The 117864-nt window shown below is 43.2% G+C and overlaps 1 protein-coding gene and 1 long non-coding RNA gene across 24 annotated transcripts; one reads left to right on the top strand and one right to left on the bottom strand.

The window, feature by feature from the left end:
* Nucleotides 1-15766: 15766 nt before the first annotated feature.
* On the bottom strand, nucleotides 15767-64432 carry PEG3 (paternally expressed 3). 23 transcript variants are annotated; one of them, XM_087421012.1, is made up of 15 exons: nucleotides 64013-64432; nucleotides 58878-59008; nucleotides 43706-43792; nucleotides 42117-42160; nucleotides 40969-41098; nucleotides 36800-36940; nucleotides 35325-35388; nucleotides 32907-32983; nucleotides 30362-30841; nucleotides 29665-29754; nucleotides 28689-28859; nucleotides 28492-28601; nucleotides 24371-24473; nucleotides 23466-23558; nucleotides 15767-23287 (listed from the first exon to the last, which is right to left on the bottom strand). In XM_087421012.1, the coding sequence occupies exons 9-15, from the start codon at nucleotides 30753-30755 to the stop codon at nucleotides 19332-19334; spliced, it is 4917 nt and encodes a 1638-aa protein (XP_087277138.1). In that variant the 5' UTR covers nucleotides 30756-30841; nucleotides 32907-32983; nucleotides 35325-35388; nucleotides 36800-36940; nucleotides 40969-41098; nucleotides 42117-42160; nucleotides 43706-43792; nucleotides 58878-59008; nucleotides 64013-64432; the 3' UTR covers nucleotides 15767-19331. The 23 variants fall into 23 exon arrangements, with proteins under 23 accessions (XP_087277138.1, XP_087277135.1, XP_087277136.1 ...); XM_087421009.1 differs by lacking the exons at nucleotides 58878-59008; nucleotides 64013-64432 and adding exons at nucleotides 31053-31150; nucleotides 47953-48098; XM_087421010.1 differs by lacking the exons at nucleotides 58878-59008; nucleotides 64013-64432 and adding an exon at nucleotides 47953-48098 and having other exon boundaries at nucleotides 41237-42160.
* Nucleotides 48382-93441, top strand: LOC147912699 (uncharacterized). The gene is made up of 3 exons (XR_015549413.1): nucleotides 48382-48931; nucleotides 70102-70185; nucleotides 93343-93441. It is a non-coding gene; the product is annotated as an uncharacterized LOC147912699 (long non-coding RNA).
* Nucleotides 93442-117864: the final 24423 nt, after the last annotated feature.

Genomic DNA, 117864 nt, shown 5'->3' with positions numbered 1-117864 from the left:
ATGATCAAGGATGCCCTCATACCTGAAACAAAAAGGCAAAGGTTTACAAAGCCTTAAGCAACGAGATAAATAGACAGACAAAATCAGAAAATTGCAGCTCTCTATCAGAAAAAGTTATCAAATACTTAATTATAACATAAAAGATAAAGGGAAGGACAGCAACAAAAATAACTATAGACTCTTCAATTTACTCACAAACTCACAACACAAAACAGAATAAGTTGTAACAACAATAACTTAGAAGAGGAAGAGGAAAGGGATGGAACCTGCTCAGGCTAATGGTGACAAAAGGCTATCAGAAAATGAACTACCTCATCTACAAGATCTTTTCTACAAAACTCATGGTAACCACTAAACAAAAAATCAGAGCAGAGACACAAATCATAAATAAAAAGAAAACTGAGAAAACCATCACAGAAAACCATCAAACCAAAATGGCAGCCAGAAATACAAGGGGAGGGAAATACAGAACAACCGGAAAACAAGAGATAAAATGGCAGTATTAAGCCCTCATATATCCCAATAATCACTCTAAATGTAAATGGATTCCAATCAAAAGACACAGAGTGGCAGGATGGATTAAAAAACAAGACCCAACAACATGCTGCTTCAAAGATACACATCTCAGCTCTAAAGACAAACACAAGTGAAGGGATGGAAGATGATACTCCAAGAAAATGGCACACAAAAGAAAGAGGTGTTGCCATACTTATATCAGACAAAGCAGACTTCAAGATAAAAAAGGCAGTGAGAGACAAAGAGGAGCAGTATACAATGATAAAAGGGACATTCCACCAAGAGAACATAACACATATGAATATGTATGCACCTAACACAGGAGCACCAATGTATACGAAGCAACTATTAACAGACCTAAACGGAGAAATTAACAGCAACACAATAATGGTAGTGGATGTCAACACCCCACTTACATCAATGGATAGATCATCCAGACAGAAAGTCAACAAGGAAACAGTGTCCTTAAATGAAAACCTAGACCAATTGGACTTAATAGATATATATAGAACATTCCCTCCAAAAATAGCAGAATACACATTCTTCTCAAGTGCACATGGAACATTCTCAAAGATAGACCATATGTTGGGAAACAAGGTAAGCCCCAACAAATTTAAGAAGATTGAAATCACATCAAGCATCTTTTCTGACCACAATGCTATGAAACTAAAAGTCAACTAAAAGAAAAAAGCTGGGAAAGTCACAAATACGTGGAGACTAAACAACATGTTACTGAACAACCATCGGATCAATGAAGAAATAAAAGGAGAAATTTAAAAATACCTGGAGACAAATTAAAATGAAAATACATCATACCAACTCTTATGGGATACAGCAAAAGTGGTTCTAACCAGGAAATTCATGGCAACACAGGCCCACCTGAACAAAAAAGAAAAATCTCAAATAAGTAATCTTTTTTTGTGTGTGTGAGGAAGATTAGCCCTGAGCTAACATTCATTGTCAATCCCCCTCTTTTTGCTGAGGAAGACTGGCCCTGAACTAACGTCTGTGCCCATCTTCCTCTATTTTATATGTGGGATGCCTGCCACAGCATGGCTTGATGCGCAGTGCATAGGTCCGCCCCCAGGATCCAAACCCGCAAACCCCGGACCACTGAAGCTGAGCACAGGAACTTAACCATTATGCTACCAGGCCAGCCCCCTCAAATAAGTAATCTTAAACTACACCTAACAGAACTAGAGAAAGAAGAACAAACAAAGCCCAAATTCAGCAGAAGGAGGGAAATAATAAAAATTAGAGAAGAAATAAATGAAACAAAGACCAAAAAAAAAACAAAAAACAGTAGAAAGGATCAATGAAACTAAGAACTGGTTCTTTGAGAAGCTAAACAAAATTGACAAACCTTTAGCCAGACTCACTAAGAAAAAAAGAGAGGGGCCGGCCCGGTGGCATAGTCCGATGCACCACTTGTCAAGCCATGCTTTGGTGGCATCCCATATAAAGTGGAAGAAGATGGGCACGGATGTTAGCCCAGGGCCAGTCTTCCTCAGCAAAAAGAGGAGGATTGGCAGATGTTAGCTCAGGGCTGGTCTTCTTCACAAAAAAAAAAAGAGAGAGAGAGAGAGAGACAAGGCTCAAATAAATAAAATTAGAAATGAAAGAGGAGAAATTACAATGGATAACACAGAAATACAAAGGATCCTAAGAGAATACTATGGAAAACTGTACACCAACAAATTGGATAACCTAGAAGAAATGGATAAATTCTTAGACTCATACTATCTCCCAAAACTGAATCAAGAAGAAATAGAAAATCTGAATAGACCAATCACAAGTAAAGAGATCAAAACAGTAATCAAAAACCTCCCAAAAAACAAAAGCCCAGGACCAATTGGCTTCTGGAGAATTCTACCAAACATTCAAAGAAGATTTAATGTCTATCCTTTGCAAACTATTCCAAAAAATTGAAGAAGATGGAATGCTTCCTAACTCATTCTATGAGGCCAACATAACCCCAATACCAAAACCAGACAAGGACAACACAAAAAAGAAAAATTACAGGCCAATATCACTGATGAACATAGAGGCAAAAATGCTGAACAAAATATCAGCAAACCAAATACAACAGTACATTAAAAGGATCATACACCACGATCAAGTGAGATTTCTACCAGGGACGCAGGGATGGTTCAACATCCACAAATCAATCAATGTGATACATCACATTAAGAAAATGAGGAATAAAAATCACATGATCCTCTCAATAGAGGCAGAGAAAGCATTTGACAAGATCCAACATCCAATTATGATAAAAACTCTCAATAAAATGGGTATAAAAGGAAAGTAACTCAACATAATAAAGGCCATATATGACAAACCCAGAGCCAACATCATACTCAATGGTGAAAAACTGAAAGCCATCCCTCTGAGAACAGGAACGAGACAAGGCTGCCCACTCTCACCACTGTTATTCAACATAGTACTGGAGGTTTTCGCCAGAGCAATTAGGCAAGAAAAAGAAATAAAAGGTATCCAAATTGGAAAGGAAGAAGTGAAACTCTCACTGTTTGAGGATGACATGTCCTATATATAGAAAATCCTGAAGAATCCACCAGAAAACTATTAGAAAGAATCAACAACTATAGCAAAGTCTCAGGGTACAAAAATCAACTTACAAAAATCAGTTGCATTTCTATACACTATATAATGAACTAGCAGAAGAAGAACTCACGAATACAACCCCATTTACAATTGCAACAAAAATAATAAAATATCTAGGAATTAATTTAACAAAGGAGGTGAAAGACTTATACACTGAAAACTGTAAGACATTATTGAAAGAAATCAAAGATGACATAGAGAAATGGAAAGATATTCTATGCTCATGGATTGGAAGAATAAACATAGTTAAAATGTCCATATTACCTAAAGCAACCTACAGATTCAATGCAATCCCAAACAGAATTCCAACGACATTCTTCACAGAAATAGAACAAAGAATCCTAAAATTTATATGGAACAACAAAAGACCCTGAATAGCCAAAGGAATCTTGAGAAAAAAGAACAAAGCTGGAGGCATCACAATCCCTGACTTCAAAATATACTACAAAGTTATAGTAATCAAAACAGCATGGTACTGGTGCAAAAACAGACACACAGATCAAGGGAACAGAATTGAAAGCCCAGAAATAAAACCACGCATCTTTGGACAGCTAATCTTTGACAAAGGAGCCAAGAACAAACAATGGAGAAAGGAAAGTCTCTTCAATAAATGGTGTTGGGAAAATAGGACAGCCACATGCAAAAGAATGAAAGTAGACCACTAAATTACACCATACACAAAAATTAACTCAAAATGGATTAAAGACTTGAATGTGAGACCTGAAACCATAAAACTCCTGGAAGAAAATATAGGCAGTACGATCTTTGACATTGGTCTTAGTAGCATTTTTTTGAATACCATGTCTACTCAGGCATGCGAAACAAAAGAAAAAATAAACAAATGGGACTACATCAGACCAAAGAGCTTCTGCAAGGCAAAGGAAACCATGAACAAAACAAAAGACAACCCACCAACTGGGAGAAAATATTTGCAAATCATATATCCCACAATGGGTTAATTTCCAAAATATATAAAGAACTCACCAACAAAAAAACACAAACAACCCGATCAAAAAATGGGCAGAGGATATGAACAGACATTTTTCCAAAGAAGATGTACAGATGGCCAACAGGCACATGAAAAGATGTTCAACATCACTAATTATTAGGGAAAAGCAAATCAGAACTACAATGAGATATCACCTTATACCTGTCAGAATGGCTATACTTACCAAGACAAAAAATAACAAATGTTGGAGAGGATGTGGAGAAAAGAGAACCCTCATACACCGCTGGTGGGAATGCAAACTGGTACAGCCACTGTGGGAAACAGTCTGGAGATTTCTCAAAAAATTAAAAATAGAAATACCATATGATCCAGCTATCCCACTACTGGGTATTTATCCAAAGAACTTGAAATCAACAATTCAGAGAGATTTGTGTACCCCTATTGCAGCATTATTCACAATAGCCAAGACATGGAAGCAACCCAAGTGCCCATCAACTGAAGAATGGATAAAGATGATGTAGTAAAAGTATACAATGGAATACTACTCGGCCATACAAAAGACAAAATTGTCCCATTAGCAACAACATGGACGGACCTTGAGGGTATTATGTTAAGCGAAATAAGCCAGACAGAGAAAGACAAACACCACATAATTTCACTCACACGTGGAAGATAAAGAAACACATGGATAAAGAGAACAGATCAGTGGTTAGCAGAAGGCATGTGGGTTGGGGCGTGGGTGAAAAAGGTAAAGGGGCACATATATATGGTGATGGATAAAAATTAGACTATGGTGGTGAGCACGATGCAGTCTATACAGAAACTGGTAAGTAATAATGTACGCCTGAAATTACACAATGTTAAAAACCGTTATGATCTTGATAAAATAGTTTTAAAAATTAAATAAATTAAAAAAAACTTTTTAAAAATGATTCTGGGATAACTGGATGTTCAAATGCAAAAAGAATAAAATTGGACCCTTATCTCACACCATATACAAAAATCAATTCAAAATGGATTAAAGACTTAAACATAAGACCTGAAACCATAAAATTACCAGAGGAAAACATAGGGGAAGAGCTCCCTGACATTGGTCTTTGCAATGGTTTTTTGGATGTGACACCAAAAACACAGGCAACAGAAGCAAAAGTGAACAAGTGGGATTGCATCTCATTAAAAGGCTTCACAGCAAAGGAAACAAGTGGCAGAGTGAAGAGAACCTATGGAAGGGAGCAAATATTTACAAACTGTACATCTGATAAGGGCTTAATATCCAAAATATAAAGGGAACCTATAGAACTCAATGGCAAAAAAAAAAAAAATAATAACCCAATTAAAAAATGGGCAGAGGATCTGAATAGACATTTCTCCAAAGAAGACATACAAATGGCTAACAGGTATATGAAAAGATGTTCAACATCACTCATTATTCAGGAAATGCAAATCAAAACCACAATGAGATATCACTTCATACCTGTTAGGATGGCTATTATCAAAAAGAAAAAGGATAAGTGTTGGCAAGGATGTAGAGAAAAGGGAACCCTTTGACACTGTTGGTGGGAATGTAAATTGATACAGCCCCTATGGAAAACAGTATGGAGGTAAATACTTCATGATCTCACTTAGATGTGGAATCTAAGAAAGATGAACTCAGAAGTAGAAAGCAGAATAGTGGTTGCCAGTGGCTGGGAGGTGTGGGAAATGAGGGGATGTTGGCCAAAGGGTACAAATTTTCAGTTACGCAGGATGAATAAACTCTGGAGTTCTAATGCACAGCCTGGTGTCTATAGTTAATAATACTGTATTGTATGCTTGAAATTTGCTAAGAGAGTAGATCTTAACCATTCTCAGCACACACACAAAAAATAATGGTAACCATGTGAGGTGATGGATATGTTATTATCTTGATGTGGTAATCATTTCACAATGTATACATATATCAAAACATCACGTTGTACACCTTAAATATATACAATTTTTATTTGTCAATTATCTCTCTGTAAAGCTGGAAACAAACAAACAAAAAGGAAACTAACACAGCAGGCGTCTGGGGGTGTAGCTGTGGTAACAACAGCAAACATAACTGCCATTTACGGAAGACGAGCCAGGCTACACGAATTCCTTCCTTGAAGCAGGAAAACAACCCATTCTACAAACAAGGAAACTGAGGCCAGGAGTTGTAAAATATGTGTCCAAGGCAATATACGTGGCCAGTGGCAAAGCTGGGATCCGATTCCAGGAAGTATGGATCCGGAGCGCAAGTAGCTGACTGCTCATTTAACTAACATTTAGTGAGTACCTACTACGTACATGAGGCGCCCATGTAGGTGCTGAGGATATAGTCAGGAGCCAAAGAGACATAAATCCCCGACATTGTGGCATTTCCTTGATAATGCAAAAGAGAGACAATAAACAATAAGTACGGTAAATAGTGAATCAGGTGGTGAAAAGTAGTACCAAGGAGATAAATTAAACAGGGGGCATGTGGGGGGTGGGTGTGCATTTGGGAAGGGCTGCAATTTCAGGACGGCCAAGGAAAGTATCCCTAAAAAGATGACATTTGAGCAAAGCTCTGAAGGATCCCAAGAAACAAGACATTGATACGTGGAAGAGATGTGTTCTGGGCAGAGGGAACAGGCAGTGCAAAGGCCCAGAGATGGGGGCATGTATGATGTGTCTGAACAACAGCAAGGCAGACGGTGGCTGGAGCCCAGGGCAGAAAACAGAGAGCCTAGGAGGCCTTCTGAGGGTTCAGTCCGGGAGGGCCCCTGCCCCGGATCCAGGGTGCTGGGTGGAGGTGGGCTTCCCTTCAGGTCCAGGCCAGGTCACTGCCTAGAGAGGTCTGTGCCTGTCACCCATGAGGACTCTGCCCAGAGTAGGGGTGGGGAGGTACCCCTACTCCCTCTCTCACATGTCGATTGGAGGGTAGTTGCAGACCACCGGGACTCCCCACAGGGCCGGGAGAGAGGAGAACCTGAGCTCTGGACTCGCTGTGTCACCAGCCCCATCCCCCACCACGTCCAAGACCCAGAACACTTCCATCTGGGAGTGGGGCTGTGTCCCTAGGTAGGTTTAATGCTCGGCTGTGCATCTCTGAAATGCTTAATAATTTCTGAACATGGGATCTCACGTTTTAATTTTACACTGGGCCACCAAAATTACGCAGTTGGTCCTAGATAGATATTATCATTACCTCTGTTCGCAGGAAATGACAGCACAGAGCTGTTAGAAGCAGCTAGGAATGGGAAGCTGGGATTGGAGCCCAGACTCAGCTTGCTTTGAAGGTGGGTGCTGTTAACCACTGGTCTAGGCAAGATTTGGCCTTAGGAGACCCATCCAGAAGGACAGCTCTTCCCTTTCTCACTCCAAAAAACAAAGCAGGCAACATCCCTTCCCTTCTCTCTTTTCCAAATTAAGAGGGTGGGTGTAGAATAATGGCTCCCCAAAGATTTCCACACCGTAATCCCCAGAACCTATGAATATGTTACCTTCCATGACATAAAGGACTTTTACTTCTTTCTTTCCCATTTGGACTCCTTTTCTTCCTCCCTCCTCCCTCCCTCCCTTTCTCCCTCCCTCCCTTCCTTTTCTCTCCCTCTCTCCCTTCCTTCCTTCCTGTCTTCCTTCCTTCTGTCATCCCTCCCTCCCTCCCTCCCTTCCTTCCTCCCTCTCTCCCTCCCTCCTTCCCTCTGATTTCTCTATCTAGGACTTCCGAAATGTTGAACAAAAGTAGTGAGAGTGGGCAACCTTGTCTTGCTCCTGACCTTAGAGGGAAAGCTGTCAGCTTTTCACTGTTGAGTATGTTGCGAGCTGGGGGCTTATCTTATATGGCCTTTATTTTGTTGAGGTTGAACTATGCTTGCAACCCAGGGACAAATCCCATTTGATCATGGTGTATGATCCTTTTAATGTGCTGTTGAATTCAGTTTGCTAGTGTTTTTTTGAGAATTTTCCCGTCTATATTCATCAGGGATATTGGCCTGTAGTTTTCTTTTCTGGTAGTGTCCTTGTCTGGCTTTGGTATTGGGGGTAATGCTGGCCTCATAAAATGAGTTTGGAAGTGTTCTTTCCAGTTCCTTTTTTGAGCAATTTTGAGAAAGATTTGTGGTTGTTCTTTAAACGGTTGGGAGAATTCACCAGTGAAGCCATATGGTCCTGGGCTTTTCTTTGTTGGGAAGTTTTAGATTACTGATTCAATCTCCTTATTCATTGTTGTCCTGTTCAGGTTTTCTATTTCTTCATGATTCAGTCTTGGTAGGTTGTATGTTTCTAAGAATGTATCTGTTTCTTCTAGGTTGTCCAATTTGTTATCATATAATTGTTCATAGTGGGGGTCTTATAATTTTTTTTCTGTTTCTGTGCTATTAGTTGTAATGTCTCCTCTTTCACTTATAATTTTATTTGAATCTTTTTTTTCTTAGTCTAGCTAAAAGTTTGTCTATTTTGTTCATCTTTTTAAAAACTAGCTCTTAGTTTCATTAATCTTTTCTATTGTATTATATTGTGTTCTGTAAAAGATAGTGAAGGTTTCCATCTTCCTAAATTTGTTGAGCCTTGTTTTGTGGGCTAGCATATGATCTATTCTGGAGAATGTTTTGTGTGCACTTGAGAAAAAGGTGTATTCTGCTACTGTTGGATGGAATGTTCTATATATGTCTGTAGGTCCATTTTGATGGTGTTGATCCAGTCTGCTGTTTCTTTATTTTCTGTCTGGATGATCTATCCATTGCTGAAAGTGGGGTATTGAAGTCACCTGCTATTATTGTGTTGTTGTCTATTTCTCCCTTCAGTTCTGTTAATATTTGCTTTGTATATTTAGGGGATCTGATGATAGGTGCATATATACTTGTTATATCATTTTGATGAATTGACGCCTTTATCATTATATAATGATTCTTTGTCCCTGTGACAGTTCTTGAGTTAAAGTCTATTTTGTCTGATATAGGAATAGCCACTGCTGTTCTCTTTTGGTTACTATTTCATTTACATGAAATATCTTTTTCAAATATTCACTTTCAGCCTAAGTATGTCCTTAAAGCTAAAATGAGTCTCTTGTAGGTAGCATATACTTGGATTGTTTTTTTTTAACCCATTCAGCCACTCTATGTCTCTTGATTGGCGAATTTAATCCATTTGCATTTAGAGTAATTACTGATAGGTTAGGACATATTGTCATTTTGTTAATTTTCTGACTTTTTTTATAGTTCCTTTGTTCCTTTCTTTGTCTCTTGCTGTCTTCCTTTGTGATTTGATGATTTTATGTAGTAGTATGCTTTATTCCTTTTTTCTTTATAATTTGTGTATCTACTAATTTTTTTTTAATTTCTGTTTACCCTGAGGCTTACATCTTATAGTTTTAAGTCTATTTTAAGCTGATAATTTAACTTCGATTGCACATAAAAACTCTATACTGTTACTTCTCCCCCCTCCCCACATACTTTGTAATTGATTTCACCATTTACATATTTTTATATTATATATCCATTAATAAGTTATTGTAATTATAGTTATTTTAATGCTATTGTCTTTTAATGTTTATACAAAAATTTAAAGTGACTTATGCACCACTGTAACAGTATTAGAGTATTCTGTATTTAACCATACACTTACCTTTACCAGTGAGTTTCGTATTTACATGTTTTCACACCACTAATCAGCATCTTCATTTCAGCCTGAAGAACTCTCTGGCATTTCTTGTAAGGTAGCTCTAGAGATGATGAACTCTCTCAGCTTTTGTTTGTCTGGGAAAGATTTTATCTTCCTTCATTTATGAAGGACAGCTTTGCCAGGTATAGTATTCTTGGTTGGCAGTTTTTCTCTTTCAGCACTTTGAATATATCATCCCATTCTCTCCTGGCCTGCAAACGTTCTGTGGAGAAATCTGCTGACAGTCTTATCAGGGCTATCTTGTTTGTGACAAGTCTTGCTGCTTTCAAAATTCTCTTTTTCTTTGACTTTTGAGAATTTGATTATTTTGTGTCTTGGTGTAGATGTTAAAATTCAACTTATTTGGGGTTCTTTGGGCTTCATGAATCTGGATGTTCATTTGCTTCCCCAGAATTGAGAAATTTTCAGTCATTATTATTATTATTATTATTAGTGAGGAAGATTGTCCCTGAGCTAACATCTGTGCCAATCTTCCTCTATTTTGTATGTGGGACACTACCAGAGCATAGTTGGATGAACAGTGTGTACATCCACACCCAGGATCTGAACCTGCAAACCCCAGGCCACCAAAGCAGAGCGCGTGAACTTCACCACCACTCCAGCAGGCTGGCTCCCAGTCATTATTTCTTTAAATAGGCTTTCACCTCTCTCTCTCCTCCTGGTACTCCCAAAATGTGTATATTTGTTGATTTTATGAAGTCATATATGTCTTTTAGGCTTTCTTTACTCTTTTTAATTCTTACTGCTCCTCTGACTGGAGAATTTCACATGACTTGTCTTCAAGTTCACTGATTCTTTCTTCTGCCTGATCAAGTCTGCTTTTGAACTCCACTAATGAATTTTTCAGTTCAGTTATTGTATTCTTCAGCTCCAGTATTTCTGTTTGGTGCTTCTTCTTCTTCCTCTTCCTCCTCCTCTCTCTCCTTTTCTTCCTCTTCTTCTTCTTTTTTAATTGTTCCTATCTCTTTTTTGATATTCTCATTTTGTTCATCTATCATTTTCCTAATTTCATTTAGTTGTCTATCCATGTTCTCTTGTAACTCACTGAGATTTTTAAAGATGATTATTTTGAATTCCTTTTTAGGTAATACATAGATTTCCATTTCTTTCAGGTTGGTTACTGGAGATTTGTTTTCTTCCTTTGATTGTATTGTGTTTTCTTGATTATTCATGTTCCCCTGTAGGTTTGCTTTGTTGTCTGTGCATTTGAGGAAGCAGCTACCTTTCCCAGTCTTTATGGGCTGGTTTTGACTGCGAAAAATCCTCACTGGTCAGCAAGTCTTGATTTGACACAAGATAGAGACCAACTTCTCAGGGAGCCCCAGTTGAGCCTCCAGATACACAACTGTAACTGCATAAGTGACTCTAGGCAAGACAGCAGAACATCCAAGCTGGGCCCAACCCAGACTGCAGAACTGTGAGCAAATACATAATTGTTGGTTGTTATTTTAAGTCACTAAGTTTTGGAATTGTTACATGACAAGGCATAACCAAATAAGCAGTAACCAACCATATTTCTACTTGATGGTTAGAGCCAACCTCAGTTATCACCATAATCCTCTTTTTGCCTATTTGTCTAGTGGTAAGAGGAACCCCAGAAAGCTAGAGGACAGTCTCAGCCTCCAGTTCTACAGAACTACTGTATTTCCTGCTGGAAAAATTCCCTTGGGTAGTATAAATCAACAGAGTTCCCCGTGGCACGAATAGAAAGCTAGAATTTTCAGAGTGGGTAATTCAATATAATGGAAAGAAGTACACATCTGTTTCAATTCTTTGTTCCTGGCGTTTCGTGTTCCAACCATGGATACATTGTATGTTTGGGGCATATATCACATCTGGCAAAACAGCTTTCCAATGCCAGAAGGTGGTACCTCTCATCAAAGACCACAGCTTAGTTTTCCTTAGGATATACCACTGTTTTATAGCGATTATGGGGATGTGTGGGATATATGTCAGTGGGAAGAGAATTCCTTGGTTACCAGTTATGTATTGTGGTATACTGTGGTATAGTGATTGCATTAATGCCCCTAATTCTTCACTCCTCCCTGTATCTATCCCCTTTGTCATGTGGCTTTAGAATTCCTCTCCTAAAGGTGGAGTATAGTCCCCATCCCAGGTGACTTGCTTTGGCCAACAGAATGAAGTGCAAGCGACAGTATACCAGTTCCAAGTCTAGGCCTCAAGAGGCCTTGTGTATTTTCACTTGTTCTCTTGCACTTCTGCCATCACCATAAGGAGGAGGTCCACTAGTCTCAGGAGAATGAGAAACACGTAGATAAGAGCCTCCCACCCCTAGCTATAACTAGCCAACATTAGCTAACAGCCAGGCAATCCCCAGGCATGAATGAGCCCAGTAAAGATAAGCAGAGCCACCTAGCTAATCCTGAGCTGCTCCTAGATATGTGAGAAATAAACACACATTGTGTGTCATTGAGGGTTTGTGTTTGCTTGTTATGCAGCATTATTGTGATTGATAACTAACTGCTGCATATGGTACATAAGTGCTGTATGAAGCATGCAGTAAGCCTACAGATGTTGAGAAGAGACTAATGGGCAGGGAAAGAAAAATCTAAAACCAGAGCAAGTCTCTGTTCCATTGGTGATAAAACATTGCCCTCTCTGTGAGGCAAGGGGCTTAGTATCATCCACTTGCCTCAAATGTCTCGCTGTTGGGGGTTTTGGGGGGTGGATATAGTACCAGTCCTGGCTTCTCTCTCACCCATGCCTTCCCAGGGGAGGAATGACTTAAACCAAGTGAAGAATTTGAAAGGTGTAACTAGGAGATGCATAGCCCAGTTCTCAGGAGTTGGCTTTCCTGCAGACAGCATGTTACATCATGATTGCTCTTTACTTTGCAATGTTATGGTCCCCAAGAATTAGTGTATTTTAGATGCAACATCCACTAGTCCTTGGAAGGTTTGTTTCTTTGTCCACAAATGGATTATCTATGTAAAAGGCTGCAGGTTGGCCGGCCCTGTGGCTTAGCGGTTAAGTGCGTGCGCTCCGCTACTGGTGGCCTGGGTTCGGATCCCGGGCGCGCACCAACGCACCACTTCTCCGGCCATGCTGAGGCCGCGTCCCACATACAGCAACTGGAGGGATGTGCAACTATGACATATGGCTATCTACTGGGGCTTTGGGGAAAAAAAGGAGGAGGATTGGCAATAGATGTTAGCTCAGAGCCAGTCTTCCTCAGCAGAAAAAAAGAGGAGGATTAGCCCAGATGTTAGCTCAGGGCTGATCTTCCTCACAAAAAAAAAAAAAAAAAGGCTGCAGGTCCCTTTTCAGCAGGCTAGGTGGAAGGCAGAAGTGTTATATATAGCATAGTCCTTCCTCAAGGGTCCCTGGACTCTCCTTTAAGTGGCCTCTCTCTATAAACTGATTCAGGAGGTTGTGACTCTAGAATGGTGGCCCTAGTCCAACTATTTCAGACCGAGACTTTGGCTTATTTTGTTATATAAATCATTTTGGGGACATCACATCCAAGAATCTGTGTCAGAACTCCCCTCAGGATTTGATTACACCAGCCATGCTTCCTAAGAGAAGTGGCCCCCTTTTCAATACCCAGGTTCTTCCCATCGCCATGGAGATCAGAGAGCCTTTTAACCACTGCCCGCCTGCCCCCAGGCAGCCCCTTCAACTTTCCCTTGTGTGGGAATGAAGTGGTAAAATGAGGATTTCAAAGAGTCTGGAGCTTCAGAGTCGTCTCAATCTTCCCAAGCCTCCTAGATACGACTGTTCCAATTGCCAGGTTCCTGTTTCCCCAAGGATGCCCAAACTTTTTGTATTAGAAAGAGAGCAAGACTATGGATTTAGCTAAGTCAGTGACCCTCAGGATCAAAGTGTTTGTGAAAACCCTCCTGGACCTCCAATCTTGACATTGTTTAGTCTTTGGATTTGTCCATGACAGCAGCTGTCAAGCCCTTTGCCTCAGGAAACATGACTTCGGGTGACTGACCACAGGCAATAATTAGGTATTTTATTGCTAGATGCCTTGTCTTCTAGTTTCCCATCCCAAGGCCCAATATTGAATTCAAAGTATCCCACATTTCCCTTAGGATTTATTATCTCCAACTCATTCCCTGGTATCAATTTCTGTATCAGTTATGGCTCTTTGGGGTTGCAAATAACTAACTCTGATCCAGCAAAGCAAATAAGGAACAGACTGGAAGGACACTAGAATCCAAGGAAGAACTCAACAATGAGGCCTCCAGAAGCCCAGTTACCTGAACAGCTCTGGCTATCTCTGTAGCAGGAATAAAGGTCGGCACTGCAACTGGAATGACTTCTGTGTGTCCTTCTGTTCAGGGAGACTGACTGGCAGGAGGCTCAGCCTTTGGTCAGAGAAAAGCAGGGCACTGTGGCACTCCCCCAAGACTAAGTGGTCCCCAAAAGGGGGACGGGATTTGGGGCTGGTGAAAACAGCAAAAACCACACCATTAACAAAGCCAGCTCATGTGGAAAGGGGATTATTTTAAAGGTACACGAGTTCTTAGGGCCCCAAGGGTAGGCAGTTCAGCCAGGATGCACAGGCACTGGGGTGGGTGAGGCACCAGGAACCAAGCTTCCCTGTGGCCATGTGGAAGCACACCCAGCCCCAACCAATACAACCATCCAGGTCGCCCTTAGCCTGAGTCTGACTGAACCCTGGGAACCCACGCACACATCAGCTGAGGCTGGGGAGGGGTCAAATCTCATGGTCTAAACATGGCGGTAGGGGAATAGTCACCCCTACAACTTAGGTGTGGGTGGAGGAAGGAATTCTCCAAGAGTCTAAGTGCTGGTCAGGCAACCTCAAATGACCCTCACTTCATTCCCTTCCTCTACTTCCTTTCACAATATACTCTTCAAGAAATCAATCTTAAAAGAGAACTGACCTACTCATGCCCCTTATCACAGAAAAATCATTAAAGCTGTGACCACAGAGAGGCCACAAGAGATAACCATAATTCAATGGGCTTTCATTTTAATATAAATGAAAGTTCTAAGAATTTGAAAGAACGCAGGACTCTGCCACTCTGTCAAATTCCAGAGTAGTTAGAATTAAATGAAGAGTACACTTTTATATCTTGAGTAGAATCCAATCACTTGATGTGCAGGGGATTAGAAGGGTGTCAAGTATGTGACCATCTCCTCTGCGTCATGGAGTCAGGGACACAGCAATCCCAAATTAGGTATCTGCAACCTACAACAGTAGCCAAGAGTGATGCAGTCAGCAACCTGGCCGAAATCTCTGGTCACGATGGAATTACAAGCATGTTTACAAAATTACCTCCCAAGTGATCTGGGATGACAATCTGCCAAATTGCCTGGGATGTTCTTGGGGGTGAACTCGGGTTAAAACAAGGGAAACGACTCTCATGAGGAGAAGCACCTTTGAACCTCAGGGCAGAGTTAAGAACAGACACTTGAGAGAGATTCTAAACCATATTAACATTCTTATGTTAAGGGATCATGCTTGTTTGTGTTTTTTTGTTTGGGAGAATCTCATATTTAAATGAGATTAAAATTAAAAATGCCAACTCATGTAACTGAAATATACTTGTGGTTATTATCAAGTTTAAAAACACCATTGGAGGGCCAGCCCCATGGCTTAGTGGTTGGGTGCGCACGCTCCGCTGCTGGCAGCCCAGGGTTCGGATCCCGGGTGCGCACCGATGCACCGCTTCTCTGGCCATGCTGAGGCCGCGTCCCACATACAGCAACTAGAAGGCTGTGCAACTATGACATACAACTATCTACTGGGGCTTTGGGGGAAAAAATTAAATTAAATTAAATTAAAAAAAAAAAAACACCATTGGAATATATGTTTTAATTTCCTAAGTGCAGTTAAAAATGTGGAATCATGTAGTATTAAAAAATCCCTTAAAGGTAACTTAAAATATGCAATACATAAAAACAGAATAAGGCAAACTTAAAGGCTTAAGTTTGGGGATTTATAATTTTAACAAAAAACTATATTTAACAACCCCAAACACTTAAAATGGACAAAAAAAGAAATGGAGAAATATCTTATTTTTAACTTTATTTTTATTGTTGACACTATTACAGATAGATAGAACGACCACAACCATATTAACAAACCAAAAACCTGTGCACAGAAACAAGATGAAGAAAATACATCAAGATGTTAACCAGAGTCTTTGGATGATGGAAATATGGGTGAGTTTCTCTTCTATGCTTCTGCAACTTCAAAGTTTCTATAACGAACACATACTGTGTTTATAATGGAAATATATGTAATAAAGGTGGATTACCAAAACACTATGGATGAAGACCATTCGAGGAAACCGAGGCTAAATATTTAACCATAATCCCACAATGACCACACAACTATTTAATTGTTTTCCATATTTCTTCCCATCTTTGACTCTATGCACACTTATCATTAACACCCTAATAACACAGACTGGTGCACAGATTGAGATGTTAACAGCAGTTGTTGTTGGGTGTTGGGAATATGGGTGAATTTCTTTTCTTCTACTTTACTGAATTTCCTGAAGTTTGCTATGAGTATGTATTATACTTGTAATGGAAAAATACATACATACATAAGATTTAATACCAAAACACCAAAGATCATTCAGGGAATTTGAGACAAAATATTTAACCATAATCCCACAATAACAACACTATTTTAATTAGTTCCATATTTTTTTCATTTTAGACTTTATGCATACGTATTTAACACTGTTATAATCACAAGCTTGTGCACTTAAACAAGATGGAGGAAACAGATCAAGATGTTAACAGCAGTTGTTGGGTGTTGGGAATATGGGTAACCTTTTTTTCTTTTCTAATTTACTGTATTTTCCAATTTTTCTTCTGGGTACATATTATGCTTATCATGGAAACAAACATAATAAACTTTGTTACCAGAACACTATTATAAGGAACATTTGAAAACATTAAGATGAAAGTGTTTAACCATAATTCCACAAAGGTAACATAACAGCTACTCTGAATACACATTTTGACACGGTTATAATCATAAACCTGTGCACAGAAACAAGAATAAACAATATATTGAACAGTATTATCTGTCTTTGGATGGTGGGAATATGGATTTTTTTCCTCCACTTTTCTGTATTTTCCAAGTTGTCTGCTGATGAGTTCGAATTATGTTCACAATGGAAACGTGGTTATAAACTTTTTAGTAACACTACCATAAAGAACATTCAAGGAATTTAAGAAAATAATGCTCAACTATAAGCCTACAACAACAACACAACAGCTTTTGACTATAAGCATACATTTTTAAACAATTATAATTGTAGTATAAATATAATTGTGTCCTGCTTTTTCCACTTAATATTCCGTAAATATATTTTCACGTTGCTACATAACTCTTCATGATTATCATTTTTAAACAGCTGCGTTGAGTCCACGATACGTTCACTTATCTTTCTCCTATTGTTTGGCATTTCAGTTGTTCCTGATTTTTTACTAACCTAAGGTTGGAACGGACAACCTGACACTTGGCAAGGTACTTTCTGAAAAGGTTCTACCAACCTACTACCAACAGTGACGAACCCAAGTTCGCCCCGATGACATCAACACTGGCTCCCGTCTCAAGAGCCCTGCTCTGATGTGGGGCCTCACTGCTCCTGTTTTCCCAGATGTCCATTCCAACCTTGGTCTTTCTGTGCAGCTGGCCCTCACCTACACCATGCCATAAAAAAGGCCCCTTCTTCTAAACTGCCCAAGACATTCTGCTCAATCGATTCCTTCTCACCAGCCTAACTTTCCAATCCCTCTTCTGATGTTGCCTTCCGTCTGCTTCCTCACCCTCCTAGGGCTGGTGACACGTTAGGACTCCCTTCTTTGGCTTACTCATTCTGCCTCTCTCTCAGCCCTCCAACCTCCCTCAACTTGGGCATTCCCTGCAGCCCTGACACACACTCTCCGAGCCCTAACCGTGCGGATCTAGGAGAGTGAGATTTAGACACATTCTCTAGCAGGGATTTTAATTTTGCTTGTTCAAATTATCTGCTCTTATCTTCATTCAATCAACAGATCCATTTTTTAAAAAATTTTTTTATTTTAAAATTTTTTTTTCCAGCCAACTCAAAGCCAAAAAATTTCTTAATAGTCATTATGTGATGGGAGGGGAAGCAAAAGGAGCACAGGTGGGGCACAGAACAGGACACCGGAAACCTCAAGCTAGGAGGTCACTTGGTGGTCAAGTGGAAACCCGAAGAGACCAGACAGACACAACACTAATGGATAGCTCAGAAGCACGCAGGAGAGCTGAGCAGGGCAGGAACAGACGGTAACAAAACAAATTAAGGCTGCTGGAGAACCTGAGTCCATGTTAAGCTTGGGTTGACTGTAAAGAAAGCTTTTTTATTTTTTTAAATTTTTTTAAATGCAAGTTAGACATAGGGTTGATGGTCAGAGAGGTGAAGACGAGAATTCAGCTGAGCAACAGAAAGCTCTAAGAAAACTAGCTCCTGGGCACCCAGGGTGCAAACTGACTTGTGGCAGAACATACTATTGAAGCCACGTTCTACTTGTCACTTAAGGCAGGAAGCACACAAAGCAAGTGATGAAAGTCGTCAGCCTACAGCTGTATTTACAACCCGAGAGCCTCTCCCCATGGTTCTCAACCTTCATGAGGCACTACTGTGATCTAGCGATGGTTGCAGCTCACTCTTTAAAGGCAAAGACATAAAATTTACAGAGAAAAGCTTCGGCTTTTGTGCATTCACTATCGAACACAGCAAGTTGGTTTAAAAAACAACAAAACTTCTAATATTTTTGCATGAGAATCACTGCAAGGTACAATGTGGCAACTGATAATTTGGGTCACAAAAGGCCAATCCACATGTTGTAAAGGCTTATACAGCATTAGGTTCCAAAGCGTTGGTGTAGACGAAAGGGCTGAAAAGGAAGCTCAAAGTACTTCTCTTTTCAAACAACAAAGAGTAATCGACATTTTATCTTTCATGCCTACACCTGTACAGGAATATTTAAGAGGAAGGAGGAAGGAACAACACACAATTACTCAAAAAGATACGGATGGAGTTCAAATAATGCACAATAAATCTTTCTGAGGATCTAAGATGCTTACAAATATACTCTAATTTGTTGCTCTCTTCCTCCTCCAAAAAAAAAAAAAAAACCAAAGAGTACCAGGGTAAGGTACTTCTGCACAGTAAACTGTAATTAAATCCAAATATACGTGATTACTGTACTGCTATGATTTGCTGTTTTATATACATCTCAGGAAACATTATATATAGGTTACAGGAGTGTCCTTTACAGCTGATTGGGGCAATTTCTGTAGTCTCGAAAACCCCGAGGGTTTTCCCTCAGTGTGTTTACTGGGATGGAAGGTAAGATATGTGCTATGGCTTTCCCACATGCACACTCAATGTCTGATGGGGGAGAGCTAAGACGAAAGGAATCACCACCTTCAGTTTCCTTCCAGTTTGAGTTGTCTAATGTTAAAAGTCAGGTGTATACACGTCAAGGTAAGTTTCCTTTCGACATTATTATGGGTTGGTTCGAATTCTCTGTGGTTTAGTAAAGTCAAGTTCTAAGTGAAGGTTCTCCAACCTTTACAGTCGTGTTCTCAGCCGGTATGGGTATTCTGGTGTCTAGCGAGGGACAGGCGATCATTGAAGAGCTGCCCACAGACGTCACATTTGAAGTACTTGTCATCAGCCCTGTCATTGTCACTAGTGCTGGTGCTGGCATGTTCAGTATAGCGTGAGCTTTCTCCGTAGACACTTCCAGGCTCAAATATTATCACCCTGGCATGGGTTTTCAGGTGCTCACCGTAGGCTGAACTGGAAGTGAAGATTTCTCCACATTCCCTGCAGTCATAGTATGGCTCTTCAACCTGAATCTCCTGATCTTCACCTTCTTCTTCTGGGTCTTCGATCCCTGCACCATCTGGCTCATCGGCGTCTCCCTCTGGCTCTTCAGCTCTTTCTTCTGGGTCTTCGATCCCTGCACCATCCGGTTCATCGGCATCCCCGTTGGGCTGGTCGGCCTCTCCGTTGGGCTGTTCAGCCTCCCCATTTGGCTCTGCGGCCTCCCCATCTGGCCCTTCAGCCTCTCCATTGGGCTCGGCGGCCTCCACATTGGGCTCAGCAGCCTCCACTTCCGGCTCGGCAGCCTCCACCTCTGGCTCAGCTGCTTCTACATTTGACCCCTGGATCCGCAGAACTTCTCTTGGAACGAGGACATTGGCTTCAACTTCCTGGGCTGCAGCTTCTTCTTCTTCAAGATGAAGCTTCTGATGTTTAGTGAGGACTGTGTTATGAATAAAAGACTTCCCACAATCCTTGCATTCATAGAACGGTGAATCTCTTTTGGGGGGCTCAGTAAGAAATGAGGTGTGAACAAAGGTGGCCCCATAATCATAGGGCTCATCTTGCTCATGAATTCTCATGTGATCCCTAAGGTCTGACTGACTGAGGAAGGATTCTCCACATGTTTTACATTCATAGTGCTTCTCTTCGGTTTGACTTCTCTGAAACTCAGTGAGGGCTAAGCCTGGACTGACAGCATCTTCACTTCTCTGACCCTGCTCTGGTAAATTCTCTCCAGTATGAATTCTCATATGTTCATTAAGGACAGAGCCATGAATGAAGTCTCGTCCACACACGTGGCACTGAAGGGACGTTCCTGTAGGAGGATTCTTCTGTGGGGCACGAGGCCTCCGTGGGTTAATGACCAAGGGTTGCATAAATGGCTCATCATACCTCCTATATCCGTAAAATTGATCTTGCTCATGGATTTTCTGATGCTCGAAAAGGAATGAACTATGAACAAAAGATTCCCCACATGCCGGGCATTCAAAGAGCTGCTCTCCAATGTAATCTTTCTGATATTCGCTGATGGAATGGGTGTGAATTACAGAATGCGTGTACTCACGACTGTCGATGAGATACTCTCTGCCATGAACTTTCTGATGGTCCTTAAGGTCTGCCCGATCCGCGAAGCCTAGCCCACAGTCCTTACATCCATAGATTGTGTCTTCAGGCTCATCTTGCTCGTCCTGCTCATCCTGCTCATCTGGCTCATCCTGCTGAGGCTCTCCCTGCTGAGGCCCAGCAAGGCCTACACCCTGAATGACAGAGCCTCCAAACAGCTTCCCCCCATGGAACTCCTCTCGGGCATAGATTTTCTGATGTGCACCGAGGTCTTCAGGGGTAGCAAAGCATTCCCCACACTCCTTACATTTGTTGTGCACTTGCTGTTCTGCATAACTCGTCTGCGCTGGCTGTTCAATGTAACTCACCTGTGCTGGCTGTTCAGCATAACTCATCTGGGCTGGCTGTTCAGCATAAGTGATCTGCACTGGCTGTTCAGCATAACTCGTCTGCACCGGGTGTTCAGCGTAACTCATTTGCACTTGCTGTTCAGCGTAACTCGTCTGAGGGTCAGTAGAGGCTAAGCTACGAATAACAGATCGTTCATAGTTTTTACTTCCAGAGGGCTTCTTTCTATCATGAATCTTCTGATGCTCAGTGAGGTCAGAGTTACGAACAAAGGACTCTCCACACACTAGACATTCATAGAATTTCTGTCTAGGGCGAAAAGTTTGAGGTTCACCAAAATGTAGGGAGTGAATTACAGAGGTCTCATAGTTCGTACACTCAATGTTTTTCTTCTTAGCACGAGCCTTCTGATGTTCGCGGACATTTGAGTTGGGAACAGATGATTCGCCATCCTTCTTAAATTCATTGGATTCCTCTCCAGTAAGACTCTTCTGAGGTTCGGCATGGGATATACTGTGTATGACAGAGTCTTTGTAGGTGTTTTTCTTACTCCCTTCATAAGGGTTCTCTCTGGCAGGAGCTTTTTGTTGCTTATCGTGAGGGTCTGAGACATAAATGGAGGATTCTCCCTTCTCATTACATTCAACAACTTCATTTCCACTGTGACTTTTGGGAGGTCTGAAAGCAGCTAAGCTATGGATAACAGATGTCTCATATTTCTTTCCTTCAGAGGTATTCTCTCCAGCTTGGACTTTCTGATGATTGGTAACATTTGAGCTCTGAATAGCAGACTCTGTAATCACTTTCAGTTTATTGGGCTCCACAGCACTGTGACTTTTCTGAGCTTCAGCAGAGGCTAAGCTATGGATAACAGACCTCGCATATGGTTTCCTCTCATAGACATTTTCTGTAGTGGGAAATTTCTGGTTGTCATCAGGGTTAGAGCTAACAGTGAATGCCTTCTCGTCCTCCTCGTTTTCAGGTGGTCTTGTTATAGTATGACTCTTCTGAGATTCAGTGAAGGACACACTATGAATGACAGACTTCTCATACCCCCTGCCTTCATAGAGGTTCTTTCGAGAATGAATTTTCTGATGCTCACTGAGGTCTGAGCTTTGCCTAAAGGCATCCCCACCATCTTTAAAATCATAGAGCTTCTCTTTTGAGTAAGTTTTCTGACGCCTTTTCAGGGACTGACCAGGAATGAATGTTTCCTCACACACTTTACCCTTATTTTCAAATAGGTTTCCTCTAGTATGGATCTTCTGATGTTCTTTCAGGGATGAGCTGTGATGGAAGGTCTCCCCACACACCTTACATTCATACATTTTCTCTTTACCATACATTTTCTGACGCTCACTAAGGGTTGGGCTGGGTTTAAAGGCCTCCCCACGATCATTATCTTTGTCGTCTCTACCATGGATTTTCTGGTGGTCAATCAGGGCAGAACTATGAAGGAAGGTTTCCTTACACACCTTACATTCATAGAATTTATCTTTTCCATATATTTTCTGAAGCTCACTAAAGGTCGGGCTAGGCATGAAGGGTTCCTCATACTCCTCATCCTTACATTCTGCGAAATACTCTCTAGCGTGAATTTTCCGATGTTCAGCAAGAGCAGCACTCTTATTGAAGGTTTCCCCACACTCCTTACATTCAAAGCGTTTCCCTCCAGCCTGACTTTTCTGAACTTCACTGACGGCCACACTATGAATAAAGGATTCACCATATTCATAAAGATTCTCTCTAGTATGCATGATCTGATGTTCGACAAATTCTGAAATCACACTGAAAGGCCTCCCACACTCATCACACACATAGGGCATTGCCCCAAAATCAAGTGGCTGTGATTCAGTGAAGGAGGGTGAGCTAAGGCTGCTCATGCTCATGGCTTTTCTCATATCACTACATTCAAAGGGTCTCTTCCTTGCATAGCCCTTCTGATCATGAATTGAGCCCTTCCCATCTGTGTCAAAATGATAGCGCCTTTTTCTTTCAAGAACTCTCTTTCTGGAAACTAGGTTTGAGTTAAAATTAAAGCCTCCCCCAAAAGCATTCCCTTCATAGCCCCTCTCCTGAATCACTGACTCCCTCTTGTTGAATGAAACTTCTTTCCAATCATTGTCTGGCCTTCGGGGGAATCTCTGCGATCGATCATTAGATGCCCTCGCCCTTCCTGATTTGGAGTTGCGCGACACGTCCCTGATGAACTTTTCCATTATCACCCCATGGGAAGATTCATCTTCACAAATTCCCCGCCGATGACTTGACTTTCTGGTTTCAGGCATAGTTTTCAGACCTGAAAAGAAACCCCAAATGTAAATACTCCCTAGTCCCTGTACCTGTGCAAAATAATAGTGGACTTCTGTGATGGTGGTGTGAATGTAAAATGTAAATAAAAGGTTTGTCAATATGTATACATAGCTCCCAATCTACTGATTGACGTGGCCACTACATACGATCTGCCCAGTGCTTACCTCGACTGGTGCTTGGGTAGGCACTTCTCTTTGACCTTGATGAATGCCCTTGTGTCATGTGGGAGTGGCCATCATCTTCGGCAAGCTGAACCCCTGTTCACAAGAACAATACCACAGCTCAGCTCACACTCCAGTTGAGGACCAGGACTCATCACCATAAATTGATGTCTATCTTTCTCTCAGCCACTAACTATGAAGAAACCCACATCTAATTCTTTGGATGTCTTCTATTTGCAGTCTTATTTCGTCACTATTCATTCCTTAGTCCATTCTAATCTGAATTTTAATTAATTCTCCTGACTGCACTTAGAAATTTATATGAAGACCCCCATGTGTCCCTAAATTCAGTACATCCTATTTGGTGTTCACCTTCTCATAACCACCTCTTAAATCTTGACGTCCTCTTTTTCACTGGCCTTCATGGTTCTCCTCCTACGTCTTGACTGCTTTCTCCACCTGTTCTCTAAACACCAAAGCTCCTCAAGGCTCCACTGCCTTATACAACACTCTTGTACAGCTCTCTCTGCCCAGTGCCAGACCTGCATAGCCAACTTCCTACTATGACTTGAGCTAGATGTCTTCTAGGAAAGACATCTCAGGATCCCAGCCTAAATGCGTCCATAAAAACCTCTGCTGTCAACACTCTTGAAAAAGTATCAAGTATTGCGGCAAGCGCTGTCTCCCTGTTCTCCCTCATACCATACAGTATATTCTTTACCCAACGCCAGAGTGATTTCTTAAAAACACAGATCTCATCATTTACTCCTCTGCTTAAATCTTTCAAAGGCTTCTTATTACCCTTAAAGCCCAAACATATTAACATGGACTCTAATATCCTTGAAAAGAATAAGGTGATAAAATATTCTAATGACTGGATTTGGAGTGACTGAGAAGCAGCTGCTTACCCAGCGAGAGCAGCTTCCTGTAGTTCTCCATGTTGTCCTGAATTGGGTTCTGAGGCTTCCTGTCCTCGGTAAGGTCCACAACGTCCTGGTAGGACACTGCATCCTAAAACAGCAAGCACAGACCTCTCAATGGAGTCTGTTCCCACTGGCATCCAAAGAGAGAAGAACGCTGGCGACAAGGGAGTTACACATACAAAGGTATGTAGAAAGTGCTCACAGCGTTTGGGGTTCAGAGTGATCCAAGTCAAGTTTTACTAGGGACCTACTTTGTACCTACCTTGGCGCTATACTCTGAGGAAGATCCAAAAGACGTATGACACACATTCCTTGCCCTCATGCAGCTTATAATTTGGTTGGAGAGAAAAGACTCATGAAACAATTAGAGAACAATAAACAATAAAGTGGGGTACAGATAATCAGTGCTAGGCAGGTTTAGTTGAAGGACAGTTCAGGATGAGCTGGACTAGTAAGCAGGTTTTGTGGAGGGCCTTGCAGGGGGGCCTGTAGTGGTGGGTAAGCCTTTGACAGGGAGAGAGGAGGACGGTGCGAAAACTTCAACAGGCTAAATATCAACTACACATGGCTTAGCCGGGAACAGAAAGGAAATGCGTTTCACAGACATCTGGTCAGGAAGTGGGACTTAAGCCTCCCTCCCCGGTCCCGCTGTGTCCTGTGCACACCTCCACTGTACAACACGGCTACGTCATGGGCTCTTTTAGGTGTGTGGAAGTTCCAAATAACCCAGGTGTAACTTTAAGCACTGAGTGTCTTCATTTTTATAGCTGCCTTTTCTGTTTTACTGGATACTTCCCTAAAAATAATTTAAAACTCCCTGCATTATGCAGGAGAGGCTTCTATGCAGCATCTTACAGGACCTCTTCTTATTGCTGCACAATAACATTCCTGGTTTCAGGGAGTCGTGGTCCCAGGGTCTACAGCACCAAGACCTGGAGACAGACATGAGGAGGGAGATGGCACTGTGGGAAGCCCACAGGCTTTGGAGCCAGAGAAAACTCTAGACAACAGCACCATTTGTGAGCCATGCAACCTCGGGAACAGAAACCTTTGTGAGCCTCAAGTTCTTCATCTGTAAAATGGAGAGAACGGCATCAGCCTGCCTTGCAATATTGTGGGTGAGGATTTTCTGCAATGTGATGTGCGTTGTGTAAACATGAAGAAAAATTACGTAAAGAAAATGTAAATTATTATTATTACTAAACTATCAAAGATATTTTGGTATTAAATTTACTTAAGTTCCATTGCTGGGAAATGGCATGGACATTATAGCCATGTGGAAATGCAGCAAAAAAAGACAGTGCTTGCACAATTAGGCGTATCTCCTAATGAGCGAGATAAATAGGCACAGGAATCGGGATTTAAGAGGAAAGCCTCATTTATGCAACTGCCGATGTCCAGCAATTAAAAAGCAAAAACAATAACCAAAACTAAGCAGAGCTTCAAAATCGAAACTCTTTCTGGGTCAGGGCTGAGAATTTCTAGGACAACAAACAAGGCATAAAAGCTCAGCTGTCCCGATACTGCAAAATCGGTACAACTACTGCCCCATAAAGCTAAACCGCACCCTTTTCCTCGGGCGCCTCTCTCCTTGAAAGCAGGAGCTCCGCTGTGCTCAGGGGTGCGCCGGTGCTTCCCGAGGCCGCAGCTCTGGTGGACCATAATGAACGGAAGATGGCGGGAAGCACAGCTGTCGTGTGGGCTGAGAGGGGGAGGAAACCAGAGCTCCTACCTTGGGGGCTGGCAGAGCGCAAAAGAGGTCAAGAACTTGGGGGGCTGAGGGAGTCAGAAGGGTCACCATCCCTGGTGTTGAGAGACCCACAAGGACAATGGGAAAAGGGAAGGAGCGTTTTTCATATCTTTCTCTCTATTTGCCTAATCTGAGTAAAATAAATGTACGTTAAATTTTGAACTATGTTGTTCCTATGGAAAAAAAATGATGCTTTAAGATTCAGTTAATCTATGCAAGTGGGTAGCTCTAAAGCAGTTGTTGACTTGGTATTTGTCATCAACAATGGTATCTAAATTTGCACCAGCTGCAACCAAGTTCCACTTGAATGGACGGCAGGTCGGAGAACAGAGCTAGCACAATTTCATTTTCACAACATGACCTATACACATGAACAATTATGCTAAAAGAAGATGAGAACTTTCTGTTTTGTACCCCCCAAAATGTAAGTTATACCTTCTGCTGCTGCTATTTCTACCACACTGAGTTAGCAGGAATCAGTGACTTGCAGGCTTTTGGACACACAGACATGGGGACTCTTAACAGTGCCAAGGAAGGGCATTTAAAAAGCAAAATTAGATGAAATCCAACTACCAATCTCCTATTGTCTTCATTTCATAAAAGAGTATTTTAATACCTCAAAAGTAAGGACACTAGCATTTCTCATTTCCCGGCAGGTCAGTAAAAACTCAGTCACCAACTCACAGAGCAGTGTTCAGAAAGCACTGATATCGCTGACCGCCTTCACGGGTGGCAAATGCGTGTCAAAGAGGATTCTTTTTCAAAATCAAGTTTAAGAAGTTTCTACGATTTGTATTTTTATCTGGATTCCCAAAATTCTGGCCAATTTGGTTTCACCAAATAAGAAATCAAAATTAGTGACAAACTAAGTGTGTCACAAACTTAGGGTATTCCTCTGGGACAACAAGGACATAACCCCCATTCGGGCTAGAGGACCTGGGTCACTTTCGGCCCCGCCCAACTTATTCCACATCCTCTCCCCCGCCAGTTATTGCTGCTGCAGAAGCTCTGCTTTCAACATCTGGACACCACCCATCTCTCCTTCTCATACACACCTGCGAGTCCTTGCTTCCCTCCAAGACAGAGGACAAATGACAGAGTTCTCAGTCCCTCCATCATCTGACCCCACCTTATAAATCCCACTGCAAGAACCATTATTAACACATCTCAGTGCGTGGGGAACAGACTCAAGCTCTCTGTTCAGCTGCAGGACACTGTGCCCAGGCCCAGCCAGGCTTCCAACCTCCTGCCCTTTGTGTTGTGGCTAGTCTGGCCTGGCTTCGGCTCCTGCTCCAGAGCCTTTACCTGGCTCTCCCAAATGCCTAGGATCCCCTCATCCCAACCTTTACCTGGCCAGTGCTCCTGCCTTTCAGGTGTCAGGTGTTAGACTACCTTCAAGACATTTCCCTGCAAATCCCAATAAAGACCTCTGTGACAATTTCTTGTTAACTCTCTATCTTTCCTTAAGAGTGCTCTGAACAATCAGCAGTCATATACAATACCTATATACAGACGGATTTCTGCGACTGTTGAATGCCCTTCTCTGTTACAAGGCTGAAACCTTCCAGGACAGGTGCTTTATCATAAAAGGAGCTGCCAGTTCAGCACACTGGGCTCCTCCTTCCTTCCAAAGCCCTGTCCATGCTGTGGCCCTCCTCCACACTGCCATGTCACAACTGACCCTCCTCCTTAAGGGTCAGCTCAAATCCCACACCCTTTCTCCCTTCACCAATTTCCCTAGCACACATTGCCTCTTAAAATGATGGCTGTTAACTGTTGGCATTTAGGGTGTATCTATCATGTGCCGGGCATCGTGTTAAGCATTTCATATATACATTTAAATCCCACTCACTCCTCACAGCAGCCCTGGTGAGGCAATAACCCCACCCTTTTTACAGATGAGGAAACTGAGGTTCAGCTTAGTTAAGTAAATGGTCCGAGGCCGCACAGCTAGCAGGTGGCAGAGCTGGGCTTCAGACCCAGCTCCTGTCAGCTCCAGAGCCCTTGCTCTCTCTTGCCAGTCTGCTCCGTGGATTTGCAACTTTCTCGGCTCTCTACTGAGGGCCAGAAAGAGCTCCAGAATCTTTCTGCTTCCCTGGGCCAGTAGCGAACGTGACCACCTACCAACTGACACAAATGCTGAGCGAGAAAGAGTTCCTCTGACAGTGTGGATGAATCAAACAGTAGGCAGCAGTCACCCCGGCCACTTGTCACCTCTGGGGACAGGTCCGGGGGCTCTTCTCCCAACCCAGCTGGGATTCTAGGGGGCAGATGAACACAGCCTCTCAGGAAAGAAAGGCATCTCTGCCCTGAAATGAAGATGGCCTTTCCAGAAAGAGAAGAAACCGAAGCATACCTGGGATCTGGACTCATAGTCCATCACCGAGTCCCTGCGTCTGTGCTCTCTCTCCATAACAAAAGTTGTTTTCTCCATCACAGGAAGGGAAAGATCCCGCTGAGGATGTCCTGGGAGGACAAAAGGCATCATGAAGGAACAAGGCCCAGTGCGACGTCGCACGCGCATCAGGGAGCAGGTCAGAGTGGACAACTTACTGCTTCTGGGGTTCCTGGTGTACGGCCAGCGTTCTCGGGACTCCAGGTCTCTGCTTCTGGCCCTCCGCCCCCGCCCCCGCTCCAGGGCGTCTCGCTCCCAGTCTCGGTTCCGGTCCCAGTTCCGATCTCGGCCACGGTCCCAATCGTGGTCCCAGTCCCGGTCCCGGTCACCTGAGAAAGCCAGACATTCGAGGTGTTACCAAAGTGCTCTGACCCACGTGTTCTCCCTCCACGTGCACACACACCCCTTTGGAGAGGAGCATTATCCTTGCTCCTCCATTGAGGAAATAAACGGATCCCAAACCACGGTCTCCAGACTCCCAAGTGTGAGCTGGACTCCCCCCGCCACCCTAGACCTGGAACATTGTTTCCACAGGCTTTGCCTAAGTGGGGCTTGCTTCAAACCAAGTTCCAAAGCTTTCGTTTAGAAGCCCCTTCAGACACTTCTGCTGGTTTCCCAGTTTCTACATGGTCACGTCCACATTCAGGAAAATGGACTTCAGACCCTCTACTGTCTGGCCTGCCCCAGCCAATCTTCGTGGGCACATTACCTTACTCCAAAGAAACAGAACACACGCCCTCCCCAAAGGCAATGCCCTAAGAAAGTTCACTGAAGAACCTTTAACTAATAAAATAGCTTTAGAGGCAAAGGGGTGATGAACTTTGCCTCTCCTGGAAGGCTGTGGGTACAGCCTGAAACAGCCTGTGACAAATTTCAAACAGCTTTAAATACTTCCTCTCATCATTTAAAAAAAATCGTATTTCACTGCAATGCCCTGGTCTGCTTTGATGTAAAGATGTCTCACTACATCATCAACTAACTTCCTTCCCCGCTCAGATCTCTGAGTAGCAGCAGCCGCCCCGGGGAAGGGATGCTGTCTTCACTGAGGTCTCGATGCCCACCTTCGCCTCTATGCACACGGCAAACTCTTAGGGGAAACGCGCCCCGAGGGTGGCATGGCTGGCGGTTACTCACTGCAGTAGGAGTAGACAGAGCGTGGGGGCGGGGACTCTGCTGCCCTTCGGCTCATGCTGTCTTCACTGTGGACGTCACTGTTGCTGTCGTCTGAGAGGACACCAGACGGCAACTTAATGCTTTATCATCTCTGGCCTGTGTTCTCATAACACAGCAGTGTCCATCCCTGCCCCCCACCCACAAACCCTCCCCTGAGAGAAGCTGGCGGGACCGGATCCTTTCACTCCTCAGCTTCCCACCATTCCTGGGCGAGGAGCGTGGCTGCGACCACTCCTACCTCACCTCCGAACAGCACCAAGTCCAACTCTCTGGGGCACCACACCCTTAGGTTTCACAAAAAGAAGTCTGGGCCAGGGGCGCAAGACACTTGGAGGTTCTCTTCCTATCGGAACCCTTTTACTGAAGTGTCGTCTTTCCCTCTCACACCTCAGGGTGGCAGTTCTTAACCAGGGGTGATTTTTCTCCCCAGGGGACACTTGGTAATGCCACATATTTGGCTGCCACAGCTGGGAAGAGGGGTGCAACTGGCATCTTGCAGGCAGAGAGAGGCCAGGGGTCCCAATGAACGTCCTAAGACAAGACAGCCCCCCCACAAAGAGAATAATCCAGCCTAGCACATTAGCAGTGCTGAGGCTGAGAACCCTAGGGAGCGCATGGCCTCCCCGACGACATCCATCTTCCTCTTACAAAGTCTCACCTTCTGGTTCATACATCTCCGTGTAATTTTCCAGCAGCGTAACTAGCTTCTCGCAGTTCTCTGGCTTTTTTGCTCGCACCCAAGGCTTGATCTTTTCTGGAAGGATGGTCAGGTACTGCTCAAGGACCAAGAGCTCGACAATCTCCTCCTTGGTGCGAGTCTCCGGCTGCAACCAATCGAGGCAGAGGTTTCGGAGTTTGATCAGGGTCTTCCGAGGCCCAACAAATTCCACGTAGAAGAAATTCCGAAACCTCTGATGAAAGAATTCAGAGTCAGTTGTGCCTTCTCCTATGATGGCATCCGGCTCCTTAGTCAAGTCACTGTCTAGCTCATACAGATGGGGGGCCCAAGACTTCTTGGGTTTGGTGGCAGACAAGTACTTTGGAGGCAGCATTTCTCTAAGTAAAATTTTCACTGGAGGAACCAAACATGAGTCAACAGGAGAGACGCAGCAGCCTGTGACAGTCAGTACTCAGGGACCTGTAGATCGTAAGGAGATATACACATGTCCCAGAAGTTGAGGACCAGGCAGCAGTGTGGGGCTGCCCTGCAAGGGGCATCAACAATGCTTTGTGAACAGGCCAAGGGGGGAAGAGATGCGTAAATCCCCCCACACACAGACACATACACAGGACACAAAGTTGGCCTCGGCACAGGAGTTACAAGCATGACCTCTGGGCACCACACTGACCTGCTTGAAGCGTTAGCTCTGCTACTAACTGGTTCTGCGACCCCGGGCAACTTATTCAACGTCAAACTTACTCAATGTCCTGGAGTCTGTCCCCTTATCTGCAAAAGGAGAACAATGGACCCTCATCCCTTTTAGAACTGTGAAGCTTAAATAAGCTAATGTACCTAAAAGTCCTAACTACCCAATGCCCAGCAGGTAGGAAGTACTCACGGTGCTCGGATGTCACTGTTTTCCTTAGCAAAAATGGAATGGGGGAACGGGGGCCAATCCTGGCATTTCTGCACACTTCTTCCCTTACCACAATTGTTACAACATTACACAACACATACAAGATAGAAAACCACATAAAAACGCTAAAGGTGCTCAGCTCTGGGTAATGTGATCGCAAGTGCTCTTTTCTCCTCACCAGTTAATTTCTCTGCACCTGCACTGCTGTATAAAATGTGGCTATTTAAATAAAAATTCAATACAATCACAAATTCAGCTCCTCAGTCATACTAGCCGCATTTCCAGTGCCAGTGGCCCCCTACTGGACAGAAGCGCATCTCCGCTGTGGTGGGAAGTTCCACTGGCCAGAGATGCTGTGCAGTGTCTGAGTTTGTGGGATGCTCAGGACCCTCCCTCAGTAGTGCATGTCCTTCCAAAGAGCATCAGTCCCAAAACCCAGCCTCGGGCTCATGCTGACACCACTTCCTCAGGCATCATTTCTGAGACTCACTTCATCTAGGAGGTGTTCCAAGCACTTACCACATTTATTTCTGAATACCTGCGGTAACTTGCCAAACCCCTCACAGTAAACTCTAGTAGAGAGATCAGAGACGAACTTTTCCATCACTGTATCCTCTACTGCCTGACACCAACTCAGGTCTCAATACTGACACAGCATGTTGAAAATAACATACACAAACCCAAGGTAAAACTGGTTTTAGACACAGGCAGGGGATAGGAACAGACATTTTTCCAAAGAAGATATATACATGGCCAACAGGCACATGAAAAGATGTTCAACATCCCTAATTATTAGGGAAATGCAAATCAAAATTACAATGAGATATCGCCTCACACCCGTCAGAATGGCTACAATTAACAAGACAAGAAATAAGTGTTGGAGAGGATGTAGAGAAAAGGGAACCCTCATACACTGCTGGTGGGAATGCAAACTGTGCAGCCACTATGGAAAACAGTATGGAGATTTCTCAAAAAATTAAAAATAGAAATACCATGTGATCCTGCTATCCCACTACTGGGTATTTATCCTACGAACCTAAAATCAGCAATTCAAAAAGATATATGTACCCCTACGTTCCCTGCAGCATTACTCACTATAGCCAAGAGGTGGAAGCAACCCAAGTGCCTATCAACAGATGAACGGGTAAAGAAGATGTGGTATATATATACAATGAAACACTACTCAGCCATAAAAAAGACAAAAGCATGCCATTTGCAACAACATGGATGGACCTTGAGGGTATTATGTTAAGCAAAATAAGTCAGACAGAGAAAGACAAATACTGTATGATTTCACTTATATGTGGAAGATAAACAAAATAACACACAGATAAGGAGAACAGATTGCTGGTGACCAGAGGGGAAGGGGCAGGGAGGGCGAAAGGGGTAAAGGGGCACATATGTATGGTGATGGATGGAAACCAGACTATCAGTGGTGAACATGATGCAGTCTCTATATAAAAACTGATATATAATAATGTACACCTGAAATTTACACAATGTTATAAGCCAACGTGACCTCAGTAAAACAACTAAAAAGAAAAAGACAGAGACAACTCCGGTCCCTGAGATGACGCTAGCCCAACCTCTCAGAGGCAACAAGATACTCTCAGGTATGTAAATCACCTGTTTGGGAATAGGATCCTTTCTGGAACTTCAGAACAGGCAGCTATCCACAGGAACAGAGTCAAAATGCCAAGGACCTGCAGACATTTTAAAAAAAGAAATACACGGACAAATAAACATGGAAGAAATGTAAAAACAGTATCAGAGAATTAATTCTCCAAATGGCAGTGGACTCATAGCTTTAGGAGTGAGACCCTATATATCACCTTCAAGAAAAGGCCAACTCCCATATCATATAAACCAACCAGAGATGAGAAATAGAAAGCTTTCAAATTTTCTTTATGAAACCAGAATAATTAAAAACCCCAAGACAAAGATACAGAACTAAAAAACTGCAGCCCAAAACCACTCATGAAAGCAGACACCAAAGTCTTAACACTATTACTATTATTCTACAGAGATCTAGCAAATCACAAGACAAGAAAAACAAATCTGAGGCAAAAAGAAAGATAGATATAAAACTATCATTCTCTTAGGTAAGACTGTCCACTCAGATATTGCAAATCAACGGAAACAGACCTTATAATAATAAAGAAACCACTTATCACAGACTCCCTAAATATGTATCAACAATAACAAATTTTAAAAATGGAGGAGCTCCATTATTAAAAAAAAAAGCTTTAGTGAAATAAAATAGCACCTATATGAATAAAATTACAAATTATATTGCAATATAAAAGGCGATAACTAGAGAGACACAGAATAATCATGCAAGATGTATGGATCTGGCATATTAAAGCCTGAAATCCTCCCCCAAATTAATCTACATTATCTAATGGAATTTCAAAGAATATTAATGTTGGGGAACTTGACAATGGTTCTAAAGGTGACCTGGAAGAATTCCATTTGGATCAATATTTTGAAAATTCATAATCAAAAGGCCAAAGCATACACAAAATTTAAGAAATATTTTAACAGAACCTCAGAATCTATAGTATCATGCCTAAAGGCAGAAAGGTAACATAAAAATAACAAATGATGGTCTTGTCTCTACCATCAAAGCCAAAGAAAGAAAACAACAAAACACTTGCAATTTATGACAAAAAGTTTGATTCATTTAAGAACCATACATGAGTTTATCATACAGAGCTGAGTATTCAATAGTCCATGAAAGTGCCACTTAAAAATAGTAAGGAATATATGGATTATCGCAATCAATAGTAATAGGAAAACTAGTCACTCACTCACTTGGGGGAAAAGGTCATAGCATATATAAAAATGCTATAATTAAAATCAAAATACAATAAAAATATTACATTTTATAATCCTGGAGCAGGGAAAGGTTGTTCTCATCCGACAATAAAATCAGGAGATGTTAAGGGCAACTTTGACTTTACATATATATATATTTTTTTCTCTATTATGTTAATTTTTCTTCCCAATAGGCACATTATTTGAAGCATAAAGCATCAGTAGGTGTAACACTATATCAACTGTAGGCTTAAAAAGTTTGATAGGGAATCAACAATTTTTCTAAGAAAATATGAATAGGCAAACCTGACTCGGGAAGCAGTGGAAAATCCAGGGAAGAAATTTACACAGACAAAATGATTTAAGGAGCAACTTCCCATAAAATTTCAATGAGCGAAGTATTTTATAAGAAACCCTCCCAAGGCACCAGTAAGAGATGGAAGATCTCCTACTCTTTAAGTAATATGACCATTTAAACACCCATAATTAGCCTGTTCACAAGGTAGATACCAATTTCTATGCCAAAAATTCACTCATTCTTTTTCTCAAAAAACGTAGGAGTAAACAAATATGATCTTCATTAAAGGAGCCCAAGATTTTCCAGCCAGGCCAACAAAACAGCCCTTGGTCAGTAAGAACACTGAAAGATGAAAGATTTTTAACAGGAAAATCTTAAAAAAAAAAATTAGACTCTAACTACTCTTTCCCACAATGGGAGAGGAAATTCATTTGAGGGTAAAAAAGGGCCTTGGGAAAAGAATCAGCATCAAGATGGACAATATGTGTGTCTGTGTGAAGAAGATATCAGCCCACTCCTCTACTGCTTGTGGCAATGGAAATTTTATGGAAAGCAATTTGGCTACTTATCAAAATGAAAAATGTACATATCCTATTCTATCTATTCCACTTCTATGAATTTATCCCAGAGATATGCAACGACATATATGCAAGACTATATTCATTGAAGTACTGTTGAATAATGGACAAAATATGGTATATTCATATAATGATTATGAAACCTTTTACAATAATGAGGCAACTGTAAATAAATGAATATGACACGATCTCTTAAGGTAGTTAAGTGCAAAATGGGACACGACAATGTGTACAGTATCCTAAGTGACTATAAAAACAGATGTGTTTCCTTAAACAGACGATTTCTGGAAGGATATATAAGATCGCCTCTGGGGAAGGGAATTGGGGGCCAGGGAAAGAAGAGCAACTTACTTTTTCATTGTATATTCTCCTTTTGTTTTTTGTTTTTATTTTTTTTACCATGAGCATGTATGACCTAGTCAAAAAAATAAATCCAAAGTTAAAACAAAACAATCAACAAAAGCACTAGTAGAGGCCTTTAGAGAATGTGCTGCCCACTGAGTGGGTGCAGGCAGCACTACTAACATCTTAAAACAGAGGGGTTCTCCTCCCCTCCCCTGCACATCCCACCCCAGCTTGAGTCCAAGGTCACACTCTAAACTGGCCACTTGCAGACGAGACAGATAATTTCAAAAACCCCAAAGAATCAACTTTGAAACTTCTCAGACCCAAAAAAGGCTTATGGAGATTGCAGCTACAAGCTGAATATAATCCACAGATCTCCAGCAACTATTAGTACATAAATGCTACGCCATCCCCTATCCTAGCAATTCCACTTCTGAAACCTGACAGACCTATCCGCCCACGTGCAGAAAGACACAGTTCACAAATGTGTTTACAGAGGCACCGTTTACAACAGCAAAGAACAGGGACAGGCAGGAAAACGCTCCAGCATAATTCCAATGCCAGAGAGCACTGAAGCACCACTATGCAGCAGACAGCAAATTCAAGATGGTACGAAGTTTCTACACTATAAAAACCAACCAAAATAAAAACAAACAAGAAAGGAAAAAGCATTTTGCAACAGAGAAGATAGCTATATTTGAAATTTAAAACGCTCTTAGAAAGCAGTAAGAAAAAGACAAATGGCCCAACATGGAAATAAAGAACATTAATATAGTTCATAAAATTAGTGATAAGAGCCAATATTTACATCAGAAATCAAAAAAACGCAAAATATTTCAATGAACACTTTCTTGGCCTATCAAATGGGCAAATATTTCAAAAACAAAAATCGATGTTGCTGAGAAGCTGGCTGGTACAGGTGTGAACCATATTTCAAGATGTCATTTTGGCACGCGTTTCAAAAACAATTAAAATGCTCACTGAACCAGCAAGTCTCCATTTAAGGACAAAGATAATCAAGTAGATAAAATGGCGGTAAGAAACAAAAAAAAGCTAAAAAGTCAGCTGCTCACTATAATTAAGTCCTTGTACAAACATCTCGTTTCCAGTTTGTAAAGGTAAAACCTTTAGCACTAAAGAGCTGCTGCAGAAAGTGATGGCAAGTGACACCTTTTTACACGGGGAGCCATGGGAAGAGATGAGCACATGTCAGGAAGTGCATGTTCTGTTAACGCGTTGTTATATGGCACAGAACCTGTCAGAGCGACCAAGAGTGAACCTCAGAGAAAGGAAACACTGGTCAATGCTCTCCTCCAAGGCTACCCGACACAAGGGGGCCCTATGAGAGGAGGTTAGGTGCCCTCCACGCCAAGTGACCCAACTCTTTGACCCCTGACTCAGCCTGGCCCCCATTTGCAGCCCAAAAGGCAACTCAGAGGGGCCGGACACTGAGTGAGTACCTGCCAGGGCCCCATACTCACCTTCCCCTTGGGCAGACCCAGATCCCAGGTGAATTCTTCCCGTGACCGTGCCTCTGGCCAATCAAAAGCATTAACTGCTCTACCCACTTGACCCTCACTTCCCCAGTCCAGCTTCTGCCTCCTTGGCAACAGCAGCCATGCCTACCATTGAAGAAAACACAAGATACGTGTTCGGAGGTGGCTGCGAGGAGGGAAGCAGCAAAAAGAGGAGTCGTCTAAAGATTTACCTGATACAATCAAATGAAATGCCGAGACTGAGGGGGAAGTCTGTCCAAGGATGTCCCAGAAAGTCCACCAATAACAATTTAATAATCAGATACGTGCTTGAAGATGTATGAACCCAACAGAAAATGAGAGTGCTATACTCAGACCCTACCACAAAGTCTCCGAGGAAAAAGACTCTGTCGCCTCCTTTATCATTGTATTTTATCTTCACAGACAGGACCGGCACATAGAAGGTGTTCAATAAACACTGTTTTGCACTTAGATGCAAAAGCATTTAAAAAAATCCAATCCAGAAAAGTTTTAATAGCCCATGACCATAAAAAGCTGTTTTAGGAATACAAGGATGATATCCCACTAGGGTAGACTGTTACAGATAATGGATTAAAAGGAGAAGAGGATCCCATGAGCATCGTTACATTTAAAAAAAAAGTATTTGCAAACTTCAACAGCATTTCTTTATACATTCTTAGCAAAGTGTAAGACTAGGAGACCATCTAAATACAATGAAGATTTATCTCAAATAAATGCAAGCAAGCATATTAAACACTGAAGGCGGGCCGGCCCCGTGGCTTAGCGGTTAAGTGCGCGCGCTCCACTGCTGGCGGCCCGGGTTAGGATCCCGGGCGCACACCGACGCACTGCTTCTCCGGCCATGCTGAGGCCGTGTCCCACATACAGCAAATAGAAGGATGTGCAGCTATGACATACAACTATCTACTGGGACTTTGGGGGGAAAAATAAATAAATAAATAAAAAACCAGAATTCAACTGAGTAAATTTAAAAAAAAAAAAAAAAACAACACTGAAGGTGTTCCAACTAAAGGTGGAGACAATGGAGGGAGACCCTCAACACTATTCTGGAAGTCCTAGCTAACGTAACTGAGGGAAAAGAAATGAAAGGCACAGATGTGGAAAAAGCAGTATTTCGAACTGAAAAATCTTGTCAGTAAATACAGCAAGAAAAAAACCCAATTGATAGCAAAATAAATAAATAAATTCAACAAAGTATCTGCAACTCTAAACAAAATTTTTAAAATGCACAGAAGAACATAAAACAAGTCCTAAATAAATAAAAACATATGTTTTTGGATGGAAACATGGAAATTGTTGCAAGTCCTCCCTTAAACATAAATTAAAATCCAATAAAAAGGTGGGAGCTTTGAGTTCCTCTGGAAGAATAAATGTATAGGAATATCAAGACAATTCTGAATAAGAAGGTATGCAAGTGGTGGGGGCAGGGCGCTGTCTGTAAAATGACCTAAACATATGAACACATCAAGTATCCTTTCGAACACAATGATATAAGTGCGAGGACAGATACACTAATGGAACAGAATACAGTCCAGAAACTGACTTGTGTGAAAGTCTATACATACGGGGGAAATTTAGCTTATAATAAAGGAAGGCTTTCAAATCAAGAAAAGCATTAACTATTTAAATACAAACTAGGAACTTTCTTAGGACTAAATGATAAAGAGTGATTTTAACAAAAGTGACAAGAGGGGACAGCCAACATTTCAATTTCTAACCAGTTATTCAGGTATGCATTTCCAAGAAATGCTGGAGTAGGAGCTTTGACACTAAGAAAGACCAATAAAACCCAGTGCAGGCATCTGGCCTCCCCCCAAGAAATTCTGTATTTCAACCACACATTGCTGGAAAGCTAAGGCCAATGACAAACATACTTAGTTCTCACTAAAATAAATCAATGTACTCAAAAAATAGCATTCCTCCAAAAATTTCATCAAACAAGAAGGAATGAAAACAGATAAAATCTTTAATAGAATGTTATGTAACATTAAGTCACACTTTCAAGAAATTTTATAGCTTTATTTTCTGATTACAAACATAAAAGTACAATATTCAATCATTACAGAATGTCGAAATTGCAAGCCACATCCAGTTGGTCAAATGTGTTGGCATACTAAATCTTTTTAAATCTATATATATATAGTAACATCACCTTTTTACCAAAATGATATCACACCAGGAGTTTTGCGTTGTATATGTGCAGTTTTAAACCTAGTAATTTATGATGGATATCTTTCCATACTAGTACATACAGATTTACATCCTTCTTTCTAAAGGTCACATAGTATTCCATTCTATGGATACACCAGTTTATTTAACCTTGATGGAAATGATTAATGTAAAAGAAATATTTAAAGCATTAAATTAAAATACTAGGGTATAAAATTATACAGCGCACGTGGCATTCTTACTGCAAACATACCCACTTCTGTGTCCATAGAAAACAATGAGAATATCCACACAATGGAATGAATATAAGGCAATTTCTAGAAAGCAAAGCTATAGCTGGAGATGTAATTATATGGCAATTCTTCTCGATATTATTAAATAGCTGCAAAGCAGTAGGTATACACACACAGAAACACACCCACAGAAACGGAGACTGAAAATGTGATGGACACATCACACCCTACTCCCAACCACTGTCTAACACCCTACACACTTCACTCTTGTAGCATGAGTTTGAAATGTTAATGAATTGGACATGATCTCATTTATGTTAAAAAAAAAAAAAAACTGCATAGGTACTTAAACGTAAAGAAGTATGTACAAACTAAACTATAAGAAAACTTCCACATAAACTTGTATAAAGACTATTCATAAAATGAGAAAAATCTATATTAATTTGTATCAAGACTATAAATAAGGAAAATCAAAAAAAATAAATGATTAACAAAAGATCCCTCCATTTCTTTTTGTGTTTTAATTTAGAATGTTATTTTCACAATCAGAAAAAAAACAAACATAAAATTTGGAAGTACATTCAACTGCTGTATATCTTTCCTTTTCCTCTCTGCTTGTTAGTGCTCATCAGCACTCGGCCCCAGGACAGGGGCCCCGCTCACTCTCAGGCCACCCTGCAGTGCTCCTGTGGAGCCCTCCCCTCACTATCTGCACACTCCTCTCAAGCCAATGCACCCGACGGGGCTCCACACTCAGACCCTGCCCTCACTGACACCTGTCCCCTCTGTCTCACAGTTCAAACTGAATTCTGGCCACATGGCAAACCCATCACTTTTGTTTCCCGCCTTGGAGGCAGGCTCTCACACACCCCTCGTTACTAACGCTTCAACATCTTCCTCTGCTCTCTCTGAAGCAGGAATCCTAGCATGAGTCAAGTAGCAGCCCAGGGCAGGACTTTAAAAGGTTTGACCACGTTAGGAGGACAGGGACGAAGGGAGGGACACACAGGGACCAGGCCTGACTCGGGTCCTAGGGGCTGAGGGAGGCCACCAATTCCAAAGGGAGGGAAGGAGAGGAGACAAATGATGGGAACTAGGAGTAAGTCTCATTCTCCACATTGGGCAAAGGGGCTTACGGGTTTCTAGCTGTTCTTCAACCTCCAAAGATCTGTTCTTAAACACACTACACATCTAAGCACGAAACACTGCGTGCACTATAAGCCTTGTATGCAGAGTGAGTTTCATGCATGAGCTCGACTGTCAAAAACCACAGGACAGTGGGGCTGCCTGATGGACAACAGTGCTGCCACTGAGGTCTATGTGGCAGTATTTATGCCATTCTCTGAATATACGATAGCACTTTACTTCTATTTCATAAAAATCAGCAGAAAACAAAAGCACAAGTCTCACAATTAATGTAACTGAAACAAAGATAGATTCATCAAGCATTCCTGTCTCAAGTGGGGGGTCTTTGGCCTCAATCAAAGGATCAGTGAGTTGAGTGTTCAACTGAACTGGGAAGAACTCAAAGAACATATATCAGAAAGAAATGTGGCTGGGCCGTGTAAGGAGAGAAAGAAATTCCATGACCCCACTGTTTGACCTCAGGCTCCCCATATCCCATCAGCTGCCAGAGAAGCTCTGTAACATCTGCTTCAACCCCACTACTTACTTACTTTGGTTCCTCAACACGATACACCTCGATTCAGCCTCCTCACTCGTTCTACCTACCTCATCAAAGGGGGCTGGAATTGGGAACTTTAAAGTCAGGAGCCGAGGAAGTTACTTTCTTCATTCCTCAGGGACAGCATGGTGTGCGGTCTCTTCTCTCTTCTCGTTTGCTCCATTCTCCTGTCTCTTTCTGCAGACCGACATTCTCTACTTCAGCATGCACATGGAGTAAAATGCTGTCCCAGCCCGAGTCCTACCTCACCTCCCAGGTTAAGCACCCAGCACTGACAGACCCATCACTCTGTGCCTCTGGTTCCCCCAAACTCACCAAGTCTACAAATGCACACTACAGCTCAATTCCTTCTAGGGCAGTGGTCCTCAAACTTCGGGGTACCAGTCATTGGAGGCACTTATGAAAAATGCACCTGCCTTTCCAGGTGTGACAGCTTAGGAGGTTTGTGGTTCTCTAGGAAAGAGGCATCCCAACAAGCAGCCCAGGAACTGTACTTTGAGAACCACTCCTCTAGGCTTAGGTGTCCAACTGGGTCCAATTAACTATGTACAGGAACACACGGACAATAGGGGCTGTTGGCCTAACAATTTTATACGGGAAGGAGTAAATGACCACTACCCCTACCACACCAGCCACAACCTCCACCCTCTGATCTGTTAGGTGGCTCCTCTCAGATCATCTCCACATCACCCTGGCTTACCTCTATCACTTAAGCCTAGCACTTACCACACTCAGCAACATTTCCTTATTGTTGTCATTCTTGAGGGGTCTCCTCAAAAATTTCAAACGAGAGGAAACAGTATCTAAGAGCTTATATGATCAGTCCTTAAATGGTTCAAGACAATAAAGCTACTACGAAGAGACCAAATGTCTTCTGAGCCAGTGTGACTTATATGACCATATTTTGATGTCAGTAATTGGCTGATCACATTTTTTTTAAAGTGGGGAGGGCATGAAAAGGCAGGCCACAAAGCATGATTCCATCTAACCATCAAGAGGAGAGAGAGAGAGCTACTCTGCTCAGACCTAATTTAAATGGAGATTGGGGCAGACGAGGGGCTGCAGATAGGGTGCTTCTGGTATCCTGGTAACCCTAGCAAGAGCTGCACAGCAACCAGATGGTGGCACCAGGCGACCTTACAGGCCAGCGCTGTTAAAGCTCGTCCGCGTCCTCTTGTGCTGATTCCATACTCACCAAGCAACCTTCTCATTATGGTTTCCTTTCCCATGTAGGTCTGCCTACAGGGAGAGAATGTGCTGATCATACACACTTTTGAGTATTTGGGTCCCTGCTGTAGTGATCTCCCACCATAAATGCATCAACCAAAATTGAGAGAACAAGAACATCCTATTTCAGTCACACTATTTTCCAACATAAACTGATAAGTCAGTATGCCTCATATAAGTCTCCTGAGCTTCATTAATGTGTATCTACCAACATAAGATGAGTCCTCAGGTGAAGTAAGGTTTCTGCGTCTCCAAAGGCTTGAGTACTAGACACTAGATACTTGGAGGATTCACTGAGGCCAGGAACAAACCAACTTATCCCCAAGGGCCCACTCGGCACAGCATGTCAGCCTTTCTCCAGGTGGTAATACACCATCAGCATAGTCACCTATCTTGGTGAGCACGTTTCCTCACTCTCCATTTAATTAGAGCTCTCATTCAGTAGACGCTGAGGTCAGGGATTATGTCACTCACTTCTAGACCCAAATTCTAACATAATCCGGTCCCAGATCAGGCATAGTATCAATGCTTGCTGACAGAATGAACAACCTTTGGCTGTTTTGCTCACTTCCCCACATAACATGATTCACTGAGTCTGGTCTGAATCAGCCAGCAAGCCATGAACAAAGAGTACAAGCCCTACTGAGTCTCCCTCCTCAGTACTTCTCTCAAATCCATCCACTTCACTTATTCCCCTGCCGTAACCCTAATCCAAGCCACTATCTCTCCCACACCCACTGTTTCTACTCTCCCCTTCTGAACCCTGAAACAAGATGAAACTTTTAAAACACAAATGTGATTATCAAGTTACTTCCATGGTTAAAATACCTCAATGGCTTCCCATCGTACTTCAGATCAAGCCCAAATACTTACCATTGATTGCAAGGCCTTTCACACTGCAGCCCTGATTTACCCTTTTCCCACCTCAATCAAATGCTACTCCATTCTTTCTTTTGCTCTAAGCATCCTGGACTTCCAGCTCCTCTCTCTGGATCCCTCAGGAACGGCCCTGTCCCCTCTGCTTAAGACTACACTTCCATGACACATTATCATCCGCCATCCTTCATGGCTCAGCCTCAATGTCCCTGACTTTCTCAGGCGGGCCCCATGTAATCTCTCCCAGAGTAACTCAGCTGTCTATAGTGAATGTTCTCTTTCCAGCACATGAATCACACATTAATTTTTTCAATGTCTTTCATTACCCAATAGACTATGAGCTCCAGAAAAACACTTCCTCTCCCACTTGGGTTGTTGTTCAATAGATGAATTGATGAATTACTCATGCTTCTTTAATCACCCAATAAGAGAGAAAGAGCAGGCCTGAAGGATTAGCTGAGTATTGAGAAAAGAGTTAGGATGCTGAAAAAGGTGTCTTGAGACCAAGGAGAATTTCTGGCAAACAATCAATCCACCAGAAAAGTCGTACGTTCTCAGAGAGCAAAAATGGTGCTTGTGTGGAGGTATGGAACACGTGTACAATAGGAAAGCGTCAGGATGAGGAAGGATGTGTTCACTCCAAGGATGGGTGTGGCACTGTGAAAAGGGAATTCAGCTCACCTGGACCCAGCCACCTAGCGTTTGGACCTAGTCCCTCTTCCTCTTGCCAGTCGTCTCCAAGAAGAGTAGAAGCTCAAGAAGGCAGAGCTGGGGAAGGAAAAGAAAACACGAGACATCAAATTTACTTCACAATGACTGGATTTTTCAGGCTGGAAATGACCCCAAAACAGCTGCATCTTTGTCTCCTACAGCGGGAGAGGTCAAACGAGACCACGAAGAACAGCTTTCGCTCCCAGGATGAAAGGGCCATGGGCACTGCCCCCTGAGGCACATGTTGTACCCTGGGCAGTAATCACAGCCTTCTTCTCAATGAGCTTCTGTCAACGGGTGTGCAAGTCAATCTCTGGTGTCTTAAAACCTTCTCTAACAAGCAGAGCAAAATAGTAAAGACATGGGGCTTTGAATTAAGAAACCAATTCAAGAACCCCATTTCCTACTTACCAGCTATGCAGCACTGGCCATCCCCCTAAAGCTAAGGGACACGTGTTGCAAGTAAAAAACTGGAGAAAAAAATGGCTAAGAAGGTACTATTATTTACTGCTATCTATGTGCCACATACAGTGCCGAGCACCTTGCTTTTATTGTCTCTGTTACTCCTCACCACAACACTATTAATTTTCTTGTTCTCATTTCGCAGAAAAGCAGCAGAGGCTCAGAGAACTCAATCTCAGATCTCATGGCAAACTATTAAAGATCAACCTAACCTCATTTTGAGAAACAGTACTACATCTACTGACGTTTTCCAGAGACCACTTGGAGTAATGATATAGGCACCCCTTAAAAAAGTGAGTTGAAACTCCAGTTCTGCCATTTAACGGCCACTGATGCAGGGCCAGAAATTTAACTCTGCTGTAAGTTTTTAAGTAACATGAAGGGATTAGCTTACATTAGGACCTTAGTGCCGTTATCATCGTTATCATCAGATAATGGTATCATTACTTAATCTTATGTAACATTTTAGAGATTATCAACATGCTCCAAGTGGACAACACTACGTATTTCAGGTCCCTCTGCGCCTCAGAGCATGCATTCAATCAACTGGAGGCCCCTGGGGGAAGTACCGTCATGATTATGCCTCTGGTTTATGTTAATGCTATCACTCACTGGCGAATGTACACTTCATTACGTCTGTCCCACCACCCAGCTGGGAAGGAGGAATCCAGGGCGTCACTTTCCCTACTTCCAAAAAAAAAAAAAAAAAAAAAGAGACAGAGAGGTAGGGACTTAAAAGCTCCTTAGGTGGAACTACGACTAGAAGTGGCCCCTCTGGGGTCCAGGGTGAATGTAAACAAATACGGTGAGACCGAGTTCAAACTCGGAAACTCAACGATCCCCTAGCGGACAGCGCCACAGGCGGCTCTGCGCAGGCGCAGCCCTTACCCTCCCCAAAGAGTAGGAAGCCCCGCCCAAGAGCAGGGCAGCCCCGCCCCTCTAAGCCCCGCCTCTACTTGCCTAGAGATCCTCCTCCCCTCCATCATTTCCCACGCCGCACCCACTCATAACCATCTACAGCTCTGAATTCTCTATTCCACAGGCTTCAGGCCTTTTACTTTGCATAAACTCCCCACCGACCTCAGGGCCTCCAAACCCCAGATCTGATAGCCACAGCCTGCCTCCTCCGTTTCTCACTTAAGATCCCCCCTTTCCCCAAGTCTATTAAAATTCTTGAATTACAAACCCCACTTTTTCTGCAGACCCCCAGAACTGCACAGTTGAACCGTGTCCCCACATTCCCCGAAGACTTGGCTTTCGCGCCCCTTGGAGGAATCAGGGCACCAGTCGACACACGGCGCGGCCGCCAAGATGGCGCCCCTGCGGCAAGCGCGCGAGGCCGGCGAAATGGGCGCCTGCGTAGCACGCCAGCAGAACCGGCTGGGCCAGGCTCACAGTCTCCCAGGACCCCAAAGCCCCTCAGCCCGCACCGCACAGTCCCACTGTCACTCAGCTTGGGGCATGCGCAGCAAGCCTCAGTCACCTTTCCTTGGCCAGGAAAGGTGGGCTGGGCTCTGCAGCCCCCGTCAGTCACTCAGAACACACCAGCCCCTCCCTCAGGCCCGCCCCCTGCAGTTCCGTCATTCCGGATGGCGCCTGCGCAGGAAGCCTCAGTGGCCATCTACTGACCAACAAACATAGCGCTAGCAAGGGCAGGCGTCTACAGCCCCATCAGTCACTCGAGACAAAGCACCCCCTCCCACGGACCTCTGTAGCTCCAGTCATTCAAGATAGCGCGCACGCAATAGGCTCCGGCTGCCACCTGTCGGCCAACAAACCCCATGCTAAAGTAGGCAGGGCTCTGCAGCCCCGCCCTTGGGCCCGCCCCCTGCAGTTCACCGTCAGTCAAGATGGCGCCTGCGCAGGAAGCCTCGGCTGCCACCTATCGGCCGACACAACACTAGAGTGGGCGGGGCTCTGCAGCCCCCTCGTCAGTCACTCAGGGCATGACAGTCCCTCCCTCGGACCAGACCCCTCCAGCACCACCATCATTCAAGAGGATGCCTGCGCAGTAAGCTTCAGGGCCACCCCCTAGACCAAGAGCGCTAGATAGGCAAGGGGTATGCAGTCCTCCGTTAGTCATTCAAAACACAACAGCCCTCCCTCGGGCGCGCCCCCTGCAGCTCCACTGTCATTCATGATGGCGCCTGCGCAGTAAGCTTGGCTGCTACCCATCGGCGACTACACCGCCAGAGTGGGCGGGGCTCTGCAGCCCCCTCTTCCGTCATTCAAAACACAACAGCCCTCCCTCCGGCCCGCCCCCTGCAGCTCCACTGTCATTCATGATGGCGCCTGCGCAGTAAGCCGCGGATGCCACCTACTGGCCAACATATACAGCGTCGGGGGGCGGGGCTCTGCAGCACTTCGGTCCCCAGGACAGCCCGTGGCCCCACCCTCTCAGCCCTGCTGACAGGGCGCCTGCGCAACTCACCTCGGCTGCTCCCCGCCCCCAGCACCCCCAGCCAAAAGGTGAAGCCAGACACACGCCAGGGTGAAAACAGCCTCAGGAAGACGACGACAGTGGAAGAGGTGGGGATCTCAGGCCTCGGACCCAGCCAAGAAGAAACTGGGCACACTGACGGCCTGCAGCCCTGTCCCTCAGTACAACCAGCTCCATGACGGCAGCAGCCGCGGCAAATCTGGGCGCCACGGCAAACAGGGGCACAGCGCCTGCTTCACCAGACATAAGATTCTCCAGGAGATAAAATATTATCTTGTTTTATCCAGGCCGGTAAAACGGCGCGCTGTCACTAGCCGAGGCCCAATCTCAGAAATCAGAGTTCACGGTGGCACCATCACGGCAAGCTCTGCGACCAGACCTGCGACCAGCAAAGAAGGTGGGCGGTAGGCAGGACCCGCAGCCTTCAAGGGCCACTGCAGCCCTCGGCGCCGCCCGTTCGGCCAACCAGCCAAGACCACGGCTGCGCGGCAAACCTGGGCCGCCCCAATCTAAGGTGGCGCGGAGGTAGGTGGGGCTCGACCAGACGGTCAGTGCCCAAAGTGACCCGCAGTCCCGACAGACCTTGGCCCCGCCCCAACACACAGCCAACCAATCAGGACAGCGCCTGCACAGCAACCCTTAGCACCCACACCAAAGATGGCGCTGGGGTGGGCGGGGCTCCCAGTCCGTCACCGCCCAGAGAAAATGCCCGCAGGCACGACAGGCCTCAGCCCCGCCCCTTGCAGCCCCTGGCCCCTCCCACCGCCTCTGCGGCAAACAAGTCCCGCCCCCAAGGAAGCGCGTGGATGCGGGGGGGGGGGCGGCCCTGGGACCCGGCCAATCGGAGACCCCGAGGGATGGGGCCAGAGCTCTGCAGCCCCCAGACCCAGCCGAGAAAAGCGGGGGCGCCCGAGACTACGCTGGCCCTCGCGTTAGGGACAGGCCACTCCTCCCACCACTTCGCCGCCGCCCACCCGAGCGGGCCCACCGTGACAGGAGTCCGCGGCAGTGCCGCCCTCGGCCCAGGGCTGCCGCCGCGGCCGTCCATCCCGGTTCCCCACCTCCACCCAGGACAGATGGCGCGGGAGCCCCCAGACCCACGGCCCCTCAGCGGGGCGGCCCGCCCCCGAGACCCCGGCCAGCTGCGCAAGATGGCGCCGCTGCGGCAAGCGCAGCAGCCCCCGTCGGCCCTCTGGGGACCCCAGCTCGGCCGCCCGAGGGCCGGACCTGCGGCATGTGACAGCCTTGCCGCCGGGCACACAGTCCGGCACACCGTCGAGGTGCGGAGGTGCGAGGCCGGGGCGGTCGCACTCACCTCACCGCACCGCCCGACGGCGCCCGACGGCTCCGCCCAGCGCTGCCTGCGCGCCGTCTAGCGCGCCCACACGGCCCCAGGCGCCCAGCGGCGCCACCAGCCAAGGGCGGACATGCCCTCCGCCCCTCTCCGACCTCGTCCTCCCGCAGCTCCCGGGCGTCTGCGCCGAGCCTCTGCCCGCGACTCCTTGTCAGCCTCTCCGCAGAGGCGGGGCTCCGGCGCGGACCAATCAGCGGGCGTGCTGACCGCCCCGGGCCCCTCGCCACGCCCCCAGGCCCTGCCAATCAGGCCACGGTTGCCGTGGCCACGGCTTGGCGCGAAAGCAGGAGGTTGACGTCAACTGAGCTGAGGCGAGGGGCCCCAAAGAGGGGTCTGGAAAAAGGGGGGGGTGAGTGGGTGTGTGCGACCCCCAAACAAAGACAGGGGGGTGATGCGGAGAAAGGCCCACTAATGACACCGAAACGCAAAACCGCCGAAGAAGAAAACATACATTTGTCTAAAAAAATGCAAATCCGGCGGGCAAAAACATATGTCGAAGCCTAAAGACAAACGAGAAAGTGGGAGACGAGACTTTCTGCCTGGGACACATGAAAGGCACGGGGCTAACTTCCTTAATAAACGAAGAGCTCTTAAAGACCAAACCAAGCCAGAAAAAAGGGGCAGAAGGGAAGGAAACGGGCGATTCACAGGAAAATACAAATGGCTGAGACCTACGGAGAAAAATCACGACCTGACTCAACGGAGCGCAAGACGGGGAGCCCGGGCAAGCGCGGGATGGACGTTCTGCACGAGTGGGGTCGCCGTCCAGCAGACCCATGCAAGCGCGCTGCAGGCGGTGGCACAGAGCGGGACCGCGAGCGACAGGAGCGGACGGGGGTGACTAACTCACGGGCTAGCGCCGTCTGGGGCTAAGACAGACCACGACTCGGTAACAGAGTTAGCGAAACGCACGAGGTGCTGAAGGGGTAGAAATGAACTGGTAAGTGTGTTCGTTTGTTTGTTAAGGATGAACACATTTGCAGGTAAAACTTCTGGAAAAGTATACAAGAAATTGTTAACTGGCTACCTCTATGGAAAAGGAATGAGGGGAAGGAGGATGAAGGAAGGATTTTTCCCTTCTCCAATCCATACTGTTTTAATCTCCTTGATAGAAATATGTATTTCTTTTCTAGTAGTAAAATCAATGAATTATAAAAAGCTCATTAATGTACCCTCCCTTTGATCCAACTATTCCACTCTCAAAGAACTAAAGCAAAGGAAATAAGCAGAGATGTACAAGAGATTACATGCAAGCATATTCATGGAGCTTCATTTTTATTAGAAAAATGTACTCCGCAGAAGAATTAAATTGTATTCTGGTAAATCCATACATTGCAATTTTATGTGGCCAATGAAAATGTATGATTTTTAACTTTAAAGGAAAAAATTCATAAGATACATCAAGTCAATTACAAAAATCAGGTTACCTAAAAGCACATAAAATATGATACCCAAAATTAAATTTTATATTTATACTTAGTAAGTATAAATCAGTGGTTGCTTGCTACATTAAGAAGCTACCGGCTTGGGGTGGGGGATGTCTAAACTCCCCAAGTCTTCAACACCCACTTCTCACCCAGCAGGGCCACGTAAACATAAAATCTGAACGAAAACATTGTGTTTGCTATGCATCTTCAGAACATATTCTCCAGCAGCCTCTATAGAAATTCTAGGGGTACCAGTTAAAGTGAATGTGGTACCACCCCTAGGTCAGAGGTTTTCAAACCTGGCTATGGGTTCCGATCAGCTGGGGAGGGTTCAACACTAGATGCCCAGGGTCCCACAGACCTGTGTTTATTTTGGAGCTCCCCAGGTGATCTTAATGTCTCGTTATGGTTTTGGAGGTGATTTGAACACATTCTATGGACCCCATCCCTGCTCTCCTTCTCAATTCTCTATCTGCAATACTTAAGTGTCTCTCTGGATCCTGGATCATTCATTCCCATCAGATACCACATGCTCTCAGAGCTCCTCCAGCTAGTACTCCTTTTCTCAGCACTCCCTCCCCCCACCAAAAAAAAAAACCCTCTTGACTGAGTGGTCTTCTGTCACTGACTCAATGACCTACCACACATTCTCTCCCTCTACTATGCCACACAGGCTTCCATCCCTTCCACGCCCCTAAAACTGCTTGAAAATTTAAGCAATGCCCTCTGCAGCTAGGAAACCTGTTCTGAATCTCACTTGATCTTTCAGTAACATTCAACATCTTCATTAAAACAAACAATGATAACAAAAACCCACGCTATCTCATTTCTGGGAACACTACACTGCCCTGGTTTTCCCCCCACGTCAATGGCCTCTTCTCCTTCATCTTAGGTGGGTTCTGCTCTGTTCAACCTCTAAATGCTCAGAACTCAGTCACTAAACTTCTCCATCAGCATCCACTCCCTCGGTAGCGGTCTCACCTAGTAGCATGGTTTGAATACCACCTACACACCAATGGCTCCCAAATTTAAATCCTCTGTCACAGAACTTGCCACAGAAGCCCAGTCTCATATATCCAACTGTCTGCTTAGCAGCTAACTGCTCCACCTGGATGTTTAATAGGCAACTCAAAGCATTTAAAACAAGTATTAATTTCCCTTTTCCCCATTTCTATAAACAGCACCAGTTGCAGTAGCCAAAAATCTCACAATTTTTCTCGATTCCTCTTTTCCTTACCACCAATATCCAATTCACTAGCAAGTCCTGCTGATTCTACATCCAAGACACATCCCAAATTTGTCCCTTAAGTTCCCTCTGCAGGGTATTCTAGTCACTACCACTGCCCCTAGATATTAGCCTACTCACTTGGCCACCTGTTTCCACTCCAAACTCCTCCCTCCAACACTCTCTACACAGCATCCAGAGTGATCTTCTTTAAAGGCAAATGTTGCAGCTTGAATTACCCGTCCTCTACCCCAGTTATGCTTAAATATAAGTCTAAAATCCGTACCATAAACAAGGTTAAAAGAAAAGCCATCAATAGCTTTTGTCATAGAAGTGTGTTAAATACTGGTGCTGTAAAATTTAACAATCTCTTCCTTCAGATTTATGCTTTTTATACCTTAAGAAATCCCTCCCCATGCTGAAGTCATAAAGATATTCTAATAGCCTTAAATTTTATTTTCTTTATGTTTACATTTATATATGTTCTGTGGGAGGGATCTCATTTTTCTCTTGACATATGTTTCTATATATGAGTGGGCCTGTTCCTCAATTCTCTAGTCTGTCCCACTGGCCCATGTGTCTGTCTCTGTGTGTTAACACAGCATAGTTAACTATTACAGCTTTACAACAGCTTGATATCTGAAAGGGCAGCTGCCCTCCCTTGTTTTTCAAAAGTGTCTTTGGCTATTCTTAGCCCTCTATCTTCAAAAGACTTTTAGAATTAGCTTGTCAAGTTTGATGAAATATCCTACAGGGATTTTGACTGACATTTTACAAATTCATAGAGCAATTTAGAGAAAACTGAAAACATTGTTTCGAGGCCTCCCATCTTTAACAATGGTCTATGCCACCCATTTATTCATGCCTTCTACAGCCATCATCTGTATATTATAATTTCTTTTTCCTATAAAGATCCTATTTGACTTTAGGGGGTCTTTTTTCCTATTACGTATCTAGGTAGTTATTCTTGGGTTACAACAGTGGTACAGCTTTTTTTTTTTTTTAATAACTTCAGATTTACAGAAAAGTTGCAAAGATAGCGAAAGATTCCTTACCCAGTTTCCCCTGACGTTAGTTAACATCTAACATAACCTTAGTACATTGTCAGAATAAGAAATTAACGTTAATACAAAACTATTAAACTACAGACTTTATTTGGATTTCACCTGTTTTTCTATAAATGTCTTCCTTTCTGTCCCAGGATCCCATCCAGGACACCACATTACATTCAGTTGTTACGTCTCCTGAGGCAACTCAGGGCTGTGACAGCTTCTCAGTATTCCTTGCTTTTCATAACTTGAGCAGTTTTGAGGAGTACCAGTCAGGTATTTTGTAGAATGTCTCTCAATTTGAGTTTGTCTAATATTTTCTCATGATTTATCTTGGGTTATGAGTTCTTGAGAATTATCTATTATTGCTTTTTACGTGTTGATTTTGTATCCAGTGAACTTGCTGACCTCACTTGTTAGTTCTAATAAGTTTGTCTATTAGACAAAAAGATTTTCCTGGATTTTTGTTTAATGTTAACATCTTGATTAACGACAATTTTTTACACTGATTGACAATCATACCTCATTTCATTATCATAATGCATTGGATAAGACCTCTGGGCTGATATGTAATAAGTCTTGCTCTAGACCTGAAAAGGGGATACTTCCTATCTGTCCTCATCAAGTAAAAATGCTCACAACAAGCTTTTTTGTAGAGCCTCTTTATTAGGGGTTAAGGCAATTCCTTTAAGTTCTAGTTTTCTAAAAATTTTCTCATGAATAAGACTAATTTTATATAATGACTTTTCTACATCTTTTGGGAAGGTTATACTTTAGTATTTTGTATAATGTGTTAACGTGGAGAAGGCAAATTTTCTGATGCTGAAACATGCTGGCATTCCTAAGCTCTCCTGGATCATGATTACGAGGGTCTGACTTATACACACACGCAGCTGGATACAACTGGGTTATATTTTACTTTTTTTTTTTTTTGCATCTAAGCTCTTTATTATACTATCCTTGTCTGGTTTCGGTATCTAGGTTATACTAGCCTTATAAAATGACTTGCTGCCTATATTCTCCACAACAGTTTATATAAAAATAGAGATTCTCTGCTTTTTCAAAGTTTACTATAACTCACTGTAAAATTATCTAAATCTGATGTCTTTTGCATGGAATATTTTAGACTTAGTTTCCTTAGTTTTGGACTTATATTGAAGGTTTGTCTTGAGTCAACTTTGGTCATTTATACTTTCCAAGAAAATTGTCCATTTCACTTAAATTTATTACCATATAATTATTCACAGTATTCTTTTGATTTTTAATCTCTTCTTCATTGGTAATTACGTCCCCTTTTCTATTACCATTATCATTTCATCTATTGTTTTCTTCATCAGTTTTGCTAAAGATTTGACAATTTTATGTCTTTTAAAGTGACTTTTGGTTTTTTGACCATATTTTTTCTTCTTTTCCATTTAATTAATCTCTGTTCTTTATTATTTCCTTCCTTCTACTTACTTGGGTTTCTTTTCCTCGAGTCTTGACTTGCATATTTAACTCCTTTACTTTTAATTTTTCTTAATTTTTAACAGAATCATTTAAGGCTACAACTTTCCCTGCAAGTACCACTTGAACCTCATTCCATATATTTCATTGTTGTCCAGTACTGTATATATTGTTTCCATTAGATTTCCTCTTAGTGACATAAAGTAACGTGTTTAGTTTTCAGGTTCTTTAAAAATCCTTTGATTATAGACTTCTAATTTAACTGCACTAAAGCCAAATGATATGGCCTGTATGCTATTATTTGATATTTGTTAAAACTTCCTTTGTGATCTTAGGATATAATCAATTTTTAATTGTTTAATGTGTTAGAAAAGAATGCACATTTTCTAATTGTTAGGTACCAATTGCTATGTATGTTCACAAGATCAAGCTTATTAATTGTGTGGTTACATTTTCAGTATCCTTACTAATTTTCTGTCTGCTTGATGTATCAGTTCTAAATAGTTATAATAAAATCTCCCATTATGCCTATGGTTTTATCCATTGCTCCTGGTCATTCTTTTAGCTTTTGCTTTGTATATTTCAAGGCCATGTTTTTAGGTAAAAGGAAGTCCATGATTTCCTCTGTTAAGCTGGATAGCAAAGAAATTAATCTGGTCATCTATTTGTAGCAGGGAGTTAATCTGTTTGCATTTTTAATTTCAGATATATCTGCTTATTGAATATGCCTTTTCCTTTGCTTCATATTTTCTCCTTTCTTGCCTTCTACTCAGTTAGTTCTTTTTATTCTTTTTTCCCTTTGCTATTTTGAATTGTATTTCAGTTACTTTATTGTCTATCTTTAAATTCCTAATTTATACACAGTACATATTTTTTTAACAGAGTATAAAATAATAAAGGATCCTGGCATACCTTAGCAATTCATTGAATTTCCTATTCCCACCTTCCTGGTTATTGTCTAGAATTTTAGCTATACCTTTTTTAAACAAACCAAAAACCATCTTTACAATCAATGATTAATTATATTTACTGACATTTTGAGAATTTTTTCACTCATTCTTGTTTCTTGAATTTCATTCCTTCCCTCTAGGTTCACTATTTTTCTCTCATTGTAATAATTCCTTAAATAATTCTTTTAGTTGGTGTATAAGGTAGTCTACCTATTTGTATTTCTAAAAATCGCTTTAAAAGACATTTTTGGATGACAGTTTTTCTAGGTATGGAATTCTAAGGTGACCCTTATCTTCTCTCCTTATTTTGAAGATATTATTCTATTGTCTAACACCTAACATTGCTAATAAGGTCTGCTGTCAACCTAAATGTTCCTAATAACATTGGTTTGTCCCTCTGTAGCTTTTAGGATAGGGGTTATGTACAGATTTATTTTTGTTTATCCTGCTCAGGACTGTGTGACCGGTGAAGGTCTTTCTTCCATTCTGAGAATTCTCGGCCAGTATGTCTTGGCCAATAGAGCTTTTCTGCCATTTCAACTCTATTCTCTTCTTCTCAACTTATTAGAGTATACTGACCCTTCTTAATCTATCCTCAATTTATCTTAACTTCTTGATTTTTCGCATTCTTTTCTAGGTTGCTTTATGAGTAATTCTTCTTTTTTTTTTTTTTGTGAGGCAGATCGGCCCTGAGCTAACATCTGCCAATCCTCCTCTTTTTGCTGAGGAAGACTGGCCCTGGGCTAACATCCATGCCCATCTTCCTCCACTTTATATGGGACGCCGCCACAGCATGGCTTGACAAGCAGTGCAGCGGTGCGCGCCCGGGATCCAAACCCGTGAACCCTGGGCTGCCGCAGCGGAGCACATGCACTTAACCGCTTGCGCCACTGGCCCAGCCCCAGAGTAATTCTTAACTGCATCCTATATAGTGTTTCCCTTGATGTGTTTTACAATGGCTATATTTTTTTCATGTCTAAGATTTTTAATTGGTACTTTTTTATATCCACCTTTCTCAAATGGATGAACACTTTATGAATACTCTCATATTCCAAGAATCTTAAAAAGTTACATTACAACTGTCTGATTTAAATTGCTTTTTGTCAGGAGTGAATTCATGTCCTGACTGTTGATTTTGCTGTCTTGCTTGCCATAAGTTTTCCTAAGTTTAACTCAGTGCTCTGCAATTTTAGTTTCTAAGTGTTTCTCCTATGGGATATCTTTTTCCCCTCCTCTCTGAACTTCTCTTCCCTCCACATCTAGCATTTTTTTTTTTTGGTTGTCTCTGCCTTGCCCCTGAGAAATTCAGTCCTGAAACAAGTCTTATATTGTCACCTGGGGGCTCCGTGCCATGTGATAAAGGGGTGTATTAGTCACTGAGCAAGATTTAAGCTTAGACTGGGTCCTCTCTGCATGGCAATGTTTTTACCTCCTGCCACCACTCATAATATAAGCTGGAGCCCTGAGTAACCATCACTGGTTTTTTCAGTCTCATTTCATGTCAGGAGAATCCCACCCTGCCTCTGTTTGACACAGTGGGCCTGGGGCCTCACTATGCATGGGATGCTTCTGGACCTCGTTACTCCACAGCAAACTGTTAACTACCTCTGCTGATTTCAAGATAAGAAGTCCAGCTGGTTCATGTCTTCAACCCCACATATCCTCGTGTTTTTCTGTTCAGTTTTTGATCCACAAAGATGACATAAATATCTCTATCATTAGAAGTTTATATTAAAAAGAGGTTGAAGTATAAATGCAAAAACTCACAGCACCATCTCAATCAAAAATATTATCTTCTGGGGGCCTGCCCGGTGGCATAGTGGTCAAGTTCGCCTGCTCTGCTTCAGCAGCCCGGGGTTCACCGGTTCGGGTCCCAGGCACGGACCTACGCACTGGGTATCAAGCCATGCTGTGGCAGGCATCCCACATATAAAGTGGAGGAAGATGGGCACAGATGTTAGCCCAGGGCCAATCTTCCTCAGCAAAAGGAGGAGGATTGGCAACAGATGTTAGCTCAGGGCTAATCTTCCTCACACAAAAAAAATATATACATATAGACATATATAATCTTCTAAATCATCTACAGCAGTTCTCACTTCTTTCCCAAGTGTACAATGGAGTTCTCCTGAGGCTCTGTGACATGTGATATCATGACAGACTGAATGCTAAAGCAGATGAGAATCTAGATGTTTTCATTTGAGCTAGATGTTAGAGTGATTTGCAAAGATGTAAAACAACACCAGTCTTCTCAGTAATCCTTTGTTTTGGAATTAAGTCATTTTTCATTAAAAAAATGTTGCTTACATTAACATGTAATAGATTTACTACTGTTACTTTAAAATGAATTAATACACATTTAAAACTTTGTTGTAATTTCTAAAACTGTATTGATAGGTATAATTCACATACACAAGTTCTTTGGACTCTCCAACCATTTTCAAGAGTGTAAATGAGTCCTGAGACCAACAAGTTTGAGAACCTCTGATCTACAATAAATCTGTCATAGATTGGGCTATCTGGGTATTATTATCCCACGAATTAGCACAGAGCTTCATACATAGAAGTCTCTCAGTAAATGCCTATTCATCCATTCTTTCAACAAATAGTTGAGTGCCTGCTATACAGAAGACGCAATGCTAGGCCAGGGTCATGGTTCATTGCGAATGGAATTGAAATGGCCCCAGCCCTAATTAATTTATTTGATAAATATGTCTTCGAGCTCCAGTCTAGCTGGGATGATACATACAATAAGTAAGTTAACAAAACAAACCTTTAAAAACTGTGGTGAGGGCTCTGAAGAAACAAACCAGGATGCTGAAGTGAGGAGGGGGGTGTGTGTGGTGGTCACATAGAATAGTCAGAGAAGGCTTCTCTGAGGAAGAGAAGCTAAGACTGAACTGTGACAAAGAGCCAGCCCTGGGAAGAACATTCTAGACAGACAAAATAGCAAGATACAAAGACCATAAAGGAAAAAAATGGAAAAGATACTAGAATGGCTGGAGGATAGCAAGAATGGGGTCAAGGGGCATAAAATGAGGTTGTACAGGTATGCAAGAGCCAGCACTTCAGGAACTGTAAGCCAAGATAAAGATCTTGAATTTTGTCCTCAGTGTGATGGGGAGCCATTAAGGACTTTTAATTAAGGTCTGACATAATCCATCGTAAGATGACACATGCTGCTGAATGGAGAACTGGGGGTCTAGAGATAGGTAAGAGAGGCAGCAGGAAGACCACTTAGGAGGCAGCCATCAAGGCAAAGGACAACAGTGCTCTGAACTAGCACCGTGGCAGTGGGGACAGGGGAAGTGAACAAATACAAGATGTATTTTGAAGACAAAATAGACAAATCTTGCTGATAATTTGTCTATCTGTGATAAAGAATAAGTATCAGAAATGATGCCTCCATTTCTGGTTTGGGCAACTGGGTAGATGGAAGTGTTATCTGGTGAGTCTTCGAGTCACAGGTTTGCGCAGGGGAAGAACATAACACCACGAGCTCTCTTGTGGATAGGCCACATCTGAAATGCTTATACTCAGGCAAGTGGAGACGCTGGGGAGGGATTCCGCAGAGGTCTCTGCTAGAGCTCTCACTCTAGAAGGCCTCCGCACAGAGCTGGTTTGTTGCATGAACAGTCAGGTTAAAATAAACACTTACTTTACAAAAAAAAAAAAAAAAAGAAACCAGTTCTTCAGTGTTTAGGACTCTTGTGTATACATTCAGTGCTGGATAGGTAAATATCTTAGTATACAAATTTGTATATAGTTCCTCAATAATGCAAATCTAACCAATTTTTCTTAAGGGTAAACTTACCTTTAATTTTTTAACCATCTCAAGGAACTTCAGGAAAACAGAAAATCAAACACTCATATTAAAGGCAACCAACACTTTCACAAAAACTTCTCCAAAATTCAAATACTAAAAGAACAGCTTCCCAAAGCAATTAATTACATATAAGATTAAAGACAGGCAAAGGACAACCCTATCACAAATCAGATGTTATAAAAGGAAAATATGTCAAGTCTGGCAGACCGTGTTAAGGTTCAGAACTATAAGAGTTCCTGTATGCCAGGAAGGCTCACCTACCCAATGTTCTGCTCACATGTCCCTGCCCAAGAGGGCACTGGGCACCTTCTCTCACAGGAAGCAAAAACATCCAGAAGTTATCACATGCTAATCAAAATACTCATTTAGAAAATGCAGGGTTATTCCCATACATCTTTCTCAAACTGCAAAAGTTTACCAGCCAGAAAGCTCTAATCCTGAACTGGCAAAATGGTAGATGCTCATTTATTCAATCATTCAATAAATAGGTATTGAGGATTAACTAGATCCACACACTAGGGATACAATGAAAAAGAAAGGAGATGCAGTCTCTGCCTTCATGGGGCGTATAGTCCGAGGATGAAGCCAAACAAATAACCACACAAGTACTCTGAGTGACAAGCAGTAAATGTGATGAAGATACCCTGGACCATACACATATACAGTGAGAGAGTCTGACCTGGGCCAGGGGCTGAAGAAGGACATTCTATGCCTTATTAGCAGTGTGTATAAAGGTTAGGCGGCAGAAAGGAATACGGAGAGCTGTGGAGCTGGAATACAGACTAGCATACGACAAAGCCTGGAGAGAGAAGTCAGACCTTGCAGGGCTCTGTAGGCTATTTAAGGACTAGAGATCCCTCACAATCACAACCTCTAGCACGCTACAAGAATTCCTCTTAGGGGTGACCAGTGCTCAAATCTCCCCCAAGTCTCCTGAAAAATGGCATGATTTCCACATATACTCACATGTTGACACCTCAGGACGTGACTAGAACAATATGGAGGTGATTTGGCTTCCACAATGCAGATCGTCAGGCCAAGAAAGATTATGCATTCTTGTCTGGTTGGTTTTGCCAAAGGCCTACCACAAGATAAATCTAAAGAAAACAGGAAAAAGACGATCACTGAGATAGAAGTAAAACATGAATGAGAAAGCAGAAAAACAGCTGGAGATAAGAAATACAGATTTTACAAATTCCATCTATTACATATAATAGAAAATTTTATAGCCATAAAAAAGAATGAGAAATATCTCATGATCCCCAAGACACACTGTCAAGTGAAAAGCCAAGGTGCTGAACACTGAACACAGTATGCTTCATTTGTTAAATGAAAAGGGAAACATACATATATACACATTTGCTTCTACGTGCATGGAATAACTTTGGAAAGCTTATTCACAAAACCAGTGACACTGGTTATCTATAGGGAAGGAAACTTGGTGGCTGGGAGATGAGATGTGGGAAGGATATTTTCACTTCTCTGTTTTGAATTTTTAACCACACAAATATGTTACCTATTAAAAGTTAAAGCAAACGTGTTAATATTAAATAAGATTTAGATGAATACATATGAAAATTTTAACGAAAAGGAACATTTTCAAGGAAAATACAAATTTCCAAAACTGACTACCAGAGGAATAGGAAAATAAAATTAGCAAACATCTTCTTACACAGAGTTCCTATGTTAGAGTCTCCAGTATATTTTAATAACCTAGCACAGGGATTTTCAACCCCACAAGCTCCATGAGAGTAAAAATGAATGTTTATTGAGCACTTCCTGTGTGCTAGACACTGCATCAAGCATTACATATATTTGCAGCTCATCCTTACAATACCTCTGAGAAAGGTGTCCTCATCATCTGTTGGACATACAAGGGTTAGGGTTAGGGTTAGCTTGCGTACCTAGTAAATGACTCCAGAGGTCAGACTCTTCAACCACTGTGCTATATAATTCCATGCTAACAAAATGGAAAACTTTAGAAATGCATCATTTTCTAGGGGAGCAGAATTTCCTTGAAATCTCAGTTTGACTGGAAGTGTGCTTCAAATGCCCAAGCAACAAATTATTCTTAGGCTGCACAAATTGTTCCAGGGCATTAAAAAAGACAGAAGGCTTGCCAATTCATTTAACTAAATTAGAATACTAGCTTTCAAGAATATATTTCTTACCATGAAAATGTGCTACCAGAATAGCTACCTTGTATGAGACACCTGTTCTGTGTGAGGCACTGGGTTAAGTGCTTTACAAACGATCTGGGTGCCACTTGGAAAAGAGTCTGGCAGTTCCTTAAAAGGTCAGAGAGGTACCCCAGGACCTAGCAATTCCATTTCTAAATGAATGAAAACATATGTTCACATAAAAACTCATACATGAATGTTCATATACATAATACAGCAGCGTTATCATAATAGCAAAAAAGTAGAAACTCAAATGCCCATTAGCTGATGAATGGATAAATAAAATGTGGCATATCCATACAACAGAATATTTGGCAATAAAAAAGAATGAAGTACTAATCCATGCTACAGCATAGATGAACTTTGAAAACATATGCTAAGTGAAAGGAGCCAGTCATAAAAGCCCACATATTATATGATTCCACTTATATGAAATGTCCAGAATAGGCAAATGTGTAGAGACAGAAAGTAAGCGAATGGTTGTCTAGGGCTGGGAGAGGGCAATGGAGAGTGAGGGTTTCTTTCTAGGGTAATGAAAATGTTCTAAATTGATTGTGGTGATGGTCACACAACTCTGTGAATATACTAAACACCACTGAATTGTACACTTTACATGGGTGAACTGTATGTTATTTGAATTCTATCTGGATAAAGTTGTTATTAAAAAATATTTATCTGGGTGAATTTTCCCAATAATCTTAATGAAAATTAGAACTAATATACTTGTTTTATAGATGAGAAATCTGCAGCTCAGAGAAGACATCATCTACTCAAGGTCATAATCTAATTAGTTGAGAGAGGCAGGATTCAAACCTAGGCCTTTCTGTCTACACTGCTCACTACTTCCCAACATAATCGTATGCAAATACAGTGAAAATCTTCAAAAGATGGCCCCCTTTCAGAAAAACTTATGACTAATGAGTACACGAGGGCAATCTCCTAAGAACAAATAATTCTTATAATACTGTTAAGCATTCCAAACCTAAAATAAGAGGGAAGGCTGCCCATTTAAGAACCTAGCAAATGGTTTTCAATCTCAAATGGGTCTTACTTTAAGAGTGCCCTGGAGAATAATAAAAGTAATAGCTGTCATTTACTGAACTTTGACAATAGGCAAGACCTGGCACCAAGCACTTTATGTGCACTATTATGTTTAATCCTCGTAACAACTCTATGAGGTAGATACTATTATTATCCAAGCTTTACAGATGAGAGGCAAGCCTTGAGGGGTTACTATCTTGTCCCAGATTACAAGCTAGTAGGTGGCAGAGTCAAGAATCAAATCCAAATCTGTCAGACACCCGAGCTCTCAACCACCACTGGGTACATTTCTAGGCTATTAAATTTGAAAGCCATAATGAAATGGATCATTCTTGAAAGCAAGGCAGATAATAAAAACTTGGCAAATGTCAAGAGAGTGCTTTCTTCAAAAAGTGCTCTAAGCCCTTGCTATTTAAGGGCAACGTTTTTCACACGTCCAAGGAACAAATAATTCCTATGCTTTATAAATTGTACCACTTCAGTGAAGAGAGACAAAAGTCTTTCATTATAACAACACAGCACAAGGCTTTTCAACCCCAAGTATATTATTTTTTGTGAAATAATAACAGCTAATATTAACTGAGAATTTATATTTGCCAGGACTTTTTTTAAAGCACTTTATAAAGTGTTAGCTTATTTAATCTCAAGACAACTGTTTGAAGTAGGTACTACTATATCCCTATTTTAGAGATGAGGAAAGGGAGGCATAGAGATGTTGGGTGACCAGCTCAAAGTCACGTGGCTAATAAGTGGCCAAGATTTAAACTCAGGTCATCTAGCTCCACCCTCTAGCATTTATTCTATTTGACTCTCAAAATTATGTGACTTCCAACACTGTGCAAGACCTTTCACACACACATTATCTTAACCAAACAACCCAAGGAGGTAGGTATGTTAGTATAATGCCTGTTTGCAAGATGAAGAACAGGAGAGAGCGCTGGGTAACTTGCCCAAATACATCCAATTAATACAGATCAAAACCACGTCTTTCTGACTCCAGATCACACCACTAGTCACTATGTCAGGAAATAATATGGCAGGGGTCAGCAAACTACAGCCTGCAGGCCAAATCCAGCCTGCCGTCTGCTTTTGTACAGTCCACATACAAAATGGTTGAATTAAAAAGTAGTTAAATGGTTAAAAAAAAAAATCAAAAGAATATTTTGTGATGAATGAAAATTATATGAAATCCAAATTTCGATGTCCATAAAGTCTTACTGAACACAGCCACACCCAAGTTTACATACTATGGCTGCTTTCACACAACTGCTGATTTGATTAATTTTGACAGACACCATATATCCCACAAATCCTGAAATAGTTACTATTTCAGATTAGTATTTGGCCCTTTACATAAAAGGTTTACTCACTCCCATATTCTTTAGTATTAAACTTAAAACTTAGTGAAATTGAGGGAGAGTATATAAAAAGTACCCCTCAAAAGGAAGAAAAAGCATGGCTTTAAAGCGTGACTGGAGTAGAAACGAAGTTTCCTTGCAACTTTCAAGGAACAAATAATTTCTTTGTTCCACAATGTGTTCCAAGACCTAGAAAACTGTGGAGGGCTTCCCAGTTCCTTTTAATTCACTGGTTCACAGAGGTTTACAGTCCCTAAGCTGTTTTAACTGGAAAGAACTCTGCATAATAAAAATAACAACAGCTGACAATTATGAAACTTTCCCTATGTTGCCAGGTGCTGTGCTAAGTAAAAGATTTCCATTTAATCCTCCAGACAACCAGGGAAGGTAGGGTGCCATTATTATCCAATTCTGCGGATGTAACTGGGGCCTTTGGAGGTTCAGCACATTGCCCAAGGCACCAAAGTTGGTAAGAGCTCAGGCCTCTAACCTTTAACACCACAGCATTTAATTTTAACCTAATAAGTCTGCAAATATTATGGAAATGCATAATCTCCTGAGAAAATAGAAAGTACCAAAACTATCAACCTTTGGGGGGATATAAACCTCCCAGGGAGCAAATGATTACGTGCCACAAATTGATCTGAGTCATAAAATACAGGCTTCTCAACAAATTTTACACCCTAGGCCAGTGGGTTGCAGTAGCATCCATCTTTTGACCCATCACCCTCTCTCCCCCAAAAGAATCCCTGCAAGATGATGACAGCTAACATTTTTAGCCGGACCGTGTGCCAGGCACTATCCTAAGACTTTCCATGCAATAATTCATCTAACCTAGGAACAATTGGATAATCGCACACTGAGACACAGAGAGGCTGAACGGTTGTCCGAAGTCTCACAGCTAGCAAGTGACAGGGCCTGAATCTGAAACCACACCAGGCAGTAACCAAGTCAGCATCCTTCCTTAACAGACTCCCTACGATTCTATGGAAACAAATCTGAAAATCCTGATAAAACATGCTCAACCCAGGGAAAACAGAAATTGGCAAAACGGAGCCAAACTTCAGGAGAAGGGTAAACGGGCAGCGGCATTCCTACAGTTGCCCGAATGTAGTCAACGGTCTTCACAATTCCTCGGAACGCCCAGCAGAGCAGTTGTGAACCAAAGCTATCTTCCGAACTCCTGACAAATGCCACAACGCGGATGAACCTCAAAAACTTATGCTGCGTATAAAAAGCCAGGCGCAAAAGATCACATATCGTCCGATTCCATTTCCATGAAACGTCCAGAAAAGGGAACTCTAAGGAGACATCACGTGGTTGCTTAGTGGTTGATTAGTGGTTGCTCGGGGCTGCAGCCAGACCGACTGCAAACCGGCTGGAGGGGATTTCAGCGGGGGAGGGAATGGTGGAAACGTTCTACAGCTGGACTGTGATGCGGCTGGCACAACTCATAAACGTGCTAAAACACATCGAGTTGTACACTTACGATGCGTAAGTTTCAACGTATGTAAATTTATACCTCAAAAGAGGCTGGATAGTCCAGCAAGAGAGCGGCCATTTCCTAGACTCGGTGCCTCGCCTCTCACAGGCCTTCTCCCACTCCAGTCGGCGCCAGTCCACAGAAACCCCGAGTTCTGAGAAAATGCCCGCGCGGAACGGGCGTGGGGCGGCGCGGTCTTCAGCAGCTGCTCTGGAAAGCTTCACGCCTTCTCACAGCCCGGCGGCGACGCCGGGGTCTCTGGTGGGCCGGGCCTGGCAGCAGCCCCGCAACAGACACGGTGAGGGGAGCGAGGTTGCGCGGTCAGCGGGGAACGCCTGCCTTCCGACGGGCTGGGTCCAGCGCCAGGCCTAACGGGGACGGCAGGACTGCTGTCTGTCCGGAGAACGCCCGGAGAGTTGCCGCCAGGGAGGGGAAGCCCCACGTCCCGAAGGGGCCTCGAGCCGGGAGCCCACCAACCTCACAGGCAGAAAGGAGACGCCGAGACTGAGGGCGGAGCGCCTCCCGCAACGACCCAAGATGACGCGGGGGCCCGAGGCCTTCTGCGCGTGCGCCCCCGGCCCGGCCTTGCGGTCTAGGCCCAAGCCGGGCGTTGGAGTTCTCGGTATTAGCCCAGGGCTGTGGACTAGTCGCCACGTCCCTCAGTAGAGAATAGTCAGCAGGACCACAGCCTCCACTGACGACGGTCTTAGAGCCACAAGTCTCTAAGTAGTGCCCTGCTCACGGAGGAGGACAGGGGTGGTGCCCAGCCAAGGCATGTCCGGGTCAGCGAGTACGTTCTTAGTGCGCACGCGCGCCGTGAGGGCCCCTGCGCAAGGGCGTCTGGGAAACCGTCGGTAAAATGAGGCGAGTCCTGCCATCAGCGAGCTCTCAGCCGCTACGTGACTGGGTGAAACCACGGGCCCCACGTAGCACATCCTTTAGCTCTATGTCCCTGTCCGTTATAGAGCTTGGTGAAACGTGTATTCGGATGCATTACTTTTATATCATGACCTAGGCCATGAACTAATCCTTTAAGAGTAAATTTCAGTTTCAGAATTCTATTCGATCATATTTTGAATAGATTTCAGTGTGTTCTGGGGAAAAGATATATTATATGATTCTGTGACTAGAATGAAAGGTCTGAGACGGCAGGCACTTGTCAGTGCAAGGATCCACTGCGCCTTAAAGATGCCTGGCGCAAAATGGATGCTCAATGAGTATGTCTCAAATGACCGACTGAAGTCTTTAAAAGGGGATGCTGTGTCCGGAGTTAGAATTGCTGTTAAGTGAATCATCTGCTAGAGCAGCTGATAAGACCAGCTTTTCATTTGTCACAACGTAGCCTAGTGTGAGAAGCAAGGTTGCCAGATTTAGCAAATAAAAATACAAGATAACTCAGATAAATTTGAATTTCAGATAAATAATTTTTTAGCGTTATGTTGTCCCATTTGGGCATACAGGGTTTCCTATGTTTTATCTGGCACCCTAGTGAGAAGGCAAAAAGGTGGGGAGGGAAGATGATTTCACTCCTCTTAGAGAAGGGGAAAAAATATGGTATCTGGAATTTATAAATAAGTACCTCCAAACAATTATGAAGCAGATCTGAAGACCACACTTGAGAAATTTTGATTTATAAAGTGCCTGGCCCTGTGCTAAGGATTGCATTTACATTATCTTAATGGAGACCTCCTATGCAGTAGGATAATTATTATTTTTATTTTACAAATGAGGAAAGAGGCTCAGAGATAGGAGTCACTTGTCCAAGTTCCCACATTTTCATTCAGTCACTCCAAGAATATTTATTGAGAACTGACTGTGTGCTGCTCTGGTCTTTTGATTCCACACACAGTCTGCCTCCTGAGCTGGAAAATTCCAGCCTCTGCCCACTATTCCTCATCCTTGCTCCTCTTCCCCACTCCAGCTGCAGTTTCCGTGGTAACAGACATAACCTGCCTCTATAACTAACAGGAGCTAAGAGCTCCTGACAAACCAGAACCATTGTCCTCAACCTAGCCTGGCTGGGGGATGGGGAGAACTGCCTGAAGCCCTAAAGCCTCCTCTATCAGTGGTTTATGCAAGACTTCTGTAGGTGTTAAAATCTGTCCTTGGATGTGGTCTCTGCGGAAGAACAAAGGCTTCACACAGAGGCTATGTGAACCTCTGCAGACTCTGCGAAGTCATAGGTTTTCAGTTCAGAAGCTGCTGCAAGCACCAGTGGCATTAATATTATGCATCTTTACCATTTATTATTTCATTTAGTCTATCCTTCAACAAATAATGGTTGGAGGGGAGGTGGCCTTTTATGTATCAGACAGTGCTATATCCTGAAGATATAATTGCTATCAAAACATTCATGGCCTCTACCTTCTGTTCTTTAGAGTCCAGCAGGAGAAACATTTATTTATTTGTTTATTCTTCAGTATACTCTGAGGACTCATCATGTATGAGGCATATATTAGAGTCTGGGATACAGAGGTGAGTTTGAAAAAACAAAAAACAAAAAACACTGTGCTGCATGGAAATGACCCTGGTGGGATTGAGGTCAGATGTTAACCAGATAATCACAAACACAGCAGATGTTTACTGAGTAGCTCCTATGGTGCCAGGCTCTCTTTTAGGCAAAGGGCCTATAGTGGTGAACAAAACAGACTTGGTATCTGTTCTCAAGAAGCTTACCTTCTGGGGGAAAGAGGGGGAAAATATGTAAATGAATCCGTTAGTGTCCTTTCAGTTACAACAAATAGGATATTCAATTCAAATTGACTTAAATAAAAATTATTAAACTAAGAATTTATTGGCCTAAGTAATTGAAAATGCCAGAGGTAGAGTTCATCTCATCAATATTTATAAACCCAATTTATATTATTGCAGACCTCTATAGTTTTTTTGCCCAGTACTCCTTCTCCCTGCTTCTTGCCATGGAAGCACTCTTTTCTGTGGGGAACTGCTTAGTATCTGACCCAGGCCTGATCAGTTACTCTATTCCATTGCTGTGCCCACAGTGATTGGTTTAGGGATGAGCACATGACTCCCCCTGGGCCATTCAGAAACTTACCTGGGACTTCCCCTGGGATCTATGAGGAGTGACATTCTGTTTTTGACTGGGATGCTAAACTGGTGGGAAGTGTGCAGGGCCTACAGCCATGTTGTCTGCCTATCACGGAATAAAGCAAGAGAGTTAGAGCCCCCCACTGTCTCTTCTGATGCTTGTATTAGATGATGTACGTAACGTGCTTAGCACAAAGCAAGCTCTCAAGGAATGTTGGCCAGTGTTGTTAGTGATTTACAAAGGGAACAGTGAGAAGAAATTCTTTGTAGGGACTGGAAGACTGTGGTTTTGTTGACCACTTCAAAACAAAGGTAAAGCGAGAGGTTTCTTGGAGAGCATGGAATGAAAACAAATGGAGATACACAATGCGGAGGAATATTTCCTTCAGGCAATAGCGAAGTTTTGTGAGCTATCCAGGATTCACTGCAGAACAGAATTCCCGGTATTCAGAATGCTTGAACCAACCTATTCAAACTTTGATTGACATTGTCTTAGTCTGTTGGGCTGCTATAAAAAAAATACTGTAAACTAGATGGCTTACAAACAACCAACGTCTATTTCTCAAGTTTGGAGGCTGGGAAGTTCAAGATCATGGTGCTGGTAGATTTGGTGTCTAGGGAGGGCCCACTTCCTGGTTCATAGGCAGTCATCTTTTAACTGTTTCTTCACATGGGTGAAAGGGCGAGGGATCGCTCTGGGGCCTCTTTTATAAGGGCACTAATCCCATTCCTGAGGGTTCCAACCCTCATGACCTAATTGCCTCCCAAAGGCCCCTTCTCCTAATACCATCACCTTGGGGGTTAGGATTTCAAAATATGAATTTGGGGGGGACACAAACATTCGGTCTATAGCAGACATCTTCCCTGGATAAGATTCTACAGAAGAGAAGATGCATGAGATATGATCCCAGCCATTAAGGACTTCACGTTCAACCATGGTAACAGAGAAGGCAAGAACCAGTGACAGCACAGGTCCTCTGAACTTCTATGACATCCTCCATATAAAAGGCTGGTAGAAGGTGGGGCAAGCCTCATCTGCACATTCATTTACATAAGAAATATTTCTGACCATATATAAAATGCCAGGCATGCTGCTAAGTGCTAGAGATATTATATTGGACTAACTTGATGTCTTTTTTTTTTTTGAAACTTATGATCTAGTGCAGTGGTCAGCAAACTTTTAGTGAAAAACCAGATAGTAAATATTTTAGGCTTTGTGGGCCATACAGTCTCTGTTGTAGCTATGCAACTCTGCCATCTTATGCAAAATCCACCACAGACAATATGTACATGAATGAACGTGGCTGTATTCCATTTTATGAGGGACACTGAAATTTGAATTTCATGTGATTTTCGCATGTCACAAAATATTCTTCTTCTTTTGATTTGTTTTCAATCGTTTAAAAATATTAAAACCATTCTTAGCTCATGGGCCATACAAAAACAGGCAGTAGGCTGGATTTGACCCATGGGCCATAGTTTGCCAACACTTGGCCTCTTGGGAAATAGTTAATAGACAAATAAACAATCAATTAATTGCATTGTTGCAAATTGCTCTGGCCTTACCAGGTTCACCACTCCTTTTATGAAGTGTCTAGTCTTTCCTGGCTGGAGAAAGGAATGGACGGATAGACAGATATTGTGGTCACAATGTTACGAACACTGTGGTTTGAGCACACACAGTCTCATATCTTGCTGGATCAATTTCTGCCTTCTCGATGTGCCCCCTCCCTGGATATCTACTCACCAGCCTGGGAAATTCATGACCTTGAGAACTGACTATTACTGGGCAGGAAAAGAGGAGAAAATAATGAACAAATGAATGATTCAAGGCCGAACGTCTGTCTCAGGATGTTAGATAACCTCTGTTGGTTTTATAATGTCTTGTGCATTGAGATTCGTCCTTTCAAGTAGATGGTAAAAACCTTAAGGTTGAGTCCATCAGGGCTCCGTCCTGGACTGGTTCTTCTCCATCTACGCTAGGTCCCTGGGAAATCTTAGCTACCCACATGGCTTCGGGGACCATCTGCCTTTCACATCTCTATCCTCAACCACAAACTCTCTTCTGGGCTCCTAAATGGTATATCCACTTATGACCTGGACATTCCGCCTAGGTGGATCTGCCATCTCAAATTCAAGAAAATTCAAAACTGACCTCCTCAAGCCCATTCTCCACCTCCAATCCCCAAATACACTTTTTCCCATTTTCTTGAACACACAACACGGTGCCACCAACTATATAGACCAGGAATTTGGATGGTATCTTTGATTCTTCTCTTTTCCTCAGCTCCAGCATCAAATCCATCAGTCCTATCTCCAAAATATACCTTTAGCTTATCTTCCTCCTTCCTGAATCCCTCTTGATTCCCTCTTCTCTTTGACTCAGTCCTACCTCCCTGGTCAACGCCTCAATTCTCTTACGTAGGGAAGTATATTAGTTTCCTAGGGCTGCCATAACGAAGTATCACAAACTGAGTGGCTTCAACAACAAAAATTTATTCTCTCACAGGAGAGAATAATTTCTCTCTCATCTGGAAGCTGGATGTCTGAGACCAAGGTGTTGGCAAAATGGATTTCTCCTGAGGGCTGTGAAGGAGAATCTGTTTCACGTCTCTCTCCTAACTTCTGGTTGTTTGCTGGCAATCTTTGGCATTCGTTGTAGAACACCAATCAATACAGGCTTGTAGATGTATCACCTCGGTCTGTTGCATATGTCTCTGTGTCCAAATTTCTCCTTTTTATAAGGACACCAGTCATGGATTAGGGCCCACCCTTCTGCAGTATGACTCATCTTAACTAATTACATCTGCAAGGACCCTGTTTTCAAATAAGATCACATTCTGAGGTGCTGGCAGTTAGGATTTCAATATATGAATGGGGGGGGTGAGGGGGTGGGTACAATTCAACCCACAACAGCAGCAAGGGTACCAGCCTCTTTGCTGGTCTCCCTGCACCAACTTTTCCTTCCTTCCATTCATTCCCCAACCTGGGCAAGGGTGAACTTTCTAAACTGCAGACAGGACCAGGAGCCTGCTGTGAGTTTGAGGGCTCATCTGGGCCTGTTTTTTCCTGTATTCCAGGAAAAAGGCAGAGCCACCTCAGACTTCCTGTGCCCTCCTTCTGGTGGTAAAGATGGACGCCTTGAGAAGGATGAAGCCAGATAGGTGAGTCTGGATGCTGTGGTCAATGTCTGTTCTCATATGTCTCCTTTCTCCTCCCCTAGCTCTTCCTTCTCGAGGACCCAGTTCTTCCTTGAGAGGGGAGCACAGAGGAAGAGGGGAGGAGATGGCCCCTAAGTACTCCCAACACTGTCTGACTGGGTTGGCCTTTTTCTCTTTCAAGCAAGGCCCCTGTAGTGGGTCCAGTGGTGGCCCCCAAAAAGATACATCCTCTTCTAAATCTATAGAACCTGTGAATGTGACCTTATTTGGGCAAAAGATCTTTGCTGGTGTGATTAAGTTAAGAATCTTGACATGAGGTCATCCTGGATTACCTGAGTGGGCCCTAAATCCAATGACAAGTGTCTTTATAAGAGGGAGGCAGAGAGAGATTAGATAGACAGAAGAGGAGGCGATGTGGAGGTGGAGGCAGGGTGCATTGAGTGGGCAATGTGACAAGGGCCAGACTCTCACCCACCCCGGGACTCTCAACCCTCTCCCTGATTCAGACCTTTGGAATTCACTCATCTGTCCAGTGTTGGGATGGGAAGGGGAAACACCTGGGTCACTTCCCTGCCCTGACCAGGGCACTCTGGCTATACAGGAGGAGGAGTCTAGCAGCTAGTGGGCTCCGTACACGTGTCTGAATCATGGAGAGGGCTCCCAATTGCCCGGAAGGCTCTGCACTCACCCCACAACTATCCCTGTGCCAAGGGGAGCACAGCTGTCATCACAAAGAAAAAACACCAGAATAGGTCATGAGAGAGACCACAGAAGGAAGGAAGAAGCACCATATTTTAGCACCTTCAGTGCACATTTTTTGCTGTTTTTTGAACAATTTTCGTTTTGCACCAGGTCCCAAAAACTATGTAGCCAGATCTGCTTTCAAGAATTAATCTCTTTCCACCCAGAGGGTGGACACACTTGGCTCTACCTTCTTCTAGAACTCCTCTGCCCAGAAATGTACATTTAAACATGATCCTGGTCTTGCAGAGGACTTGCCATCCACATGTCCTGAACCGCAGTTCCTCTCAGGGGCCAGCGCAGAGACCTGGGTATTGTCCTTGTCGGTCTCCTCTCCACACCTGACATATCCTGAAAATTGCCAGCCTTGCCAATTCTGCCTCCAGAAATAGCTCTTTCCTCAGACCTGATCTCATTGTTTCCAAGATGATGAAGCTCACTCCCTAAGCTTGGATCCCTGCAATCATGTCCTATCTCCCTTGAGTTTTTCCCCCTCAAATCCATTCTCCATGGCCTTTTAAAGATGAAAATCTGACCGTGTCATTCCTCTATGCAAAATCCTCCAAAAGATTCCTGCAGTTCTTTAGCAGAAGACCCAACCCCTTACCAAGGCTTGTATGGAGTGGAGACTCCAAGTTGTTTGGAAGGTCCATGGAGTGGCAATTGGTTTAAAAAATGGGTGAGCATGGGGCATGCCTGAGTGTGTCTGGAAGCTACATTCACATCACCTTGTGAATGACTACATATTACAATTCCAAAAAACAGGGAATGTTCATCAATATGTACTTATGTTTTGATGTGTGTGTGTGTGTGTGTGTGTGTGTGTGTATACCTTGATACAGACACAGCGAGATGACAAATAATACCAGTGAAAATATTCCCATTTTCTTATGGTTACGTTCAGGATATATTTTAGAATTTAGTTCAATGGGCAATAATCAGGCCCTTTCTCTGTGCCAGTCACTGTGAAAGGGAATCAGGACACAACTGTTTTATCAGAACATGAGGGGAGAAGATTATCAGCCTCTGAAAATGGGAATAAAACTGGTGAAAACCAGGTAATTGGTGAGATGGACTATTATCAGCGACATCTTTTTCTGGTTTAGAAATGTGGACGAGCATGGGATGCGGTGTGCCCCTTCTAAGAAAAGCTTTCACTCCCTCCCATCCACACCCACACACACCATCAACTGCAGTGCATACATTGCTTGGGCCCCACCTGGCATTTGGCTCAGGAATCAAGGGAACATTCTGAGGTGGGGCATTGGCCGGGACCCTGTGGACACCAGGCCTGTGTGAACTTTCTGAAGCTCACTTTCTGAAGGGAGCACAAGCTTCAGCCAGAGTTCCCTCCCGCTTATCTCCAAATTTCTATACCTGTTCAAAGGTTGGTCCTCTCTCACCATCTTAAAATGTCTCATCTGTGTCCAGTTGTGCATGTCCCTTGACCACGTCTGTGTTGCTACCATGGCTCTCTGGGCACCTGCCACCATCTCCTAAATCTCCTCCCTCCTCTATCCAGTCACTTTCCACCCATTCCACACAGCAGCCATAGCGGCTTCCCATTGCCCTTATCACAAATTCCAAGTCCCTCCACCCGGGCCACATGAATATTTATGACCTGGCTCTTGGTCCCAGACTGCCACTCCATCTTCGTACTCACCTCCCAGCTCTCCACACTTTAGCCGTTAACATCTTTCCTTTCCGTTCTTTGTGGATCCCATGCCTGTTTTTCATCTTCCATTTTGTATTAACCACGTTTCTAGCTTCTGTAAACTTCATACTTTAACTCTGCCCTGCATGTATATGCTGGACACACATTTTTGGGGACAACCCTATAACGTGTCTGCATCACCTTGCCTTGGCCTCCTGCATCCCTCATTGCAGACCCCCTCCTCCTCGGGAGGAGTCCTCTTCCTTGGGGCATGCTCTTCAAATACAAACCGATCCATCCAGAGTCCACACATCCCTAACCACTCCCTTATTAGCCTTTCACACTCTGGGCCATCATTCCTCTGCCCTCATCCCTCAAAGCCAGGTACCAGATGACCAGAGACAGCTCCTATGCTCCAGAGCCCATGAAATCATTCAAACTAGACAATCCTAAGCCTACTTACTCTGCCTTGCCTATTCCTTCTTGCAGAAACCACAATCAAGGACCTTGCCCATGTTTTCCCCTAGCTCCTTCTCCCTCCTGACCAACCCTGGTGCTTCCCCATGTGGCCCTGCATGGCCTGGTGTGCTCCCTCCTCTTGGGAATTGTGAGTAACCAACTATGTTTTTAATGACAGTCATCTTCTGATCTGTTGGCCTTGCTACACCTCAAATTTTCTATTAATACACTATATTTTAGAACACATTCTGTCACCAGTTCCTTCTAAACAGGCTTCCGTCGACTCCACACGCCTGATACTGCTCTGCTCAAAATCCATGTTCTCAGATCCAATGGTCACTTCTCTGTCCTCAGGTTACATGGCTTCACCATGGCAATAAACACAGTTGGCCTCTTCCTCCTTAAAACCTTTTCTTCTAGTGCCTTCTTTGACCCTTCAGGCAGCTGGTTTCCTGACCCCACCTTCTCATTCCAGCTCCTCCTCTTCTGCATTTAGGTATCAAAGCTGAAGATGTGCACATCCTTTGACCAGCCATTCTCATTCAAGGAGCCTAGATGACTACTCCCAGGAATGCACAATGAGCAAGGAATGACAATAATTTCCAACATTGATTGAGTGGCTACTCTATGCCCATCATCTTCTAGGTACTGGGATGCATTTAGATGGGCAATTCAGATCACATTCCTTTTTTCATGGAGCCGAAAAAAGGCTGCAATCATAACATGAGTTGAGAATAAGTTCCCACAAGCTTAGGAAAAGACGGATTGGTCCACAGCCAGGGAAACAAGCAGCCATCAGAGTCAGTTTTAAACCCGTTCAACAGATCAATGACAGCTCGCCTCAGTGAACGCGCTTTTGCAAGCCAAACAATCAGTGTCAGCACTTTGCTTTGGAAACTCAGCTGGTGAAAGAGCCCATCAGGGATGGACTCACTCTGATAAACACGCCTCTGAGTGCCAGCCAATCCACAAAGGCCTCACTTGAGAGAACACAGTTCTACAGATGATGTCGACCTGTTTATGTCTCTGAAGGCCTGCCAACCCCCGAACTACAAACCCTGTATAAAATCAATCCATTCTGCACAGAGAGACTCCCTGACTAGCATAGCTCTCCCTTCTTACAGTAAAAAATAAATTCAGCACTGTCCTTTTATCTCAGATATTGAGTTGTATTAGTCTACAAGGGCTGCCGTAATGAAGTACCACAGACTGGGCAGCTTAAACCACAGAAATTTATTGTCTCACAATTCTGGAAACTAGAAGTCTGAGATCAAGGTGTTGGTTCCTTCTGAAGCTTCTCGCCTCGGCTTGTAGACGGCCGCCTTCTCCCTGTGTCCTCACATGGTCTTTCCTCTGTACCTGTGTGTGTCCAAATTTCTTCTTCTTATGAGGACACCAGTCATTGTATTAGGGCCCACCCTAATGACCTCATTTTACCTTATCTACCTCTTTAAAGGCCCTGTCTCCAAAAACAGTCACATTCTGAGGAACTGGGGCTGAGGAGTTCAATATATGAATTTTGGGTAGTTGTAATCCAGCCCATAACAGGGTAGCAGTCTCATGTTTTGACAGAGTAAATGCACAACTATGTAAAAGGTTACAGATTACTTATGCACTTCTAAGCTCTCTGTGCTTTCCGGGGAACCTGTTTCTTTCCTCCAACGGGAAATACAAAGTCCTTATGATCCCTGGTTTTTGGACACATGCCAGTGAGTTCTCCATATGAGCCAAATTCATTTCACATAAATTCTCTATATTCTGGAGTGCCCAAGCTTTGCTTGCCTGGCCCCCCCTTCTGGGACAATATCAACTTGGGGAATCACTGTAAGGAATTGATTTCTTGTTCTCAGGGAGTAAAACCTGGGCTGGTCATTAACCTCTAAATTCTCTGGGCATCAAAGTCGCACCTACATATCTCTTGGGGAAGGGAAATGTCTATCAAAGTTGGAAGGCAGAAGCATGGATGTCAACACAATCCTCTCCTGTCCTCTCTCCATAGACCACAAGCCACAAAGTGCTGTTGATTATGCCTCAAAAGCACCTCCTTCTTCATACCAGTTCTCTTTACCTCCTTTGCTGGCCCCCCAGGTCTGTCCCACTCTCATCTTTCTCCTGGATTACTCCATTGGTCTGCTGGTTGTATCCCTGCTTCCATTCCTGCCACCCTCCAATCGATCCCCCACACAAATAAGGTTTTACCACTCCCTTGCTTCAAACCAACCAATGCCTTCCCATTGCTATTAGAAAAAAATCTAAGCTCCTTTATCAAAAGCCATTAGGCTTAGAAGCAGCAGGAGCTCTAGAATTTCCACCACAGAGGGCTTAGGGAAACAATTTCATTACATGGCATGGGGTGGGGAGAGGCTATTGGACTTTCCTTGAAGCTGTGTCTCTACAGTTTTTCTAACTATGATGCAATATAACTCATTGCAAAAACAGATGATGGCTGTGAGTATTGCTGTGTGTGTGCGTGTGTGTGTGTGTGTGTGTGTGTGTGTGTTTAGGTATCCACAGAGCTGGGTTTCTCAACCTCAGCACCACTGACATTTGGGACCAGATCATTCTTTGCCGTGGGGGTTGTCCTGTGGTTGTAGGATGTTGAACAGCATCCCTGGTCTCCACCCACTAGATGCCAGGAGCACTACCTACCCCAAGTTGTGCCACCAAAATTGTCTCCAGACATTGCCAAATTGCGCCCCCCTCCGTTGAGAGCCGCTGCCATAGAGTGAAGTGATAAAATAATAATAGTGAAATTCTGTTCATTGCTTTGTAGTTAAACTTGGTTTTTCTTCAGCTCAGGAAGCATCCTTTATAGACCTACTTTGTGCTAGGTGATATGAAATACACTCAGCGCATTAGAAAATGTGAGTATAAGACAATCAGTACTCTAAATTTAAGGGAAAACATTAAAACTAGGAACCAGGGATTATTTGCAAAACAGATGGCTTGTCCTTGCACCTTTTTACATTATAGAAATGGGCATTCTCCAGAATACTGGGCACACTGTGCCTGTCTATGAAAGTTAATTATTAGACATTGATGTATACATAGCTTGGAATCCAGCTGGCGTTCAGCTCATGAATCAGGGGAAATTTCATGGAAGGTTGTTGACCTGAAATTTTCATCTGGACACTGGGTCTTGTGTTAATGTTCTAGTGAGGTTTCCAGACATAAACTTCTCTCCTAACTGCCACCTTTTTTCTATCCCTCCCATCAAAATCGCTCTCAAGTCCCCTAACTTCTCTCCATCACCACCATCCTAATTTAGAACCAGCTGCCATCTTCTCTCCAGCGAAGGCCACAGTAGATTCCTATGGCAGCATCCTCTCTTAGCCCCTCACGGCTATTCTCCAATCAGCCATCAGACAGAAGTGAACACACAGATTGTGTCTCTCCCAGCTTAAAACCCTTCCACTCACCATCATCAACCATCTACTGCCCCAACCACCTTACAGCATCATCAAATCAAATCAAAACAAACAAACAAAAAGAGACAATAACAAGAGTTGACAAAGATGTGGAGAAATTGGAACCCTTGCACAACCAGTCTCAAAAAGACAAATACTGTATGAATCCACTTAGATGAGGTCTCTAGAGCAGTCAAATTTATAAAGACAGAAAGTAGAATGGTGGGTGCCAGGGACTGGGGGAGGGTGAGAGAATGGGGAGTTATTGTTTAACGAGGACAGAGTTTCAATTTTGCAAGATGAAAAGAGTTCTGGAGATGAGCGATGGTGATGGTTGCACAACATTTTGAGTGTATTTAATACTACTGAACTGTACACTTAAAATGGTTAAGATGGTTAATTTTATGTTATGAGTATTTTACCACAATTTTTAAAAATTGAAAAAAAGATGTAGGGTTCAGTCATCTGAAGGCTTTACTAGAGTGGGAAGATCTACATCCAGGATGGCTCACTCAAGTGCCTAGCAGTGGGTGTTGGCTGTTGTCAGGAAGCCTCAGTTCTTCCCCCACATGACAGCTCCATAGGACTGCTTGAGTGTCCTTACAACATGGTGGCCAGCTTCCTCCAGAGTGTCTGATCCAAGAAAGAACTAGCCAGAAGTTGCAATGTCTTTTATGACTTGGCTTCAGCAGTCACACACTGTCATTTCTGCAATGTGCTATTGGTTACACAGGTCATCCCTGCGCAGTGTGGGAGAGCACTTCACAAGGAGGTAAAGATCATTGAGCACCATTTTGGAGGCTGGCTACTACAATCAGTGATGATGAAAGAGGGGTATGGAAGTGGATTCTTGGAAGTAGATTCTTTCCCAAAGCCCACACCTTGATTTCAGCCTTGTGACACCCTAAGCAAAGAATGTGGTTGAACCTGCCTGGACTTCTGACCTATAGAATTGTGAGATGATAAATGGGCATTGCTTTAAGCCACAAAGTTTGTGATACTTTGTTACTCAGCAATAGGACACTAATACAGAGTTATTGTCAGAATGTACCATGGACTCTAAATTGATCAAAGAGGGGCATGAAGTCAGGGTAATAGACTGAATGTGCCAGTAAGGTCACAGAATTATATGTGTGAATTGTGTGTGTGGTTGAGGGGAGAGGGAAGGATCTGAAAGGACAGGGGATAGTGATGAGAACAAAGACTATTTGATACCAAGATTTTAGACACATTGCAGTTTCTGGTGATGACAAAGTCTAGATAGGTAGGTAGACAGAATGGGTGGATGGATGGATGGATAGGTAGGTAGGTAGGTAGGTAGGTAGGTAGATAGATAGATAGATAGATAGATAGATAGATAGATAGATAGATAGATAGAAAGAAAGATAGATAGATATGCATAGAAAAAAAAGAATGGAATAAATATCTCTAAACCTTAAGAGTAGTTACCCCTATATTGTCTGATTATAGAGAAGAATTTTTTAACTTCTGTCAATAATCTTCAACTATTTGTTCCTGTTGACCAAATATTTCTACTCCTTGGAATTCTCCACAAGGAAAGAAGCAGTAAGGCACAAAACAATGTGTGTTCAAGGATTTTCCAGCTCTTTTCACATTTATGAAAAAATGGAAATGAGCTGCAAGTCCAATAATTTCTGAATGGCAAATACTTTTTGGTTTATCCATACTTTGAAAATTTAAGCTGTCGTTACAAGCCATGTCTCTAAAAAATGTTTAATGGGAGTAGAGGCAGTAATGATGAGATAATGTTAAATGAAAAAAGGGAAATGCATATAATGCAGAATGTAAACTCCATAAAGGCAAGGCATTTTGTCTGTTTTGTTTGCCGCTGTGTCCCTGGCACCTAAAGCAATGCTTTGCACATAGTAGGCACTCAGTTAAAAATTGTTGAATGAATGAGTGAAAGAATAGTACACTCACAATTTCATTAAAAGTGGTTTTCTTGAATATATTTTTATTGAAAAAAATGGATGAAAACACCCCATAATGTTTCCAGAATTCATCTCTGGTTGGTCTGCTTGTAGGTGATTTTAATTTTTTTCCCTTTAATATTTTTTCTTTAATTTCTTTTTTTTTACTTTTTTAAAATAAAATTTTTATTTTAGAATACTTTTAGATTTACAGAAAACTTGTGAAGTTGATATGGAGAGCTCCCATATGCTCCACACCCAGTTTCCCCTATTATTAACATCTTAATATTAGTATCTTTGTCACAGTTAATGAGCTAGTACTGATACATTCTTATTGACTAAAGTCCATACTTTATTAAGGTTTCCTTAGTTTTTACCTAATGCCCTTTTTCTCTTCCAGGATGCCAACAAGGATGCAGCATTACATTTAGTTGCTATGTCTCCGTAGGCTCCTCTTGGCTGTGACAGTTTCTCACACTTCCCTTGTTTTGATGACCTTGACAGTTTTTTTTCCAGCTTTATCGACATATAGCATCGTGTAAGTTTAAGGTGTACAATGTGTTGATTAGACACCCATATATTGCAATATGATTACCATCGTAGTGATAGCTATCATCTCCACCAAGTCACATAATTATCGTTTCTTTTTTATGGTGAAAACATTTAAGATTTACCCTCTTAGTGACATTCAAGTATATAATACAGTATTGTTAACTATAATTACAATGATATTCATTAGATTTCCAGAACGTATTCATCTTCTAATTGGAAGTTTGTGCTCTTTGACCAACATCTCCACATTTACCCCACCCCCAGCCTCTGGCAACCACCAATCTACTCTCTGTTTCTACAAGTTCAGCTTTTTTAGATTCCACCTAAAAGTGACATGATATAATATTTGTCTTTCTTTGTCTGACTAATTTCACTTAGCATAATGCCGTGAAGGTCCATCCATTTTGTTGCAAATGGCAGGAATTCCTTCTATCTCATGGCTGAATAATATTCCATTATACACATATACCACATCTTCTTTATTCATTCATCCATCAGTGAACTTTTAGGTTGTTTCCGCCTCTTGCCTATTGTGAATAACACTGCAGTAAACATGGGAGTGCAGACATCTCTTCAATATCGTGATTTCATTTCCTTTGGATATATATCCAGAAGTGAGATTGCTTGATCATATGGTTGTTCTATTTTAATTTTTTGAGAAACCTCCATACTGTTTTCCACAGTGGCTATACCAATTTACATTCTCACCAACAGTGCACAGTGTTCTCATTTCTTCACATACTCACCAACACTTGTTATCTCTTGTCTCTTTTTTTTTTTTTAATTTTTTGTTTATTGCAGTAACACTGGTTTATAACATTGTATAAATTTCAGGTGTACATCATTATACTTCTATTTCTGCATAGATTACATCATGTTCACCACCCAAATACTAATTACAACCCATCACCACACACATGTGCCAAATTATCCCTTTCGCCCTCCTCTCTCCCCCCTTCCCCTCTGGTAACCACCAATCCAATCTCTGTCTCTATGTGTTTGTTTATTGTTGTTATTATCTACTATTTAATGAAGGAAATCATATAGTATTTGACCTTCTCCCTCTGAGTTATTTCACTTTGCATAATACCCTCAAGGTCCATCCATGTCACAAATGGCTGGATTTCGTCGTTTCTTATGGCTGAGTAGTATTCCATTGTGTATATATACCACATCTTCTTTATCCATTCGTCCCTTGATGGGCACTTAGGTTGCTTCCAAGTCTTGGCTATTGTGAATAACACTGCAATGAACGCAGGGGTGCATGTGTCTTTACACATGGGTGTTTTCAAGTTCTTTGGATAAATACCCAGCAGTGGAATAGCTGGATCATATGGTAGTTCTATCCTTAATTGTTTGAGGAATCTCCATACTGTTTTCCATAGTGGCTGCACCAGTTTGCACTCCCACCAGCAGTGTATGAGAGTTCTCTTCTCCCCACCTCCTTTCCAACACATGTTGTTTCTTGTCCTGTTAATTATAGCCATTCTGATGGATGTGAGGTGATATCTCACTGTAGTTTTGACATTTCTGTTCAGGTCTTTTGCCCATTTTTTAATTGGGTTGTTAGTTTTTTTGTTGTTGAGATGCATGAGTTCTTTATATATTTTGTAGATTAACCCCTTATCAGATGTATGGTTTGCAAATATCTTCTCCCAATAGTTAGGTTGTCTTTTCGTTTTGTTGATGGATTCCTTTGCTGTGCAGAAGCTTTTTAGTTTGATGTAGTCCCATTTATTTTTTCTATTGTTTCTCTTGCCCAGTCAGACATGGTGCTTGAAAATATGTTGCTAAGACCAATGTCGAAGAGCATACAGCCTGTGTTTTCTTCTAGAAGTTTCATAGTTTCAGGTCTTACATTCAAGTCTTTAATCTATTTTGAGTTAATTTTTGTGTATGGTGTAATGTAAGGGTCTACTATCATTTTTTTGCACATGGCTATCCAGTTTTCCCAACACCATTTGTTGAAGAGACTTTCTTTTCTCCATTGTATGTTCTTGGCTTCTTTGTCAAAGATTAGCTGTCCATAGATGTGTGGGTTTATTTCTGGGCTTTCGATTCTATTCCATTGATCTGTGTGTGTTTTTGTGCCAGTACCATGCTGTTTTGGTTACTATAGCTTTGTAGTATATTTTGAAATCAGGGAGTGTGATACCTCCAGCTTTTGTTCTTTTTTCTCAGGATTCCTTTAGCTATTCGGGGTGTTCCGTTGTTCCATATAAATTTTAGGATTCTTTGTTCTATTTCAGTGAAAAATGTTGTTGGAACTTTGATAGGGATTGCATCAAATCTATAGATTGTTTTAGGAAGTATGGACATCTTAACTATGTTAATTCTTCCAATCCAAGAACACAGAATATCTTTCCATTTCTTTGTGTCTTCTTCAATTTCTTTCAGAAATGTTTTATAGTTTTCGGTGTACAGATTTTTCACCTCTTTGGTTAAGTTTATTCCTAGGTATTTTATTCTTTTTGTTGCAATTGTAAATGGGATTATATTCTTAATTTCTCTTTCTGCTACTTCGTTGTTAGTGTATAGAAATGCAACTGATTTTTGTATGTTGATTTTGTATCCTGCAACTTGACCGTATTCGTTTATTACTTCTAAAAGTTTTCTGGTGGATTCTTTAGGGTTTTCTATATATAAAATCATGTCATCTGCAAATAGTGACAGTTTCACTTCTTCCTTTCCAATTTGGATCCCTTTTATTTTTTTTTTTCTTGCCTGATTGCTCTGGCTAGGACTTCCAGTACTATGTTAAGTAGGAGTGGTGACAGTGGGCATCCTTGTCTGGTTCCTGTTCTTAGAGGGATAGCTTTCATTTTTTCACCATTGAGGATGATATTAGCTGTGGGTTTGTCATATATGGCCTTTATTATGTTGAGGTACTTTCCTTCTATCCCCATTTTATTCAGAATTTTTAGCATAAATGGATGCTGTATCTTGTCAAATGCTTTCTCTGCATCTATTGAGATAATCATGTGATTTTCATTCTTCATTTTATTAATGTGTTGTATTACGTTGATTGATTTGCAAATGTTGAACCATCCCTGCATACCTGGACTAAATCCCACTTGATCATGGTGTATAATCTTTTTAACGTATTGTTGTATGTGATTTGCTAGTATTTTGTTGAGGATTTTTGCATCGATGTTCATCAGTGATATTGGCCTGTAATTTTCTTTTTTTTGTGTTGTCCTTGTCTGGTTTTGGTATCAGGGTAATGTCAGCTTCGTAGAATGAGTTAGGGAGCTTCTCCCCCTCCTCAATTTTTTGGAAGAGTTTGAGAAGGATAGGTATTAAGTCTTCTTTGAATGTTTGGTAGAATTCACCATGGAAGCCGTCTGGTCCTGGACTTTCATTTTTGGGGAGGTTTGTGATTACTGTTTCGATCTCCTTACTGGTGATTGGTCTATTCAAATTCTCTACTTCTTCTTGATCCAGTTTTGGAAGGTTGTATGATTCTAAGAATTTATCCATTTCTTCCAGATTGTCGAATTGGTTGGCATATAGCTTTTCATAGTATTCTCTTATAATCTTTTGTATTTCTGAGGTATCTATTGTAATTTCTCCTCTTTCATTTCTGATTTTACTTATTTGTGCCTTCTCTCTTTTTTTCTTGATGAGTCTAGCTAAAGGTCTGTCAATTTTGTTGATCTTTTCAAAGAACCAGCTCTTGGTTTTATTAATTTTTTCTATTTTTTTTTAGTCTCTATTTCATTTATTTCTGCCCTGATTTTTATTATTTCCATTCTTCTACTGATTTTGGGCTTTGTTTGTTCTTCTTTTTCCAGTTCCTTTAGGTGCATTGTTAGATTGTTTATTTGAGATTTTTCTTGTTTGTTGAGATAGGCCTGTATTGCTATAAACTTCCCTCTTAGAACCGCTTTTGCTGTATCCCATAAATTCTGGCATGTTGTATTTTCATTTTCATTTGTCTCCAGGTATTTTTTGATTTCTTCTTTGATTTCCTCATTGACCCAGTCGTTGTTCAGTAGCATTTTGTTTAATCTCCATGTATTTGTGGCTTTTCTGATTTTCTTCCTATAGTTGATTTCTAGTTTCATACCGTTGTGGTCAGAAAAGATGCTTGGTATTATTTCAATCTTCTTAAATTTATGGAGACTTGTTTTGTGGCCTAATATGTGATCAGTCCTGGAGAATGTTCCATGTGCATTTGAAAAGAACGTGTATTCTTCGGTTTTTGGATGGAATGCTCTGTATATATCTACTAGGTCCATCTGTTCTAGTGTGTCGTTTAAGGCCAATGTTTCCTTATTGATCTTCTGTTTGGATGATCTATCCATTGGTGTAAGTGGAGTGTTAAAGTCCTCTACTATTATTGTGTTACTGTCTATTGCTCTTTTTATGTCTGTTAATAATTGCTTTATATATTTAGGTGCACCTACATTGGGTGCATAGGTATTTACAAGTGTTATATCCTCTTATTGGATTGTTCCCTTGATCATTATGTAATGCCCTTCTTTGTCTCTTTTTACAGTTTTTGTTTTAAAGTCTATTTTGTCTGATATGAGTACTGCTACCCCAGCTTTCTTTTCATTGCCATTTGCGTGGAGTGTCTTTTTCCATCCCTTCACTTTCAGTTTGTGAGTGTCTTTAGGTCTGAACTGTGTCTCTTGTATGCAGCATATATATGGGTCTTGGTGTTTTATCCAATCAGCCACCCTATGCCTTTTAATTGGGGCATTTAGTCCATTGACGTTTAAAGTAGCTATTGATAACTATGTACTTACTGCCATTTTTTAACTTTTTTTCCTCAATGTCTTAGTAGTCCTTCTCTGTTCCTTCTTCTTCTATACAGAATTGATGGTCTCTTTAGTTTGACCTCTGTCTGCAAGCTCTACTCTTTAACTCCCCTCCTCCCTCATTTTATGTTTTTGATATCATATCTAACCTCATTTTTGTGCATTTGTATCCATTGCCCTCTTATCATGGAAATAGATAATTTTTCCTATTTGTGATCTTCTCTTTTCCCCTTAAATCAGTCCCTTTAACATTTCTTGTAGCACTGGTTTCTTGGTGACAAACTCCTTTAATTTTTGCTTGTCTGGGAAATTTTTGATGTCTCCTTCCATTTTGAATGATAATCTTGCTGGGTAGAGTATTCTTGGATGTAAGTTTTTTCCTTTTAGCACTTTAAATATATCATGCCACTCTCTTCTAGCCTGTAAGGTTTCTGCTGAGAAGTCAGCTGATAGCCTTATGGGGTTTCCTTTGTATGTAACTTGTCTTTCTCTGGCAGCTTTTAGGATTCTCTCTTTATCTTTAATTCTAGACATTTTGATTATGATGTGTCTTGGGGTGGGCCTCTTTGGATTTATCTTGTTTGGGGCTCTCTGTGCTTCCTGTACCTGGATGTCTGTTTCCTTCCTTAGGTTAGGGAAGTTTTCAACTATTATTTCTTGAAATAGATTCTCTGCCCCTTTGTCTCACTCTTCTCCTTCTGGGACACCTATAACATGGATGTTAGTGTGCTTGATGTTGTCCCAGAGGTCCTTTAGACTGTCCTCACTCTTTTTAATTCTTTTCTCTTTTACCTGTTCAGCTTGGGTAATTTCTTCTAGTCTTTCGTCCAGCTCGCAGATCTGTTCTCCTGTATCCTCTACTCTGCTTTTGAGTCCTTCTAGCGAATTTTTCATTTCCAGTATCGTATTCTTCATTTCTGATTGGTTCTTTTTTATATCTTCCATTTCTTTGTTGACATTCTCACTGAGTTCATCTATTCTTCTCCCCACATCAGTGAGCATCCTTAACACTCTTAGTTTGAACTCTCTGTCAGGTAGGTTGCTCATTTCTGTTTCACTTAGTTCCTTTTCTGGGGTTTTGTCCTGTTTCCTTACTTGGAATGTATTCCTTTGCCTCCTCATTTTGCCTCTTTCCCTGTGCTTGTGTCTACGTATGAGGTAGGTCGGCTACGTCTCCTGCTCTTGGATAGGTGACCTTATACAAGTGATGCCTTAGGAGGTCTGCAGTGTGCTTCCCTCAGTTCTCAATGTTCCAGGGGTGACCCCTATGTGGGCTACGTGTGTCCTTCTGTTGTGGCCTGTTTGCTCTCCCTGTATGTGCCCAGGTAGGCTGAGTTATGATCCTGGTCCACTGTTGTAATGCTCGGCTGTTTGTAGTTGTTGTGGGCCCTTCAGTCTCTTTATGAGGTGTGGGGAGCCCCAGCACAGTTGACTGCAAGTTCTAATACCACATTTGTGTTGCAGTATTTCTTTTAAGTGAGTAGGCCCCCAGCGTGGCAGGTTGTTAGGCTCAGGGGCTTACAATTGCTATAAGCCTCCAGTCTTTAGGTCTCTTGTCAGCTCTCTGAGGATTGCAGCTGGGTGGGGCTGGCCTCAGGCACAGGAGCACCCAATTGTTTCAGACTTTGGAAGGTGGGGCAAACCCCCTATGTGGGTCTTCAAGAAGCACAAGTCTTCTGCAGCTGACAAGCCCTGCTGCCCACAGGTCCACACACACAGTCAACACAGTCCTGCCCCGTGTGTGCTCCCCGACCTCCCCAAGTGGACCCAGTCTCTCCATGGCGGGAGCCCCACACACTCCACCACTGCCCCACACTCTCCACCTGCTCCTTGTGCACGCCCTGCCCTGCTGAAGTTGGCTCAGTTGCCAGGCTGCAGAGAATCCAGTCACCAATCTATGCAGGCCCACAAGTTGCCTGAGGGCTTGTTTTTGGGTGGGGCCAGTCTCTAGGGTGGGCTGCCTGCCCTGGCTGAGCTGGATTAAATCGGTGCTCTAGTGGGTGAGGCAGACCTGGGCTAGCAGGCCCCAGGGAGAACTCCAATGGCGTCTGCGTCAGCACGCACACACCAGGCCACAAAAATGGCCGCCGCCAATGTCCCAGTCCCTGGGGAGGTCTCACCTCTCACCGAGATGCACTCAGGGCCTATCAGGTGAGTCTCTTTTCACCAAAGCACTATGCACCTTTCTTTCTGGTGATTTTAGGATGCTTTCTGAAATGGGTGAGTTTGCATGTGGGCACTTTAAGAGCCGGTTTTAATTTCTTTGTGAGCCAAGTTTTCTGGGGGTACTCCCCAATGTTTTAGTAGCAGGCAAAGTCAGATATTATGCCACTCGTCTCGATTGTGCTGGGTCCACAAAATGCCTACAGCGGGGGCACTCCCGGCTCAGGGTCCCGCTCCTCCAGGGAGGGCTGTGTTCCTTTGGCCTGCTCCCTGCCGTGAAGCTGGCGGCTTGTGAAGGCGGCATTTTTTCTCTCTCCAGAAGGGAGTTTCTGCCTCTTCCACTTCAATTAGGATTGTCCTTTGTTGCAGGAGTTCCTCTTATCCAGTTTTCAGTTCTGTCTCAGGAGTAATTTTTCCACGAGTAGTTGTAAATTGGCTGTGTCTGCAGGAAGAGGTGAGTTCAGAGTCTGCTTATGCCGCCATATTGACTTCTCCCCTCTTTAATTTCTAAAGTAGCCACAATGAGCATATATTTCTTTTAGCCTAAGAAGAATAAAAAAATCTTGTTTAAAAGAGTGAACTAGAGGATAGGCCAGCCGGGATGACGTATTCCTTTCAGAGCCAGAACAACTGTGGCAGATTGAGTCTGGTCTCTGTTATCTCAGTTCTTCCTGCCTCTAGCCCTCTCCACCCCCACAGCCGTCATCTGATCCAAGGACACATCTGCAGGCTCAGCAAATGGAGAAACATGTGGCTGGCCAGCCCTCGAAGAGATCCCTGCCTGGCTACTCTAGCCATCTCTATTCAAACGCAGTCCCACTTTGGGGGAAGGGAGCTCTTGTTCAGCCACATGCTTACAAGGTGGGAACCTGGGAGCACTCCATGACTTCACCAGCCCCACATCTTGCACATTAAGTCATGCCCAACTGTCCCTCTAGATGTCTTTTAAACCATTCCTCTTCTCCCTGTCTCCGTGGCATACCTTTGGTCCAGGTCACTCCATGTCTCCCTGGATTTTGCAATGATCTCCTAACCTGTCTTTCCCCGTCCCATTCTGGCTTCTGATGCACTCTGTGCTTGCAGCCAGAGGGATCTTCTTAAGAGAAAAATCTTACCACATCACTCTCTCTGCTACACACCAGTCAATGCCCCTTAGGGTGAAGACCACTCTCCTTGGCATTTATTGGAGGTTCCAATCAACCCAGCCTCTGCCCACCAATCTTGCTCTCTTGTAGCTCCTCCTACTCAAGGAGTTTCACTTCTCTGAGCCCTTGTGGAGTGGGTATCTTATGATATGAGCCTCTCTGAGCCCTTATGAATGGATATCATTATAGTTTCTACCTTAAATGAGATAACACATATAGAGTTCTTGGCAGATGCTCGGTACATAGTGGGTCCCAAGAAAGTAGGATTCTTCCCAAGACCATTTTCTAGGCACAGTTCAGTATCTCCCATGACCCTCCTGAGTGCCAGACACTATGCTGGGGCAACAGTAATGTGCAAAGCAGACTGGGTCTCTATCCAGCAATTCCACTTCTGGGTGTATACCCAAGAGAATTGAAAGCAGGCTCTCAAAGAGATATTTGTACACCCATGTTCTTAGCAACGTTATTCACAGTAGCCAAGAGGCAGAAGCAACTCGAGTATCCATTGATGAATGAATGAATAAACAACGTGTGGTATATCCATACAATGAAACATTATTCAGCCTTCAAAAGGAAGGAAATTCTGACACATGCTACAATATGAATGGACTTTGAAGACATTATGCTAAGTGAAATAAGCCAGTCATAAAAAGACAAATATTGTATGATTCCACTTCTGTGAGGTCCCTAGAGTAGTCAAATTCGTAGAGAGAAAGTAGAATGGGGGTTGCCAGAGGCTGGGGTAGGGCAGAATGGGGAATTGTTTTTTAATGGGTATAGAGTTTCAGTTTTGTGAGGTGAAAAGGCTTCTGGAGATGAATGGTGGTCCTGTTTGCACAACAATGTGAATATACTTAACACTACTGAACTGTACACTTAAAAGTGATTAAGAAGGCAAATTTTTTTTTTTGTGAGGAAGATCAGCCCTGAGCTAACATCCATGCTAATCCTCCTCTTTTTGCTGAGGAAGACCAGCTCTGAACTAACATCCATTGCCAACCCTCCTCCTTATTTTTTTTTCCCCCCAAAGCCCCAGAAGATAGTTGTATGTCATAGTTGCACATCCTTCTAGTTGCTGTATGTGGGACGCAGCCTCAGCATGGCCGGAGAAGTGGTGCATTGGTGCACGCCCGGATCCGAACCCCGGGCCGCCAGCAGCGGAGCGCACGCACTTAACCACTAAGCCACGGGGCCGGCCCTAAGAAGTCAAATTTTATATTACGTGCATTTCACCACAATAAACAAAACAAAACAAAACAGACAGAGTCTCTGCTTTCCATACTTGTCACACGCACTTCTTGGAGGCCACACTCTCAAGGGCCAGTCTTGGAGCTGTGGATCCCTTAGCCTGAAAGACCTCCCTTCCCATTGCCCCTCCTTCCTAATTCTTCTACCTTTTCAGGACACTTCCTCCAGGAAGCCTTTTCTGACCCTTCCCAGAATAAGGGAAGTGGTGGGCTTGTGCTGGCTTTCACAGGCTCACAAGAGCCACTTGTATTCATCTCTTCCCAACTCCACATTCGGTAACATCACATTGTTAGCTTGAAATCAGCCACAGCGGGAGTATTTACACCATGGAATTTGGCAAACACTGCAAATCATGGTTTTGTTTCCCTGGAGAGCCAGTTGTTAAGCATTTCCCAGCCCACCACTGGGTGGTTTCCTCTGCTGCTCAAGCATCATATCCTCCTCTGATGATAACCACCAGCTCATTCATATGCTGTTGCAATGTCTCTCATCCCTGTTAGACTATAAACTTCGCTAAGACAGAGGCGAGGCATGCAGCTGGTGAGTGGTGGAACCAGGGCGTGAAGGGACCTGCTTTACCCTGCTTCCTAGGGGATATTTTCTGGTTAAACAATTCATCCTGTTGATGGCTACCATAACTTCAGTCTGCCTTTCTGGAAATTGACAACATGATAATAACGGTGGAAATAATGGTTATAGCTGCTATTCTGGATTGCAATATTCCTTTAGCCTTTTGCTCTTACAGAACACTTACCCCACACAGGGTAACCTTCTCCCACCTTCCACTTCACGTGCAATGCTCCAGCCACACTGGGTTCCTTTCCATCCAATGTTGTTCTCTCCAGGGTCTTCACACTCACTCTCCCTCTTCGTGGTATGTTCTTCCCAGACCTTCACTTGGCTTCTCATCTAGGCTTTGGCTTAAATGTCACCTCTTTAGAGGGTCCTTTTCTGAGAACTGTAGCTAGAATAGCCCCTTACACCCTCCAACAATGTCTGTCACTCCATCAGTGGCCCCATCTCCATAACTAACAACCATTCTTTTATGTGGATAACTGACATCTTCTCTAGGTTATGTGTAAAGTGATATACAAACCAGCTTCAAGATCCCTCCTCCCCATCCTTCTGAAGCCTCTCCTGTGTAGAAATTTCAGAGGAATCGGCAGGTTACCTGTTTTATTATCTTTATTAAGATTTTTAATTGTAGTAAAAAACATAAAATTTACCATCTTAACCATTTTTAAGTATCCAATTCAGTAGTAGTGTGTATATTCACACTGTTGGGAAACAGATCTCCAGACGTTTTTCATCTTGCAAATCTGAAATGCTGTACCATTTAAAAACAACTCCTGGGACTGGCCCGGTGGCGCAAGCGGTTAGGTGCGCACGCTCTGCTGCGGCGGCCCAGGGTTCACTGGTTCGGATCCCGGGTGTGCACCGACGCACTGCTTGTAGAGCCATGCTGTGGCAGCGTCCCATATAAAGTGGAGGAAGATGGGCACGGATGTTAGCCCAGGGCCAGTCTTCCTCAGTAAAAAGAGGAGGATTGGCATCAGATGTTAGCTCAGTGCTGATCTTCCTCACACACAAAAAAAACTCTCCATTTCTCCCCTCCCTCCAGCTCCTGGTAACCACCATTCTACTTTCTATTTCTATTAATTTGAATACTCTAGGTGTCTCATAGAAGTGGAGTCATACAATATTTGTCTTTTAGTGACTGGCTTCTTTCACTTAGCATAATGTCCTTAAGGTTCATCCATGTTGTAGCATGAGACAAGACTTCCTTCCCTTTCAAGGCTGAATAATATTCCATTGTATGGACAGACCACGTTTGCTTATCCCTGTGTCCATTAATAGACACTTGAGTTGCTTCCGCCTCTTAGTTATTGTGAATAGTGGTGCTATGAACATGGATGTGATACTGGCTCAACACGAACTTGACATAAAAAAGCCATTTTTGCAGAAAGGGAGCCATATTGTAACTACGTATAACCTCTAAATAATTAACCCAGGTGGACATACTCTGGCTTGCATGTAGGCTAGGTAATAAATAACGGAAACATAAAGAAAACTGCATGCATTTTGACTTATGACCCCCTACTTAGCTTTATACCTCCCAGCTGCTATAAAACAGTAACTTTGTTCTTTTGAGTTTCTTAGAAATGTAGCGACCCCCAGTCTATGGAGCCAGATGGACAACCTTCTTGACTCTCTCCTCCAATGTCCCCTGGAGAGAGATTCTGTGCTGGCATACATCATCAATGACAGCTGAAAGGTCTGGTGTGGCACCCCCCAGTGTACAGTGCCAGATGGTGTGGTGACCCCCAGTCTGCAGCGCCAGATGGTCAACATTCTGGATGCCTCCTCTATAGCCCGCTACCCCTATACAACTGCTTCAAGATTCTGTATTCTCTTTAAGACAGTTATTTAGGACATGAGTCCACCGTCTTCCGATTAGCTGGCTTTTCATGTAATAGAAGTCCTTTCTCTACCACCGTCTTGCCTCTTGACGGACTGGCTTTTGTCTTACGGCAAACAGATCATGCCCTTTGTGTGGCAAAGATGTGCAAATATCTCTTTGAGACCCTGCTTTCATTTCTTTTGGATATACACCCAGGAGTGGGATTGCTTGGTCATAAGGTAGTTCTATTTTTATTTTTTTGAGGAGTCTCCCTACTGTTTTCCATAGCAGCTACATCATTTTATAATCCCACCAGTGGTGCACAAGGGTTCCAATTTCTCCACATCCTTGGCAACACTTGTTATTTTCTTTCTTTCTTTTTTCTTTTTTTTTTTTTTGGTGAGGAAGATTAGCCCTGAGCTAACATCTGTTGCCAATCCTCCTCTTTTTGCAAGGGAAGATTGGCCCTGGGCTAGCATCCATGCCCACCCTCCTCTACTGTATATGTGGGATGCTGCCACAGCATGGCTTGATAAGTGATGCATATGTCCACGCCCAGGATCTGAACCTGCGAACCCTGGGCCGCCGAAGCAGAGCACGCAAACTTAACCACTACACCACCAGGCAGGCCCCTTTCTTTCTTTTTTCAATAATAACCATCCTAATGGATGAAGTGATATCTCATTGTGGTTTTGATTTGCATTCTCTGATGATTATAATGTTGAACATCTTTTCATGTACTTGTTGTCCATCATCTTTGGAGAAATGTCTATTGAAGTCCTTTGCCCTTTTTTTTTTTTTTTTTTTTTTGTGAGGAGCTCAGCCCTGTGCTAGCATCTGCCAATCCTCCTCTTTTTTTGCCAAGGAAGACTGGCCCTGGGCTGACATCCATGCCCATCTTCCTCCACTTTATATGGGACACCACCACAGCATGGCTTGCCAAGCGGTGCGTGGGTGCACGCCCGGGATCCGAACCAGCGAACCCCGGGCCGCTGCAGCGGAGAGCGCACACTTAACCACTCACGCCACCAGCCCTGCCCCCTTTGCCCATTTTTTAATTGGGTTTATTTATTTACTTTTTGTTGAGTTTAGGAGTCCTTTACACATGCTGGATATTAACCACTTATCAGCGATATCATTTGCAAGTACTTTCTCTCATTCCGTAGGTTACCCTTTCACATTGTTGATGGTTTCCTTTGATGCACAAACATTTTTAAGGAAGTTGGAGTCCCACTTGTCTCTTTTTGCCCCTGTTGCCTGAATGTTTGGTGTCACATCCAAGAAATCACTGCCTGTCTCCATTCATTCGAAATATTATCTTGACTTTATTTGCCAGAGTCCCCACTCCCTACCTCACCCCCTCCAGGAGCAAAAGAAGGTATCATCATGAGCTCCCCTGACTCCCCAGAATTTAGCGTGGTGCCTGCGACACAGGCACGGAAAACACTTGTTAAATGAGTGAATGCTTCATTGTTGGTGTCTGATAGAACTTTATTTATAGTTTGCACCTGGCTGTCCCAGGCAGGGTCTCTGAATTCCTCTGATCAGCACAACAGAGGGAGAATAGGGGCTTCCAGATGGGTCCCCCCTGTCACTGTCCTGTAGTATGGCATCTAGGGACAATCTGTCGCTCCTGGTGCCCCAGAGGGCTCTGCACCAGGCTGGGACCTGGGAGCCATCTTGCTCGTTGATATGCAGGGTGAATGGGGTGCGAGCCTTCTGCGCCTCCCTCCTGGCTCCCCTCCTCTGGAATGCAGGAAGCTGAGGCCTTCTGGGGGCTTAGGGAAGGCTGAGGCTGAGTGAGGCTGGTGGGGAGGATGCAGCAAGTCCCGGGTCTAGCCGGAATCCTCACTGAAGCTGGAGACAAGCTTCATTGGGTCTCCTCCCCTAGGAGGAGATGGAAGTGGAGGCAGAGTCTCTGTGTACCCCATTCCTGGGTGTGGAAATATCTACAAGGTCTGTGCTCACCCGCTTCTTGAATATGAAAACATTAATAGGGTCAAGGCCTCCCCACTTCCTGGATATGGAAACAGTAACACTTTCTTTCCCTTCCTAGCCAGGCTGCATTCCCTAGACCTCACTGGCACAGAAATTCTGTCACTTGGGTGTTGGGCAGGGGGCTCAGACAACCCCCTGTGCTGAGGCGGAAGACCAGGGGTCGGGGTGACAAGCTTTCTTCCCGGCTCTTGCAAGGGCCTCCAGCCCCAGCTGGAGGGATTAAGGAGAGGAGGCTCCTGGCGCCCCTCAGTCTGGTGTGGCTGCCGGGGAGTGTCCCAGGAGAGACTGAGTGGGCTGGAGGCCTGGAGGCTTCCAGATCAGTTGGAGGCCTGAAGGTCATTAGAGCTGTGGCCTTCAAATGAGCTTACTTGGAACCTTGGAGGCATGCAGGCCCTTCAAGGGGGGAAGAAAGGCATATTGTTTGAGAGAAGCAATTTCCCAGAGAGGCGCCCTGGGGTCTCCTTTCACGGGAGACTTCACAAATGAATAGCATGCCTCTCCCCCAGCCCCTAATCTTACGGGGCATTGTCCTGGGGCTCAAGAAAACCCTCAGGATCCCAAACCTAGAGACAATTAGAAATACTGTTTAAAGCAGAAGGGAGCGCAAATGCTGGAATTTGCTTCCAACAGATCAAGGTTAATGCGTCAAGTAAAAGGAATATATCGAAAATAATGCAGTGTCTTCTGTTTTCCAGGACATTCATCTGGACATGTAGGAGAAAGGTTTTCATTAGCTTTTGCTGAAGGATGATTGCGTATTGTAGCTCCATCTTCGATATTCAATAAATATTCAATTCACTGTTGATCGTGTCTCTGTCAGTTTATTCCTACAAAGTATTAGTTCATAGAGTCAACTGAAATGGGGACCATGTTGTAGATCCTACAATAAGTGATGGAAAATCTACCATAAGATTATTATATATTATGGAGCTGGCCCGGCGGCATAGCGGTTAAGTGCGTGCGCTCCACTGCGACAGCCCAGGGTTCGGATCCCGGGCATGCACTGACGCAGCGCTTGTCAAGCCATGCTGTGGTGGTGTCCCATATAAAGTAGAGGAAGATGGGCCCAGATGTTAGCCCAGGACCAGTCTTCCTCAGCAAAAAAGAGGAGGATTGGCGACAGATGTTAGCTCAGGGCTAATGCTACACACACACACACACACACACACACACACACACACAGAGATTATTATATATTATTAGTATTTATTATATAATTTTATATAAGATTATTATATTCATATATAATTATGTATAAGTTTACTATATATGTTTTACATAAGATTATTATAATGTAATAATAATCTACAATAAGTGAGGGACATGTTCCTTTTGTAAACCCTGCACTTTACTGATAACTTTCTTCTGAATTTCGTGGAATATTGACTCATTCTAGCAATAAGTAACAATTGAATACTGTCTCATTCTAGCAATAAGTAACAGTTAAATACTGTCTTGTTCTAGCAATAAGTAACAATTGAAGACTGTCTCAGTCTAGCAATAAGTAACGTGCATCAAGGATAAGTAGGTGAGCTAAGTGTTCTCTCAGTGTGTTCTCACAATAACCCTTTGGTCAGATACTTTCAGAGGTCCTTTTTTTCATGTAAGGAAACTGAGTCACGAAGGGGAGAGGTAATTTGTGCAATAGCTGGCACACAACAGAGCAAAGATTTGAAGCCAGGTGGTTTGGGAGGGATAGTCCTGGTTCTCAACCACAGCACAGCATGGCCTCCATGCTGAAGAGTTGCGCCAGTTGAAGATCAGTGTTCAAGGTAGGGCAATTTGGGGCTCCACTTGGTGCCACATACTGTTTAAGTCAAAAATGAGCTGCCACATTCTTCTGACACTGCCTTCATCCTGCACCTGGGCCCTGGCAGCCTTCCTTCTCCTGTTGCTATGTATAAACTGCTCTGCTCCTCTCTAAGGCCACCCTCTCCACTTGGATCCTATTCTCCTCTTGTTCAAGAGCATCATTCTCACATCCTCCCCTTCTCTTGCATCACCAGAATTTCCTCCTCCACTGGAATATTCCAGTCAGTCCACAGACATGCTGTAATACATCCCATCCTAAAAAGTACACCTCAGCCCCTTATCTCTATTTGGTACTGCACCATTTGTCTTCTCACCCTTAGAGCTAACCCTACAGTCCCTCTCTCTACTTCCATGTCACTCTTTCTCTCTTAACCCCATTCCAGTCAAGCTTCCATCCACACTGCCCTACTGAAAGGCCACCAATAACCTCTACGTTGACAAATCCAATAGTTGAGTTTCAGGTCTCAGAAGTACTTGACAGTTTATCATCCCCTCCTTAGTTGAGTCAAGATGCAACACTGAATTGGCTTCACCAGACCTCCGTGACAGTGCTCTCTTCTGACTTTCCTCCACCTCGGTGACCACACCATAGTAGTCAGCTTCCAGGATGGCCCCCAATCATCCTCACTGCCTGGAATTCATTCCCTTGTGGCCTTACTTGGATGATGTGCCCATCCCTGAACCAATCACCGAAGCCAAGAGGATATGCTGCTCTCCTTGGCCAGACCTGGGTCCTGTGCCCACCCCTGGAGTCTGAGGGGTGGGGATCAGCACCCCCTGAACCATAGGAAACAAGAGTTAGAGAAAGGGTTGGCCCAGAAGAGTTGTTGTGAATGCTTGGCAGGCAAAGACAACATAAGGGGCTGGAGACATGGTGGCTCTTATGAGAAAAGCGAAGATCGCAGTGTGTTCAGATGGTGAAATACACGTCAGCCTAATTCGGATCCACATTCGTGTTTTCCCTCTTCACTCACACATTTCTAGTGGAAGAGCAAATGTTTCTCTCGCTTCTTTCTATTCGTCATTCAGCAAGCGGAGGCTCTTCATAGTTTACACTCATCTGGGACTGACTAGATGTGGGGCACGGTTTTGTGTATTTTGCATAGATTTTCTTACTGCATCCTCTGAGCAATCCTATGAGGTCATACTTTTTTTTTACCCTCACTTCTGCTTCACAGATGAAGAATCTAAAGTACAGAGAAGTTAAGTAACTTGTTTACAGGCACACAGCAAGTAATTTACAGGGCCAGAATTGGAGTTGAGGTGGTGTAACTCCAGATCCCATCCCTTAACCACCATATGTTAAGCTGTGTCTCTGGAATTCCATTCATTTTGAACAGAATTCTCACCCAGCATGGCATACTGGGCAGAAGTGTCCCTTTACAGATAGTTCCCTCAAAGAGCAGCAGTTCATCCATTAAGATCAATTTGTCAAGTATGTATGGAGGTGCATCACTGGAGGGTGGTTCCTTCTGGGGGTCCTCTAGGACTCTCCTGGTGCAAGGGAAGGGAGCCCAATTTAGTTCACCTTAAGCTCTCCCACCACGAATTTGCGTTTTCAATTGGCACACGTGGCCACTCAGTAGAATGACAGGGGCGCAGCTGGTCTGAAGGTTGCGAATGACAGAAACAACTCAAACTAGTTCAGGCAAAGAGGGGGAATTCTTGGCTCCGGTAACAACATCCCAGAGAGGGAAGGGGCGTAGCTGTCCCCAGGGTGCTGGACTGCAGCCAGCAGCTGTCTTTCTACCACGTGAGTCTGTATGCTGGCAGCGTGCTGTCACGCAAGGCTTCCCCATGAGATCAGAATGCTGCTATTCCTAGATTATCCATCTGCGAGGAGGAGTCTTGCTTCCCTAGTCCTTAGGAGAAGATTCTTAACTGCCCTGGCTTGGCCCATACGCTCACCCCGTGGTCAGGGCACACAGAATACTATGATAGGCCACCTTCGGTGGAATATGGGAAGAAGAGAAGCAGCCCCCAAAATAAGGGGCAAGGTTAGTATCCCCAAAGAAACATAGATCAAACCACGAATATCCACCTTGGGCACCGAATCTCGTTTGTGGGGTCTCAGGACCTCCTTCCTGGTGGAGGTAATCTGTGTGATGAGGCTTCAAAACTGAGCAGGAACTTGTTGCAAAGAAGAGAATGGGAGGAAGGAGCATTTGGGTTGAGGGTGGGCATGTGCAAAAGTCTAGGGGTGAGAGAGTTGAGGGAACCAGAAGTGTTTTATTCTCACTAGTACGTAGAGGCAGTTCTGGTGGCAGAAAGTGAAGAGTGGCTGCAGAGAAGGCCACAGGGAGCCTCACAGAGCCTGAACTTGATCTCAAAGACACTGTTATGTTTTGGATGGGTGTAGTGGACATAACCAGTACTCATTCTATTACAAAACCCCCTTTTCCTTTTGGAGAATCCCCTCTCCAACCCTCTCAGTGTATGGGGCTTATGTGGGGCTGGCCTCTCTCCTCTGCTCCTGTGACCTCTACTTGGTTAATAGAAGCCACTGTAATTGGCTCCAGGATGGACAGATGACTCAACCTGGGCCATTGAGGGACAGCTCTAGGAGTTTTACTGGAAGCATTGGGGATTATTTCTGCTAGAGAAATCAGAACCTAGACATGGAGAGAGAGGGATCTCTGATGAAAGCTTTTGAGGACGTGGATCCATCTATGCCTGAAGCCAACTACCCCTGGGCTTTTCAGTGATCTAATTCAGTAAACAACTTTTATTTTTCTGTTTGTTTGTTTTTGCTTTATCAATTAGTATTTCTGTCTCTTGTCACTGAAGGAATGTTTCTAAGCAGGAGAAGGACAGAGTTAGACATGTGTTTCCAAAGGATCTCCTTCCTGAGATTGGAAAATAGTATGGAGAGAGCAAGTGTGGAGAATTAACGGTGGGGCAGACTAGAGTTCTGTCCCCTGGGAGATGTGATAGCGTGAGAGATGGTAAATGTGTGCATAAGTATGGAAAATATGAGAGAGATGGGAGACACATTTATGGGGTAGACTCCACAAGACGTGGCAACTCTTTGGATATGGGAATGGAGAATAGAGAAGAAGCAGTGATGACTTTCATGTTTTGAAACTGAGAGGTGACCAGGGCTTAGGAGAAAGGTGTTATCTGTCACACATGTTTCACATGTAAGTGACAGAAAAATAAACCCAAATTGGCTAAAACACAATGAGCGGAAATGTATTGGCTCAACAACTGTAAACTTCAAAGTGCTTCAGGTACGGTTGGATCTAGCATTTCAAATGATGTCCTCAAGACGTGATCTTTATCTCAGCCTCTGGGACCCACTTTCCTCTGATCTGGCTTCATTGTGCCATAAACTCTCCCCTCAAGGTAGTATAGACAGCACCAGGCATGGGCACCACCAGCTTCCAACCTCAGTGGAAACAGTGCCTCTATCCCAAAAGTTCCACTAAAGCTCCAGGCCCATCCATGAGTTAATCCTTGACATGCTGATTGACCAGACATAGGACATGTGTCCTTTCTGGATCTGGAGGTGATGTCACCTTCTCTCACACTGCAAGGGCTGAGGGAGAGGCTGGCCTGGCTGCCCACATAAAATAGAAAACACATGACCAGAATAAAGGGGAATGGATGGTGGGTGGGCAAGCCAACAGGTATCCACCTTAATGAGTATGAGATAATTTTCTGAGTAACGGGGGTTAAGGGGGATTTATTTTGGGATCTACAGAATGTGTGTGTGTTGGGGGTGTGCATCTTCAGGGAGCCCCATGACATTGAGGGTCTGGGGTTGGGAGCAGGGTCTGGAGGGCTGTATTTCGCTGCTATTTTAGGTGGAGCAGGGAGAAAGTCTCTTTGAGGAGATGATATTTAACCTGAGCCCCACAGGATGAGAATGAGCCAGCCCTGATCTGAGGGGAAGCTGGCGTGGAGGTGGGAACTACCTTGGTATGATCAAAGAACAAAATGAAGACCAGTGAGGCCAGAGTGTGGTGAGAGACAGGGAGCTGGGAGGCAGGACCCTGTGGGCTGGTGAATTCCTCACTGAATGCTAGCACGGGAAGCCACAGCAAAGTCGTAAGCAGCACTGGTAGGGTATGGTGTCACGGAAGCTCTGAGGTGACCAGAAGGAGGGCAGACCAGTTGTAAGTGTGCTGAAGAGAAGGGAAGGAGGGAAGAGAGGCAGAACATTTCTGCCTGACGGTCCCACTCTGTTGAGGCTGTTTCCATAAATTGAATGTTCAAGGCAACCCAACCAGGACTTGTATTGTTGCTCTCAGTTTAGTGACAAAAAATCTGCGCCCAGAGGAGTTAAACAAGCATCCCAAAGCCGCAAAACAATGAGCATCTGAGCCAGCGTATGTGTGAATAGGAAGACCCTCTTCCCAATGCTGGGTCCCAGAAGCGCCAGCTCTGGGGTATGAATCTCATGGATTCTACACAGCCTACCGCCAAGTGGGGTCCTGCTGAGCCCATTTTGCAAAGAAGAAAACCAAACCCCTGGAAGTCCAATCACCTGGCCGGGGTTACCTGAGAGGGAATACCCCTCAGCTGAAGCTCCCTGAGAAGAAAGGGTTAAACCTTTCAGCCCATTTGTCTTTGGGACCTCAGACTGCATCCCACCCTGGAATTTTCCTCTGAGCTACAAAGCCAGGCCAGCTGCCAAGTCATATATACATTGCCTGGTAGCCAGGCAACACGGTGCTTTTTCTGGGAAGGCTCACAATGCGGTCACTGTTTCATGGACGCCAGGTTCCAGATGGAAGAAAGACTTTAATCCCCAGCTTCGCGTCTGAGATCCAGCTTCAGCCCACACTGATTCTCCAGGGCTGCCATTTTGTCACTTTCTGTTTCTGATGTTTCTGATATAAATGTTTATCCTTTACAGGTTGGTTTGTGTGGAGTGGGAAATTGGAGAGAAGACTGGAGGGAAATTGAGACACAGTAGGGACAGCACCTGAGTGTTAGGATGAAGAAGACATGGGAGCAAAATGATAAATGGGCAAATGAGAGAAGAAGGAGAAAAGGCCAGGAAACTTGGGAATAGAGGTTTAACTTCTTGGGTGACAAGGGAATGCAAATCCAGATAACACGATGCCAGACTTAACTTTCAGACTAGTCAAAAAATTAAAATATCCATAAAGGCCAGGGCTGGCCAGGGCGGAGTAAGTGCGCACTCTCACACGGTGAGGTGAGCGAGGGTTTTAAGGGCATGACCTCTTGGAGGGTGATTCTGTAGGACTTAATCAATATTTTGAAGATGCACAACCTTGACCCAGAAGACGTATTTCCAGTAACTAATCCTACAGAAGTACTCACAGAAGCGCACATTTTAGTCAGGAATTGCAAAATATTGGAGATACCCTGTCTGTCCATCGATGTAGGAATGGTAAAACAAAGGATGTTGCATCCATCCTGTGGGATCCTAAGCGGCTGCCCAAAAGTTTGATGCAGAGTTGTGCATTTGGGCATAGAAAGGTGCCTGGACATGCTGTTGGGTCATAAAGAGAGAAAAAAGTCAGGTTGGTGAACAACATGTAGAGTACGAACTTGATTCTCTTAAAAAATATGTGTATGTGTTTATTTCTCTCTATTTACTTATGTTTTTGTACACACAAAGAAAATTTCTAGAAGGAAAAATAAAATATTAATAGTAGTTAGCACTGTGGGATGAAAGTTGTGCAGGATAGACTGTTGGTTCAAAAAACAGAAAAGGGCAAGTTGTCATATGATGTGCAGAATATTTAATTCCTATAAGAAAGAAACTGTGTGTGTATGTGGGCACACACACGCACACACCCACACACACGCTATGGGAGATCAGAGTTGGCCACCCCAAAATGTGGCTCTTGGTGTTGGCTTAATTATTTTTAAGAACAAAAGACTCTGGGGGCCGGCCCCATGGCTTAGCAGTTAAGTGCGCGCGCTCCGCTGCTGGCGGCCCGGGGTTCAGATCCCGGGCGCACACCAACGCACTGCTTCTCCGGCCATGTTGAGGCCACGTCCCACATACAGCAACTAGAAGGATGTGCACCTATGACATACAACTATCTATTGGGGCTTTGGGGGAAAAAATAAATAAATAAATAAAATGAAAAAGAACAAAAGACTCTGAAAGAAACTTTGGCCTTCCCCCTAACTGCCTAAAAGAATTTAAGACAGAAGGCCTCTTCCAGGAAGGAGTAATACCACGAGATAACTGTAGTAGAATGTAAAATAAGGATGATAAGAAAGGCAGCAACAAGCCCATTTTATTGAAATTCTGTCTCTCGGGGCACATTCTCTATAGGTGGCCCACTAAACAGTTGTCTAACAAATATTTGCTTTTCCATCTCCAAGTGAATTGCCTTCCTCCCCTTTGAAATCCCAAACCACTACCCCCAACACCCTCCTTTGTCTTTAGCTGAAGGTGCTACTTAACCTGGCACCTCGGCCACCCTGTCTAAGTTGCCCGGTTTTCCCTGGGTTTCTCCGATGTATACACATTATAAAGCTTTGTTTGATTTTCTGCTGTTATTCTGTCTCATGTCATTTTAATTCATAGCCCAGCCAGATGGACCCAGAGAGGGTAGAGGATAGTCTTCCTCCCCTACAACGTGACCACGCATATATACTTCTTTTATACAAAAAATTTTGAGAAGTAAAAAACAAGAAAACATTAATAGTGATTGGCTCTGTGGAACTGGGAAGGATTTCCCCTTTTTTACTTTCTACATTTCTTATAATTTGGAGTTTCTCAAAGATTTCATACTATTTTTTCAATTTTACAAAAACCTTTAAGAAACTATCATAATCATACCACTCTAACATAGTATTTTTAGCAATTCTCTATGATTCTCTCTCTTCATATATATGTATCTCTCTCTTCACGATGAGTGAATGGATATATATGAATATATATATACACACACACACACTCCCTTAGGTTTTATACACCTATGTTACATATATTTATATGTACAAAACAGGTATATATACACATACATGTATAATATTTTATAGATAGATAAATAGACAGGTAGGTAGATATAACTAGCTATAGATATAAATATATAAAATGTTAAACATGTTCATATTTTTGAAGGCTCATTGTGTCCAGACACTGTGTAATGGGCCTCCTTGGGTACCAGAGAGGAGAGTGGGTTGGTGATGGGGGTCACTGGAGGTTCGGGAAGGCTTTGGGAGGCTACTGGCTGCTACAGTTACCCACATGTCAGGGGCTGTGGTTCAGCCTGAACTGAGAGCAGTGAGGAGGGGGAGATGGGGATGGGGACACATGGGTAGATCTGAGAGAGATTCAGACTCCGAGTGAGGGCACAGCTCTGAACAGGAGGAGATGAAGGGGGCAGCAGTGAGAGACATTTCAAGCCAGAAGCAAGGTGATTTGGCTGCCCCCTGCATGAGGGAGGAGGAGGAGAGGAAGGGACCAAGGATGAGCCTGTGATTGAGGCGATGGAGATAGAAACATCCGAGAGGCTGCTGTGGGTTGGGGTGAAGGGAGGGAGGGCTGAGGTTTGTCTGGAGTTTGTGGAGTGCAAGGGCAACTAGGCTGAGAGTTGTGAAAGAAACAGTATGGTGCTTCCTCAAAAAGTCAAACATAGAATTACCATGTGATCCAAAAATTCCACTTCTGGGTCTATACCCAAAATAATGGAAAGAGGGAAAGAGAGACGAAGTGCACCCATGTTTATGGCAGCATTATTTGCAATAGGCAAAAGGTGGAAGGCACCCAAATATCTATTGTCAGGGGAATAGATAAACAAAGCGTGGCCCATCCACACAGTGGAATATTATTCAGCCTGAAAAAGAAAGGAAGTCTGACACACATTACAACGTGGATGAACCTTGAGGACGTTACGCTAATGAAGTCAGCCAGTCACATAAAACTAATACCGTAGGATTCCTTTTATATGAGATGTCTAAAGTAGTCAAATTCTCAGAGACAGAAAAGGAGAATGGTGGTTCCTAGGGGCTGGAAGGAGCGGGGTGGGCCATTATTGTTTAATGGGTATGGAGTTTCAGTTTTGCAAGATGAAAAGAGTTCCTTGGATGGATGGTGGTGATGGTTGCAGACCCATGTCAATGTACTTAATGCCACTGAACTGTACACTTAAACATGGTCAAGACAGTAAATTTTGTGTTATGTGTATTTTCCCACAATTAAAATTAAAAAATAAAGTTGAGGAAGGAGGTCTGGCCATGAGTGGAGGTTGGGAGTTATTTGATTGTCTCCCATAACAAAACCTTCAACAAAACGTTCACTAAAATCAAGATAGTAAACACATCTATCACCCTCAAAGTTTCTTTTTGCCCCTTTGCAATCTCCCCTTGTGCCTCCCCACCCCTCCTCTCCAAGAAACCATCAGTCTGCTTTGTGCCAGTATGTTTAGTTTGCTTTTTCAGAGTTTTATATACACAAAAGCATATAGTATGTACTCATTTATTGTCTGGCTTTTTAAACTCAGTTTAATTATTTTGAGATAATGAAATGTCGCTGCAAGTATCAATCATTCATTCATTTTTGTTGCTGTATAGTATTCCATTGCACACACCACAATTTGTTTATCCATTCTGCTGTTGATGGACGTATGGGTTGTTGCTAGTTTCTGGCTATTACAAATAAAGCTGCTATGAGGATTTGTGTACAAGTCTTTGTGTGGACATAGGTTGCCTTTTCTCTTGGGTAGATACCTGCAAATGGAATGGCTGGCTCATACAGTATGTGTATCTCTATGTCCTTCATTATGGTTCATGGGACCCTGATTTAGCTTGAGTGGCAATGTACCAAATAATTTTTTAGTATAAATGTATCCCAAAGAGTACATGCATTTATTGTTTATCTGAAATTCAAATTTGACTGGGTGTCCTGTATTTTTATTTGCTAAATCTGGCAATTCTGTCCCTCTCTCTCTTCTTTGAGGTCTCTGCTCAAATGTCTTCTCCCCAGAGAGTTCTTCACTGACTCCACCCCCACCCTACACTTAAATAGCAGCCCCTGCACATTCTCTAGCACCTTATCCAGCCTCATCTGCTTCATGCCACTTCTCACCACCTGACACTGGATATCAATTTGTTCATTCATTTCCTATTTCCCCAACTACATTATCAGCAACACAAGGTAGGGATTTTGACTGCTTGTTCGCTGTTTTATCCCCAATACTTAGAACAGTGCCTGGCACGTAGCAGGCATTCAAATAGTATGTAATAGAATAAATCTAAACCCCAGCTTCCTCTTGCTACACCACAGCCCACAGCCCCTGCTGGCAGTTTTGCACTAAGAACAACCAACGGCTGCCAAGATCATGTGCGCACATGTGTATCCAGGCAGCTGCATCCAAGGACATGATTAACTGCTAAGCCCCCTGGATCTATGCATTACTTGGTCAGCACATTCTCTTCCCAGGAAAGCAGCTAGAAGCCTAATGATGTTATGAAATCCTCACCACACCCCATGTGAAACAAGTTCCCTAATCATTTCAGTTTACAGATGAAGGACTTGAAGCACAGAGCTGTTCAGGATAGAACAAGGTTGGACATGATGTTGGCTTTGTTTTACGGAGTGGACGGTAACCAGGACCCAAAATAGGAAACAAGAGGAGAAGTCCATTTGTGGGTGGAGGGATGGAGGCAGTGACCTGAATGGAAGAGATCTGAGAGCCTCAGTCAGGGGTATCTGGGGACTGGGTTTGAGGAGAGAGAGCTGGGCTAGAGTTGGAACACTCTGGTGGTGGCTGGGCTGCGGCCTTAGCTGAGTTATCTCTGAGGAAAGGTTAGTGAGGAAGGTGGATGAGGACCCTCCATGCCCTTGGTGGAATGCCTGGGTTCTACTGGAAGCAATACCAGTTCAGGCTGATCTCAACTGTGCACATGAGAAAAACCTTTAACGGTGACCTAAATGAGTAAGGGCTTTATTTTTCTTCCATAACTGAGGGTGGATTGTTATGGCTCAGTGACTTGATCAAAGACCCAGGCTCCCTTTCTCTTTCTTCCTCACTTTTCATAGTGTAAGGCTCTCTTCCTCATGGTCACAAGATGGCTGCTGCACTCCCAGGCACCACATCCACATTCTAGGCAGAAAGAAGAGGGAAAGGCCAAATGCCTTCTCCTCATGAAGCTTTGCTTTTTATTCAAGAATAGATGCCAAAACAATTTTTGCCCATGTCTCATTGGCCAGAACTGGCTCACCTGCCCCACTCATGTGGCTGCAAAGGATTTCTGGGGAGATGGATTTTTTTAACTGAGCACATTGCCACACTGACCAATATCAGAGTTTGTTATTACTTTTTTAAAAGGAAGTAGAATGGATATTGAGTAGCCAACAAAAGTGCCTGGCACAGTCAGTGATGAAGTGGCAGGAGAATTTAGGAAAGAATGGGTTATGAAAAGGGTCACAGAAGCCAGGAGAGTCTCTAGAAGGAGAGCTGAAGATGCTTTCACCGCAGGAGTCAAGGTCTGGAAGATAGGGGAGAAGGGAATTTAAACACCTCTCTTCTTTATCAAATGCCTATTATGGGCCAGACACTGTGCCCAGCCTTTCTCCTGACTGGTCTCCTGGAACCCTCAACACCATCCACTGATAATGACATTATCATCCTCTTGTTACAGATGGCAGAATGACATCTTACAGGAATTAACTAACTCTTGTCACTGTTGCAATTTCTGGAAACCTTTCATTTATTTCTTTGAATATATAGTAAACATACTTGCTACAAAGATCAAAAAAGTAGAAAATAATGTCCATTGAAGAGTGAATTTCCATTCCCATCTCTGTGTCTCACCTACCTAGTTCATCTCCCCAGAGACAATCACCATTAACAAGTACAGTCCATCTTCATTGTTGGCAGATGCCATATTTGTGAGTTTGCCTACTCACAAAAATGTATTTTGAACCCCCACATCAATACTCACTGAGTTTTCACTGTCATTCATGGACATATGTAGAGTGGTGAAAAATTTGGACGTTCCCAGCTGAGGTGGAACAAGATGACGACGCTCTGCCTTCCTGTTTCAGCTCTCATGCCGTAAAAAATTATCCTTTTAGTAGTCTATTTAGTGCCACATTTTTTCTCATTTTTGTTGGTCATTTGCTTGTTTAAAATGGCCTCCAAGCGTGTTGGAGAAGCGCCGGCTAGTGCTCTCAAGCACGGAGGGCTGTGATGTGCCTTATGGAGAAAATATGTGTTTTAGATGAGCTTCATTCCAGCACGAGTTGTAGCGCTGTTGGCTGTGAGGTCAATGTTTACGAATCAATTATATATATTAAATAAGCTGCTTTTAAACAGAAATGGACTTAAAACAAGCTTATGTGTGAATCGGTTGATGAAAATGTTGTGGTTCGGTGTTGGGTAATTCACTGTTCACAGTGACTTTATTTTTTTATTTATTTATTTTTTTAATTTTTTGTTTATTGCAGTAACATTGGTTTATGACATTGTAGAAGTTTCAGGTGTACATCATTGTACTTCTATTTCTGCATAGATTACATCACGTTCACCACCAAAATACTAATTACAACCCATCACCACACACATGTACCGAATTATCCCTTTCACCCTCCTCCCTCCCCCCTTCCCCTCTGGTAACCACCAATCCAATCTCTGTCCCTATGTGTTTGTTTATTGTTGTTATTATCTACTACTTAATGAAGGAAATCATACTGTATTTGACCTTCTCCCTCTGACTTATTTCACTTTGCATTATACCCTCAATGTCCATCCATGTTGTCACAAATGGCTGGATTTCATTGTTTCTTATGGCTGAGTAGTATTCCATTGTGTATATATACCACAGCTTCTTTATCCATTCGTCCCTTGATGGGTACTTAGGTTGCTTCCAAGTCTTGGCTATTGTGAATAACACTGCAATGAACACAGGGGTGCATGTACCTTTACAAATTGGTGTTTTCAAGTTCTTTGGATAAATACCCAACAGTGGAATAGCTGGATCATATGGTAGTTCTATCCTTGATTTTTTGAGGAATCTCCATACTGTTTTCCATAGTGGCTGCACCAGTTTGCACTCCCACCAGCAATGTATGAGAGTTCCCTTCTCTCCACAGTGACTTTATAGAACATAACTACCACCAATGAGGAGAATCGACTGTATTTGATTCTCTCTCCAGAGATGTTCTGAGCATGTACCAGCTTATCTATCTCTTTCTAAATATTTATTCCTTCCCCCTCCCACCACATACATGTATCCCCATTATAGACACTATTCTGCATTTTTTTTTGTTTTTTGTTTTTGTGAGGAAGATCAGCCCTGAGCTGACATCCATGCCAATCCTCCTCTTTTTGCTGAGGAAGACTGGCCCTGGGCTAACATCTGTGCCCATCTTCCTCCACTTTACTTGGGACGTGGCCACAGCATGGCCTGACAAGTGGTACCTCGGTGCGTGCTGGGATCCGAACCCAGGCCGCCAGCAGCAGAGCGCGCACACTTAACCACTACGCGCCACCAGGCCAACCCCCCCATGTTGATTTTTAAACCCAATAATATATCTTGATGACTGTCCTCTGTTAGTTTGGGTCCTCCAAGAAGTAGACGCCAAAGCAGTATTAGATATACAAGAGATTTATTAGGGCAAAGACCAGTGAAGGGATATTGAGAAAGGAGCTTGGGGAGTCGGAGAGCCGTTGAATTCTGATGTCTTACCCTGAGTAAAGAAGAGAGTGGATTAAGGAAGTTTGGGTGGAAATGTCCCAGCCCGCAGTGCAGTTGTAAGAAGGTTCAGCAAGGCCGTTGGGGAGTCCTCCAGCTCAAGTCACCTCCAGAGGAGCCCTGAGTCTCCCAGGAACGGATCTGCATTAGTGTCCCCGCTGTACTCATTGGCTGGGCGCAGCCTGGGGGGAATATGGCCTCGGCGCCATTGTGGCATGGATTTCAGAGTGCACCAACTGGGGCGGTTGACAGTGGTGCTCCCCGTAGTGGGGGATCTGAGAAGTGCGTGATCACGACCGCCGCCACATCCTCTGCTGCTACCTGTAGTGCTGCCTCATTTTTTTTAATGACTAGAAAAGATTCCACTGAGTGGATTTACAAAAGTTGACTGGACCAGTCCCAATTAGTGGGCACTGGGGACTTTCCAATCTCTTGCTATTACAAACAACGCTGTGGTGAAAAACCATGTACGTGAGTCCTTTTGCCAGAGTGTGTCTGCAACATAAAAACTCAGAGGAATCATCGCGTCAAAGCCTATATGAATTTGTAATTTTAATAGGTATCACCAGATTGCTCTTCCCAGCTTGAACCAATTACAGGCGCCCCTCCCCAACGCAACCACGTGCGAGAGCGGCTGACTCCCCACACTTTCGCAGGACCAAGTTTTTTTCTTTGCCTGACTATGGGGCGGGAAGTGGTATGCTGAGGGTTTACTTTGGGTTTCTTTTACCACGGCTGGGGTTGACCATCATTTCTTGGGCATAAGAGCCATTCGTGTTTCTTTTCTGGGGACTGTTGGTATTTAAATTTGCTTGAGTGATCAGCTGTTCATTATACATCCCTCCGTTTGAGTGGAGACTCTAGGAGGACGTGGGCTGTGCCTGGCTCTACTCCCTGTGGTACCCCAGCATCTAGAACAGCGCCTGGCTCAGAGCTGGGTGGTTGCAGGGACCAGCCTCACGGCTGGTAAATTGCAGTGCTGGAAATGGGGCCCAGTTTGCTTGGTCCCCAAATGGCGGCCTTTGGTATTGTGAATGCACTGCCGGGCCAAGGTTATTAGGTGGTTTATGTCAAACATCTCTCATTGCCCTTGCATGGACTGTTTCCCCATCTCATCAAGGAGGAGACCACAGCTCTGAGAACAACGAGGCATCTCCACCTCAATATCACGTGACTCCTGAGGCGAGGAACACGGATTTGAGCTAAGGATGAGCAGATTGGAAAGTTGGTGCAAATCAAGACAGAGCAGTTTGATTTTTAACACATGGCCCCGTTTCCAGAGGCAAATTCAGCTCATCAACCTGCCATGGGATTTTCCTCTAGGCTGAAAAGCCAGATTTGATTCCAAGAAATATATACATTGCAGTGCAATTAAGCAAGGGAATGGTGTTCTTGGAGCCACAGCGCCATGTGGTCAGTGTTTGGGAGACATCCACTTCCCGATGGTAAACACATTTAAACACACCATCTGTTTTGTAGTTACCTCCCTGGACCCATTTTTGGTCAGTTTCTCTCTCTAACTTTCAGGTTCTGACAACCTTGTTTTCTTTCTCTTTCCTTTTTTTAAAATGACATAAACCAGTATTTGCCCTTATTTTTTCGTGTGCCAGGCTTGATGATTTTGAGTTAGGTTATAGACCTTCATTTGTTCCATAAGAGTAAAGAGCAAACCTTTTTCCTGGTTGTTTGTCATCAGTCACAATGAATAAGAACTTACGAAATGGTGTTTGATTTTGTCCTTTACCGGCGGAGGGTCACCTTTTGTTTTTTGGATAGATAGACATGGAAAAGGAACTTGACATGCAGGAGGTGGGTAAGATGTGATAATGGACTCTTAAAATTCTGTTAACTCTGGATAAGTCCATTTATGTTTCCTCTTAGAACATCAGAAAGTCCCTTTGGGCAAATTCTTATGGGAGAGTCGTATGTTACAGTATCTGTTGTTGGCGTTTGTAGTTTATCACCATTTGACGCTCTAGGGGAGAAAATAGGGGGTCTTGGGGAGCCTCTTCTTGTTCGTACTGTGAACTCTTGGGTGTGTGCTAACAGATTCCGAAAGAGGATGAGATAAATTAGGCTCAGTCTTGAGATCCAGTCAAAGCAGCGTTATAAAACTTGAAAAGTTGATTTTTAAAAAACCTTTCTCTTTGATTGTTCTTATTTATTTATTTTTTTTGTGAGGAAGATCAGCCCTGTGCTAACATCTGCCAATCCTCCTCTTTTTGCTGACCAAGACTTGCCCTGGGCTAACATCGTGCCCATCTTCCTCCACTTTACATGGGACGCCGCCACAGCACAGCCTGACAAGCGGTGCGTCTGTGTGCGACTGGGATCCGAACCGGCGAACCCTGGGCTGCCACAGCAGAGCACGCGCACTTAACCACTTGCGCCACCGGGCCGGCCCCGATTGTTCTTATTTTTGATTATTAAAGTATTAGATATTTTTTATAAAGAAAGTTAATTTCCCTTTGATGTTCCAAATTGACGTTACAAGACTTGTCGGGTGTTCTTCTACGTCTTTCTTTCTGCTCCTAGGGCTGCCTCATGCCCTGATGTGTTTTTTCTAATTATTTACTTAAAACTGCTCCTGATCCTCTCTACCTGACCTCTCTGTTTTTCATCTTGCACTCTCCTTGCTGATCCCTGCCCGGTTGCAGTCAGGGCACACATGGTTTTATCAGCCTGTGTCGTTTCATAGGGCACCACGAGCCGATGTCAATCAACCTCCTTCATTTCTGCCGTCAGTCAATTTTTATTACATGCCTGTTACTCTCCAGGCCGGTGCTTCCTAAATTTCTGGAAGATTGCATCCCCTGAGTGTCGGTCCTGACCACTGAATCAATTCTGTCCTCAATCACCCACTTGGAAATTTCTACAGGGTGGATTGGATCACAAGCCACATTGGCATCTGATGTCTATTTTAACTCAGTGCCCTAACCAAAACTTTTCATTTAACATTTCTTTGGGGGGAACCAGTGCCTCCCCAAATGAACTTACTGAATGCCTATTTGCTGAAAGCCAATTCTCCAAATATTTGAATGTTTAAAACTTCCCAATTTACTGTTTTATCCGAAGGTTTTTCTTAGAAAATCAGTTTGAAACACTTCATTTATTTGAATCAATTTCACTTATTTAAGTGATGAAGAAATTAATCAAATTCACTAATTCAAAAATATTTGGGGGCATTTACTATATACCAGGTGCAGTTCTGGTATTGAGATTAAAATAGTGGGTAAGTGAGTTCTCATCCTTATGGAGCTTCCAGCCAAGTGGAAGGAACAGGCAAGAAAAACACACATAAACACATACCACATTAGTAGTGTAGGTCCTCCATTAGTAGTCCTAAAAACACATAGTGTGAGGTAGTGAGAAAAGGCAGACAATCAATAGTATAACATAACATAACATATGTAATATAATATAAAGTAATATGTAATAATATAGTATATAATAGATATAATGTAATATGATATAATATGTAACATAATATAATATAATGTAATATGTAATAATATAGTATATAATAATACAATATATAATATGTAAGATAGTAATATGATGTAATGTAATATACTGTTATATGTAATAGAATAACATGTAATAATGTATATAAGATGATACAATAGGATCTATGTAATATAATAATATAATATGATACAATGTAATGTGTAATAACATAGTATATAATAATATAACAATGTAACGTCATGTGTTAGATAGTGAGAGGAGTAAAGCAGGTTGAGGGGTAGAGCGAGGGGAGGAGAACTGTTCATGCCCACGGTCAGGAAGTGTTCTCTAAGTAGGTGACAACTGAGCTGAGACCCGAAGGGTGTGATCAGTTCTTCTGAGGCAACATATGGGGGAAGAGCAGAGGGAACAGCAAGTGCAAAGTCTCTATGTGAAGACTCATAGTATGTTCAAGAAACAGAAGGGAGTTTGGTGTGGTGGGAATGGAGGGAGTGAAGCAGACAGTATGCGGGAGGTCAGAGCAGATGGATACATGGGACCTTGTAGGCACACGTGAGGAGTCTGGATTTTATTCTGAGACTGACGTATTTGGATCTTGTTCTGAGCACAAGGAGAAGCCCTTGAATGGTTTTACTCAGCGTGGTGACATCTCGCTTGCTTGTTGAAGAGGTGGCTCTGGCTGCAGTGTGGAGAATCACTTGCAGGGGGAAGAATGGAAGTGGGGACAGCAGTTGTGAGGCTTCTGTGGTGGCCTGGGCGAGAGATGGTGGCACTTGGACTGGGATGGCATCTCCTCTTTGGAGGAGGTGAGCACTGGTTGGAACCTGGATATTTAAAGGGAAAAGTCAACAAAATTGGCTATTGATTGCATTTCAGGGTGTGAGGGAAAGAAGAGAACTCAATGATGACTTCTGAGCAGGAGACCCAACAACTGGCTGAATGGGGTTGCTATTTTCTACATCGGGAAAGATTGGGGGACGAGCAGGGTATATCAGTCATCTCAGGCTGCTACAACAAAATGCTGTTAACTGGGGGGCTTAAACAACAGACAATTATTTCTCACAGTTCTAGAGGCTGGAAGTCCAATATCAGGGTGCCAGCAGATTCAGCTCCTGGCTTGCAGACGACCACCTCTGGCTGTGTCCTCACACGGCAGAGAGAGAGAGTGAGCCCTGGGCTTTCTTCCTTTTCTTATAAGGACACTAATCCCATCACGGGGGCCCCACCTTCACGACCTCATCCAAACCTAATCACCTCCCCAAGGACCCACCTCCCAATACCATCACATCGGGGGTTAGGGCTTCAACATAGGAATTTGAGGGGGACACAAATATTCAGTCCATAACACGAGGCTGGGAGGAAGTCAAGAGTCCTGTTTTGCTTATATCAATTTTGAGGTGTCTATGAGATGCCCAACTGGACATCGTCAGGTATGATCAGTAGGTCATGTGAGTTTGGAGCTCAGCGGAGAGTTGGGGTAAAGATGCAGGTTAGTGTCCTGGGGCTGCCGTGACAAATTACCACAAACTTGATGGCTTAAAACAACAGAAATTAATTTTCTCATAGTTCTGGAGGTCAGAAGTCCAAAATCAAGATGTTGGTTCCTTCTGGAGGCTCTGCCTCATGCCTCTCTCCTAGCCTCTGGGGTTTGCATTCCTCGGCTCCCCGTTCCTTGGCTCCCGGGTTCCCTGGCATTCCTTGGCTTGTGGCTGCATCACTCCGGATCTCTGCCTCGGTCATCACAAGGCATTCGTTTCTGTGTGTCTCTGGGTGTCCTTTCCTTTTTTTATAAGGCCATCCATTATTGGATTTAGGGCCCACCCTAATCTGGTATGGCCTCATCTTAACAAATTACATCTGCAGAGACCTCATTTCCAAACAAGTTCACGTTCTGAGGTCCCACGTGGACGTGAGTTTCAGGGGCTGATATTTAACCCAGTACAGTGAGTAACTGGTATAGACATAATACTAAAAATGATTGGACTGGAGAGACCACCCAATGAGTGAGTGTAGGCTGAGAAAAGGGCTGAGAGTGAGTTCCACGCCCCCCCGATGGCTTGAGGTGATGAAAAGAGGATGGATACGGCAAAGAAGCCGGAGCAGAGGTGCTCACTGATGCAGGAGGAAAATCTGGAGACATAGGGCACGTAAAGCAAGCGAAGAAAAGGCTTCAGGGAGGAGGACGTGTCCAAGCTCACACGTGCTGTCAGGAGATTAGATCAGATGAAGACTGAGAGCCAACATTGGTTTTGGCAGAATGGAGGGTCCTGGTGAACTTGACAAGAGTGGGTCGGTGTGGGTTGGGGACAGAAGCCCAACACCAGTGGGTCCAGGAGAGAATGGATGGGACAAACCGGGGGCAGGAATGGAAAGAGGCTTTGGGTGTGTTTTGCCTATAAAGGGGCAGAGAGGTGGGGCAGTAGCTGGAGGGACTCAGGGTCTAGAAAGCGCTGTTTTTCAGATGGGAGCTGTCACTGCAGTCTGCAGGTTGGCGGGAAGGAGCCAGTACAGAGGAAGGAACGGGACGCTTGATTCAGGAGAGAGAAGTGTCAAAGCAATGTCCCTGAGCAGGGTACAAGTGACAGATGGGACATTCATGTGATGGGGGAGGAGCTGGAAAGTGAATTTGCCAAATGGACAATTTGGCAAATTATGGATTCATTGTAAACTGATTTCTATTAAATACTTATGAACGTGACACCAAGTCACGCTACATGGGATGGTGTTAATGGACTTCAAGGGTATTTTTTTTACTTTGATGTTTCAGTTTCGTTTCAGGTGAAACTAATTTTGGTTTTGCTGTAGTTTTGGTTTCACATCGGCAGGGTTCTCTCTTCTTTGCAGCCTGATTTGCAGATCCAGCTCAATTACACATCAGCTTCGGGTGTAGTTCTCATTTTAGGCATGGTACATCTCTCAGATGTTTCAGACACGATGAAAACAGTTATGTGATCATGCCCGGTAATATATGTGCACGTTAAGAGAATTTCAAAAGGCAAAAGACAGTCACGAAAATAGATCAGATGATAGAAACTTGTTGGATCGTTTATAACATCCTTGACATTCCAGACTCACAGAATACTCTTGGTTGAAATACCCAGAAATTCTCATTTTAAGATATAAAAATCCTCGGGACACACTAAACTTTAGCTTGGCCACGACGAAACAACTGCAGCCAACGTAAATCTGAACTAAAACGAAACTAAAACCTCAAACGGAATCATTCAAACCTCACAGATGCCTCCAGAAATTCTCTTCCAAATGGGATTGCTGTAACTGTCAGAAAGCATTAGAAGAAACACGCTTTTTATTGTTGTTTTTAAGTGGATGAATCCTGTAAATTTGGCCATTTAGGGAATTTACCATGCAGCAAAAATGGTCATTTGGAGAATTGATTTTCAGTGAATTGACTTAGAGCTGGTAATGTCTAAAAACTACATGTCCCGTATCTTGGTGTTGGTTTTATAATTGGCTTTAAAACGTTCAGACATTCTTCTTATACGTTCTTCTTTATGTGTGAAATAAAGAAAAAAGTAAGGAAAGAAATTCCCATGGCTTATAAGGAACGGAAACGGGATTTGAATTAAAGTTGTTTGGAAAGAAGCTGATGGGCATGGAAAGAGGGTATTTAGATTTTAAAAAAAAAGGTCTCATTGCCAGATGCTGTCTCAGCACTAGCTCTGCCATGGAATCTTGCCCCAGGCTACAAGCAAGCTTCCGTTCCAGCAATATACACATTCCACTGAAGTCAGGCAAAGGAATGATGTTCTTGAATACACAGCCCTCCGTGCCCAGCACTCAGCAGTCCTCCTCTGCCTGCACTAAACAGACTTAAATACTCCAGCCATTTGCACAACTAACCCATGGAAACTTTTTTTCCCATTTTTTTTCTTTGTAATTTTCATGTTCTGACAAGCATATCTTTTCTTTCTTTAAAAAACAGAAACCTGTATTTGTTTTTATTTACTCATGGGCTACTTCAGCGGTTCTCAAATTAATTTATATACCTTCGTGTGTTCCACAAAACAAAAAGCATCTTCTTTTGTTTCTTCTAGTTTCGGTCACAAAAGTCAAGAACTTTCTAAACAGAATTTGATTTTATTCTTTGATAGGGAGACGTTTAGTCTTGGTCCCCAATTTTTCAGGTGGATGAACACAGAAAAGACAGCTAATACACTGGACTCGGTAAAATTTGATTATTTATTCTTAAAATCTGATAAATAGAAAACCACCTGACAACTGCAGTTGTGTTTCTGTGTTGAGGATCTCTGACGGTGTAGATCCCTGTGAGTTTTCAGCTTTTATTCGAATATTTCAGGACCTCTTTTTGGTATTAGGAATACAGGAAGAAATTTTGAGACGCCCCATGTTAGTGCCATGGGGCCCCCTGTGAACTGTACTAACAAATTCCAAACGAATTTGTGGAGAAAACACCAGAAGGAATTAGCTCAGTCTTTTTTATTCAAAGCCAGTTGGCTCTATGTGTAAACACATGTATTCTTAACTTTTTTTAAAAATTCACAATAAAGCGTGCTTCTTGTAACAGAACAATGAAATGGAGATCTCTACAAACTGTGGCGTGTCCCTGACTCCTCCACAGTCACCCCTGATGCAACAGCACGAAAATGTTTTGCGTTTCCTCCCCCTTTCTGTAGAATCACGCACAGCCTCATTTTCTGGTCAATTTTATTCTCTTTGCTTTCATCTCTTACACCTAATTTTCTATCAATCAAAAATAATAAGAATTTTTTTTTTTTTTTTGAAATTAATCACCATCAGCTCAGCGTAAAAGTTTTCCATTTTAAATCTTCCTTCTGGTTTTTAACTTGTATCTTTACAGAGTTGCAGTAACTGCTGAGGTTTACTGAAAGATTATCACCAGCCTGGCCCGGGGCTAACCGCTAACAGGCGGTCTTTTATTTATCCCTCCCAAGAAAACACTAGAGGCAGATTTTATCATCTTTGAGAGAGGAAGAAGGTAAGGTCCTGAGGCGTGAAGTGACTTACCTGGTTACATAGCTGAAATATGGTAAAACTTAATGCAGACTCTGGTTTGCATTATGCAGGCAGAAAATTGAGTGTTTTGCTGGGTTGCTTCAGCTTGTTTTAATTTTAGTTTTGCTTAATAATATCTCGTAAACATGTTTCCATTTTTTAATTCTTGATTAATTTCTTCACTTAAAAAATATTGATTATAGGACTACCATGTAGGTATGGGATATAATCAATACAACGGCTGGGTGGCTATGGAGAGGTGCCAGAATCTGCCACCCCAAAATATGCCTCTGTGGATTGTTTTGAGCTCAAGTCACTGAGAACCAGCAGATGCAGGAAAAACTCTCGAGTCAGGGCACAAGTTCTCCTTTTGTAAAGGAAATTTACATTCGTAGAGATGTCTTCCTCTCCCATCTCTTACTAACTCTTATTAATGGAGAAGGCGTGGACCTCAATCTGCATAACGAATCTTACTGAACGACCCTTGTTTGCCTGACTTTTCCGGGTCACTTTCCCAGGACTTGCTTCCCCTGTCCGGAAGCCCCAAACCCCTTTCCCTTGGTTGGTATTTAAACCCAAGCTCTCACCATTCCTCTGGGTTACTCATCCATCGCTTGGTTCATCCATGTGTACATGCAGGAGGCACAGTTCATAAACTCTGGTTCGTTTTTCTCTTGGGAACCTGTCTTTGGCCAGTCTCATTTATAGGACCCAGCTAGAAAAGCTAAGATGGATAGAGGAAGAGATTTTTCCCTCGCCTACACTACAGAGTAGAGGTTCCTCTGACTTTGGACACTTAACGTATTTCCAGTGCATTGCTATCAGTAAAAATGCTCTGCATGGGCGCTACCCAATATGGCGGCCATGGGTCACCCGTGGTTCTTGAGCACCAGAAATGTGGCTTATCAGAATCGATAAGCTCAACTCTAAGTACAAAGTGCACACTAGATTTCAAAGATTTATGATGACAAAACCAATGTAAAATATACCAGTTATATCTTTAATATGGATGATGTGGGGGATCAGAATTGGCCACCCCAAAATGTGTCTCTTTGGTTAAGGATAGGAGACTCTGAAAGAAACTTTGACCTTCCCCCTAACTGCCTAAAAGAGTTTAAGATAGAAGGTCTGTCCCCAGGACAGGCCATCACTGTAGATAACTCTGGGTATGGGTAGACTGGGAGAGTCCTTGCTAAGCCCATTCTTATCAAAGTTCTGTCTACCAAACATTCACTTTTCCATCTCCATGTCAATTGTCTTCCTCCCCTTTGAAGCCCCAAACCACTCCCCCAACATCCTCCTTTGTCTTTAGCTGAAAACGGTATTTAAGGTGGTGGCTTTTGCCATTCTGGCTGAGTTACGCAGTTTTCCTGGGTTTCTCTCATGTGTACATGTTATTAAACTTTGATTTTTCTCCTGTTATTCCGTCTCATGTCAATTTAATTCTTAGACCAGCCAGAAGGACCCAGAGGGTAGGGGAATTGTCTTCCTCCCCTACGATGACATATTGAAATGATACCACTTTGGAGACATTGGGTTAAAGAAAATATTAATTAAAGAAAATATTATTGAAATTAATCTGACCTGTTTATTTTTATTGTTTTTAATGTAACTATTAGAAACTTTAAAACTGGATATGTGGTTGGCATTATATTTCCTTTGGACAGCACTGCTCTGGCTTTGGACTTCTGTTATATTTTTCTCCTCAGAATAAACACCCTTGGATAAGGGTTGCTGTGCTACTTGTCTGTGGCCTTTGGGAACCAGCACTCCTCGTCCAGCGGGGCCAGGAGTCCAGGGGGGTTAGCCTGACCATCAACAGGAGGGGGAGACTAAGTCAGATCCCCAAATATTGGACACTTAGGTTGCTGCTAACTTTTAGCTCTTGTAAGTGACACTTGGACATGCCGCCAAATGTGAGAATAACAGTTACAGTTACAGAGATAATTAGTAATTTGATTCAAGCCAGGCCCTGTGGCAGGCACGTTCCAGGTTCGAATCATCTAACGGTCACAGAACTGTCAAACAGGTGCGGTCAGTTTCCCCATTTAACTGATGGAGTGGCCTGAGGCCAGCAGGGTGAGGAGCTGACCAGGGTCACGCGGATGGTGGAGGGGTGTGGAGGGAGGAGCTGCAGGCTCACTGGCCACTCCATAAGGTCGATGCAGGGCTGCAGGTCGAAGGGTTGCTGTGCTGACATGGGCGGATATGACCATAGAATTGGGATATGTTGCCACCTTACTTTCTGGAAGAAATAGTTTGCTGATTTGTAACGCTAACCACAGTGTATTAGAACACCAGTTTCACAG

Source organism: Ceratotherium simum, chromosome 33 (assembly GCF_057802395.1).
Source record: "Ceratotherium simum simum isolate JZ-2026a chromosome 33, ASM5780239v1, whole genome shotgun sequence".
Lineage (NCBI taxonomy): Eukaryota > Metazoa > Chordata > Mammalia > Perissodactyla > Rhinocerotidae > Ceratotherium > Ceratotherium simum.
This window is presented reverse-complemented; position numbering and strand designations above follow the sequence as displayed.

Bases quoted from the DNA above. Each gene is read 5' to 3' on its own strand.
- PEG3 (XM_087421012.1), bottom strand. From the start codon at position 30,755: ATGCTGCCTCCAAAGTACTTGTCTGCCACCAAACCCAAGAAGTCTTGG. The intron at 29,755-30,361 runs GTGAGACTTTGT...GTGTCCTCTCAG, and splicing joins GGAGATGTATGAACCAGAAG to ACGACAGCAACAGTGACGTC. The intron at 28,602-28,688 runs GTAAGTTGTCCA...TTGTCCTCCCAG, and splicing joins CACCAGGAACCCCAGAAGCA to GACATCCTCAGCGGGATCTT.